Source organism: Megalops cyprinoides, chromosome 16 (genome assembly GCF_013368585.1).
Source record: "Megalops cyprinoides isolate fMegCyp1 chromosome 16, fMegCyp1.pri, whole genome shotgun sequence".
Lineage (NCBI taxonomy): Eukaryota > Metazoa > Chordata > Actinopteri > Elopiformes > Megalopidae > Megalops > Megalops cyprinoides.
The window spans coordinates 20,093,146-20,237,324 of record NC_050598.1 but is presented as its reverse complement, the minus strand read 5'-3'; the positions used below and the strand labels follow the sequence as shown (position 1 = coordinate 20,237,324).

At 39.4% G+C, this 144,179-nt stretch overlaps 4 protein-coding genes across 5 annotated transcripts; 3 read left to right on the top strand and 1 right to left on the bottom strand.

The window, feature by feature from the left end:
* Positions 1-4,662: 4,662 nt before the first annotated feature.
* mtnr1al (melatonin receptor type 1A like) lies at positions 4,663-19,070 on the top strand. Its single transcript, XM_036548241.1, has 2 exons — positions 4,663-4,885; positions 18,301-19,070. Exons 1-2 carry the CDS (start codon positions 4,699-4,701, stop codon positions 19,068-19,070), a joined length of 957 nt encoding a protein of 318 aa, XP_036404134.1. The 5' UTR covers positions 4,663-4,698.
* A 27,182-nt stretch (positions 19,071-46,252) lies between these two features.
* Positions 46,253-111,017, bottom strand: slc36a1 (solute carrier family 36 member 1). Its single transcript, XM_036548863.1, has 12 exons — positions 110,262-111,017; positions 108,252-108,361; positions 107,038-107,155; positions 105,481-105,571; positions 104,802-104,890; positions 104,384-104,473; positions 103,705-103,789; positions 101,922-102,140; positions 100,721-100,819; positions 100,045-100,211; positions 95,577-95,746; positions 46,253-47,278 (listed from the first exon to the last, which is right to left on the bottom strand). Exons 2-12 carry the CDS (start codon positions 108,274-108,276, stop codon positions 47,010-47,012), a joined length of 1,422 nt encoding a protein of 473 aa, XP_036404756.1. The 5' UTR covers positions 108,277-108,361; positions 110,262-111,017; the 3' UTR covers positions 46,253-47,009.
* A 125-nt stretch (positions 111,018-111,142) lies between these two features.
* Positions 111,143-115,802, top strand: atox1 (antioxidant 1 copper chaperone). The gene is made up of 4 exons (XM_036548591.1): positions 111,143-111,226; positions 111,469-111,541; positions 113,252-113,405; positions 114,872-115,802. Exons 1-3 carry the CDS (start codon positions 111,221-111,223, stop codon positions 113,374-113,376), a joined length of 204 nt encoding a protein of 67 aa, XP_036404484.1. The 5' UTR covers positions 111,143-111,220; the 3' UTR covers positions 113,377-113,405; positions 114,872-115,802.
* An 11,297-nt stretch (positions 115,803-127,099) lies between these two features.
* sparc (secreted protein, acidic, cysteine-rich (osteonectin)) lies at positions 127,100-139,760 on the top strand. Of its 2 annotated transcripts, none has more exons than XM_036549010.1 (10): positions 127,100-127,191; positions 134,713-134,782; positions 135,142-135,213; positions 135,895-135,979; positions 136,827-136,948; positions 137,110-137,230; positions 137,978-138,111; positions 138,397-138,545; positions 138,934-139,082; positions 139,293-139,760. In XM_036549010.1, the coding sequence occupies exons 2-10, from the start codon at positions 134,726-134,728 to the stop codon at positions 139,319-139,321; spliced, it is 918 nt and encodes a 305-aa protein (XP_036404903.1). In that variant the 5' UTR covers positions 127,100-127,191; positions 134,713-134,725; the 3' UTR covers positions 139,322-139,760. The 2 variants fall into 2 exon arrangements, with proteins under 2 accessions (XP_036404903.1, XP_036404902.1); XM_036549009.1 differs by having other exon boundaries at positions 135,892-135,979; positions 139,293-139,759.
* The last annotated feature ends 4,419 nt before the right edge of the window (positions 139,761-144,179 follow it).

Here is a 144,179-nt window from a genome sequence, read left to right as displayed (position 1 = left end):
AATTCTTTGGACAACGAGGAAATAAATTCATTCTTTTGAAGAAAAAGGTAAATTACAAAACTACAAAATTAAAAGTGAAACAGAATGATTCATGGTAAGGTGTGAAAATATTTCTTTTCTCCCATATCATGGAATGACATATCATGAAATATCTCAACCTATATCCAAATCCTAGGTAAAAAAATCTTTCACATGCATACTGAGGTATTTGTTAACCGCAGGGACTTATCATACTGAAATCCTATATAATGGCCGATGAGCTGCAAAGGTCAGATGCCAACTTCAGGCTTCCCTGGTCTATTGTTCCTGTCAGTGAAACAGCCCCGGCATGACAGGATCAAGGCAAAATATTACAAGGCAAGGGATGCTGACAGGAGTAAGTCAGGAAGGAGAGATGCTGTAACTGATAATGTCAGTGAATCATGACCCAGAAAAACAAAGCGTACATATGATTAATACCGGTGGAGTAAAAAACCGACAGTCAAAGCGATTTCTAGCTCACTGGTAAAACATACATCAAAACAGCATGGGTTCAGTTCGGATACTGGAGAAATTATTTCATTTATTGTTATTATTATTTTTAAAAATAGCCAAATAGTAATTTTCAAGGGTGAGGGGTTTCCAAACACAAACAGAGGGCATGATGGATGAAAGAGGAGGTAAATAAGACAAGGAAATGATCCTCAGAAGGAGTTGCACGTCCGCAGAGAAGCAGTGAATTCTAGGGCTTGAGAGAATGGTTTGTTTGATGAATTAATGCATTATTCAATACCCTGGATGAAACGCATGTTTCATATCTTGTCTCTGTGCCAAAAACGTGTGCGCAGTTTTAACAATCCGAGCTGCTAGAACCACTTTGAGGATACCAAAGTTTACATGCGTGTCGGTGGAGGTGGGAGGGCTCCTTGTCTTTGCCCGGACAGGTGCTGTGACTAACTAAATGCATCCGTCAGCTGAATGCATGCTGTGGTGCATCAAATGTAGCATGGTTTTAAGGACTCCAAGCACGGTTCCCATGAACAGCAATTAGTATTGTGGACCTTTCCTTAAAGAGGGAGAAGCCTTATTTTTTGCACTGCTTCATTCATACCATTGTGAATCAGCTTGCAGGGAGAAAAGTTCAGTATAAAGAAATATCCTAAATTAATAAGAGGATACTGCTATCCAGTGCTTTACAAAAATAATCTACAGCATTCAAACAGTTTGGGCCAAATCCGTACACCAATGAGTTCATTTTTTTTCTTTATCACCATTGACTATTTATAAGTGCAAGATCTGAGCAGGTTACATACATTGTTGTAGCTCCTTGCCTGGGAAAAATGTCTGCTAGCAAGGAAGCTGTCTAACTGAATGACCACAATGGTCAGCAGTCAGAGGGCTATAATGTTACATAGTAATTAGAACGTTGAGCTAGCTGCACTGTCATTTTGCTGCGAGTTTTCTGACTATTTTCTTTTGTCCTGAAGGAATCAAAGAGAGAAGTGAGAGGGAGGCATGGGGAGAAGTGGGCTGATGGGCAAAGCAGGTAGGTGTGGCGCCTGGAGGGGTGAGGCATGGAAACATTTTCTATTCCTTAAATTATTGTTATTAATTTTTAAAATCTAATTTGGAGAGTTTACAACACAAACAATGATACACTGAATGTAAAATTAATTTACTATTGCTTCAGTCATTACTGTTCCCTGTTCACTTGCTTTACGATTAGTTAAATCACATCCCGGACAAGCCCACAATATGTCACGAACCAACTCTGAAGCCCACACAGGCTTACCATTTGTAACTGACCCCTGGTTAGCTACCTAACTTAGAAAGTTAAATTAGTTATCTAGATAACTAAATGGAAAGACTGTAAAATACTTGTGCGTGTGCGTATGACAAGAAAACAAGCCCAGCTAAGCACATACAGTAAACATTTGAATAATCAGGCCCATAAATTCTAGGATAAATGATAAAGGAAGGACTCTCCAAACTGCAAAAAATGATGTTCCCTCCAGACTGGCCAGATGTCTCTATTTATTTTAGGCAGATGTGCAGGAAAATAGCTCCTGCCTCTTTCCTATTAAGGATCTAGCTGGTAAACAACTAGCAAGCAGTGTGCAGATAACTGTTATAACTAACTAGCTAGCCAAATAGTGCTAAGCAAGAGAAAGAAAGAAAAAGGAGTGACAAGAAATTTGTATCATAATGTATTAATCATTATGTATTATCATAATGCAGAGAATTTAAGAAGGAAAAATAATTTACTGTTTAGCAAACAAGTTAGATAACCATGATCGCATTTAATCGTCTCCTCCTCTTTCATTAACTGGCGAACTAGCTACAAAGTCAGCTGTAAATTTCTTCAATGGCCAATGTAGACTCAAAGCCTAGACTACCTACATGTTCTATACAGTTGAATATAATAAATAAAATGATTAGTCCTAAGGTGCAAAGGGATTTAAAGATGCAGAATTACTAGAGGGGTCATTCTGGGTCCAGTCTGTGCAGGTCACATGTCCATTGTTTGAAGGCTTTGAAATGGGTCTGTTAACAAGCAAACATAGCAACTGAGCAGACATGCAAGTACTTCCTTATTTAGTATGAGCTCACATAATTTAAAAATGTTTCTCTGGCAGCATTCTCTATGGTGTTTATTGATATTCATGTATGGCACAAAGCAACATCCCCAGGGAGCGATCCAGTGGTTGCTGAGCATTGTTATCAAGAGCTTGCAAGAGCTGCATGTCATTCCTGACTTTTACTGCCACAATATATGTGGAATACATTCCTATCAGGCCAGTTAATGCCTTTCTCCTCCTCAATGAGACAATTGTTGACCAGATACACTGGTGTGACACAAATGGACTAGTGTGGGATTTTTTTTTTGTTTGCTTGTTTGTTTTTTTGTAAAAGGACAGATTTGTGAAGATTTCAAAATGCCCAATGTAGCCACTTATTTCTGCTTTTCATACACCTGACTAAATATAGGATAGCATGAATTGTTAAGAAGAAGGAATGTTAAATGTTATGATAATTTGCATTCTGTGTCTTATTGTTTTGTGTATTGGGATGTTGGGCCGTTCTCAGTGATAATCCTATGTAAAGTAGAGAGAGTGTTCTTCTAGGTATTAAATTGCAATTTCTGTGGGTTTTGCTGTTACAGTCAAGGCCACATGGAACTGCCCATATTACCATAAAATCCAATTCACTTCAAACAAGGCTCACAAATTGCTGCTGTGTCCTCTCCTTGAATATAGATGTTGCATGTTGGTCGTGGGATTACATTGAAAATGTGTATGTGTATGTATCTTTCCCAAGGATTTTATATGAAGTAAAAAAAAAATCTTGCTGAATGATTGTGAATCCCAGCCTCATGCAGCTCTGTTATTCCAAGAGAGCCTTGTGTGTGTGTGCGTGTGTGTTGCGGGGGGTCACATTTGAACTGCAAGTTGTAACACCTGACAATATGGGAGCCACACCAAGCACTTAAAATTGATCAGTCAATCAATAAGAAGAGAAACATGGCACCTTCATGTCCCCCACCATCATCTTCATGAGCAACATTGCAACGTTTTAGTTAAAGGTGGTGATGAAAGTGTTAACCTGTAATGGACAGAAAGTGTCCTGGTGGACGGTGCCCACAACATGCGAATCACTGATGCGCTGAGGACAACCCACTTGGAAACGGGTTAAGCACACACACGTTTTGACGCGCACGAGACTGAGTGAGACGGGGGATGGAGGGGAGACACTGAGAGCGAGACTGCTGCACGTGAACCTGCGTGGGAGATACAAATCTTGGATTACAGATGCGGGGGAAAAATAATTCTTCGTGGCACAAAAATAGGAATAAATAAGGATAGTGGTGCCTCTTCAAAGTTTGGATATAAGGGGATATTTTTCCGTGGTGTATACTTCACATAATTTAATGAATGGACGAAATACAGGGAAGAGATGAATGAAAGACAACCATGAATAAGGACCGCACTTGTGAATGGGTACAGCGCAGCTCCGTTTCTTCCGAACTCGTGGAAGAGGGGGTAAAGTACAATGATACACTACACCGGTAGTCCAAGAAAAAGAAGAAAAAAGAAAATGTCCAACAACTGATGAACAGTGGCAATACTTCTTTAAATTTTTAGTACATAGGTCGTAAAGGCACTTTGTTTCTGCATTAAGGATCACTCTCGAAAGTTGCATCAAAATGAATCACTATGCCCGTTGAGTATGTCGATATGTTGTATGACTGAAGACAACTGAGAGCAGTGATAACATTGATTTTGGCAACAAGAATAGTTGATAGACATTGAATTCTAAGCTATTTATTCAATTCAACTTTTGTGCCAAGTGCCAAGTAATGCTAACCCGAAAAAAGCAAAAGATGCAAAATATTTTTCAAACATTTTGTTTTTTGCTACTTTCCCCCGAAGCACTTAACTGTAGGCTGTCCATCACAAATTAAACGTTAGTTGTAGGATAAATTAGCGTGATGACATTATTGTTGATTTGTTGTTCTTTTATTATTGCAACTGCACTCGGTAAAATGTCGCTGAATCTACGGTTCAATCTGAATTATGGTGCTTAAAGAGAAGATAACAAAAGCAATCAGATGTGTCGCGTGCGTTCAATGATAGCCCATTCATTTAACACATTGGCTATAAATCGGCGTGAGTACGCTGCTACTTCTACGTATCCCATGTGTAAGAAAACGAAGTGAGGATGGCCGAGGGAAGTAATCCCCCGTTGAAAAACGTTTCATCCGGAGACGGGGGCCACCAGGATTTCCCATTTCCCTGGGCAGTGACAATACTGGCCAGCGTCCTGATCACCACGATCGTGGTCGATATCTTGGGCAACCTGTTGGTGATAATTTCCGTCTTCAGAAACAAGAAACTCAGGAAAGCAGGTAAACTTGAACTAAAAATTCTTGATTTAGCTTTTGATGACATCTCATTTCAGTAGTCTACTGTATATACAGTATTAAGTCGTGTTGCATTGTTTTTGTATGGAGGCTTCACGTTCATCCCTTTCTAACCACACTCAACCTTGTTTAAAAAGAAAGATCTGCATGTTATGTTATCAGTTGAGAATATTAGTCTCCCTGCCATCAATTCACACGGACTAACTTTTGGTGCGCCTGTTGCTCTTATCTTTTCTAAATTACCTGACATTTCTGAATGCCTTGGCATTTGCAGTGCTGTTGTATACCCTATATTGGCACCTTATGTGTTGCTAACCTCACACAAACGAATTTAAGTCAAATTCAGTGCTTCTCCAATACATGCGTATGTCCTATTTTTCTAGCATACAATCTGAAACATCGCGTTTTGTCAGAACCTTGCATACATCTTTCCACTTCTTACTTGTGGAAGTTGAACAATCCTTCGTAACTTACCATTCGGTCATCAGATCCTTTCATTCACGTGCATGTCATCTGTTTTCAAAATTAATCTTTTATTAATTAGGATGGCTAAGTACAGTGCAATGTCCTTACAAAGGAATTGCATCAGATTTATTTTGCATGCTTGTTAACCTTGTTGATGAACATTAATACATTCATTTAGTCATTGAAAAATATTACCTATCATTTATATCTGAACGTGCCCATAACATTGTCACAATGTACTGCAGCAATATTACGACGTGGCACAGGGAGCCTTTTAGTGATCTTTTGACAGTGTTGAAATGCTTCTATGCTTTTAAAGTGTAAAATCAACTGTACCACAGTCAGTGTACCAGTTGAACCAATGTTGTCAGTGTTGCTTTTTTAATGGTTGAAACTGAAAGTCTGGCTGAGGCTATGTCTGGTGAAATAACAAGAGTTGCCTTAAATCGAATTGAGTGATAAAAACTGAAAACCAGCCATACGATTATCCATATTATTAAACATATTTATGGCATGCAAAAAATGAGCTGTTTTTTTTTTTTTTTAATTTTTATTTTAACCTGGGCTTGCCCTCCAGGGGAAAGAAAAATGAAAAAATACCTAGGTCATAGTTATTTTGTCGACTGCATAGTCCCTTATAAAAGGTACAGTGCACCCCACCATCCCCCCTTCCCGCAATGGCACGGGTCCATGCTCCTGGTGTCTTGCACGCACACTCGTGCATACTTCTCTCAACAATCTATGCTTACTTAGAAACAGATCTAGCAAACTTTCGCAACTAAATAAACACTCTTTTCATTAAAAAATTCTGATACCATAGATTGCTGCCTTGCAAAGTAAGAAGCCTGTTACATATCCCAACAGTGGAATTGGGAAGTGAAGAAAATAATAGTTGTCTTTTCTGAAAGAGCCGAATAAATTGACACTAGCAGTGTATGTGTTCCTGATGTGCAAAGTGGGAGGTGGTAACCTCTGGGAAATGGTGTCTGTTGGTTTATTTATTCATTCATTCCAATTTTCATTGCTGCATACAGCAGATTAATTCACAGTTGTTGGCATTGTATATATATATAGGTATATCCTCAAAATAAAAAACAAACAAGTGAACCAAAAATACAGTGAAATATATGTCTTTTAAGTATTGGGTCTACATTAAGTATTTAAGTATTGAGTCTACATTAACATGGAGCAAGCTGTTAAAAAGGCTGCTTTTGCTGTACATAAAGAAATTATTATTCTAAACAGAAATTGCATTTGAGCTCCCCAGGGGTGCAACGAGTTATTTATGAAAATATGTAATGATACACACAATTGCACAGTTAATATTTGTTTGGCCATTTCCCTAAAAAAGCTTAATGACTAGTTTGTTTGCTACTGTGTAATGCCTGACCAGATTTCATATGTAGTAAGGACTAGAGAATAAGACCTTATGAACTCTCAATGGGTTATCAAGTGTTGTCAGATGTGTCTTTCCATAGCAGAGCACTGTGATCGGTAGAAAGCAGTGAATCTCTGAGAAATTCACTGGTGTTTCATGAAACCTATTCCATCATTAGCGTTTAGATTCCTATTAGATGGAAAAACTGCATTGCCCCTCCTCCATATCTACAAGCAATTATTATTCCATCTACTGTACACCAGCCGGACAACTCCAATCTGCAACTTTGCAGTGCCTGGCCATCTCACCCCATGTTGTCACACAACCCCCATCACGCCTCATATCTGTTCTGCGTAGTGTGGTGGAATGAGCTTCACATAATGGTCAAAGTAGCTGGCCATTTTGTTGTTCCAATGGAGAGCAGGCCACTTCAGACTTCATTTTGGCCACCCTAATCAGACCTTCCCCTGTCTTGTGCCAGTTTTGTTTTGCTTTTCTGTATGTCACTGTGTACTGCTGGTTAGTGTAGGAGTTATTCCAACTTTTACTCCTCATTTACTGACATTTTCTTGATTGTTGTATTCTCCAGTATGGTACTGCAATTACAGTGGTTCTCTTTAATACATTGTCACTTTTCTTCAAACACAGGGTTTTCTGGGTATGTGTTATTGAGCTGTGCTTTGTAAGAGCAATCTGACAAATAAGTAAAAATAAGTCAAACAGTAGAGTGCTCATCATGGTGTTTCTTGGTCATTGTTGATGCAGTTTGCCTAGAAGATAACATGTTTGATCCCAAAATCTTGACCTGCTGGGAGATATGGGTTAGTGTGCTTTAAAATACTCTTATGGCATAAATACACAAAATCTTCAACAGCAGAAAATAAAAATGAATATATTTTCATCATGCAGCAAGTCATCAATCTTAAAAACTGAGCAGAAACCCTTTTACACAACATGTATTTGAAAAGACTCATTTCCTAGAAAGTCCATCTATTATGCTAGTTTAGTCTTGAAGTGCATGATTGTTTTTATGGAACATCTTCACTTCACTTCAAATGACCTTCACCATCTCAGAATTATTTTGTTTTGCAAAACAATCTCCTGACATACCCTGACCATATAATAGTAATGGCATTGGTGCTGGGCTGGCACCACAACAGAAAGAACTAGTTGAAAGACAGGGTAATTTGATTAGTTTTAATGGCTGTGTTAAAATGTTCAGGAGTGGGTTCTATTGATGTGGGTACAAATGACAACCCACACAAATTTTAGTAGGTAAACCAATGCATGCACTCTAATGCTAATTTTTATATTATTTCCAAATCACATTTTTGTCCAGTATTTCATTATAATGTTGATTGAAAGTCAGGGTAGAACCTTGTCAAACTAGCTTTTTTTTATAACACAGCGCCCTGTACATCCAAAAACTACATAGCATAATGGTACAATTGTGGAATCTATAAAAATCATGATCTTCTTTTTTAGCATTAAACTGCTTGTTAAAGTAGTAACACATTTTATTCAGTTCTTAAACCAAGTAAGACTGGTGAGGAATGAATGTTAAAGCAAATAAATTCCATCAACATCATTTCATTACTGAATGACTCTTGTGGAGCTAGAGTCACTATACATGCATACAAACGATTTTGTGCATATAGTGTGCATATGATCAATCTAACATGTTGCACGGTGCAGACCATCACATTGGTCTGCTATGTCCTATGCAATATGACCAAGAAACACGACATTCTTTCACCAGCAGATGAACCGGAATAAGAGGACCCTACAGTATGCCCAATGACCCACCAGCCACTCCAGAGAACAGGGCTGCAGTTCAGGGCTGCTTTGAGTCAAGATATGAGATACTTGTAACTGTGCACCTTCTCACCCCTGGCTTATATCTGTAATATCTGACCCCACATACCTTCTATGTTTAAGTTTTTCAAGCTTTTTGTTCTACAAACTATTTATTTAGACCAGTGTTTCTCAAGCCCCCCCTGTCCTGAATATCTTCTATCTATCCTTGCTCCAAACATGCTCTTGATTAAATCAGGTGTGCTCAGCTAATCAAAAGTGCCATAGATGAGTTCAGTCAGGTAGGCAGAGCAGGGAAAGATGGAAAACATGCGGAGCAGGGGGGCCAGGAGCAGGATTGAGAATCAGTGATTTAGACCATCGTTTCTTGAACCTCTCCTGGCAGACCCCTTGTCCTGCATATTTTAGATCTCTCCCTGCTCCGCCACAGCTGATTCAAATGGTCAACTCATTATGAACTCCTGAAGCTGCTTAATAAACTGATCACTGAGCCTCCAGGAGAGGTTTGAGAAATGCTGATTTAGACTTTAGACAAGCAAGCATTTAGACATTTAGACAAGCAAGCAAAGTTGTGCCTATTTTAGCCAGTGATTTACAGATGTCATAGACAAATCACTGCTATGCTATGAAATATAAACTAATTTCTTGTCTTTTATTCACCTCTGTTAGAATTGTTTCCATTTCTGAATTAAAGAAATCATTTCCTTTTCGGCAGCATTTTGGCTATACCTGAAACTCAGAAATCTGGATGTCCTTATATAGGATTGCCAGGGCGTTTACTTATGCTAATTACAGACAACACTCACAAGCACCCACTTAAGGAAAAATTGGGATTCATCGTCATACAAACAAGGGTAAACATGAAATTGGGTGGTTTCATGATCTTTCATGTGACTTTTCAAAAACTTTTCCTCACAACAAAATACACTAATTTCCAGAAAAAGTCTTCCAAAAGTCTTGGTGCAAGGAACATATGGGTTAAGGAAGCCAGCCATTTGGTCACGAGTCTAAGCAATCAAACACTCAATATTCAATCTACTTTGTCTAAGTACAGGTGTGTGGCTGCTGAAGGGCAGTCATTTTTGGTAGGTGAATTCTGCCAATGCTGATAGTTTCCTGACTTCTAATTAAGTTTTTATTGTAACATTATTCTTTTTTACATTTTTATCAGTCATGCACTGCCTCTCATTCTAGGTTTTCGTCTCCTTTTAATTTTCACTCAAATTTCTCAATAGAGCGCTGCACAAGCAGATGTTTGGTTTTGGAATGAGGGCATATCAAGTTTTGGGGTGGGCAAGGTTACAACAAAACACCTAGTATATCCAACTCTTTTGAAGAGCTTTGGGAATAAGTAAATAAACTATAGAGATTACCGGAAACCACAAGGTTTTCAACTTGACCTACCTTAAGATACAATGAACTTTGAACTATGGTCATTTATCTTCAACAATGACAAATGCAAGATGAAAGTGAGTTTAACAAAGGTTATGCAAATTTTTTGTTCAAAAACTGTACTTTGCTACAAGGGACCAAGAGCTAAGATATCTATCTTACACCCATTTAGAAACAATCATTGGTACCTGTCGCAAACATAAGAAATTTGTGTGAGAAATTAAGGACTTGCATGTACATATAGCCATGACCAGCCATTTGCACACATCTAAAGCCCATGCCTATTAAGTGTGACAATTGTGAGATGAATGAATAAATCCTGCCTAAAGTTACTGATGTGTGGAAAAAATTAATAACGGTGAATAATTGGTGAAAAATGGGTGTGGCTTATGATATGGGCAAAGATGGCTCTAGATCAAATTAACAAAATGCTCTGAGCCTAATTAAACAATGTGAAAATTTCTACAAAATTGACCTTTTTTCATTCCCATGTCTATCTCTTTTAAAAAATAGGTCTGCAATGCAAATGTGGTGGATTCTGTGATGTACCATCGACAATTCATGCTGCTACAACCTACACTGGGCAGCAGTGTGGTGTCATAAGAAACAGTGCTTGAAACCCAAAGTTTTCTGCTTCATTTCCCTAGCGGGGAGCTATCGTTATACCTTTAGGCAAGCTATTTACCCCAAATTAGATCAGTAAATTTCCACCTTCATAAATTGATACCATGTAGAAAATTGCAAGCCGAGTCACTCCTGACAGTACGTAGTTTATGAACAACTCTCATTTTCTGCTGTAACTCCAAGAGTTTAACTCGGTTGTTTGTGGTTTGGGGGAACATGGCTTACCCGTTCATTCAAGGGCACCAGCAGGACAGACTCCATCCAATTAGTGGCGTTAATTTCAACCAATTAACAGGACATTCCATGAGGGATGCAGTTTGTTCTACTGAGGTTAGTTTTTCTCCACCAAAAAACTGGAGTGTGCCATTTTTTTAAATATTTTTTTCTGAAGCATTTAGAAAAGTTATTTGAAACATTCATGACAATTAAAATGAAAGCATACCTAGCACCAGCAGCAATTTACAGCAATCAAAAGCTAACTGAGAATGAGTTGACAGCTGGCAAGGGCATAAAGGGATCCATGCGTTGATGTATGACAATATTCTGAAGGCATTCTTTTTCAGCATTGACCTAAATGCTGCTCCTTTAATATGACTACACTGATTTGCTGGAATTTCCTTTATAGCTTTATTTAAAGACTAATGTTTCTCAATCCTACTCCTGGAGCCCCCCTGTCCTGCATATCTTCTATCTATCCTTGCTCCAAACACACCTGATTGAGATTAGTGATTAAATCAGGTGTGCTCAGCTAATCAAAAGTGAATGAGTTCAGTCAGGTAGGTAGAGCAGGGAAAGATGAAAAACATGCGGAGCAGGGGGGGCCTAGGAGCAGGATTGAGAATCAGTGGACTATTCTATTTCACATCCCTAAGGCTATAGTGCCAAATATAGATCAATTAAGAGGACTGGGATATTAACCAAATTATTGTTATCCTAATTTACCATGTGAGGGAAAGTTAATTGAAGAAAATAGTTCCTGTTCTCCTGCATCATTGTTTAACTAAGTGATATTGTCATTTCACATGTAAATGTTATCATTGATGTGAAAAGTTATCATGAAGCTAGTTTTAACTTCACTTTTCCAAGAACTATGTGTAGACATCTTATTGTTTTTCATGATTACAGAATCAAATGGACACTATCAAATATTTCATTAGCGTGAGATATATAACAAGTCAGTGTTCCCCTGGAAAATATTCAGTAGAGCTTAGTGTGTGTATGAATGGCGATTGTCAGCTTAAAATGTTGTCAGTCACTTTGCAGTTTGAGAAAGCTGGGTCTTCAAATCTGTGGAGTGAAAATTTGAGAAGGGAGATTGCATTGGCCGTGACAGACTTCAGACAATGTTACTTACTGTTGTATACAAACAGTCCTACTGCACATGTATTGCAACAACTGAATACCATTCATTAGCACTGCAAAAGGTGATCACTGAAAATATGAAGAGTTAGTAACATGAAAAAAAAAACTCTTTGAGGCACTGAAGTGGTTTACAAAATAATACATTGTAGAGTCTTTGATAGCAAACACAGGAGACTACATCAAGTTCATCCACGTCTCTGAATTCCAACCCAGGAATGATGATTGGCATTTCTTCATGAGGGTCATCTGGGTAATGCTGGGAAGAGTGGCTGTTTGATCAGGGAGAGGACGCTTGTCAACTTCAGTCTGAGCCTCTGTTCTCATGTTAGTACCATACAATTCTGTGTGCAGCAAAGCAGCTACATCAGCACTCCTGTTACTTATCTTGTCACCTACTATTTACACTTCGTTTAGGAATGGGACAGGGTTGTCATGCACAATATATGTCTTGGTGTGCACTTTATATCAACCCTGAAAGGGTTATTACATGCTGTTAAAAATATGTAAATGATTGCTTACAGCCTCAGAGTCAACTGTGCAATACACCTTTCAAGCAAAGACAGGTGTATTAATATCTTCTGCAAAGTGCAATTTGAGAATGGTTGAAGATGTTCAGTCAACCATCAATGCTTCCTCCAATTCAAATAAAATCATGCCAGATCTTTGGGAAACAGGAACTACAGACAGTGAATGCCAAATGAATGAAAATGTAAATGTAAAATGAATATACTCCATACATAATGTACAGTTAACACATGTGTTGTGCTCTTAGTCTCCTTTCACTTGAGTTTGGACAGTTTATCAATTGAGTTGAGGAGAGTAATGTGAAATGACTGTGGCGGTGCATAGCACTGAAACCTAATGAAGCCATCAATGATTGTTTTGCCTGCCATGGAAAATAACTTACAAGAATGCTGGCACGGGAAAGTAATCCCTGCTCTAGAATGGGGAAAACTGATCAGTGTTCATGCCATAATTGCTATTATTCAATCCAATGCAGAGTCCCTTCCCTGGAAGTGACACATGACTTCAATCACAATTCATTTTGTGTTTCAGAGTGAGAATGCCCATTCATTAAGGAACACATAACACATGTTAATCACTCTACTGTGGATCAATGTGAATTCATCAATGCCACTTACTACAGCTACTTGGAGGATATAGATACGTTGCAGTGGTTGTGATCTCTCTTTAACATTTGATAACATTTTACCACAGACATTGTGAGACCAAACTACCCACTAGCCAGCATCTCAATAGACAGCATTTGCCAAAGTCCCTCCAGGGACCCACTGTTAAGGCTTGAAACATTTTTGATTGACACTGCCCAGTGCTAGTTTATAGTATGAATTTTGGCCTGTTCATTGATGTTTTTGCTTTTATTTAAATAATTACATTCAGATATGCACATTTTAAGTAATCCTCTGTGGTTATAAGTGGAGGGTAAATTTTGCTTCTTTAGTACTCATAGCTTTATTCTTATTATGTTGAAGACAAATACATGCATTTCTAGAGACTGGTTTGTCTCATTCTATATGCTATATATATAGGGTGAGTATGACTGTACACATATATAGGGGGCAGTAATAACTAATGCTCAAAGTTTGCAGTTTCGATGTGGAACAGTGGTTAAGGACCTTAGCCTGGTTTAGGAAGACTCTTGCCCAGGACAGGTGTATAGGCTGTTGTATTGTTGCGCTTAAATGACCTGAATTGCTTTGTTCTATAAACACATCATGTGTAAAGCGTAAGCTGCCCTCGATACAGCTGCCTGCTGTGAGTCTAATGCTCCAATTTTTTCAATATTCCTGCTGCCAAGATTAGTAATAACTTCCTAGAAACTGATTAGACACACCGAATGACTGAATTCTAGGTTTTTGTGTGACACTTTAGAGATTTGGTAAAGATACCTTAATATTCTCTACCTTCTCACATCTTACATCAAGGACATTAATGTAGCAAATTTAAACATACAAATTTTAAGTTTGTACTTCATCTTGGTGCTGCCAGATACATCATTGATGCTGTATAGGTGACAGTGTACCACAGGTGACCATTATTTACTATTTTGAAAAGAGTTTATTGAAAAGAGAGGAGTGAAGACGAATTTCTGCTGTATCACATTTCCATATCAGTGTGTCAGCATGAGCACTGAGCAAATGCCAACTGCACCAGAATAAAAAGCGCATGCAATGTGCAACTTTATTTTTTATCATGCAATACACTCTGAGTCCCCAGCTGAGGAGCACTGTGCAAAGGTATTGCGGGTATGGTGTTTTTTTTTTTTTTTTTCCTTTTCAAACGAATGGACACAGGATCTGAAGTGAGGTGGAATGAGAAGTTCCCATAGAAAATACAAAGCTTTTTAATCTCATCAAGCTTAAATGAGATGTTTCTTTTCATGTAATTACAATTTTAGCTGACAAAATATGCCAGGGTGAGGGTTCATTCCAAGTAAAGTTACATTACAATACATTGTTACTTTGTATTTTCATTAATTTGTAGGGGTGTGGTGTTTAAAGAGATTAGTCCTTTCTTTAAAATCATGTATGTAGTGTTATTATGGGTGAATACTTAAATATGCTTTGCTGAAAGTATTTGTTAATGGTGATATTGAGTTTACTCTGTGTTTCATGGGAAAACAGAGGTCACTGCCTGTGCTGTAACTTTCCCATCAGCGCTGGACTGTGTTGTATAAAATACCCTTTTACAATTTTTACAAATTATTGACAATTGCTGTATAAATCTGGGAAATGAACTTCATATTTTGTTCATGAACCTGAGCAACTCTAATTTTTTTCACTCCAGACCACATTATAAATGCATTCATGACAAATTCTAGGAATCGCTTCAACAAAATGGATGGTTACCATGTTAACCATTATTCTGAAGGAATAATAAGAGGAGTACTTTTCCTTTTCTTTTCTTTGTCCTTAAAGTTTATGGCTTTGAACAGCCAGTACAAACTCTCTGTTTCCATATGAATCACGGTGGACACAACAATCACATTTATTTTGGAATTGTGTAATTGATTCCCTTTAAGAAATGGAACACTGAAATTACAATGTGTCACATTTACTTATATGACTGTCTTTACTGTCTTTTTGTACAGATGAGTCACGGAAAATCTTGCAAAATAATGCTTATGATTACGGGGGGGGGGGCAGGATGATCGCATTTCCTTTCTGATATCAGTGGCTTAAATATGATAGCAGTACTTTGTGGGAAAGCTATTAGAAAAGTGCTTTTCATTGAACCATACTGTCATATACCTCTACATCTGTGTTACAAAGCTTTCCAAGTGATAAACACATCAGTCTACCCGTCTGCTTTGTCGGTGATAATTTGCAGATTGTTAGTGAAGTTCTATCAGAAACTATTATTATATCTCCATGTTTTCTCATATCACTCCTCTAGCTGAAGGCAAAGAGAGAGTATCTTTTGTACATACAGTACTCTATCATGTGCCACACTTCTTCTGACGTATTAGACTATTATTGGACTATCAAGCAGGATATTCGTTCGAATTTAGGCACACTTAATTGAAGATATAATTCACAAGGCAAGGACTGTTCAGTGTATGTACTACTCTTCAGCAATCACACAACTGTCTGCTGTGTCTGGTGCATTTTATCCCATCCTTAATCAGTCCAGGCTTTGTGGAAGCTTGACATCCTTTGTATTGATTTTAAATTTGTGCACATCTAGTCTGCTGTCTCTAACACATGTTTTGCATGTTAATACCGTCTACCATTAGGGTTTCTAACACCATGGCTACGTGTCCAGCCTCACATTATTTGAAGTCACTGAACTGCAGTGTGTGACCATTCGATTGTCTTGTGGGGAGTCAGTGTGCCGTCATCTCATAGAAGTACTGATGGTGGTAATAAGCTGGCTTGCATGTCAAACACCTCACATTTTTGCCACATCTTATCAGTACATACTAAACAGTATTTTATCAAATGCAGTTAGGAGTTAGATTGGTATCCACATGCTTTGTGATTAATGAATTGCTCCATGTTAATCATCATAGCAGGAAGAGGACAGACTGAGTGTGTGAATTTGTCTCTCTGATAGCATATGGAGCCTTGGCAAAGTTGAAATAATTGGAATATGCACGCACTTTTTACTGGACTGTTGTTTTTCCCAAATATATGGGAAATTCCCTGTCTTCTTGGGAGTGGGGCCTGAAGGGCAAGAAAGTACATTTTGCTTCAAGAACCACACCTTGTAACCTGGGGCATCATTTGCTTTATAATTCCATTTCCTGGGGTTGGCATAGAGAGGTCACTGAGGCATCCATACAGACGTCACTGTTCAAGATTAGTTACAAAAGGTACTATCATGCCTTTCAAAACAAGCACAAGTGCCTATAGAAGAAGGGGTTGCATCTAGATAGTTTGAATCTAGATATTGAGGGCCAACAGTGAGATGAAGTATAGGGGGATCCTGATATTACTTGGAAACATTCAGTGCTTGAAAGGAGTGAGAGATTATATTTCACAGTATTTACTACACACCTAGGTGTTTTGGAGATTAGTGTGGGGCCAATCTTCTTATTACTGGTAAATGGATGCCTGACAGTCTCCACGTGATTTTCTGTGTGGTACCTTAATTCTACATTTATTTAGGTAGCATAAGTGTTTGCCTATGGTTTTCCATAGTTTCTAATCCTTCTGTGTTTGAGGGCAACTGAATGCCCAATTCAGAGTAGATTTATTGAACAGGCGGTTTTACCATTGGAGCTGGCAATAATCAAATGCATAGGTTACATTCCAATATCATAAAAAGTGTCACTTTGCCATTCAGATGATTCTATAAAGGCATAGTTTAAATGCACATTTGCCTTCCGTTCTAATGACAAAGGGCTCAACAGATAAGGCTTCCAAGTGTTGCAGGCATGCATTCTGAAAATTAGTCATCAGAATGTGGAGATATTAAGGTCATTGAGAATGTGCGCTACCTCTTTCAATACAGCCTCCCAGAGGTATTTCTGTGCCTTTGTGTGTTCACACCAACAGTCATATATCAGTGGGTGCCTTTGCACTTCCACAGAGGTTTAAGGCAACCTGTGGCTAATCAGACTCCTTGCATGAGTTGAATACATGCCACATGCAGAGTATGTGTTAGAAAGGTGTTTGATTGCAGTGTCAACCCAACAAGCACACAGCAAGCCTTACTCATGTGTGTAATTCAAAACATTTTCTAATACCTTGATCAGATGTTCTTCAACACTAAAAACATGCTTTGCCATGGGGAGGTGGTGGCTAAGAGAAAAGTTCTCTATGGCTCTTTCAACCAACATCTGAGCAGCTTTGGGTTCTGTAGACAGTGCATTTGGAGGTCTACATTAAAGGGATGGAGTTGACAGAGCCAGATTGATTGGGGTGTGGGGGTAAGTTAAGCTCATTCATCCATGACATTTTTCTCAGAATGGAAATGTATGTGCCTGAGGCAGGGTGTTCTCATTACTCAAGATTGCTTCTGCCTTAATATGATTCTCACCTGAAACATTTGCCAGTACCCTTAAGCCACGCAACACCTCACCTTTTGAATTAAGATAAAGTAGAATGCGGCAAGGAGTGGTAGGTCCTTCAATCTTAAAAATTTGCAGAATACATTAGATAAAATAGACATGTTACATGAAGGCTGTTTATTATAAAACAAAGGTGGGTTTATTCAACATACAGGTTGATCAACATAGGCCAGTCTTACAAATGTTGAAATGGAGATTCGGGATTGGGGGAAACCTGCCAGAGCCTGTCTGAGATAAAACGCAATGCATTACACTCATGTCCCGCAGCACATGCACTGGTAAGCATGCACACACATCCTCGCATATGATTGGAAAATGTTACGGTCATTGGAAACACTCATTTCACACACGTGCGCATGAAAGCGTGTTCCTGTTGGCACCAAAACTGTGGCAGGTTGCAAAGCAGTGTTCAAAGTCTTGCCTGTGAGTGTGTAAAGTAATTCAATCCGTGTCTGCTGGCGTTTTGAATCTGTGCTCAGTAAGGTGGTTCTGTGTGAAAGACGGTGAGTTTGACAGATGTCCAGTGCTAAAATTGTGAGCAGTTAGCTCACACCTTCCCAGGAAGAGTCATCAGATCATAGAAAATCAGGATTTGTCAGTTACCATGTATGAAGTTGGAGATACTCTTAATAAAGGCAGTATAGTACTACGTCATTTCATAAAGCTGCATAACTGTAATATCAGAACTACAACTGTCATGGAAATATTATGAATCATGACCAAATGCTTTTGTTGAGTATAGATTTAAAGTATAATTGTGAATCATGTGCTAAATGTAAAAGACAAAGAGCGTGACACCATGCTGTGTCCCTGTTTCTCTCTCTTCAGGAAATGCCTTTGTGGTAAGTTTGGCCATAGCAGATCTGGTGGTGGCCATCTACCCCTATCCGCTGGTCCTGACAGCTATCTTCCACAATGGCTGGATCGCCGGCAACATCCACTGCCAGATCAGTGGCTTCCTGATGGGTCTGAGCGTCATCGGCTCCATCTTCAACATCACCGGCATCGCCATCAACCGCTACTGCTACATCTGCCACAGCCTTAAATACGACAAGCTCTTCTCCAACAAGAACACCGTGTGCTATGTTATCCTGGTGTGGGTGCTCACCATCCTGGCCATTGTACCCAACTGGTTTGTGGAGTCGCTGCAGTATGACCCGCGGGTGTACTCCTGCACTTTCGCCCAGTCGGTCAGCTCGCTCTATACCATCACGGTGGTGGTGGTGCACTTCATCATGCCCATCAGCATCGTCACATACTGCTACCTGCGCATCTGGATCCTGGTCATCCAGGTGCGCAAGAGGGTCAAGCCCGACATCCGGCCCAAGATCAAGCCCCACGACTTCCGCAACTTCCTCACCATGTTCGTGGTGTTCGTGCTGTTCGCCGTCTGCTGGGCGCCCCTGAACTTCATTGGCCTGGCGGTTGCCGTCAACCCGCGGCTGGGCCTGGCCATCCCTGAGTGGCTCTTCACCGCCAGCTACTTCATGGCCTACTTCAACAGCTGCCTGAACGCTGTCATCTACGGCGTCCTCAACCACAACTTCCGTAAGGAATACAAACGGATTGTGCTGGCCATCTTCAAGCTCCGCTGCTGAGTGTGGCGGGAGGTGGAGACAGACACTGTGAGCTAAAACAGAGGACAGTACAGTATTCACTGTGGAGCATGCCGAATGAGACACTAGAGAATATGAACTGAATGTAAATAAAAATATCAATATCAAAATGCATTGTATGTCCAGGCTTCTACAGCTTCATTGATTTTGTCTGAGCTGTTGGTGTCACATCTCTTGATGCATTTTCTGCAGTGTGGCTTTTTTCCTTTTTTTCAGCCTTTGGAACTGCTTACTGTCATATGTTGACACAGGGTTTTGAAAGATATAAAACTGTAGTGCTCCTCTCTGGCACGATGTCTTATGTGCAAATAAGATCCCTCTCAGCTGCGAGGTTCAGATTCCCTCTTCAGCAGTCTATTTAAGTATGACATCTGCTACTATTTTGTTACTTCTCACTCCAAAGAAATTATGTTACAATCAATACTTTATTCCAAAGAAATAGATAACCCCCAGCAAGCCAATGGTGTGGTACAAGATATGAATGTTGTAGTTACACTAAATAAGGGTTTCCCACACCCACAACAGAAAAACCATCCCTTGTGTATATTGTTTAGAATGTGGGACATGGGTTCTAAAAATATCTGAGTGTGAGCGAATTGTGTTAAGACAGCAAGGAACACAGAAACCTTAAATCTGCCCCAACATCTGACTATATACATAACAGGAACACTTTTAGTGAAGGGTTTTACGTAAGTACTACATAACTGCATAGACTGCCATAGAGGTGCTTTGTCACCATCCATTTTATTAGTGAAACAACCATAACATTTTATTTGGTATGTAATGGTAATGTTGATTATGACAAGAATGGTGGAATTTCATACCCTGTAACAGTGTACATCATTTGGCATATGTGTTCATGAATATTATAACAATGCTTATGAAGGCTATATGTAGTTCTTCTGGTGGACCCGTATAGATGGTTTTATCAAAACATCAAGAATAATTTTGTAGTTATTAACACACCACAGAAACTGGGGAGAATATAAAAATGTGTAATTTTTTCAAAAGTGAGTGCAATTAAGAGCCAGCAGGAGGATTCCGTGGCATTTCGCTTCCGTTTGTGCAAATCCTCTGCAACGCAGTCTCCCAGTACTGACCAATTCATGCTGTAGCAGTGTTCCTGCAAGCCTCCCTTAGATATCATATCACATATGCAGAGAGACAGGATAAAAAAAAATAAAACTCCTAATAGGGATGGAAGTCATTTCCGATTTGTGGCTTAGGGCAGCAGATTTGTTTGAGTAAAACCAAACATACCCTAAGCTCTTCATAGCATTAATGCATTAGGTTTAACGTAATCATAGCTGGAATCCTGTCTTTCCTTGTCACAGCAGAGAGTACCCTCATTCACTGGTTTTCTCAGTTGGGCAAGAGCCAAACAGTATGCATCTGGTAGCTTAACACAACCCAAGTTGCATTCCAAGTCCAATCATATTGATAGAAAAACACGCACTTAAGAATTGTGTTCTTGATTTAGGATTTATACAAAATCAGTGAAAGCTGGCATTGAACATTTCTGTCTGTGCCATTTAGAATTTTCTTGAATGCTACAAGGCTGGTACAACAGCTCTTTTGTGCAACAGGGTAATCCACAGCTGTAGTAGATGAGCCACAATGACTGCAAATGTATTTCCACCAAAGAGAGAAAATATTATCGTATAATTCCATTTCCTGAGACAGAAGCCGCCTTTCTAAATAAATGACTCCAGATTTGCTGATTTGATGGAAGGATCCTAGCAATCCTAACAAAAGATTTTGTAACATTTGTGTAAAACACACATTGACACAACACTTGAAACATGCTTTAAATGAGCTTATACTCCTCCTGCTGTGAGTACAATTGACTGTTTGTCTCATTCTGGTATTAATGGTGGCGGAGCAAAATGAAATCTTTGAAAAATAAAGGGGCTTGCAGTGTACAAAGAAAAATCACAATTTCATTATCACATCCTACATCTACAGGATTTTGGTGCTTTTATCCTCTTACATTTCAGTCATATCATATCACAGCTTGCACCAGCAAGCTATTAATATGGCATCAGCAAGAAGTGAGAAATACAGGTCCTCTCCAGCTGAAAAAGTTTCTCTCTCATTCTCCTTCTGTGTCACTCTTATTTTTGACTTCAGCCTTTAAAATGATGAAGTCTTCCAACTGATTCCACATCCACACACTTTCCATAAATTCAGACTGCCACACCCTTAAAAACCCACAGAACAGAGTGACAACAGTCATGATTCCCATACCAATCAATTAACCTCCTTGTTTGAACACTGTTGCCATTTTGGATCAGCTAACATGGATGGTTAGTCATCTTATCACATTCACAGCTGACTTCAACTCAGTAGACAATGTATCTCATTAACATGATTTGATGGAGGCTAATTCAGCCTCATTGATCTCACTGCCCAAATATCCTCTACATTTCCTATAATTTTGATTTTGGAAGCATCAGGCAAATGTCCAATGTTGGAGCATCTCAGGTACTTATTCCACCTCATATCTCATTTGGAAAATGGAATTCAAAATTATGCAAAAAAATAGAAATGTCTGATACAAATAAATTGCTATTTGAATACACTGCAGGAATCCCAAACCTTACAACTGACCTACAACTGTATTTATGACACTTTTTATGGCTTTGTAGCTGGGGAATTGTGTATGACTCTCTGCAGTACATAGTGATTGTTGCATTCCTCCAATGTAATCTACAAAACCTACCCATGAAACATTCTTAAAAAATGATACCAAAATCATCTGCTACGAAAGGTACAAATCATATGTGAAAGTTCTATGTGTCTAACGTGCCAAGATTGCTTTCTGTTTTTTGTGTTCTAATTGAAGATGATTATACACTCTGAATTTTGCCCAATTACCCATGTGAGCAAAACCTTAACTGTGGTCTTGTACAGAATATTTGCAACAGAGAGGTGTTTTAAAGAGTGAGGGTAATGTTGGACATGCAGGCCTGGATTCAACCAACATTTTCCTTGACATTAAGAAATAAATGCAAGCATTTCTTCGTCCTTCACAAACACTGTGAAATGGTTAAGGACCGTTAATGGTGATTGAATCCAGGCCTTAATGTGCCCATTTTATGCTTTTTTGCACATTGTCATGAAGCTGGAAGAAGGTTATATTAAAATATTTATGAATAATCATATTTTTATATGAAGAATTATTGATCTGGAACTGAAAAGAATGAATATCCAAAAGTGTAAAGGATCACCCTTTTATTTGTAGAATGCACACATTCATACATACATAACAAGACATAATAAAGAATGTTCACTGTGTGAAGTGTGAAGGCTTGACGTCATTATTTTGTTTTTGTGTGAAATGCATGATCCTGTTAACAAAAGCTTTTATATTTCCAGACAGGAACACAAGAGATATCTTCACAAAATGTCAGGTTTTGATCCATTAAATAAGAATAACCATCAATCTGTTATCACCGCAGTCAAGGTTAACTTCTAGATGATTATACTCCATACATGGAGTTCACAGAACAAATACAGGAAGGACTATGTGCTGTCCGAGCAGTGAAGTGTAGTTACCTCAGTGTTTATCTGAATGAAATATTACCAATCCAGTGACATGAGACTAGATAGACATAACAGTCACCAAAACGTCCTTTGATTTCTCCCATATATTATACAATATGATGTATAGTCAAGTATGATACCTGTATACCAGCACATGTCTAATATAATGTTATTCTGCTTTGAAGATGGCAAGCAGATGTCCACTGCTTACATTTTGATACATGACCCTGTTACACAGCTGGATATGCTGCGACCCAAGTCAGGTTAAGTACCTCGCTTAAGGACACAGCAGCAGGATTTAACTGGACAACTAACTATGGACAAACCCATATCCCTCATAAGCACGACACACACTCCCAACTCAACCATAAGTTCATGATCAGAACACCGTAGTCTCTGTATGAACCAAAATTTAGTAATTGCATGGTGTGATCATTTAACTCATGGTGACCTGGACTTTAAACTCTGAAATAGCTCATCTTTGCAGATTTTGCCTCATCATTATCAAGTGAGCAAAAGTGCTTTTTCCATGGCTCCTTCAAAAAATCCTAGCCCAAGCACAAGTGCAGGGCAGAATTCAGGATTGTTGTTGATATGTGGCCTCTGCTCCTATAAGTGTTACAAAAAGGAGTTTCATTGCAATGATACCTTTTCCTTAACATTCCATTGTTTTTTAGCAAATGTTCTTATCCAGACTAGTAAGACAAGTAAACTCAGCAGGTACTGATATTATCAAGATTTAAGTGAAAGATTTTTAAGGAAAAGTAAATGCAACACTTGTCTTTTTAAGAAAAAAAAGACTTCATAAGGTGCATGAAAGGGTTAAATATGTGTTACTTTGACTCAATGACAAATTACTGTAATATCCATCAGTACATGCTGCAGTACGTGTCCAAAAACTTCAAATTGGTCATCATTTCAACAGCAGCCTGCCTGGATTGTTATTTTAGAAAGTAATCAAAGGGAAGCCAAAGAGAAGGAAATGTAGTGACATTTAGGAAAATCACCTATAATGATTCTAGAGGCAGTTAATTTGTCACTGACGCTTTGTACTGCAGTTTTTTCTTTTTTTTTTTTTTTTTTTTTTTGTGGCTCAACAGAAAATGGGTTAATTGGCTGAATTGCTCTGTAGTGGAATAGTTATCTTTACACAGACAATAATGAGGGTCATGTCTGCCATTCCTGTACAATTTCAATTTCATTCTCAAATAGCCTGCAATAATTAAATCAATAAAGACATCATTCAATTTATTTGCTCATCAGATCATGTGCTTCTGCTTATTACGTTATAGACAGAAAGCCTAATAAGTAACACAATTGTATGAGCTGAAACATGGTTAAGAGGTGGAACACAAACTGAGAACTGTTATTCTAGAAATTTCCACAAATGCTTAGCATTGAGTTGAAAAAGTGATTTATGCACCACAGAATAAGGTGTAATTGATGGATGAAATCTCTGTAAACGTCAAACTCTGTCTTCCAGTCATAGATACCTCAGTCTGCAAAAGCATGCGGTCTTTGTTTTGTTATATTGTTTTGTATTACTGTCATGATCCTTATAACCTATCCTTGTAACTTCTACCAAATATTCACTATTGATGTTCATCTCCAAGCTTCAGTCTAAAAATGGCCTCCCTGCCTTTCTAAGAATAGCAATCAGAATCTCAACATGGCTGGACAGCACTGGAGCCTGACATTTAAGTCACACTGGAAAAGGGAAGTAGATGATGTTGCTGCATCCCCAGCAGACCCTTAAGAGCCCAAGGCCATTCTGCCAGATACCATGAGCCTAGCCCACCAGGAGCTGCCTACTATATCACAGAGCAAACCCATGAAATGACACTTCATGGGTCAACAGTGGCAAAAACAGTTTATTGAAGCTCTCCTCCACCCCCCACACATTTGTTAGGCACACCTCCTGTTCAAGATATGAGAGGGAGCTATGGACACCATTCACACATGTATGGGATATCTTGAGGTGCAGGTCACAGAGAGGGTGGTTTTGGTACATGGAATTTGCTTGGCAGGAGCAAGAAATGGACTGCATGGGTTCCTATAGATTACAGATAACGTCACATTGAGTCCCCCTGGAAGAGAGAAAGGGGCTGTGAGCAGCCATGCACTCTCATCCCGGACCCTGTGTGGAAGCAGCCAGCAATGAGGGGAGAAAACTGTGATGCAGTTTCACACGCTCGTGTCCAGTGAAGTGGAGTGGTGGCCCAATGTGTACATATGTTCCAGTGAATGGGTAATCTTGGTTAACAGTGTGTTAATACACCACAGCAGTACTTTTCATTTATTTAACAACTTGCTTGTGATTGTATGAGCAGTGTGTATCCTTATTCAGATGTGTTTAGTCTGTTATCAGATTAATTGTTCTTCAGTGGATCTTTTATTCTCCTTTTCTCTTCATGAATGAAGGCTTTTATGGTCAGAAAGGATGTGGGCTGGCCTTGGAAATCACATTGGTCCACTGCTTCAAGTAAACATGAAACAATCAATGCTGCTAATCTGCAGTAGCTTTAATTGAGATGAATAAAATGCGGAGATTAAACACTTCCATTAGTGTGCACGTCCTAAAATCAATAGGTGCATAAACACGTGATAGTGTTTTTGATGTGGCAGCTCAACCACTCTGTTTTCCGATTAATCATTTAGAATAAATATTCACCAACCCGCCCCCCTCTTAAAATGTTCTCCACAGTATTCCAAGATGAGTTTCAACACGACAAGAGAGAAAATGTAAACTCTACTGTAACTAAGGAAGTCACATTTCAAAAGCTTTAAATGAGTCAGATTAGTTTACAACCAGTTTGTTGTAAAGTAATCCAGTAAAATTGTTGTTAAAGTGAGGTGTTGCCAGGCAAATGTCAAGTTCATCTTGCTTTTTTACAGATCCTTGGCTTTACTTTAGTCTTTTCTAACTGATGTCTGTGATTCATTTCATTTTAAGCAAATGCTATCAGTTTACATTATTTCAACTCATACACTGAATTCCTGTCATTTAGTTCTGGCACTCAAAACTTGACATCCACATGTTCAGACAGAGGCTGTGGTGAAATGTACATATATTTTTTGGCTCTGGTTTTGAAAATTGTGACTGGTGGGTACAAGATCTTTACAGTAAATCTGGCCCACAATGCCACGTCTTGTTTTTCTTGTCTGTAGTCTTTTTTGCATGTGTCTCAATCTCAATCTGAACTCAATCTTATAAATGTTTTCAAAAAGTGCCCATCACTGATGTTATAAAATGTGGAAGAAATATGGAATATTAAGGGGGGATGTAATTTTAATGGGGCTGCAATATTAAAAATATATAAGGCATAGTGGTCATATTTTCCATGCAGTGGTTTCACACAGTTTGACATACCTAGATTGTTCCATTCCTGAATATTAAAGAATAGATTTCAGTCTTGTAGCATGCTTGTATTTGGAGATATAAGGACATTTTAGAAGGATCGGACTACAGCCACTTGTGTTCCATGTGCAGAGACACTAGCAGAAATGCATACGGATACACATTGACACAAATGCACATGGGGACTGGGGGGGGGGGGGGGGGGGGGCCAGCTTATTATTGGTTGGTGGGGAGTCATACAGCAGATCTGAACCTTCCTTCAAATTTTCTCAAAAACCCAGCTTCAGATACACAGCAGAGAAGAAACAAAACTCCTCATGGCAGAACATTAGTTTAAATGTGTGACAGCAGCGTTAGGTTCCATCCCCGCCAATGAATAAAAATTAAATACTGTACTGTACACGAAGGGCTTTGGAAAAGCAAGACCTTATGAATTACTTGACATGTCATTTTTTATTAAGCAGAGGCTATGTATAAAACATTTCATGCTAAACAAGTATTCTTCTGTGGAGAGAAAATAATTAGATGAATTTATTAATTATTTATGGTGATCTCTTTACATCTGAGGTGAGCTCACTTCGTCACTGCTGCAAGGAAACCTGTCTCATATCTGATTGCTGCTGATACCAGAAACTCCCATGCGCTTTCCCAGTATTCCTAGATAGCTCACGGCATTAAATTACTCCACACACATACTAATTACAAATGTATCTACTGCCCAATTTCATACTCTCAAAATAATTCAATAACAGCCTTAAGAGAGGCAATCAGTAAAATTTTTCGCTCTTTGAAAATGACACACACAGATAGGGTGTGCCTTCCCCCTGATGAAACATCTTGATTCAGGGTTCTTGAGTTATTGATTGGTTGCTGTGACTAGATATTCCCACTGTCAACCTGTCCATCAATTCAGCCTTTTGGGCAGACATATCACTGACTCCCAGGATGTGAATTAAAACATGTATGAAGAAGGGGTCAGCATAAACAACCACAATACATATCTAACATACATTATATTTCTAAAATATTGTTTAAATGTAAGAATTAATGAGTGAGGTTTGAGTGCAGTCAAGTGGACATGTAATATGTATGTAATGTCAGGGTGCTACAATAAGCCAGCATCTTCTTACATTAGTATTCTGCAGCACAGTTCAGTGCTTAAATGAGCCCACTGCATTAGTGATAACACATGGCGACAGTTTCATTCTTTCACTTTTCCAGATTTCTTCTTTTAGGTTGATTCTGTTTAACAAAAAAAGTCAGTCTGACTGAATGGACCCTACGTGAACTCAGGGACAAGGTTTACTTTAGCTGGACACACTCTGAATGTCAGCCCTCAGTACTTCTAAAATCAATTGATTAGAAACAGGTCCACATGGAAGTCTGTGCAGTGTGCAGTGTGCAGGCCATGTACAAAACAAAAAAAAATAAATAAATAATAAAAACTTTGGATTCAAGAGAGTATCTCTTGGATATTTACTCCACTTTCTTTTTCTGTTCATCAGTGAAGCTGAAACAGTACAAAGAAGATAAAGTGTTGTGCTACTCAATATCCAACATTTTAAATAATGCCACACAAAGGAACTGTACATGCAGTGTTAAATTATAGTTCATTTTAAGTTCTTATGCGGTGGAATTGGGAACTGTGAGTGGAACTTGTTCTCAAAGATGTTACTCTAAGAATGTTTGTCACAGTTCAGCATCTAAAGATATTTTATTCCCATGTCAGTTTATTTAAAATATGTTGTGATGGGCCCAGAGGTGACACATGGGGTTGTGCAATGAAATAGGGAAATATGGGGAAACTGAAAGACTTATGTTGTGTCTTATTTTTGACAGAAGGAACACTGCCAAGAACACCAGGAAAACAAACACTATCTCCCTTTTGGAGATTAGCTGAACAGAGGTGGTCCCTCTATTACTCGCCGTTTAAGCTGGTTATCAGTGAAGCAAACAAATCCAAAGCAGCAGACTAAAAGAGTAATCAAACAGCAGTCCAGGATCAAAAAACCATGTCGGTTTCTCAGACATAAAAAGGTTCAATACACAGTCCAAAATCAAAACCACCAGCAACTCACCAAACCTCTCCTGTCTTCACCCTTCCTTACTTTCCCTTACAGTACTTCACACTCACTGTGGCACAAGGGAGGTTAAAATAGGGCATGGATGAGCTAATTGGCTACAGGGGAGCTTTGCCAAACTGGCTGTAAGATAAGGTCCGGATCCAGTCAGCCAGGGAATGGTGTCACTTCGAGGGGATGTAGTACCCTTCCATGACCACTTCTCTGGTCCTGTTACAATGTAATGTCAGTTCTAAATGTCATTCTGGTTCTTATCATATATAGATACAAGGATAAAAAAGATAATGGCTGAGGTCATTTTGGAAGGGGAGCATTAACATCTTTGTCACTTCATTACTTCATGATTAAGCCTTAGCAGGATTAGTTTTTTCTCTCTTATATTCAGTTTTTGATATCAATGTTTATTTTCTTTTCATACATGATGTAACACAACAAGGTTCTATTGTTGACAATAATTTGGTCCATAGCACAACCAAAAACCACAGCAGTTCTGTTAAAATTGCAGGCGTCTCACGACTGCCTCCTTGTCAAAAATGTATCAATTAATTTTGCTTACAGAAAACAACAGACAAAATATAAAACAGTGTATTAAATAAAATCTTTACAATGTCAGGCTTACTTTCAGTGACAGGTTACTTGTGAAGCTGAGTGGACCCTTCATTTATAGCTTCATGGAGAGATTTGTACATATGGTATTTTTATATTTCCAGAATGTATATTAGTTGAAGATCGTTGTAGTAATGCCTACAATATTTGAACATTATACACATGAAAACATCACAATGGATACATATGTAATGCTATAAAAATATATATTGAGATGTTTGGAGTGAGAGTCAGCTCCCTGCTCATTATGAATTTTGTCATCTTTTGAAATCAAACTATTTGCTGCAGCAGTTTTCACAACTGAACTGAATGACAACCTTAAAAATTCAAATGTAGGAGTCAGAATTGTTTTGAGCTTTAGTGCCATGGGTTCAGTCCAACCTGAGATGGGGAATGTTTAGACGCGTACAAACTAATGGCACATCATGGATTGATTTTAGTCTTCTGTAGTTTATCAATGACATTTTTTTCCATCAGGTAGTTGGAGATTTGTGTAAGTGACATTTATCGGTGTGTCTGGTATAAATCTAATCAAATGACAAACCCATTTATGATGACTGAGGTTATATACAGCCATGTCCAGAGGCAGCGGAATTATGCCATGACTGGCTCCTCCAGTAATCTCAGTGTGCAACAAGTCCACCCATGACAGCTCTGAATGACTGTTTGACAAGCAGTCAAAAGTCAATCATCCAATTCAGTTAGACTTACGACTATGACTTCTAGCCAAACTCACAGTGAAACTGACAATTGTCAACAAATCAAAAATTCTTTGTCATAGTCACTTATATCCGAACCAGCTCCAGCTGTCTATACTGTGATGGCCTAAGTGGCATTTTAAAGATTTTTAAGAGGGACAGAAATACCATTAAGAAAAAATATCACACAAAATTATTAATGTTTGAGTCATAGAATGTATCCAAATATGTATTTGCTTCATCTCTCAGGATTTGTCATTATGTAAATGTGATCACACCAGATCAGAAAAGCTTTGTCTGCAGAGGAAATAGAATTTTTGCTATCAAAATGTGTTGAAAAGTAACCAGTTTAAGACTGTCTGAAATGTAATGAGCTGCGCTGATTTTGCAGTACTGTGAGCAAAGTATTTTTCATGATGTGCCCTGAAGCCCTGCCATTACCAGTTCCAGCTTGGTTGGAAATGTGTTCAGCACTAAGATCTATGCTTTCAGGTAGACTAAGGTCACAATCTCATGGCTGCTAATGACGTCTGTGGATTTCGGTGCACCCATGGAGCCAAGCCTGCATCTGAGTTTGAGAACTCAGCCAGCTTTGAGAAAATAAAAAACCCTGCTCACATCCTTTTAGCACAAACCTCCTTCTCACGGCACAATATGAATGGAATGTAATGCTTGACAGTTCTGCACCTCTGCTTGTAAGCCTATAAACAGCTAGATTTCCTTCCCTGCATGGAAACACCAAGCCACAAAGGGCAGTAGTCCTCAACCACCCTGCGTATGACACTTTAAGTTTTATCTCTTAATATTTCATTAACTCAGTGTAAAGTGTGACTTCGTTTACTTGCTCTACTGACATTTCTTAGACTTACTGATGAAATGTGAACTCATGGACATAGGGTGCTGATATGGCACATCATTCATAGTGAAAAAAAAAAAACATTCCCAGTCTAATAGCACAAGGAAGTACTGTATCTTACATTGTTTAACAAACCTAATCACCACAATGAGAAACAATGTGAGATTTTTGCATTTGAAGAGAATGTGGTTGACAAAAGGAGAACTGCTCAGATGTCACGCAGACCTGTCAGGTTCTCCCTGTGGCTGGATTTAAGCAGGGCACAGAGTCCTCAGGGAGGGAGTGCAGTCAGAGATTTGTACTTCTCCACCCCTGCAACATCAAAGGACATGTGAGCTGTCACAAAACATCACCTCCTGCTTAGAAGTGAAGGATGAAATAAAACCAGACCGGAATTCAGCAGGCCTTCAGCAGAAATTCATTACCTAATGGAGGAGTGATTTTTGGGAAAACAGACAAATGGACACTTCTGAGAAATATAAAGAAAAGCTATTCTTTAAGACAGGATATTCACCTTTGGGCAACATCTTTCAGTAATTTTCTGTGACTATTGGAGGGTATACAGCTTTATGCACTCACCAGAGCTACTAAAGACATTTACAGAAGTCAGAGTGATTGATGTACCACTTGTAGAAGTTCCAGAAGAGAACAAAATCTGGAGAAAGTGTTTGGTTAGAAAGACATATGCCTGCTTCACCTCCCTACAAATTGTCTCTGCTAGATAGTATATGTTGACGGTTGTGTTCACCTATCTGTCAGAGTCGGGGAATTTATATGTAAAATTGTGTATTTTTCTGCTTTCACTCAGGAATAGTTTCACTGTGTTTCCAAGCACATATGGAAACAAGTAATTGTACTACCACACGATAGATCACGGTGGCTTCAATTTATGGAATGTCATTTATACAATGGGAAGTATGGTGGGATGTGAAATATTAGTCAATTTTCTTTGTGGCCCTATTGCAACAACATAGAATGGGTAGTGTAATAGTACCGAAAATCAATATGGTACTCTGTCTAAAAACAACAAGCAGCATCCGACACATTTGAAATCATTCAAATTGAGCTAAATTCCTTTGTGGGTGAGGCTTTTGTTGAGGATACTGAAATGTTGATACTGAAACTGATTTTGTTGAATACTGAAATGCTTTAGTGATCTTATAGATTTATAACTGATTTTAAGGAATGGACCAATACATTGTACCAATATGCTACATGTCATAGGTTGCCAGATGACAGCCATACTTCATTATGTTTCAGGAGTGTAAGGAATGCACATGTACATATAGCAAGGTCATTCACACATTCTTTGTCTCAGCTGTTCCTGACCCTCCAGACTGCATTTCCCATCTCTCAATTTACTCTCCACTGGACGCCTCCATAATCTGTATGAACCCCTTTCTAGTGTTACTATCCTTCCATAACCTCACCACAAATCAAGCCTGTGCACCTGGATGAGTCTATAGCTATTACACCAAATACTATAATCGACATTTAAGAGATAAAATATCACGTACACACAACTAAAAGTTCTTCATTCCATTTTCAAGCATACCTATTGGGCACACATCTGAGCAGAGTAAACTTTCACCCCAGGGAGCCCTCCTCCTAACTTTCACAACTTAGAAAATTGAAAGAACTGACAAAACAGACAATTGTAGACTGACTCATGAACACACACAGAGATAGGGGCTAGGCTCTCAACCCAGAGTTGTCCCACCCACTGAGAACACCACCCCTCCCCCCCAGAACAGCCAGGCCTGGAGCACCCCACCATCAAACTCACTGCTGCCGAGGATGAATCTGTATTCAGGTGAGTAACTTGGTGCCGTGTCCCACTGCCCAACATATCTTACACACAGTAGAATAACTGATCCGCTTCCTTTCAAGCTGCTGGGTGACCCCCTCAACCAGCACTCAATTAGTTGCTTTGGAACCCACATTTGATTCACTTCACCCCTTTTTTAATTCCTACAGCTGATTGCCTAAAGAATCTCTCCTGCAAAACTCAGAAGAAATGAATCCCGGGTCTGTTTGATTAAAATGAGTCACTGATTGCTCCCTACCCTGTCAGCTCCTGACACGACAATGTCAAAGCCTTCGACATTCGACATGCCTTCGACATGTTATTTGTGTGAAAGCACCCATAACTGACTCATTCTGTAAACTGCCGATGGGAAAAATAGTGTGTGTAATCTTGGTCCTTCGCTGAATAACAGCTGAAATGTCAATATAGATTACACATAGCTATATGAGTGAAGGAGCAGCTATCAGATGAATAAATTCTATTCCACTATCCACATTATAGCAAGGTTGTGGCTCAAGGATATCTTTATTTAAGATGTACAGCCAGCATTTATATACATTTTCCATTAATGAATGTGGTCATGAATGTCCTTGTAAGAGGTGTTTAGCTTTAGACTTCCAGTGACTGAATAGTGTATGCACACTTTCTTCTGTGTGCTGTGTAATTTTGTCATAAATTATACAGCAAAATATTAACAATATTTTTCATTAAATTACCATATAACCATATAATTCTATTCAAAATTGGGAATCTCATGTGAGCTAGTTTGTGATGATGTAAATGTCCCCTTATCATTCTTTATTAATCTAATTACCCACAGAAAGTAAATGCATGGATAATCATGAAACAAGCCAGAAAAAAAGAAAATGACTCTAATGATCTTTTGATTGTTTCTCCATCCACATAATAATTGGTGTTTGGCAATGACATTATTTTTTGAGACCACTCATCTAAGATTGTCTTCACATCCTCTCCAAATGAGTTCCACTCAGTGGATATAATGGATGAGATAGTGCATGCGGTGGATCTCAATTCTGTCAGATATCTAAGATTGGATGGAGTGTACTTAACAGGTAGAGACATCAGTTAAGAAAGTGGAAATAAATCTGGTAATTTTGATGATGCCAATTTCTGTACACAAAGCAGGAGCCAATTTCATTCAGCTCTTAAAGGGGTTGTGAGAGTAATGCCCACTGCTAGGTGGTGGGTATCAGCGATGCAATAGGCAACAGTATGGTGTAGTGGTGAGAAGCAGGGTTTGTAACTGAAAGGTTGCTGATTAAATTCCCAGCTGGGGCACTGTACTTTACCCACAATTTCCTCAGTAAATATCCAGCTGTGTAAATGAAAAAACTTCTAACCTATGCAAGTCACTCTGGATAAAAGCATCTGCTAAATGACAATAATGTGTCATTATAATAATAATAATATGTCCACCACTGTTTCCATATTTCACAGAACTTAAAAAAATTGCATGATTACTGAAGAAATTAAACTATATCACAGATTTACCAAAAAGTCATAATATTATATTAATCCATCACAGAAGTATCATATTACTCCTAACACTGATTTTAGTGAGGACTGAAGCAAAGAAAAGGCATTCATATAGACTCACGTGCATAGTCCACACAGACAAAGCCTGGCAAAGAATCCATGGAACAGGTACACACAAAAGCTCCCTGAAATGGCAAAGAACATCACAGATCACACAATTTTCTCTGTATTCTGGGCTCAAAGGAGCTCACAAATGAGGTTTTCAGGCAAATGGAGGAGACACAACACCCTTAAATCTGCCTCTGTCACATTCTGCATTCATGTACCCAAATGCCCACTGTGAGAGTTCTCAAGTGCAAGGAACTTTTAACTGGGAGCCCATCTTTGAGGTAAGGAGACGCATGAGGTGAACATAACATTTGGTTAGTATTTAATCTATATCAGTTTTTAAGCAGAATGACTAAGGAAGCAACACAACCTCAAGTCTACAGGTCATATGTGCATAATATCCATCAATGAAAATGTCTTTTACTGCCTGACAGTTAATAATCCATGATAATCCATTTGTTTTGATTTGTTTTAATTTTAGATGTGACAGACTATACAGTGCTGTAATAGGTGGCTTTGAATGGTCCCAATGCTCTACAGTAAGTTGGACTATATGTAAAAGATTCAATAATGCTTTTTAGTTTATTTGGTGTTAGGTATTAAGTGAAAAAGGTAATGTCTAAAAGTGCAGACATTTCAGATTTCAATTTCATTCTGATTAAGTCTTAGTCTATGTGCAGGAGCCTTTTTCATTATAAACCAGGCAGCATTCAAAGTTACTGGCAGTTGACAACCAGTGTGTCTTCAGAGCAATCAGCTATCACAACAGGAAATATGTTCCATATAGAAAAATAGATATTTTATGGCACCCAGACAGGAAGTGTTGCCCATACAGGTTTTTCATCACCAAGTTCACAATGTGTACAGTAGGCTTATAATAAAACCAGGTGCTTATCCTTAAGCTGCTGCCTTAATGTACACAAATGTAACAGTAACGGTACATACCAATCATTCACAGGGGCAGTGACATTTGACTGCCCTGGATGTTGTCAGTCACAGCTGAATCCATCTGAATACATCACAACTGCAGGCATGATACTGTCAACCAGTGCTCACCAAAGCATTAGGTTGCCCTGGAAACTGACATTCCTGCCTTAGGCATCCCTTGTAACGGTTGTGGCATTTCAGTTAGGCCACAGTTAGTGCAAGTTTGGCTTATTCTGTAGTGTAAAAATTGTTTCCTCTATATTGAGCAACTTTAATGCAGGGTGCATCATTCTTATATGCATGTATGTTGGTGGGGGCTCACGCCTTGGTCCTCTCATGCCCAGACTACTGTAACTCCCTCTTTAAGTGTCTTCCTGCCTGTGCCATCAAAACCCTGCAACTAATCTAGAATGCAACTACATGACCTGTCTACAACCTCCCCTAAACATAATCAAGTCACACCCCTCCTCACCTCATTTCATTGGCTTCCAGTTATCACTCGCATCAAGTTCAAAACCTTGGTGCTGGCATACAGGACAGTGAATAGGACAGTCCCCTCATACCTATAATCAGTCTTCAAACTGTATGTACCGCTCACATCACTACGCTCTGCAACCATGGGGCAACTGACTGTCCCATGATGACGGGGCCGCTCCTCTCAGACATGATCCCTATCTGTACTGCTCCTTCAATGGTGAAATTACCTCCCCATGGGGGTCAGGACAGCAGCACCACTGGAAATCTTCTGATGCCACTTGAAGGCCCACCTCTTCAGACTGCATTCTGGGTCCACTTTAATCCCCACCCCCTAACACCTGCTACTTGTATTTCTTGCTGAATAATAGCATCTGTTAAATGAATGTACAGTAATGTATGTATTTAGAGAAAAACTATATATTTTAAATATTGATTAAATATTTCTAGGCTCATACAGCAAGTGACAATGCACAGAATTAATCTAGCCTCCAACACTGGCTTAATGTATAACTGTATAATGTGTCTCCACAAAACATGCTTTCAGTGTGCAAGAACACCAGATTATTACACACGCTAAGTACTTATTCTCTAGTCAGTACAAACTCTTGCAAAAGTATGTCTGCCATTAAAAGTACTGATATAAAAATAAAGCTAAGCTACACTTGGCTGTGCGCGTTGTGTAGCAACTCATACAAACTGAACAAGCACCCTTCCAAAGTAAACCAGTACAATATTTGTTACATTGTTAATTGTTGAGATTGAGTTTGAGATGCAACCATTCATGTAAGATGTGACCCTAGTAAATCATGGCATATAGAACATATACAGAGTATAGAATGACTAGAGAGCAATCTTCCTGGCATTACCTTTGAAAAAAATGTCGCCCTTTTCTGTCAAGGGCATAATGTCAATTGTATTCGCCTTCAGTCAACACATGTGCCAGCTGGATAAACATTGGGAGAGACCAGTGGTAAGAAGTGTAAAGTGGGCACCCTGAGCATCACTGATGACATAAATTAAGAAAGGAAATTAAGAATGAGTGGAAAAAAAAATAATATGAGACAAAAACAATAACAAGATAAGGGAAAATGTGAAAATGGCCCGAATTGTGCTGTTTATTGTGTGGCTACATGACATTGTGTGCAAATTCTGTATGATTAAAATGAGGTTATATGACACAGAAGTTAATGTCTGTAGAAAGTTTCCATGCTGTATAGATGTGGGGTATGTGCCCCACCAACCCGTAATTTAGCAAATGGTTCAGCTGCCATCCAAATATAGGATGATATTGTGGTAGTAAACATGAATCATCTTCCTATGAACAGACAGTAGGCCTATATTTTGACATATACTGCTATACACCGGAGAGGTACAATTACTCTGAGCCCTCTCTTGTCTCATCTTAGCACAACAGCCATGCAGAATATGACAGCTGTGAGCATGGGGGGAGGGCGGAAAGATTTGATCATGTCATTGTCATGCGAAGAGACACAAGACATGCTTGCGGTTGCAGCAATATGTCATTCATAAAGGGTAAACAACCTAGTCATGTTGTTCCAGGGCAGTTTATTTGCTATTTATGTACTTTTTTCAGGTAGGTAACAAATGAAGAGCATTGAAGAGAAATAAATCAAGCATCAGGCTCTCATCACGAGATGTCACTCTCAAAGCCTCTGTGTGTTCCCCCTGTGCCTTTTTTATTCTTTGATGAAAACCCAACTGACGCAGACAGTTACATTAGCGCTACGGAGTACAAAAAAGATCTGAAGATTATTATTAGGATTATTTACTCTTTGTGAATGTAACTTCAGCCTTCAGCACAATACTAAACTGAGTTTCAGTAAGGGGAACTTGTGAATTAAAGAAAAACAACTTTATTGTACATTTAAATGAAGGTCAAATATAATACAACATTTAATCTTAACCTTTGAATCTGCCTTTCAGGGTGCCCTCTTGCCCTTCCACCCAGAAGAAAAGGCACTGATACCCACTATAACAGATCAGCAGGGAGCGGATGAGCTGCTACCCTCTTTGGTGATGCAAAAAGCAAGTGAAGGAGGGAGCTGCAAGCACATATTCCACTTCATTGCTACCTGGGTAAGCTGTAGCAGTGCAGTAGTGTGGCATAGTGGTAAGGCACAGGGATCATCACTGAAAGGTTGCTGGTTAGATTCCCAGCTAGGGCACTGCTGTTGTACCCTTGGGACAGGTGCTTAACCCAAACATTGCCTCAGTAAATATGCAGCTGGATAAATGGAAAAAGTTGCTCTGGATAAGTGCATCTACTACACGAACAACAATGTGATGCATTAGACCTATATACTCGCATGTGTACCAATTGAAAGATATCAATACTTAAGTTTAGATGATTGGTAATAGATGCAATCTGCTGAGCATGGTGATGTTTACCTATGGTAGATGAGAGCTCTTGGGTACTTCTCTTTTCTTCTTCTGTTTTCTTTTCAAAATGCTGTTGGGCATACCATAATGTGCAAACAAACTCAATAGAATAAAACAAAAGACAAAATAATAGACACTGATGTGCACATTAAATAGCTTCAAGATTCACATATTGCATATTCATACATCAGAGAAAAGAAGAAATCATAAAAACAGAGCAGTATAAACGTAAGGCAAAACTACAGATCCAGATCCTGTAGCAATGTTTGTTTTGGATAGACCTATCCTGTTACTCACTTGCATGTTTTCCTAAAAGCAAAATGTTTAGTTCTAGAGTGATCTATAATTTTAACAGAACTGCCAGATGCTGCTTTTGGGTCAGTTGATACAGTTCCACATCTGTAATCTCTTTTCTGTCACAAAAGCATTCCTGCTTTTTGAAGATCATTTCTGCACCTGGCGGTGTTTTGAATCCTTCATAAAGTAAAAACTCCTTCAATGTCAGCGTGTCCTCCAACATAAGCAGGCAGCACACTAAGCAAAGTTTATATTATCTGAGCTGAGCAATATCCATTCCTCTTTTAGGCTGAGGTAAGCTGGTAAGCTTTCCTGTCATTTGTTCTGTCATGTCATGTAGACATGTAATCCGACTGTTTCACTGCTATTGCTGTGGCTAACACAAGAGTCCTGTCGATTGTATGGGAATGACCTGCTGAGCTCTGCAATAAGCTGCCAGAACTCAAGCACTGAGGAAAGTTCACTTTGATCTTCTACCCACAACAGAAATGATACATTAGATTAAGGTCTCTCTTAATGCTAACTGAGGATATAGAATTAGTATTGGAGTATATGCTTTTTGTTGGGGGTGGGGGGATGTTATCAGTATTGGAGTTCTATACAGGCTCGATTTAATTACAGCTCTCTTATGCCCAGTTGTGAATAGATGTTCAATGATACAGACTGAAGGAGAACCTAAAAGACATGCAGGTTTGGTATAATGTATCCTGCAACTGAGAGCTATACTAACTGATAACCACACGCAGAGCTGGTGTCCGTCTCTCTGGATTAGATGAATTTGACAGAATATCATCAGTGCAAGCAGAGATTTTATTCTCTTAACTGTCCATCTGAAATTGCATGGATTTACTCACAGGATGTGAGAAAGGGATTCAACAGCCCAAGAACAAAGCAGCAGGAAAAGAGAAGTGTTCCTGCTAATATCTGATTTTTGTGACAGAATGCTATTGATAAGAATGTAATAGGACTATAGTGATTTGATCAGAATTGATTATTATTAGATAATAATAAATATCACTTATTCCATCAATTATTATTGCTATTGTTGTTATTGCAACCACAGTGGATTCCAAATCCCCACTCTACACCATTCAATAATAACCACCATTTCATTCATGCTTAAATTCAAGGGTCTTGAAATGCTATCTGAGGCAGAGTATTGCACACAGGGCACTATCAATGTGATAGCTCATTAGATGAAGAGACATGCTATTGAGAGAAGTGCTTTTATTTTATTGGACTGAATAGCAATGTAAGGGATCTAATTAGACTCTGAAGCTTCCATCAAAAAAAACTCGTAGGTCAATAAGGCCAAAAAATAATAGTAAATCTCTGAAGGCAAAACACCAATGTCAAAAATACTCAGAAAAACTAAATGTCAAAAGTAGACAGTACAGCATTGGCCGCAGGACATGAAAAACAGCTCGGTTTGCCTTCGTACTTCATCTGTGCTCAGCAAACATTGCTGTGTGCCTTTACGTTTAGCCTGGGGAATGGATTTAAAACACTTATTTTGGGAATGGTGTCGAAGCCAGAGAGTTGATTTTTCTGGCTAAATTGAGTGCGCAGTATAGATCGTGTCTCACCTTGCCTGTCCTTATTCTGCCACTTTGATGCAGCCACTTGTCTAGTCTGTGTCCAGGAAATGCTGATCTCTACAGGAACCAATCGTGGTGTGACTGTGAACCTTCCTGCGTTATCACCTCCCCAACTGTCACTGTCCTCTTCCTTTTTGCAGCGTATTGCTTGGAGGGTCACATTTGGATGTTAAAATCATGTTAGGGCCGTATTTGATTTGGTCATACTAGAGTTTTGCTTAATTTGGCACTCATCAAAAAACTTTGACTATACAATGACTTCTTGCATCACTAAAATGTCTGATATATTTTCTTGATAAGTTTTTATGCTACTTTACACAATTGTTTATTCAATTAAATTTTTACTGATTAAATAATATTTTGTTGAACTGATGAGATAGTAAAGAGAAGGATGGTCATTTTGAGCTATGTTATGCCTATTATTGTTATTTACTGTACAGCTCATTTCAGTCTCTCTTTTTCAATGGTATACTTGTCAGTCAGCAAGCCCATGCTCATAATGCTAGACTCAAGCTCATGCTGGACTCCATCTTTTCAGTGGAATATTTTAGTTGGCTTTAGTCAACTGAAAAAGATTACGCAAACTTCCAAATCACATTCTGAACCACTGCCGATAATGAAAATGTAACATCAGGTCAAAGGGACTCTTTCTAAATTCAATTACACTGAAAAAATGTGCTCCAACTATGCTTAGTGTTGGATTAGAAGTGATTGTGATTAATAGATGGTGGTTTATTTTTATGGCATCATCCCATTAATACAATATTCCTTGGCTTTACAAAATATTAAGTAAATAAAATTGTTGTAGGCATACTTGGAGGTAAAATGATGTTCTCCTCATTGCCACATCAGAGAAAACTTCAAACTTCAAAAACTGTCAAGGATTTGCAAGTAAGAGGGCACCTGTGTTCACTCATGGTCAGAAACTAATAGTATACAGTTACCTCTATACATTGCTTAGTTATAGGCTTTGACAAGTGCACAAACTGCTTTTTGTTATTTTTATCAAGTTATGCAGTTTTTATTTCTTAATTTTAATTCTTTTAAGCAAGAATTGTCTTGCTTACATTGAATAAAATGGCAGAGTGGTCCATGTTGTTCCCCAAAACTGTGGACTATGTGTGGCTGGTTCTATATGGTAAAGGGAGATGTTTATTCCTGTCACTTCCTACATGTGTGCCATAAACTCAGTAGGTTATGTATGCAGAGTAAAACACTGTTTACTTTCACTCAGGTTTGGTAAAGTAGATATTTACCTACATACGGGCCAGTATATAGATGTCTCTTACACCGGTGCGTTAACATTAGATTTACAGCAAGATTATCCTCTTTCTTACTCTGTTCTGCTAAGAAAATGTCTAAGATGTCTGGCATTTATAAGAACATTAAAAAATTGAACACACATTTATTCTGACGTTTGAATGCAAAAATGAGGTTGTAGTCCTGCTTAAACTGAGGAAAAAGACACATTTAGAAGGTGTATCACAAATGCATATCAACTGGTAGAAAACATGATTTGTTTGATGATGAGTGTGGAATAACACATGATTTATTATAGCCCTTCTAAAGCGATATCCTGGGTGACTTGGTTGGCTGAGTTTTACTTCACAGCATCCTTTTATCATTTCTATAGATAGATTTTGCCAGAAAAAAATTCAGTGAAATGAATTCGACCTTGGGTTTTACAGCTGTGTAAAACCCATGGTTCAGCTCCACAAATCCCAAAGAATGCAGAGAGGTCTGAATGGAGCTCTCCTTTCCTAAGAAATTAAATTGTTTCACGGTCATCTGAATAAATAGGCTTTGCTGTTGGTGGATGGATTTATACTGTTACCTTTTCTAGACAATGACAGGATTTGAATTCAATTGACTGCATCAGCTGAGAAACTTTCAGGACTTGAGTCCTCAGTAATAGTCATTCCCTTTTGATTTCTTCCCTCTTTAATCTTTCCCCATACTTAAAACTCTTGTTTCATGAACCTGTACATTTTTTGTAAAATAGAAAAATATATTAGCATAAAAATAGCACATTTGTGAACCAACAATATGCAAAAAATACAACACACAATTGTAATCATTGTGGAAAAAAATGTCCTGTTCTGTTAAGGAAAGGACATTTTATGAAGTTTTTAATCAAAAAACTCATTAAACATACACAGTTTTATAGGTTCCCCACAAGTGAAAATATGTGAATGTTGGAGTGAAGACACTTCATTATTTTAAATTATTATGCTGTCATTAATGTCGACACCTGTTTGGCATCTGATGAGAACCGCACCTTTTAAATACACTGAGGGAGAGGTGTGCGCTTGAGAAGGGTGGGAGTGAGATGGCACTATGCTAACGGCACTGCCTCGAGAGGAGACTTTTAGAGAGGTGGTGAGGTACCTGACACACACCTACCAGGAACACCAAGTAGGGAGGGGACTTCTATACAAGAGTCAGAGAGGCACTGGGGCTGGCCTCAATTATCCATGCAGCACCGGATCACATGCTGACAGAATGGGAAGATAGGTCTTTATTAGAATTATAAATTAACCGATTTTACATATTTACATGCACAAGCATCACCACACAATATTATTTGTAATCGGTTTCATCAAACGCTGCTGCTGTATGGTTGCAGTGGAATTTGACTGTTGGCGTCTGTAACAGGATTAATTGATACAGGACAGGGAACAAGGGCTGGGTGAAATCGTATGGATTAGCTGCTGGAGTACGTTTTAGTGTATGATATTTTTATTTCGCGTGTGTCTTCTCATTCAGATTAATAGTGCATGGAGGGATGTACTGGATGCTGATAAAATGTTTAAACATTTTGCAGTCATTCATATTTGCTGGGTCCCTTGATTCGCAGTATCTAATTTACTTAATTTCTAATTTACATGAAACTATCTGTAGCACAAATGTTGGTGCAACTACATTTCAGCAGGAGTGAAGACAAGGTAGGGTTTGGCCTCAACCAAGCTGATTAAACAGCATAGGAGTAAAATTAATTCCAGAGACACAATACAAGAAGTCATCATACAGGCACATCAATTTCAGACTCGTAGATATGCTCACAGTCTTCAGTGATAAATTGCTTCCAACAAATATAATATACCTATAATACATTTAAATTGTAAAGATTGCTGTGTGCATTCTCTGTGAGGCCTTATCTTACCCTGCAATTATAAACAGATTATCAAGCCTTTCTACTCCTCTAAAGACAGCCTCATTTAATCTCCAGCTGTGCTTTCATTCATGAAATTCAGCAGAGCTGAACACAATCTCCAAGTCAACCCCTGCAAATTTGATAAAAACGTGACTCACTCTCATTGTGAGCTCAATTTGTTAATGAAATTCCTCTCCTTTTCTGGATTTCCTGAATGGATGCATACTCCACCATGGTCTTTCAATTCCTTTAGAGAGTAATCCCCATCTCCCCCGTCTCTCCCCCAGACCGTCTCCCTCTCTCTCATGGTTATTTCTCATTTTCCACCCAGTGCTCACAGGCGTACTGTCAATCAAGCTGCAACAGGATTATTCGATGACATAAATGCCCCAACAGCTCCAAAAGCAGTGGATAAAAATAGCCCCCACTGTCCTAAAAAAGAAACTGTCAGTGTTTCTCGACTGTGATTTATCAGGGAATTACTGCTGTCAGAAAATATTGCATTTATTCAGAAAGATGCCAAGTGAAATGGCACGCACCAAGACTCGCAATTATCCAACAGCTCTGTAGCCTCCGTGCTTTTATGATAGTCAGCACCACTGTTTTCATCGCTGACCTTGATTCAGAACTGAATCCTCAATGGACAGCAGCATTTTGGGAATTGCGGCCTGACACTGTAACAAAGTCATGAGCTTATAATGCATGATAAATAAGCATGAGTTTGCCTAAGGAGAGGGACTTGGATCAGATGACGGCGTGTCTGACTTGTAGCTCACTGAAAGCCAGCCCTTAGTTTCTGCTTCATTTGTAATGGCATAACATTTTGTAATGTTATGCTGTGCAGTCCAACAAAAAGCTCACACATTTGATTTGAAATACTGAGGACTGTGAGCACAAAACTACATTTTCAACTCCACAGGTGTTTGGCAGCAGCAAGACTTCTAAGTTCTCAGAGAAAATGGCTGTGAACACCTTCCTACAAGGTCCCTGCATCACATTTCTAAGAATCAAACATGAGTCATCTATACCAACAACACACACTCCAATGCATTCTGACCCCAAAGAAAAAACTAAATGATTGCATTTAAAGATTATTTTGTAATTATCCCCAGTCAAAATGAAAAACATTTTTTTTTCATTTTGACTGACAGACAGGCACAGGACAGGTCAGAATAACAATGCAAGGTATTTGTTCAAGAGCCATGTTTGGCTGATGATGAGAAAAATAACCATTTTTTTACTCATTACAAATCAAGGGTCTCGTGATTTGTAGTGTCAAGTGCAGAAAGTACAGAAGATACTAAAACTGTGGTTAATTAATAAACATCCACATAATTACACAGAAAGCACCAGTACCTTTGTTCCACTCTAGCTACACTGCCCCACAATGTGTGTAAAAGCGATATTTTTTGGAATTTTTCATGCATTCATCCTGAACAGTAGTTGAATGTTTTTGAAATGAAGTTGTTTCAACCTAAATTTAACAGTGTTAACCCTATGGGGCCCATATAATGTCTGACTGCTTCAATGGTGAGATATTTAACAGTAACTCCTGCTAGTTGGAATTAATGTGAAACTACTTTACAGGAATGTCATTTTTTGAAATTTATTTCCACCTTTTCTCTCTTAAGCATGCAAAAATGTTTAATAAGATGAGGCAGTTCAATACAGATGATTTTATTTTACTTTTGGATGCAATTTCATTTAGCATACTTCTTATCACATCTTATCATAAACAGACCTGAAGATAGATGATATTACAACATGAACATTGTTAGGGGTCACGTCTACTGGGCACAGTTTTTGTATTTCATATTTATAGCAACTAAAAACAAATGCATATTATTAAATCCATGGTGCTCTACATGCAATCAGATTAACTCTCAATACCAAATGCCTAATTGTACATTTAATGTGTGTTGATATGTCATTGAGTTAAATTGTTGCATATTTGTATGTATATGTATATATTTGGTTACCTGAGATGACCCCTCATTATTAATAATAATAATTATTATTATTATTAAATATTATTAATTTGTTTGGAAGTATACTATTTAACATCTTACCCACATCAAGTGGATAGGATAGGACAGGACAGGACAGGATTTGGGGGGGCTTGATCAACATGGTTTACTTTGTCACAGATTGTTTCTTAACAAACCCTGTTGCTGAAAATGCATCACAATTGGTCACTGAGGTGTCCTGGAAAATCCTTTATAGTTAACCATCCACCATGATTACAATTACACTTTGGTAGGCATTCCAGAGTAAATAAAATACATGGCTACTACATCTATGTGAAAATAACACCTAAAATATGAACTGCCCCTAACACATTCTAATACTGATACAATACATCAATGAATTAACCCATTTAAAGAGTCATGATTTGCTCATCAAAACCATATCATACAACATGACTAAATCACGACTCTTTGCAAAATAAAGGCTGAATATCAACAAATAATATAAGGCATAGTCTTATTGCCTTTTATTTACAGTAAAAATATTCTGCCTTGTGAGCCAAGAGAGCCAAATGGAAATAGCTGTTTGATTAACATTTAAAAAATAAAATCAAGGTTGAACATTTTGTTCTCCCTGCAACTTGATGGTTCAGGAAGATGCATGCTATCTGGTATTCATGCGTATTAACTGTGATGCAATGGAATGTGTAATTATGTGCACTCAAAATGGGATGGCCCAGGGTATCAGACTAGATTGTGTCTTCTCAACGCCATGCTACATGTTGGACTTTCTTAGTTCTGACTTAGCTGTATAGTATCTAGCTGCTGCATTGTAAAGAAAATTGATAGTCAAAGAAACGCCATTATAAAACACATATTCCCTGACAGATGTTTTTTTGTGCTGTGCAATTTTAAAATGTCAATATGTTCTACAGTTTAAAGTCAGAATTACTGCTTATTAAGCACACTGTTGTAACTGCTAAAAATAGAAGACATCCCATATAATGTCATGTTTTACATGTTTTACTTTAAAGTATCTTCCAAAGTACGGTTATTACCTCATATACATACTGCATCCTTGTTAAACAAAGGAGGCAGGTAGTTAAATGTTATTAGACATCAAAGTTCAATTGATAGAGAACAACAAATTAATTGTGTCCAGCTGTTCGTTCAGAGCTAATTGTTCTGATGTGAATGCATTCTAAATCTTAAAATTGCACCAAGAGAAATCTGAAGGGAATCACAATATCCCCTGAAATATTTCCATGACTGTTTTGGGACAGTAAGAATACAGAAACATCTAGAAACCATGGCTAAGCTCACATAGTCTTCAAATATACAGTAAAAGGCAAAAATAAAAGAAGTGTACAAACATGTGTTATTCTATTTGGAGAACTCAAGCTTTGGGGGCTTCTTCTCAGTTTAAATGAAAATAAAAAAGCCTGATTATTAAATGATCAATACATACAGTACTGAATCTATTGTACAATTTACACAACAGTGGGATTTTATGATTTCATGAATGATATAAACAACATTCTACAAACAACATTAATCTTAAAAACTCAAGCAATGCAGGAAATTAAACCAAAATGTACTTCAGGCGAATGTGGAACCTTCCACTGTGCCACCAGAGGAAGGTAACCACGTTTTGTCAAACACCTCATTTTTCAAAACCTCAACATGATAACATTCACCAGAGGAAGGTGCATTCTTTGACTCAGACTCTGGTGTAAACAGTTTCTGCTTAAAAGTGGAAAACAGTGTTTGAAAGAAATTGAGCATGACTGGAGACCTCATATCAGAAGACTAAAACAAGTTTAAAAACTGCTGCCAGAAAATAAATGCCAAAATTACCACATGTATTTTCCAGCTGCTATAGTTTGATCATTTTTTATTTTCACTTTTTTACGAGCTGCACAGGTGTTTTTATGTCAGTAGTAGCGGTTTGAATACAATGGTCTGTATGCAGCTTTGACCCTACAAAGATAGAGATGTTTCAATGATTGGAAGCTGTGGTTCTTTGGCAATTTGTTATCATGTTCTTCCACGTTTTTCACTGGATGACACATTTTGCTTTTTCTGTGCAGAGAGTGGTTATTTGATTGTTGCTTGAATTTAAAACTACATTTCTGTCAAATATTTACTATACAATTGCAGCAGCAATTCATTTTTTCTACAAAAAAGCAAACAAAATTGCTATATATTGTTTAATATTTTCTCAAGAATAGCAGAATAGTGGTGCTCATGTCAACATGCTTTCTCTGATGTTTCAATCAGATACTTGCTACTCCGAAAAGAAAATAAATAAAAAATACTGAATAATAAAAAAAAAAACATAAAAAGGTGGTGTTTGGGGGGCTAGTACCAGCGTTTTCAATTGTATAGCCACTGCAGTAAAAAAAAAATCACCTTATGAAATAAAACCAAATCCAAATCAACATAAGGCACTATGAGAGGAAAAAACAAACAAACAAACAAACAAAAATATAACCGAACGACCAGTGCATGCTCTGAACGGACCACTTCCGCCCGTGTCCACTCTCAGGGGGTCAGAAACAAGGCGTCGCCGAGCCCTGCTCTGGCGCGGGCGATGATCTGCTCGATGCTGACGTAGGTGCCGGCCACAAAGCCCACCAGGCCGATGAGGCTGATCACCACGTTCTTGAGCACGACCAGGGGAGAGATGCCCTCTGAGTGGAAGGTGAGGATCTGCAGCACGGGAGGGAAGATGAGAGCCAGGGCGCTGCTGCTGATGGAGCCCACCAGGGAGATCACCAGGTCCAGCTCTGGAATCAGGATGGCCAAGATACCTGCAGACAGGGAGGGCGGAGAGTTCATGTCCTGATACTGTCCAAACTCTGGGCATCCTCAGAATACAAGTAACTACCAATTCCTTCCGGCGCTTACAATATCAGAAGCACAACAGCAGCACAATGATCTGCTTGTAATGTTCTGAGGGCGTCCAAACAGATTTGAAAACAATTACACCAGCTCCAGCAATACACCCGGCTAAGTAATATAACGCAGAGATGCATGAAGGCGGTCCGAAATCAAATATTGGCTACAAGAGAGGAATACTATTACTATTACTAATTAAAGATCTTGGCATTATGTGTTCACAATAAGGTTGGATTTATGATCAAATTCAAAGGGCATCTATTATGTGCCTGTTCATTCTGCCAGTCGATCTAAAGCCTGACCTATACAATGTATATCATGAAAGAAAATAACATATTATTATGGGATGGGATGACCCAGGAGTGAACTCCCAGAGAATAAAACCAGACAGGCAGTATTATAAACTCAGCTTTACTCTGCGCTCCCTAAACTTTCAGTATGACGGTTTAAAATGGTGAGTTGATGCACAGATGTGGGTGACACAGCTGAGTCTTTTAGAATTCCTCCAATTTCACTTTGACATTATCAGCAATGTCTCAGTGTCCTGAATAATACACATCACACTGTAATTGCCAAAAGCCTGGTCCCTTTCCAAATGAATTAAAAGAATGTGACATGACCATGGCTTAAAAGTCAATTCCAAATACTATTAAATATGTTTTAATTCATTATTTTAGAAGAAACAACCATGTGTAGAAACAGATTGCCAAGTACTGCAAGCCTAGTCTCATACCATCAGTAAAGCATGAGCTGTCTGCCAGTTCCAGTAAGATGCAGCTCTGAAGCACTACAAAGATGCATGAGAAACTAAAACTGCTTGTGTTTCCAATGGCCCGAAACACTGCCAACATGACAAGGAATCCAACGTTTTAGCCTCTCTTTAGCTGAATGCATAATTTTTCTAACATTACCCACTTAAAGGGCAGTAATCTGCTAGTTATAATGAAATGGTCATATTCACATTGGCCATTTAGAATATGCGTTAAAAGGCAAAGACAGCTTACGTCTTAACACTTTCTGGCTCTCAGAACTGTCTGTTTTTTCTTTCTTTTTTTATTTGCTGCAATTTCCTAAATGCAGACAGCTTCTGGATAGGCTCTTGCCTCAGGCACTGGCCATGCTGAGATAAATTGTCTTAAGGCAATGAATTTAATGAATACAGCAAAAAATGTCCATGTGTGCCCCTTTTATTTTTGGACAAAAAGCCCCTGTCTTGTGTGTAAACAAAAAAGCGCAGCAGCCTCACTAGGAGCCAGGGGTAAACTGAAGACACCAAACCAGCATGAGGTCTTAGTTTTCAATGCTACTGCTATTGCTACACAAATACTCTGTGCTGCAGAACGACTCTATAAATGTTTGTCAGGGAAACAGTGTTAAAAACAATCATTTTAAATACTGGTTTATGTAAAGCACAGCTTTACATTGTGATGTAAAGCATAGCTTCCTTCCTATATATCAGTTACATTTACTCATACGTTAACCTCACTGTTTAAGCCATATATCTTGCATTAAAAATGAAACAAAACACAACCATCATGGCTGCTGTAAAGACTCTGAGAAGCCAGGTGAACCTGTACGCTCATTCTCTCTCCATCAATGCTGAGCGACAGAATAAAATGAAAATGTCACCGTATGTCACGCCTGCCCTCTTCATATTACCCTCTCAATCAGTTACTTTTGCTGGATGAGAGACAATTTTTCCATCTGTTTTACAAAGACATGGCTGAGTGTTCAAATTTACAGCAGATCTCTGGGAAGGAGGGATGTCTCTGCTGTTTTAACAGATTAAAAAAGCTGATAAGCATATTGCCAATTCAAATACCAAAAACAGAAAGAGGCCTAAATTATACACACAAAGCATTCTAGGAAAAGGTTAGAGTCTGACACTGCCAATTAATATTAAAACAAATGTTTAAATAATGTCAGTGCAACACTGAAAGATGAACATGGTTTCCCCTATGTCTTGAGAGGGCTCAGTGTGGTACATACACATGTATGTACAACTTGTCAGGTAGCAAATTAAGCCATGTCTGCAACCTGCCACATGCAATTGTCATTCCTCTTTCAAAGTACACAGTGATGGTAGAATGAGCCCACAAAACTGGCCTGAGTTCAGCCTTGCTGTTCAGTAGCTTATGGTGGAAGTGAAGATAATACAGTCAAATTGGATCCTAGTCCTGTGCATAGGGGCTCTCTCTCCAATTTACAGTGCCCCTTCAATCACACAAATGCGTAACAGCAAAAAATCTTGCAAAGCAATATGTTTTGCTTAAATTAATGGCAGGGTCTAGTTGGAATTTTGTGACTGGGTAGTACAAAAATTATAAAAAAATACAGTAACATTTTATTACAGTAACATTATTTTACATTTAAATGGTAACATATTTGTACGACTAGTTAATCTAAAAATTTATCTGGATGGAACAGGAGAGAGCTGAAGACAGACACAAATTGGACAGTTTACAAGTAGCAATAATTTGGGCTGGACCAGGCTGATCAGCATGGAGAATGGGACAGGGTCTTGACATAAACTCATTCATCAGTGAAAGCCATAAATAGTCAGAGTAGATTAATTAATTCTTTTCTAAGGTGATCAAGGCTGCCGCCTGCTGTTTCTTTGAACAGGTTACAGGTAGTCAGTATCCATGAATGCACCTCCATTTACCTATAAACACCTGTTTTCCTTCTGATGTGAGAAAATGCACTTTTCATTGAGTCAAGCCCAGAGTTACACTTGTAAAAAAGAGGTGTAGCACTAAACAAGAAGAAGGCACATGTGGAGAGGGTCTGCACAAAGAAAAAAATGTGTTGCTTCGGTCACACATGCGTGGTGCTGCACCGACAGACAGCAATGACATTGGACATGAGTGATGTGGTACACCACTGACCTTGTTATAGTCAAATTGATCACGTGAAGAAAAAAAAAATGTTTTAACAAGTTACCAACTCCCCATTTGTTTACAGTATTGACTTATCACCTACATCATACAATGATTTTTATTATTATTTTTATTATTCTATTCATCTGGTCTCTGTGAAAACTGAGGTCACTATGTGTTCAATTAGCACCAGGTATTCATTTGCCCCTGCATCTAGAAACAGGTCGTTCCCATGACATTGAATAGGACAAGAGACTCTACGGTCATGATTGCAAATGAAATTCAATTTTAATTCACAGCTATACTGCCCATAACATTTATTTAAGTTTTGCAGTTTCCAAAAATACACCACACACATACAGAGCTGTGCTGATGACCAATGACATCAGAGACCAGTGATGTAGTACTCCTTCACCAATGTTAAATTACATGCAGAATTAAAAAAAAAAAAAAAAAAAACTATTAAAGTTACCCACTTCCCATTTGTTCACAATGTTGGCTTATCATATACATTATACAATAATTTTCACTTCTCCAATGTGCCTCTGCGGAGCTGTTTGAGAAAATCGAGGGCTGCAATCCTAAGCAAAGTGCCATATGAATCAAGTATTATTATCAACATCATTATTATTCTGCAGGTTCTGTATTTTTTTGCCAGTTGTAAGAGAAAGTGATGACAATAAATTGACACCAGATGCTATGGCAGTCTCTCTTGCACCCTCAACATGGCTACTACCATTCAGACTTAGTAAAGTGCACTTTACAGTATATGGCATCACTGTGACACTTGACAACATGTCCTTGGTCAAAGTAAAGAGAAAAAAAAGAGGAAACCAGACACAGAAAAAAGCTAACAAAATTGATTTCCATCTTAAAATGTTCCTCTCCTGGCAGGACAGGTGCCCTGCTACTCCGACACCTGTGGACAACTCATAGCAAAGGGCATGAGGGGATTAAACTAAACAGAGAGAGCAGAACAGGCAGCTGGGCCTGTCCAAATAAGTGTCCCATGCTGTTCACCCTTTTCCTCATTTCTGTTTTCCCTGCAGTGCACAGCGGGGATGCGGTGGGCCTTTTACATCTTCAAACACGCGCAGGGCATCACGTTCCCTCCCGCTCCTCGAACACGCTCGCTGTCACTTGCCATTTCTTTGATAGTGACTGTAAAAGACTTGTCCGGAGCGCTCTTTCCTCACATTTGACACACATTAAGCAGGGCGGATAAAAGAGGCTTTGAACCCCCCCCCCCCCCCCCAACCCAATCGCCTGTATTTCATTTCTGTCAAATTACTCTGGAAGGGGAAGGGGAGGGTTCGGCCTGCTGCTGACGTTCGTGTGACGTTCTGTGCACCACACTGGTGCGAACGCCAAGAGCCCGTGCGCCAGTCGACCGCAATGTATGCTTAGCAAGCAGCTTGAAACCAAGTACGAAACTTCCTAAAGCAATCAGCAGTGACACGGTCCCCAGAGAGAAGGAGATACTTTGAAGGTTTGGCGGATCTTCTGCAAAACAGATGGCAAGGCCAGTGCTGATAGCAGGCATCCCTCTGAGAAGAACCGAGACCCATAAACGAAGTTCAAACAACACTATCGTTTCAGTCTATACACAGTATAAGTCTCAAACAAATGAATTTTGCAAAGCTACCAAATTAGAAATTATATATAGTGCAGGGTTCTTATTTTGAATTTTAAACAAGAATTTTGACGTTTTGAAGCTAAATCTGAATTGATTTTTTTTTTTTTTTGAAATTTCAACAGCCAATGGTCTCCATGTCTTATTTGCTTGAAATATTTTAATTTTTTTAAATGTAATGGCTATGCCATTACCTCAGAAAATAAGCGTAACAGAAAAAAATCTGATCTGTTGGAATCAAATGACAGAAACATGCACAAATCAAAGAACCATGTAAGCACAGGCTGAAAGTTGGTTTAACGGCAACATAAAACAACAAATGATCTGGATCCAAATGAGAACATCACATAAAATGGTATTAACCACATGGACACTGTTTGTAAAGCCACTTGGCGAGTGGGAGGTTAGTGTTCGGAAGAGATACGGGTTTGGAGGAAATAAGCTTAAGGCAGCCAGCAGGCATTGTTATTGAACAGCACAAGGTCATCTCGCTAACAACCTAGGGGTTTTACGCCTCATCGACAGTCTTTTAATTCCTCCTCCAAGACTATTGGAGAGGACCGAGTGCGAGCAAGTATAGTCCCAGCACTGCTTCTCTAATCAACTCAGAGACTGCGGTCTTCAACTCAGCAGGTATCCAAGAATGAGCTTCCCTTTATTAATTGCCACATGCATTCATCAGTCCTTTGACAACAAAAGTATGCCTCTGGTTTGAAAATTTATTTGTCTGCTTTTTAAACTTGTTTTAAACATATTTATGTAGCAGTGAAAAACCTAATTACAGTCTCCCCACCCCGCGTCCCCAGCCTCCAGGCCTCATATGTGGTACTGATTTATAGGAGAGCAAGGAGAACTGAGAGACAGACAAAAAAGGAGGCAGTGAATGTGAGTGGTTATCAACAGCAGCTTCACGTTGCCTACTCTTTGCAGGTGAGCGGTCACACCGTGACACAGTGGCAGTGATATCCATCTCAGTGTTGGCCCCTCCCGTCTGATCACCTTGAAGACCCTGCCAGACTCCAGCACGCTGCAACCTAGTACAGCAATGTGTCAGGTAAAAACACAGACAGAATCGATGAGGCTGTGCAGTTGATTTTAACTGAAGAAAATTTGAGTTTTTATTTGCCATATCAATGAGCTAAGTTGCCCCTAGATGGAATTATCTGAGAGGCAGATGCACAAATGTTGTCTTTTTTCTAGGAAAATTTCAAACCCTCATCCCACAGCAGAGATCTGATCAAAATGTGTTGTATGCACCAAAGGGGGTGTTAATATTTCAGTCAGGGATGTTCCTTGAAGGACGTTCCCACCCCTAAGCATGTGCACTTCATGTTGAAGCAAAGGAAAAAAAAAGATCTGACACTCCCAATTTGCATGGGAAAACAAGGCACTGGCACAAAAGCCTTGATCGATTGCTCTGTGTAGCTGTGGGCTGGACTTTCATATGACTGATCTACATCAGACAAGAAGTCTGAAAGTCCTTTAGTATACTCAGGAACACATCAATAAAGACGACAGATAAGAACACAGGCCCTGCTGTGAGCACTGCATGACTGCAATTCAATGCTGCTATTATAATATGAAGGAAATGGGTGCCCCTTTTTTCAATTTTTTTAAACATAGCTGGCGTCGCTTTCTAAACAGCAGTATATAAGCTGTAAGACATGGTACCTTATGTGTAGGGTCTATTTATTATTCCCATATGCATGGAGAAAAGTAAACAAGACCAGCAGGACTTATTCCTTTCTTCCTAAACTGAAAATAGCAGGTTCACAAAGCCCGCTATTTCCACACCGGCAACTCCAGCATGCATGACAACAATTTTTCAGCAGCATACCTGCCAATTTCAGTTCTTTCAACATGAACCAAGTTTTCAAATTATATCCTGGGGAGACTTCTCCACTTTAAATTAATATTCATGCCAAACACAATGCATACTTATTTATCGAGCATACTTATTCCTTCAATGCCTAAGACTAAATAATGGATGCAATCTTCATACTAATTGTCTTTCACAAGCAATTCACAGCCAGATTGCTGTAAGACATCAACTAAAATTTTAACTTTGATCAGGACATAACTATAATCTAATAAAAAAAAGAAAAATCTAAGATTAATGGTTTCCGTGATTTACTTTTGCCTTTTCTACACTATTGTATATAAATATGGACTATGAATCTTGGAAACCCAATAGCTTGTACCACTTTCAACTTTAAAAACATGTTTATCAATGCTTAATTACTAAACTACATTTATAGGAATGGAGAACTGCTTAGCTTGGTGACACAGGAATGAACATGGGGAAAAAAGTACTAAGTATGTAAAAAAGTACTAAAGCCCTAAATATTCTGCTGTAAGTCTGTGTTGTGAAATAGTTCTGATAATTCCCTTATGAAAATGTAGAAGAAGGAAAGAAGTCAAAAGGTGTCATACAACAGTAAAGAGACACTTGACACACACCCCACTTACACTCGTATGAAAAAACAAACAAACAAAAAAAAACTGAACCGTTTTGTGTCTTCCCCTCCTATCTTCCTTCAGGATCACCTTGAGGCTGTGTTCGATTGCTATGTTAAGTCAGCACATACGTCCGCTCTGCAGAGAAGAGACCGATACACCCTGCCAAATGTGAGGCTGCTGCAGAGTTGCAGTCAAAGCACTTTCCACACTCAGGCCCCTGCAAGTCGGCCGTTCCATCTGCACACACAGCAAGGTTTCAGGCCACCCTGGTTGGGTGGGCAGTGACCGGAGCTTGGAAAAGTAAGATACGAATCTCACGTATTTAGAACTTTTTACTACTCAAAAATCCAAAATGTAAATTGAGTGTGTAGCCTACCCCCACCCCCTGGCAGTAATTACTCATGACTGTGCTAACTAATCAACGCACAAAGGCTAACAGCCATTTATGCTTCTGCCATCAGTGGGAGGGTTAAATGGGCTGTAGTGGCCATCACGTCTGAGGCTGTTGTGTGGCGCTATGGTTAGGGACCTGTGAGCAGAGGATTGTAAGTTTGGTTGCCCATCACATCACAGCCAGTGGAGCCCTTAAGCAAGACACTTTACTTGAATAACATCAGTAAATATCTAGCTGCATAAAGAGCTATTATATTCAAATGCAAGCAGCAGAAGTAAACAGCTTTTCCATCAGGAGATGCAAATTCATCATGCAAAAATAACAAATATAACTACAATGGACAAAATGTAAGCACAGTGTAGCATGCAATTATACACCATCTCCTAGATTTTTAGGTCAGTAGCTCTTTATTCACAATAGAATCAGATTAAGTATTACTGACTATAAATTTAAGTATAAAGAAACAGGGGGCTGGATGATGTCAGCTGTCCTCTGACTAAACTGGAGATCATAATCTTTTGTCCTTTTTTGTTTCTTGAAATCTCTGATTGCTACATTAGGAGATGAAAAAAAATCCAAAGACCAGAACACTTCTAACTGCTGGCCCTGTACTTATTTCATGAGTAATCTTTCTACCTAATAATTCTTTTTTTTAACCAGACTTTGAATAAAAATGATGGAAAATTGGCCTACATATTTACCTCATCAAGATTATACTGTATAATACCTTAATGTCAGGCATTGCAGACTGCCTCAACCATGTTTCACCTGGTGCAAAATCACAACCACATGTCCGCACATTGCTTTGCTGCCTGACATATCCCGAACTTACAAGTTCCACACCTTTACCCAAAGGTCTCGCACAAACTTGCCTGAGGTTATCTAAAACAGTAACAACCCTGCAAAACTCGAAGGGAGCTGACAATGTTGCTTTCAATAAACTGCCTAGAGCAAGTTAAAAATTAAATAAAAAGACAGAATCCTGTACCAGAGCTGCCAGACCAAAGGTATATACTACCACAATTTGTATGGGATGTGTATGAAATACTTAATGCATATTCCATACTAAAAATGTTTGCATCCACCTCCTTGTTGATGCAGTAATGGCTATTGGCTCTGTCTTGCTCCGTGGGGTAATTTTAGATGGGCTGGACTGTTTTATTCCTAGAACACGATCTCTTTGCTCTAACATCCGTTGTCACAATTACCAGTCATTTAATGTGTCTCTGCCATCATTACCATTTGCTAGCACTGGCTTTGTATAATCTGACCGTGGGCTTTTTTTGTGAAGTGGAACCTAAAATTATGATGCCATTATGTTTCGTACACATTGTTTGTTTTCGGTGATTGTTTTTGTTTGCTACCTTGCTATCAATCTGTCACTCTCACAAGCTCTAGCACAAATCCTGACAAATAGCAAAATGTGACCATCAGACCATGTCTGGGACCAATTCACCAGCTGTCTAAAAATGGTTAACTAAACTGGATGTCCAACTGATTGCAATTTATTTGTATTATTACCCTGAAAGGTACTGCAACTGAATTTATTTGAAAATCATTAATACATACAAGAGGAAGCTCCAGCCAGGAACACCTTCAAGTACAGACATAAAACTTATCAATAAAGCTGAACAGCTTATTTGCACTGCAGGCAGAGTGTGAGGTGGGGGTGCACAGAAATGGCACATGGAAATTAGACCTCCAAAGACAAAGCACATATGCCTACAACATCATCATATAACTATCATATAATCACAAGATAATTCATCATCATCATAGTTTTGGTGGAACCTGCCACATCAACATAGTACAATACAGCATTATAGCAGAAGAGCATTATAGCAGAAGATACATTACCATATTTAATAAATCTGCTAGTTCTTCAATGATCCACACACATACAGTTAGCTTGGAATGTCTGTCTGTCTAGATCAAAGGGGACAGTAATGACATTTTACCACTAGAGGTCAAAGTTGTATCAAAGGGACAAGGCTCTGCAAGGTTCTACTGCTAATATGTAGTTAGTTTTCTGTTTTTCTGTTCTCTACCAATCTACATGACAATCATTTTATAACAAACATTTACTGAAACTATAATGATATCCAATCGCTTCATTAAGCTGTGATTTGAAGTGAGCAATACTAAAAAATCGGTTAAGTGACTAACCTCACCTGTGGAGTATCTCGTAAGGAAGATAGTAGAGTGGGCTAAGATTGTCACCTGGCAGAGTAATTAACCTTCTGGGGTCTGACACATACTTAAAGACAGGTTTAATGTTATGGGACAGAAAACAGACGTGTCTCAAACAAATGTGAATTTTTTTTTCTTTTATTTGTAATCCCCAGCTAATCTGTTTTAAGCATGATCAGATTCACCTGTACTATTATACTTTATATTTTATCCTGTATGTCATTTTCCTGCCTAACCCTCAGACTTGTTTGTTTGTTTTCACACAGTATCCTCATGACAGGTGATATACTTCTCACTCTGTAGTGTGTGTGTGTAACTAATTGACAGTAGAGTGTTTCAGAATTTCAATTACTCACTTTACATAACTTATCCTAATAAATAGGTCATTATCTTCACTTGGGGAGTACTGAAAAGACTGCTGCAGCTCTGCATCTTTCACCTGTATAATTTTGGCCCTAAATGACTTCTGTTTTGTGTCAGTGAGGAATCATATGAGAAATCTTTAATAATGTAACGTCAGCAGACCAATTAGTAAACTCAGACAGGGAAACTGCCTTAAGCTAGTCCTGTGAATTTACACGCAATGGAATTCGCTCCTGGTGTTTTTTTTTTTTTTTTGTTGAAGGAGATCACAAAGACGGAACAAATGAGAAGAAGGCTGCAATTTAATTGAGATGTCCTTTCAGAAGAAAATTGTTTACAAAGTGCTAGTGCCTCAGAGAGACAGTGCCAACAAGTAGGTCAATATTTGGCAGTGGTTTGAACAGATTCATAACAAGAAGGCAAAATGAACTATATAGACGAATGAAAACAGATACACACACACACACACACACACACACACACACACACACACACACACACACACTAAAGAGATTAAAATTAAAAAAAAAAAAAAAAAAAAACAATGCTGTTATTTGTGTCACAGTGGACTTACTGTGGGCTTTGTGTACACACATAACTCTCGCTGTGAAGTGATATCACCCTCAAGACATCATCAGCTAAAGCAACTTGTAATTTTTTATGACATTTAGAATACTCTGGTGCTTAAGAGTCTTTTCTCTAATCTACTGTCACATGAAGCTAATATCCAAACAATCCAGTACGTTTACTTGTGGTAAGCTACAGATTTTCGTTCACCAAGTTTGGGGGCCAGCAAATGTCCCCCTACGAAATTCACCTAGTATCCACCCTTGGAAATTACAAAAACTGTCTATAATATACAAATCAACAATAAAGAGAACTACGCTCTACTTTACAACATTTACAGTTACACAACTGTACAGATCGAGACCAAGGGCAATGTTTACCCTGTAAACACAGCAGTGGAAATCAATGAAGCTAGGTTGTGGTTACCCAACTAGCAAAGCCAGCTGGCAAGCTGCCTAAAAACAGATACTACACACTACTTCAAATCAAGAGGATTGGTTTTCCTTCTGTTGGTGAAACTGTATACCATTCAAACACATGCTCACACCCCCAAGGGACTGCTGCAAATATAATGATTGCCAACCTGAATAGTGCAGATCAAAACAACAAGAAAGCAACTGAACTACATATTTACTCAACACCTTCAGTAAAGACCAAACTGATCTCTGGAACAATCATTTCCACACAAATTCCATTACAAATTGTATAAAGTTATAACTTATTTCATTCCATGTTGATTACAGTGAAGAAACAAGGCAAACCAAGCTCATGTGGCACAGATATCTACTGTCTAATTATCTTACTATATCTAATAATCTGTTGTTAAATGTTAGTTGTTTAATCAGACTGTGTTTATCCATTATTATGACTTAGATGAAGATCAGACCACATTTCAGGAGTAATTAATGCAGGAATGCAGGTACATCCAATGGATTCACAAACCTCTCTTGCAACTATATAAGTACAGACAGATTAAGTTAACCTGCTGACATACAAATGAAAATAAAACATGTTACTTTAAAATATATGTTAAACTATATATGTGACAATTTGTTCTGCATGTATAACTGCAACTCTGTACTGATACTCAAATACTCTTTACCTTATACAGACACTATGGAGAGATCATATGACAAAACACCCTCATTCAGATATACTGCCATAGACTCTGTGAAACTTAAATAATTCATTTGTGTAATATCATCCTAACCCATACATTTTAACTTGTCAAGTGACAAAGAAAAAAACAAACAAACTGAAAATAAGGAGGGGGAAACACAAGTTACAAGGCATAATTCAGGAAACAGTCATTGCCATGGCCTTGGAATATTGTTCAGTTTGTGTGAAGTAATGTAGGTTAAAATCTGCAGTGTAACTTGACTTTATTTTTATATAACTAATGTTAACAACAGAGCAATGTTTCAGTGCATGTCTTTCGCACAATCTGTCTTATCTAGAGTGTTGGTCTGTTGTAGCAGTCAAGGCACGATTCCTCCTTCAGGAGACTTCGAACATCTAAAACACCTTGCTTCAAGCTGCTGTGTCATTTTACAGCACAGACTGTGCCAATAGGTGACTAGAGACTGCCAGACAGAACAAAACAGTGTTAAAATTACAAAAGGCCAAGAGAGAGAAATATAGCAAGGTAATTTAAAAAAAAAAAAAAAAACATAGAAAAGATTTTTCATTTATAAAGAAAGTTTGAAGGAAAATAAAGAAAAAGACAATGTCAAAGTATTCTTTGGCACATACTTGTTTTGACTGTGAAGCCCTCTAATCTTCACCAGTAAAAAGGCAATACAAGTCAAAAGGGTGACAACGTGGGTCTTAATACTGCTCAGTTTTCAATAATTATTATACTGCATATCTACTAAATGTGGGAGCTGTGTAAATCAGTAAGCTTGACAGTGTCACACAAAGGATTAGGTGGAACCTTTGTTTCAGGGTGACATTTCAATTTGCTATGAACAAACTACTAACTACCTTTATAAAGCAATGTCTTTGGACTTACAAACCATTTGAAATCAGCACATTGGCTGAAATCTTGATTTTGCCCAGTCTTGACATTCAGATCAATAGAAAGTATGACTCACTGACTAATGGAAAATCAGTAGTCAGAGGCAGTTGGTGGATTATCAGAACCATCACTGACAGGCCTCTGTCATCCATCTTAAATAAGTCATTTGAGTTTTGCCATTGGGTGTTAGTTTTGACTTGTACACGCTTTGTTTTATAACCCATTACTTGTAACTTTGAAGATTTGTGTTAGTATGCTTTTATGGTACACAAGCCTTACAACGTTCGTAACATTAATGTGAGAAATTAGTAGCTATGCTTGCTTGGGTAATGTTAGCTGACCAACACCTAGCTAGCCAGCTACCGTAACCTTGGTAACAGTAGCTAACGTTAACATGCTACTTTCTAACATGGCGATTGACTCACCTACCAACGTCACTTAACATTTGGCTTCACAAAAGGCTAACATTGTATAAAGTGTAGCGGACGAGTTTGTTTTTTAAAGCACTGTTCTCTTGTTTTTGTTGTTGTTGCTGGTTCCCGCTATCTTGGCGCTAGTGGGAAAGCGGAGATGTATACAGTGACGTAATGACGTGTCTCTATGGTGGCTCTCTAGCCCGTGGAAAAGCAAACTGGTTCTTAGAAGGTTCGCAAGGTGAACCAACTCTCAACCGGCACTAGCACCAGCCCAGAACTAGCACCTAGTTCACGTTGGTGGAAAGGAGGCATGACAGATATCCCTTTTTCATGCAGAAATCAAATTGAATTTAAAATAAAAAATAAAATAAATAAATAAATTTAAATCATATTTACCACAAGGTCTCAGTCCTTACAAACATTGACTTACTTACACCATTTAAATACAGTGACAGAAATAAATATTCAGCTTTCCAAATGTTTTATCATCAGTATTGTCTGGTATGCATGATTGCCTGAATATTGACAATGGTTGAATCCTACATAAGCAGCAAGCAATTCAATATTTATGACGTTGCACAAATCTCAAATATCATGGCAAATTGGATAAAATGTGCCCCCCCTCCCCCCAACACATAGTTAGCTTCAATGATATTTGTGAGTCACCCCTACCAGAACTTCTAACACAACTGGTGATGAATTTTGATCAGCAATGCATTCCATTTTTCATACCACTGCACTGTACTCTAACACAGAGAAGACATAAAACAATTCTAATGGGACATAAATAACTGACAAGCAAGAGCAGGGGAAAAAAAAAAAAAAAGTTATATTTAAGTTGCTAGCCACGCACACATTTCCACATTGCCACCACTCTAAAATGAACTAGGTCTCCGCATGTAAAGACAATCAATGATACATATGCATTGGATATCTGTTACTGATGGCAGACAGTGAGCTGCTCCCATTTTGCATATTTGCATATCTTTGTGGATGCTTGGTATCTACTGTGCATGCACAGCATTTGTATGCATTGCCGCACAGAGTAAGAATTACATGTGATCAGCATATGGGAATATGCATAGCCAGGAGATTGTTAAGGTATCCAAATTTAGACCACAGCATATTCATATCCGTAGATATGTCAAGAATTACTTAGTACAGAGAGGTCCGGAGCAAACATGCATGGAATAATCACAGTTTGCAAAGCTGTTGTGTCCAAGGCAACAATATGAAGTATGTTAGTGCTGAAGGACATGGTATCATGATATACTGTCCTTGTTCTGTTCCAAGGAACAAAACCAGAAGTCTGAGAAAAAAAACTGTGAGCAATATGATGACTGGAAGCAACACTGCCAACAACAGCATTCTAGCACTACTCCAGAATACGCTACTGACTGAAAGCATTTACAGCAAAGAGGCTTGAGTAAAAATGGGCTAAAATAAGATGTCAACCAGATTAGAACATATGTATAGTATGAGCATCTCTTCCTGAAAACAATGTATTCTATGAACACTTTTTAAAGTATGGTGATTTCATGCCCAAGGCCTGCAGATATGTAACCAGCGCAAGATGAAAAAGAGAAATCTACAGAATTGATGTGTTGGGGACTCTCACAATCTACACAGAAGAGTCAGAAGTTCCATATGAGGAAAGCACTTGGTTATACATGCCCGTATGAAAATAAAACACCTACTCACTCCCATGATTACACTGCCATCTCTAGTGTGGTCATATGGACAATTAATTTTCTTAGATGAGATCTGAAAGGAATAACTGATATGCAGTCACACGTTATATTATAATTCATCATTAAATTATTTTCATTATGTTATATTTCATTATGAAAATTACAATTAAAACTCTTTTGGTAAACCAGATGTACCAACAACATGGACTTAATTTTCAATCACAAGTCAGTCTTTTAGATCAATAGTTTTCATAATATTAAAGTGTTGAGAGAGAGAGAGAGAGAGACAGAGAGAGAGAGAGACAGAAACAGAGACAGAGAGAGAGCAAGCAAGTGAGAACAAGCCTGTCTCATCTAACTGCTCCAACATATTAATGGAGAACCATCTGGAAGAATGTGATATCTGTCCGCCAAGCAGCCATGGAAACGAGCCGCTCTCCTGACCGTTTGCCTCCCCACACCAGATCCCTATTGGTTGAGCCAAAGAATAGAATTGTGTCCAAATCCAATTTACTGAAATTGATGCTCGTTTCTTTAGAGCTGGGGCTCCAGAAGAGCCAAAGCGACCAGAATGAAAGGACTGAGCTTTCACACATTCGACAAAATACCTCTCACCGGCCTCATCTTTTTAATGGCTTTTTAATTTTGGAATGAGAATTCAGAATGATCTTTCTATTTATAGATATTAGCAAATTAACTATTATTACCTGGGTTTAGTTATAAGATGCTAGTTAACATATTTTGTGTAGAAATGGAAATGTGTTTTGTCACATGAAAATTTATTAATACAGTTTATACATTTATAGTCTTATAGTCTTATACACTCTTCATTTTACGAGTAGTTAGAACATTTTACTTCATTAATTCAAGAAAGAAAAAAAAACATGGATAAAAATATCAATGGAGTTTGTTCCATTCTGAGTGAATGTGGGAGTCTTCAACTGAAGAAATCACTGATGAAAAGGAATCAAAATCTATTGCTTCTGTGATCTAGAACTAAATTGCAATTACTTTCCCACACCAGTTAGGTATGGTTATCTGTGTTTGCGGATGGTGTTGTGCAACGCTTCAATACAGACCCTTCATACAGAAAACCACTTCCAGTCTCACACTGACCTACAGCCCTCTCCATTCATTTCATAAATATTTGCAGGCTGTAATTCCAAACACTACTTGTGAAGCTTGTGTGATGCAGTCCTGCATGTATTATAGCTAATGTGTGATGATCGCACCTAAAGCAACCAATTTAGATACAAATACAAATCATGTGTAACCATAAGGATGTGGTACTGAAGTAGCACATGAAATATGACAGGGACTGCTTCACCCAATGTTACATTTATCTTGGGGTGGAGCAACACTCTTCAAGTGACCCACCCCACTGAACAGTAGATGATGTTCCGGAGACACAGGAGAGCAGCTTGAACATCAGATATGCATTACAGACACAGTGTTTCCATTCAATCAGGGAAAATGTGTAAGAATTTTGCAGACCTGTGTTTTCACCTAGGCCTCCCACCCCCAATCCGCAAAAATGATGAATAAAAGAAGGCAATACAAAATGAAACAGTCTGTTGGCTGAGAATTCTACACAAAACTGCGTAAGTCAGTGATGACTTGAACAGGTGCCTGGAATAAGGTAAAAAGACTACAGGCAATCATCTTCAAGGAGATGCATTATAAATGTGCCTGTAGAACAGGAACTGTCAACAGTTTATTCCAATTCTACAGTTCTTGCATTGTAAGGCTTATTAACTACACTAATGAAGACTGACATCCTCTTTTTGAAGAATTTAACATAAATTAAAATAATAATAAAAAAAATCTTCATCAATAAAGCACATGCCCACAGGCTGTTCAACCTTTGAGAATTCTGGTTGCTGTTTTTACACACGATTTTGAATTCTGGGTTTTAAATGACCATTTCCAATAATATCCCCTGCCTTCAACAAACACTGACAATCAATCCAGGATGTATTTAAACTTACTAACTTTCACTCAATAATGAAAAATCGGTTTAGTCAGGGACTGTGTCAGGTCTGGAAGTGACAAATGTCACTCAGTAACAATCAAGCACTTTCATGAAATCTTTCATTGTGGATAAAAGGCCTCTATAGATAATCTGTTTACACATTTTTCTCTCTCTTGAAATAGAATCAACAAGTAAAACCAAATGCAAATCAATCAAAAAAAAAAAAAATGAACGCAGGGTGACGTCAAAAGTAGAACATTTCGTGATATCTCCCTCTGCACGATTTCCCTGCATTCTCCTCTAACCATGTTATCATCAAGCGCTGCGAATAGGAAAGAAAGAGTGGTGAGTCATACCGCGGCCCCTTACAGGTAATTTCGCTGGCCTTTTCTGATGCTGCTCTCTGGCTGTGCATCCATTTTCCGGTAGCTGCGTGCGCTTCCTGTTCATTCTGGCGTGGGATGCCAGGAATCCCAGATGGGTCTCCGGTGAGCTGGCACAAGCAGGTGAGCCCCGCCTTCCCAGTGTCACCCTCTGCTTCCGAAAGAGCATTAAACAGAGGCGCACGCGGTCTCAGCGAATGCGTGTGACTTCACATCCAGCTGTCAGGGTTAGGCGACAGACGGACAACATACCCAATCGTGCTGAAGTGTGGAGACTGCGCACTTCAGCACTCATCTGCCGGACAGCCCCTGGAAACAACCTAAAGTCCATGCCAACCATATAGACGGCTCAGATTCTGCCAACCGTGCAAGGCAAGAAGTTGACAAGCAATATAATTTCCAGACCAAAATATTTAATAACACTCTGAGTACAGTGTGAAATTTGCAGGGACTAGAGAGTCATTTATATCCTGCTGCAAGATGCAATAAAGACCTGAAGGTTGGCGTTTTCCCCATGTCAAATATCCCCTTGCCTTGGACCTGTGGACTCGGCACATAAATGCTTTACCAAGGGACAGGTCCATTGGTAACTACAGCACAAGCTACATTCAAGTCTGTTTTGTCAAAAGTGTGTCCTAAGTATATGCTACCTCAAACCTCAGAAGGTCACGGATTGCCCAAGGCTAATGGTCATACTGACCCACTGACAGAAGACAGAGATACACTGAGAGGTCAGGCTCAGCACACTTTGATTGTTGCAGGATGCCCCTGGACACAGAAAATTTCAAACCAATTTGTGCAGTGCACGCTGGGAGAGATTGCCAGGAAGCAGAGACAGATTATAACAATGAGCCTAATTAAGAGCCTTTCCCATTCAATCACAATTGTGATCATAATAAGATATACTAGCTACCTGGCTTTTTAAACCCTGCAAATATAGGCCACTTGTGAGGCTCCTCGGGAAGCCAGTAACCATTTTTCACACTAAATGATAAATGCAGTTCACCTCATTAACAGCATTATTCCAATGGGCTAATTGCATTGATTCTGACTGGGAGGCTGCGTTCACAGGATCGAATACATTTACATAATACCAAGTGATGAGCTGAGCATTTAATTAAATGGCCCCTAACAAAAGGTCATCGGTGTGCATATGGAAGACAAGAGTTAAACTTAGATAAAAGTGGGGCAACTGCACACTCAACTGTTCCTCATTTAAAATGTATGAACAGGGATATGGAGTAAGGAGGAGTCTTTCAGGGGGTGGGATTTTAATTACCCACAATGCATGATACAAAGGATAGTGAAACTACCACCATTAGATTAATGGTGGCCATGCCTCCTGAAGTAGCAAGTGTTGTGTCCATACTCCTACTTTCTGAAATCCTGTAATACATTCCTATATTTGCCTAGTTATTTGTATCTCTAATAAAGGATAATGCAATGACATTATAGAAGGCATCTACATCATTCACCCAGGTATAAATGTATTCCTGGCAAAGAAAGAAATGTGCAAGTTTCACTTCACCACAATTCTGTTACTGACCACAATGCCCGGGAGCACTCAATAAATTCAAAAATGGATGATTTTAAATTTGACCAGTCAAGCCTAGAGCTGATAACTATAATAATGATGTTTAGTGGCTGTGGTGCTAATTTTAATTACATTCTTGAGAACAACTATTTCCCAAAGAGATGACACTAAACTGACAGTGCACAGCAATATGACTCAGAGGCACAAATTCATCAGAAAGGCCTTTAAGCTACCTTCTATTCTGGGTACAGGTCAATAGTGCAATATGTTTTCCAAATCACTGGCTGAGTAAATACATGTTTTAGAAGAAATAGTTTCAGGAAGATTCAATTAGGTTTGCTGTGCCCAATCTGCAGCAACAGCAAGATTGTGCCAATATGCTGCTCAACCTATAGGTGCAAAAAAGGGAGAAAAACAGTGTGAAGATATTGAGCACCTGAGTAAATGAAAATATCAGACAGAGTAGGTTGTTTACTCATTCCTAGGTAAAACAACATTTTTTTTCAATGTAAGATCACTTGAATGCTACAGAAAAAATGATGCAGTTCTCTTTGGCATGAACACGAATAAATGTATACAAATTGTTCTGGGCAAAAACAGCTGTAACTAATGGGAATATGTCTTGAAACAAAATGGTTTCAAGGAAAAGGCAGGCCAATTCAGACTCAATGCAGCGAAACTCATTCAGACATTCAATAGTGCATCAGATTATACATGGGTGAACTGAGGTAACAAGACTATTACTTGAAAAAGAAATGGACAAGGCTTTGGTGATTGCAAGTTGCTTTGGTCTTAATGGAGCAAGACAGTTAGCAAATGAGTGACAGAGAGACAGAAGAAGAAAGAGAATGAGTGTGAACAGAAGTCAAACTCAAGGGACCCTGAACTTTAAAAATCATTTCACAAGGTCATGTCACAATGCACAATGGCCTAATGATGACAGAGGTAAAAAAAATTCCTTTTCCAATTGAGATAATCCACATTTCTGTCCAACCATTTTGACCACTGAATCTGTATAGTTAAATGGTTAAATGAGATAAGTTATATTTCAGCATTTGTCGTTACACTCTGCCTAAGTTAGTGACTTTCTTCTCTAGACTTTCTCTTACCTCCGCTTCAATACTATGGAATTACACATAAAGGCTGGCATTTGTTCTAAACACACTGACTGTCCTCAAATTTTAGTAATCAATTTAAGCACCATGACCAGCCTGATGGGCAGTAAATGGTGGTCCATTCCTTTAATAATATATCAGAAAGAAAAAATGCGTTTTTGGTGGCCAGAGAAAATTTCCTTCTGTTATAGTACAGGAATTTTGTTCACAATAAAATGGAATTAAGACCAACAGTACCTTTAGGTCTTGACAGGAATACAAAAATGGTCTGAATATTTAGGTGATTTACTCACACTGACACCTGTTACATTCATGGGATACGGTAAGGGAGTTCAATGAATTAATTTCTGACATTCAACACAATAGCCTGAGGCTAGTTTTGCAACACAGCACTCATGCTGAATATAATTTTTAAGACATTTAATGATTAATAAATATTCTACTGTGTGTGATGCACAGAACAAAGAACATGGGGCCCCTGAGTATCTCAGATGGTAAAGGCTCTTGTTTCAAGCACAGGCTGTGCCCTACGGGCTGCGCTTGAAATCGACCGTGTCATTTGCTGACAATGACAGGAAGTCCACATTGGCAAATAAAATTGTCTGTGTTGCATCGGAAAAAAAGGGGTAGGTACGATCCACCAATACTCCAATTTGCCTCCAGGCACACTGTGGGAGTTGTAGTGTGAAAAATATTCACAGGAGGCATGTGTATCAGAGGACTGCATGCCCCCCATCCCCTTTCTGTGCTCCTTGGTGGGTTCAGCAGACGCCGTTGCAGTGATGAAAGCCTTGAATGCATCACTGGCAACTACTAAACTAGGGTGGAAAAGGGGAAAAAAATATCCAAGCAAATAAATGAATGAGTAACAATGAATAAAACTGTGCCTTATCAAGTGCAAATATGCAGTTTTGGTACATCTAAATGTAGACCCACTGTAGCATTAAAGTATTGTTCAAAAGTTATTAATCAACACTACTTTTATGGGAGATTCTTTGAGAGAATACACAGGTATCCACACTAGATGGGTTGGTTGGCCATTTTCAGCTACTTAACTCAAGCCACAAGCTCTAGCCAGATATACACATCTAACATAGATGAATCAGTGCTGCCTCTTGTTGTGCTTTCCAGCACTGTAAAGGCTTAAATCAAAAACCACCCAACCCACCCAAAAAGTGGGGGGGGGGAACCCATGCCCATCAGAAATATTTATTCACTGATGCGCTGCTATGGGAAGTCAAGCTGTGACACAGAGAGAAGAAATAAAAGTAGCTGGAGAGACCTTCGGGTATGGCGTCTGACATTCACCAAACCTTTCCGTGTCTCTTAATCGAACTGTCACTTCGAGTTCAGGCTGCTGCCTTTTACACAAGAAACAAGCGGACAAATGAAGTGAGGACCTAATGGCGCAGAGAGGAACCGGGTGCCCCTCCTGGCACCGCAGGGGGGAACGGTTTCACGCTCGCCCTGGGCGACTTCTTCAGGGGCTTCATGTCATCACGTGGCTCTTGCGTTTTCGTGTCACCTTTCGGTCCGCGGCGCAGGGTGCACGGCGAGCGGTAGCGCAGGGCACAGTCTGGGTTCGTGTGCTGTCCTGTCCTGTTTCCATCTAGCGCTAAACAACACGTCTGCCTCCGCTTTAATGCGAGTCTGAGGCCGACTGCGCGGGGTTATTCTGCTCTGGGCCAAGAGCGTTGCACCGAGCAGGCTTGCACGTGCCGCTGGTTCCATGCAGACGCGGAGCATGTGAAAACGCAAGGAAGCACTGCACCTCCTTTCACAGATTTGTATCGCAGAATCATTTTCAGAGGAACTTGTGCTCAGATCAGTCATATTCCAGTGCCTCTTTTACAGCATTAGCAAAACAAACAGTGGATGTGTGCACTCTACTGATGGGAACGGTGAAGGATCAGAATAACATTTTGTTTCTCTTCATAGCCACGCACAAACAAAGAGGTGGGTGGCCGTGTTTGCTGTGGAAATGAGTCACTTCACAAATGAACAAATCAGTGGGGTGCTCTTTAGGGTATACATTACAGAGGCCATTTCACTGCTCCATTCAAAGCTCAGAAAGCAGGGAGCAGAAAAAAAGTAATGGAACCATGAAGGGGAAGCAGGTAACAAGGCTGACTGGGAAAGATAATCAAAGGATTTTTTGTCCCCCCATGAGCAAAAGAAATGTTTTTTTTTCCTCTGGTGTTGACCTTACTGTGTGGATTGAGTGAAGCTCAAATTTAAGGATGGCTGATCAACACTGGTCCGTTGATCAACTACAATCTGCTCTCTAATTATCGCTGCCCTGAAAAAAAAATTAAACAGTGAGGGTCTGATATGTACTAATATGATTCAGGCTGTGTCACCCCACTTACAGCTCGACCTAATACAGCTACGAGGTTACCTTGCAACTATGATTAATTACAGCATTGCACTATTATAACACACCCTATAACAGCAAAGAATGTATCACTCTACCCTACCCCATTCTACAGCTAAGGGTGTAGACAGTGACAAACTACTCAATTCTTGATACTTAAAGAGTTTACTCTTGTTTGATATGTAGTGTAAGTAACACCGGTTTTTACACCTATAAGATGCTTTTGTCTCAGGTGATGAGCGCAAACTTTATTATATTTTTGTTTGACTGATGTTAAATGTTTTTTAATGGAGAAACTTGCTAAGATTTAGCCATATACACACACAATACATATTTTGTGATACACTCTTTCTAGCAGGTTTCCTAAGATTTCTGTGTCATCAGCAGTTAATCAAGTGGTTCACATGATTATTTTTGTACGCTAGATTCTTTGCAGATTCTTTTTAACTGAATGACAAATGTTGAAACCAGTATAGTATTTCTAAATTGGAACTTTAATACGCTTTGCACGTGGTGAATTTGTGTTGTTACTGCAGTCATCTGAGAACAGACAACTTGTTAATAGCAGCAAATTTGTGCAATAATAAGAAGCTACATGTTTCTGACAGTGTTGTCTCCTGCAATATGACTATGTTCCTTGTAGTTTCTCACACTCACAAATCCTCCACTTCTGTTGGGTTTCTGACAAGTTCAACAATCAATATCAGAGAAGAAATTCATATGTTCGACACTTTTTCATCAGTTTGGTCCTCAAAGGGTTTACGCTACTGAGCAGGTTTGAAGTCCTTTGTTCATGAAAGATACATGACTTCTGAAGATACAATTATGAACTACTTACTTCACAGTGCACAGAAGATGCAGCTTGCAAATACATATGAGGAAAGATAGAAGAACCCTATATTCAGCCCATCCAGTACTGCATGTTTAATGCCGTTTGATCCTCTGGTTCTAATGCCAGCCAATGCAAATGAGAGCCGTCGTCCTAAACCCATGTGTTCCAGTGTAAGAGAAACGTGGAATAAAACATTACGATGGACAACAGGCTTTTCAATTTGTGGTGTGCACAATAACACACGCCGCACAAAATGGCCTTCTGCGTTTGCATGTCACAATATGAACATTACATTACTGTTGCAAGCTGTCTATTTTGCATGCTTTAGACTACACGAGCAGCTGTGCAGCCGAATACCTGTGATCATCGATGGTCCATATCCATGGAGTGATCTCAAACCACAGAGTTCCAGAGAAGTTCCTTCTCTACATCACATCTATGTGATCTCAGAGGCAGAACATGTTGCACAATGATAAATCTGAGATATAGCCAAAAGTCTCATTGCACAAGTGTGGATTCAGCTACAAAATTTCTCAACATGATTGAGTAGAGCAGCAACAGATATAATTAAGCCGGGGCCGGGAGTGATTTCTCTTTGCTCACTTCTCAGTGTGATACTCCAGATACCATGCGTCCAATACAAAGTAAAGAAAGCTGATGTTTGAATAATGGAAACTGACATTCAAAACACTTAAACCAAATGATTGTGGAAGTGGGGAGACAGAGGTTGAATCAGTGAAGTGGTAAATGGAGCTGAAAAGTATTGTGACATCCAAGATCAACATCCATTTAGAGTATTTCAGTTACAAGATGATTCAATTTATTAAGAATCTATTTCATTCCAAACTTTGTAAGTTTTTCTTCCTAAAACTGCAAAATACACAAGCCTAGAGAGAAAAGTTCAGCAGACGCTACAAAAAAAAAAAAAAACTCAACACGTGCATTCAGTGCACTTTCATAAGCATTTAAACTGTGAACCACTTGCACAGGCTAACTAATCTTTACATCTTCAACATGCTCTGGTTGTGGGCGTGGAGAACAAAGACATGGTCAAGCAATCAGTGGCTGTGTGAAAATTCTGTGGCATGAAGAAAAGAATACTACCACAAGATACAATTAAGAGAAAGGCAAGCTGCAAAATGGTACATATAGAGCTCAGTGAGGGCAAACCTGCAAACTGATACAGGGCTCATGAGTTGCCTGCATCTACTATATCCTTGGCATAACCTGTTTAAGACAGCTAGTATTGCAGTGCCACGGCACAATGGAACTGCGTGTTCATTGTGTTCTCTCTATGGCCGGCCCCTGCCCGCTCCCATCCGGGTGTACATGCTGTGAGGCACACGCGGCATACGGTTCAGAGAAAGGTCAGCACCCCCCCTCGCCAACGCCTGAGGACATGCTCCTGCCAAGCAGGTCCCAGCATGGGTACCCCAACCGCTTTATGATACAAATTCAAATACGACACACGATCCAGCCTAAACCTCAATGGAAGAGAAGCGGTTTTCTCTAGACAAACACGGGTTCCATAAAGGCAAACGTGAGTGCTGACTGCCTTGGGGCTTGGGGGTCCTTGGAGGGGCCTCCCTCTCTCGCTCGCTTGCTCGATCTGACTTATTAATCACACAAAGATTAGGCAAGTCCTTTGGGCTTCCTGCTGCAGCTTCCCAGATTCTCTCTGTTCATGTGCTCACCTGATCCCCCCTCTCTGAGGTACAGCCCACAGCTGTCCATCTCGGCTCTTTATCCAGGCGGGCTAATTTGAGAACTTGCTCATACCAGAGTACCATATCAATGAGGCGGGCTGGAAGCAGTGACAGCCTTGCCCTTCTGGTGAACTGCTGCAGTTTTAATACTGCTAATACGGGTCAGAGAACTGAGCCAGGCAACGGAATAAAATATATAGATATACAGTGGAGGAAAAAAAAACGGAAAGGATCAGTGGCACTGGCATCTGGCTGTTCTCTTTCTGTGCTGGCGCTACTTTGAAACTTCGATATAGACAGCACCCTGGGCTATTCAGATGCCATTTCATAACATGTTTTATGACCTAATTATTAACAGGTGTACATACACACCATTGGATAAATGTGTCATGTGTGTTACCATGTACTGTGTTTCAGTATTTTTTTTATTTTTTTTTTTTTACATTTCCTTGAATAAATGGATGTCGAAGCTGTGCTTTAGTGTAACCACTGTGTGCTTCAGTTGACAATAATAGGATGTAAGCAGCTGCAAATTTCAACTGATATCTGATAATTATTTACAAACCCTGTTGACCTACCTTTTGTTAAATGCTGTTTGCATAGCACTGATATGTTTGCATTTGCCAGCCAGGCAATTAGTTGCAGTAATGAATCAACTGGATCTACCTGTTAAGAAATTCTAAGAAACAATCACAGAAAAGGCACCATTAATGTTACATTCTGTTCTATATCACAGACCCATCTTTGCATATTGCCTGTGATAAGATGATACATACGCTTACTGAGAAAGAGTTGCATGATACAAGATGCATGAAAGCTACGTGAGAAGGTGTGCACACCTCTACCCTCTGATTTGCAGTGGAGAAGGGAATAATCTTTGCTGAGGGCAACATTTCCGACATGACCTCAGATAAACTGCATATTCGTTAATACTCTAAACCTTGTCTTCTACCAAAGTGATCAGAAACCTATCTACGCAAAAAAGGTAGTTGCTCTGAGACTCAAAAAATGGCTACTTCAAATACTTGGGCTGGAAATGGTGACCATGTAAATCCCAGGAGGGAGTTGAATTGGTTACAAACCTTGTGGTGTGTCTTTACCCAGAATTCCTTTAAAACTGTGCTCACCACCCTTCAGTCCACCTGAACTATTAGTATACCATGACACAGACATCTACAGTGCACAAGAAAATCACATTGTGTAGTGTTAATACATTCGCATACAATCAAACCCATACTCTGTGTCGAGTCACACCAATGGCCCAAGTGTGAAGGTTTTCAGTGCTATAGCAAATTCCTCCTAGCAAAAACAGTATAAACCCTTGAATGCAATGAGGCATGCCGTTTGCTTTCACAATACGGACGTATTGATTCCTGCTGCGTCCATTTTCACAGCAGGAGATTTAGGGAATGCAGTCCATCAAAAACACTGCTTACAATCTCTCAAATGCAAAAAAAAAAAAAAAAAAAAATCAAGGACACAGCTTGTGTTGAACACTCTCTTTGACATCTGTACTCAAAAGAATAGAGTGGCAGGAAGACAAAGGACAAACCCTTCAGGATAAACAAACCCTTTGGCTCTAGTGCATGACAATCTATGCAGAATTCTCCTTTGCTGCCACGTGTAATTTCCCTTTTTCCCCCCAACCTCCCTCTCTCCTCAGGACTAGTAATGAGGAAACTAATGGGCTCATTAGCTTGATACAAGACACCCTTAATTCAAGAGGTGCAAATTACTCTCTGCAAAAGGTCAATACCGACAAAAGATATAACTCTGGAAGACACCAGTCCTGAGGGAAATTCGTGCAGCTGATGCAGCCAGATACCCCACCAGACAAGCTTGTGACTGAGACTGCATTATGAGCCCTTCACCTGTCACAGTATATTTAGAACAAGCAATTAAAGGCCTGAGAACATTTGCACTGATTTGTTTTGGCCCATTTTTACTGAAATCTTATTTACGAGCTCATACAATATTCTTTCCCCTTCCACCCTGCATGGTAACATGGCAGTCACAATTCTGGCATGATGATATGAGGTCCAGCCATGACTGACTATGTATGAAATGGCATATAACTGTGCGTTTTTGTTTTGATTTGAATCTGTTACCTGCCCTGGGATTTTCCTGACAGAATACTGTGACAAGGTCCATCAAACTTTATAAAGGCACCAATTTTGCCTATGCCCTGTCCAGATATCCTGAAATTGGATTTATACCAGAGTACCATTTGGTTTGCATGGAGCCTTCACTTCAATGTGTCTATGACTCAGGCTTAGTAAATTAAAAAAAAAAAAACTGTTGCTCAGGCATGTTGTTAATATTGCAAAAGGGTAATTCACCAGAAAAGAGTCTGAGACAATCAAATCAGTCCTTACTGCAGGGCTGTTGTGAGTGCTATATTGACACTGTTTGTGAACTCATGACCTGAAAGACCAACAACCAATTGGGTGGGGTGGGGTGAGAGACTGCTGTATACAAATAAGGTGTGCAAGGTCTGTGTTAGCAGGAATGAGACAGTAGGTCTGGTTACTAAGTAATTGGGACCTGGTTCGAAACCCAGGTGACTGCTGCTTCAAGAAAACTGTTCCGGGCCCATCCGACGATGATGAAATGGGCCAACTGACAGTGAGGGGACAGCAGAAACTGATGACCAATTTCAAATGTCTATAATGGAGAAAAGACTGGTCAGGTTCAGAAATTGATTTTTTTTTTAAATAAGTGCAGACGGTAAAGAACAACCCCTGACATGTCGATTAACCTCAAGGGAGCCCAGAGATGGCAGACAGATAAAGGGCATAAAGGGTATCAAGATAAGTGGACAGATAAAGGCTAAGAGGTCAATGTGACATGCTCATCATGCATCCATGTGCAAGCTTCCAAAATGGCAGGATTATCAGGTCCCCATTCACATGGAAAGAGTGATTTACATTTTCCTTGAGTAAATGACATAATTGCTGCATACTTACTATGAATGAAATACCAGACATTGGTTTTGAATGCCCTTTACATCGATGCAGTTCAAGAAGCTGCTGGGGAAAGAAAATGCTGGCCTTTTGCTAGAAAATGGTGCACCGGTTCATTTAATCTAAGAGTATGTACACAAGTGGGTATCGGGGAGCATGACGGGAATTTCACAAGACAGTTTTTCCACTTTTTATAGCATAAATGTTAAGATCAAGGACTTCAGGCTTTAAAAGACATGTAAAAGTCACATTTACATCCACTACAACTGAAAAAGTCGCCATCTGAGCGTTTCCTTTTTTCACCAAAAAAACCCTTACATTTGGCTTGCAAGGAAACTGCACACCTTTTCAGTAGAGTCAGGCTAGGTACTGTCACAGTTTATTTCAGAAATGAATTCATCAGATGTCTTTCAACATAAACTAAAGTGCTATGTCTTCAAGGAGCCCTTGTACTGACTGGTAGAGTGGAACATTACATAGCAGGTCATTTAAAAGGGGCATTCGTAGGGGCAGAATGCAACATTAAGGTTAGCTCACTGTAGTGGCATAAGCATTTTTAAGCAACTTTGATCAGACATTAAAAAAGATTATTAATATGAATGACCATGCTTGCATAGGGCTGAGATCTCCAGCGAAACAGTATCATTTTAACTCTGTTCTTGTTTCTCTTTTCTGCACCTCTCTTGAGATTAAGCAGAGAAGACAGAATTAAAGCTATGGACTTTGTTAACTTTGAAACATGCTGGGTGAAGCAATTATCTCCACTTGCTGAGAAAGAGTGGAGAGTATACAGCATACAGAAATGTATATCAACTGTGGCACTTTAATCCGTCAGACGTATGCAGTGTTGCCAATACCACTTCTGATGTAGGTGTAGCAGATACGTGACGAGAGTGTGCGTATATGGATGTGAACACAGCGCACAGCCTCCCTGTACATGCAGATTTCTGTGGGGTAGTGTAATGAAGATAGACATGTGAGTCCCAATTTTAGCGCTAAACGTGACGTGACCTGCGTGCAGTTTTATCTAGGCCTTTGGTAAGTTTGTTTGTTGTACAAGAGTAATCTGTGGTTGTTTGGCCGTGTGGCTGTATACAAGATTCCCTTACTTTGACAATAGCACTAGCTAGCTACCTATGCTAGCTGGCAAGCTAGCAAATGAATGGTATCTAGCTAACAATCCATGAAACCCTGCTGAAGTGTTTAATGTTTATGTTAATTAATTAATTCTGATTAGGCGATGAAATCTCATGTTTGCAATGTTAGCCTGCCAGCTAGGCCGTTGCATTTAGATAGCTTCAGTGATGTGCTCAGTGGTGGTGGGAGCTTGGTGGTTGTACACTACTTTCTGCCATACCACATTCAGACCGTTGAAGACTCCCTGACTGAGAAGCTGTGTTGAAAACAGACCATTGACAAATGACTTATGTACATGATAAAGGCAATGTTCCAATGTCTTTACCTGTGGAAAGAGCAGAATCTGAATCAGAAATAAAAACTAATCTTTGTTTTTTTTTCTGTCAAAAAAGTAACCAGTGAGAACCCAATTGCAAAGGAATAAAACAACACCTGTAAAAATCCTTCTCATACTGATAATATAATAAACTGTTTCAACTGAAATGTTTTTCTTCCACGCTAACAATCCTGGGAAGCTGACACAGACATAAAGACTCCTTGTTTGAGCCCAATGTTCTCTGAGGGCAAGGTGTCAGTGGTGAGCTGATTAAATTGCACTTGATTAAAAATTACTTCCAAAGGTACACCTGTACTCCCTTCCATTAAAGGAATTAGAATCTGGGGATTTAATCACAGAGGAAGATCTCAGAGTGATGTGGTTCAGCCATGTCTGCCTGGTACATTACTTTATTATAATTATACACGCAGGTAAGTATGCATACACATGTATATGCGCACACGCACGCACACACATACGTTCGCACACACACACACGCACACGCACACACACACACACACACACACACACACACACACACACACACACACACAAACACACACACCTCTTTTGGGATGAAAAGTGGGTGATGGCATGTAGAAATGACTGCCTCGACTGCAAGTAGTACGAAAGGGAGCATGCTTGGCAGAACTCGTATCGGTCTGGCAATTGGAACGGGTCAATATGACTTGCTGTCATTGCTCTGACATATTATAGGTTGTGTTACTTCACATGTCAAAGACCCAGCTAAAAGCTGCACCTGACTGCACAGCGATAATGGCTTGCTGCTGTCCAAAAACATACATTGCACCAGAGTGGTAACTGAATTTCTAACTTGAAAGCATGCACCCCCCCCCTCCACACCCAACTCCTCCACCACCACTACCAACACCACACCCATACACACATATACATGCAGGCAGAAACATATATGTTCACAATGATGCACACACATGCCCTTTCTGGGATGAAAGGTGCAACTTCAGACATTCTCCTATTATCCATCTACGAACATTTTGCATTTCATAACATGTATTCATTTGGGTCTGTTGTTTCATATGATGGATGTATAATATGGCAGCTGTACGCATCACAGAAGTGCATCACTTTTGTTGCCTTGGAACTAAACACTTAGTTAGCATTGTTGTGGGTTGTCACACCATGTTCCCATCATCCCAAACACCTATTCTTGTTGTAACAGAAGGTTCTTTTGTAGATTCCCAAATGAAAGGAAATCAAAACCAAACTTCCTTATCTGACCCATTATATGTAAAAAGGCGGCAGGGAAAATCAAAGCTTATGAGGATTTGCGTGCCAGTCTCTTTAACACAAGCACTGCAGTCGGCAGAATTACTGTAACAGCAAGGGGGCTAAAAGAACACAAATGTATCACACAAATGACTATTTATGTTGAACAAACTACAAAGACTGGTGGATTCTCTAAGAAACCAAACTTGCCTGGAGTGGGGATGCTTTGAAGCATCACCTGAAATAGCTTCATAATTTACCTGGAGAGGTATTCAGAGCCCAAGAGGTATTGACATGGCCCAAATGACATGGCCCAAACTTACCTTAAATGTGCACAGGTGCTACAGAGGAGGCTGAATTGCTATTGCCTGTTGCAAAACCGACACCATTATTCCATTACAATGTATACAATGTATTTTGCTTAGCTCTTTCATCTCCAGTGTGCCAACATTTCACTTATATGTGCAGACAGGTATTTACTGAAGCAATTCAAATTTCAAAACACTTTATTAATATAATCTAATATATAATTCTGAATTGAGTTTACAATTCAAATTATAAACTTCTAAAAATAAAGGAGCAACCTAACTAGAATGCACACATGCAACATTATAGCTGTAAGACCGATTCCAATACTATACCCCACTGCCACCTTTTAAATATACACACAATTATTTAATGACTAGATAAGAAAAGTTTAGCAATCAAAGTTTTGGCCATATGCAAGGTAGGAATACTGTGCACCCACCCCCAATTCCCACCCCTGCACCAAGCTCTCCCTTTCTGACATGTACCTAGACCTCACCATATGCTGCTGCTGTGTGTTGCATCAGACAGCTGTGAGTTGGAGGTGGTCTACTCAGCCTGACGTCAGTCTCCATGCAGACTCCCCTCCAGAGGTCGTAGTGTCTACAGAGACTGGAGAGAGCCCTTCACCTCTCCTTCCAGGATCTGCTTATTAAGCAAGTATTCGCCAAATCCAAGACTTGAGCCAAATTTGTGGTTATTGATTATTTCTAAATCAATGGACCCATATGAAATTATGCCTCACGCTGTTGCCTTATAAACTGCACTGCTGGTATGAGGCCAGAGTACACAGAACAGAACTTTGAAGCCTGAAGAATTTATCCTCATCAATTGCTTCATTTTAGCCATCAAAGAGTTCAAAGCATCCAGCTTCTAATTTTCTAAATGCATCTCAGCCGTCAAAGTCTCTTAAAATCCAAGTCATATGGTTGGTTTGATTCAAAGCAATCAACTTCAGGCAGAGTAAATCAACAAAACCAAGTTTATCAACTTGGAAAGAATAACTATCCTCCTACTTTCCTTTCGACACCACAACTAAACAGACCAGAAAACTTCAATGAACAGACCATAACCACTCTGGCTGCATATCTTTCAACATTAATCTGCATTTGACAGTTTTAATACCCCCTTTAAAACAAACAGTAAACAAACCGTTGAAACTTAAAAGAAAGCCCCATTACATTAAACAAACAAGCCCATTCTCCACCCCTTGCAAAACGCATCTCAGAGGAACAGCCAGGCCCTGGGAAAAAGGCAACTCGGACATCAGTGGAAATCATTTCCTCTCTGTAGTTTGCTTTATTTTTCAGCCAGTATGCCATCATCTTTGGGCATGTCTCAGTTAAAAGACACAAAACGTATATATCATCACTAAAAGAACAACAAAAACACTATTAAGAAAAGGGAAAAGCCAAAGCATGGGCATATGACCGGAAGGTTGACAAGGAGACAACGACCATGAAAGAGGAAGGAAGAAAGAGATATTCAATCCAGGGAAGGAAACACTGCTGCATGCCTCAACACCTAACCTGCATGTCTCACCTGAGGAGATAAGGCCATGGATGAAGCTTAACTTCCTTCAACTCAACAGTAGTAAAAGGAATTCTATTAGTTGGTAGCCCTCATAAGATGCTAAAGACCTCTACACCTCAAGTCAGCATTGCTGGCGAAGCCATTCTGCTGCCTTTCTCTAACTTAAGCATTAGAATCGCCGGTTCTACATTACACTTGTACATGTACCACTGCAACAAGCTCTGCACTCATGCCAATGCAAAAAGAATGCAATCCTCCTATAAACTTGCATATAGGCAACAGCAATTTTTGCATGACAGGTCACACAGTGCACTATAATGAAGTGGGCGCCGGGTGGAGGATAGGCACAACAGATTCTCTCAACTACTGTCCATGCAGGCCGAGGCTAAGCCTGCATGGACTGTAAATGGAGAAAGATGATGCAAAGTTTGCTACAATGCATGACATCCAATAACAAGTCAAAAGTAGCTTTGGCTGAAACAGCTGCTCCAAGCAACTTTGCTACTTTTCTTTTTCAAGGAACCAAATCTACATTTGCAGTGTAAAGCTTTGTGGTACAAACAGAATCATACACAATGCTAAGCACTGCAGAATAAACACTATCCATATCTAAGGGAAATGGAGCATAAAAACCTACAAGCAGTTCTCTTGAGGATTGTTGTTCTCTAGTGCTCATAATTTACAATTCTCTCTCACGCCTTACTTTCAACCTGAAAAAAGGAAAAGTTGCTTGATGCAGACTTCCTCCTATAGAACAATCCAATAGGGTACAGCAGGTCTTCAGAGTTTCTCTATGGTCTATATTCAAAGCTCCATGAGGTCTGCTTGGTTCATTTGCAAACACTGTAGAGTTTTTTCAAGCCTTTTTATTTAATAATCCAAATTGTGAGACTTCCTGCTATGCTAAGCAATGCAGTTTTTTCTTTTTGAGCTTCTTGTCAGAATAGGGTCCAGGACAATTCCATTTCAACAAGATCCTGAAACACTATGTTCTAAGCAATCATACACAATTTAGTACGTTTTATAGAGTTTTTTTCACTTTTGCACACAGAGAAATGAAAGATAAATTAGAACTGGAAGAGGAGAATGGGTTTCCAGCTGCTAGATGTTTGAGGTGAACATAGTGTACGTAATTTTCATAAGGTTTTTCAATCATTATTTCATTTATTATTTCATTATTTCAGGAAAGGGGGGAGCAGGCTTCTGACTGAATAGACTATTTCAAAACCTTGGTATGACTTACAGAGAGAATGTTTAATATTTCAACCTTGGCTACAGACTAATTAAAATTACACATTGAACCATTTTATTTTCTCTTTTAATTAACACTCCTATCTTTCTCAGATTTTGACTGCCATTAATTGGCAAATTTCTGAATAACAATTCCAAACTAATGTGTTTGCCCTGCAAAAGCAAATTACCCTAAAATCTCAGCTGTCAGCAGGGAATTCCAAATAGCAAATTATTCTGTGTTCATAACTCAAATAGCACGTTTAATTCTGAACATCATTTTGAACTTTAATACTAATAACTTTATATTAATAACTAATTTGCTTGATGAAGCATTAATCGCTTTTAACTAAGGCTACACCAATTCATGATTCATTCAATCAAACACGCTGTTCTGGGTTAACTGCCAAAATATGTCATGCTGTCACAAAGGTTCGGCACGATCTAATAACAGCTTTAGGTGAGTGCAAGTGAAGATTTTTTTTTTGTTTGTTTTTAATGTCTTCATTGAAAAGACTTCATCTGATATCAAAGCACCTCTGATGTGGAAACTCTGAAAAACTTTCAGAGAAAAAGTTTTTTTCTTCCCTATTAACTTGGCTTTGCCTTTACCTTGGGTTGGTGCAAATCTTTTGTATGTCAACTCGTTATAGCCACTGTCATTTACATGAAGATCCAATGATTTAGTTGGAAAAATCAGTGAAATCTAAAGTGCTCAAGTGGTTAGCAATGTTTACATAAACCTATGACTGTGGATTGAGATATGGATGGACAAACAAATAAATGAGGAATAAATGTTTCAGTAAATGCTTATGAGCCTGCATCTACTCATCTACCCCACACACAGCTCAGTTCATGGGACAACCAGCAAAAGGAAATTCTGATTCACACAGGACTGGAAGGCAAGATCCAAAACGTGTTCCAGTATCCTTCTTTCCTGGTCCTACAAATAAAAGTCCAATCCCATATGGAGCCATGATCCTACTTATTCCCAAAATGCAAGCAAAAGATATCATCTCTGATAATGCCATCAGGAATGGTCATCTATCACTGTTTTCATCATGGCCAACATTCCTCCATACCTCCAATTTAGCCTGAAGCATATGTAACATGTATTAGCTTAATATTAGAATAATTAAATTAACCATTGAGAACATGTTTGAAATTTCAAGCATCGGTTTGCTTTTGGTTTAAAAAACACACACAGTGCTTATGCCTTGTGCTTTCCTGACCTCCTTACTGCTGTGCCTATTAAAACTGATAAAGACCGTGAAATACAACTTTTAAATCAAAGTGCTTTTTAATTGAACATTTTTTCATCATTTTGCAAATGTCACTTTTGATTTAAAATACACTTGGAAGTGCACTGCGCACAGCCCAAAGACTTTCTGAAAAACGGAAAAGGACATCAATTTAATTAGATTTTTACCAGCTTAGTCCGAGCAAAAATTCGACACGGTCTTTATTTATCTGGTGGGGCATAACCAAAGTCTTTGTCGTCCCCAGTTTAATTTAGATGGTAAAAAATGTGCTTTCAGGTGAAGCGCAGGCCTGTCACCTGACTGACGTTGACAGGAGGGCATCGTGTCATGCTTCTGTGAGCTTCAGGATAGTTCATCCCACTGTCAATTTACCTAACAGAATAAATTAACGGGATAGCAGGAATCTGGTCGTATGAAAAATTTTCCATCCATGAGTGAGTTTGTGAAAAATGGCACATTGAGCTGGGTGGCGCTCTAGAAGGACAGCAAGATACATTACAATGAAGTCTTGCCAAAAAAGATAACCATCATATTAAAACACCCCATTTTTTCCCCTACGATATACATACAGCGTTCACACTCACGTTACAGTACTTGTACATGTAATTTCCAAAATGAGCTGAAAAACAGCTAAAGATGCCTCAAAATGAGGTTTGGGATAAGCGTCTTCATTAGGCCTTCCGCTGTAGCTTTGCAAAAACCACCGGCATAAAATAAACATAATTCCTCTCCCTCTGTGTTCAAGGGGACGTAGCGAGGGCCAGGGCGAATCTCCAAAAGACGACTCGCAGTTCCGGCTCGCATCGCTCATCTCCCCCGAGCTGTGGCAGAGAGGCGCTCCAACCGCACCGAGGTGTCAATCAAGGCGGGCGAACGCAGCGTCTGGGGAGACGGCGAGAGCTGCGAGGGAACGCTCTGCGGAGAGCGCCGCAGCCGCGCGCTCGCTACCCTCCGCCTCCCCCTCGCCGTGCCGCGCACTCCACAGAAACTACAGGCTGCCGCGTCCTGCGGGAGAGGAGAGGAGCCGCCAGAGTCTTGTTGGAGTTTCATCCAGACAGAGCTTCGGAACATGCTCTTTTAGGATAAATAATCCTTCCCCTTCCCAGATAAAACAGTCTCAGCGACTCGCTCTGTGGAAGGAAGGAATGAACAAAGAAAGAAAGAACTAAGGAAAGAAAGACAGAAAGAAGAAAGAAAAGAAAGAAGAAAAAGGCAACGCAACTAAGACAAAGCATGAATATTCAGTTTTGGACGTGGCCTTGAAGACAGAGGCCTGTAAGGCTTGTAAGCCTAGATATCCCTCAGCAATAATACAGTCTCATTTACTAATGAGCTCCATCTCCAGTTCCACACACCGAGAATCCATAACAAAACTGATCCCATCAACTATTGAAATGAGCATATTTGAGTTAGTTCCAGCCATAAATGATATATACTTATTTGTGAAGTAGCCATTTGATGAGATATGATATCTCATGATTTCTGGAACCAATTTTTCTGATTTTGCAAAATGATCCCCCAATCCTAGAACCTTTTCCCTTTTTTACCTTACGAAACTAGGTATGAGCTACACATAAATATATGTATATTTGTGACAATTACATTGAAAATAATAAAAATAATGGTGTAAGTGATCCACAATGGCAAGGGCTGACTGATAATGGTAATAAACTGTGATATTACAGCCACCTCGGCCAAAATTGAAAGCATGATAATGGTAAAACTAGCTGCTAATACAGTTAATAAAATCTAATTTCACAGGCGTCTAGACAACTGTTGTCTGGGATAACTATTGAGAACGCCATTTGATTACACCTCTTCTTGACCAAAATTATGGCTTCATTTACTCCTTGAAAAGGACATCTGTGTGTGTCAGTGTGCTGTCGACAGATAACTTGCATGACTCATTTTTCTCGACCTCTGTGAAGCCTGGACTTCTACGAGATCACATGGAAGAAACATGAAACCATATACAATAATTTACTGTATGGCTCAAGCGCTCATCCCCTGTCTGATGTGCCCAGTTGCATTAATTAACTAAGAGCCTCTGGGTTTGAAACTTTATATTGAGGTTATGACACTATTAAACGGCTTCAATGGACATGAGAGGTGACGCACATGAGACTCGCCTCTCGTAACTTTGTCTGACATTCATTATTGAAGATAAAACCATAATAATTCAGAAAAAAGAAATACTGGACCCCACAGATGAAACCCCTGTAAAAAGGAAGTAAAAAAAAAAAAAAAAAAAAAAAAACATCAGTCTACTATTCAGATGTAGGCATGTTGTACGTCATTGTAGCACATGATGGGCAAACTACCCAGCAACACTGATAATTTACACCTAGGATGAATAAAGTGAAGAGGAATGCCTTGGTTTGGCATTTAAATAAATGCCTTGATACTGGAAATGCTAACCGCTTGGAGCCTAAACAAAGATTAAAAAGACGCAGCCAGCTGTGGAGGAAAGGAAAACGCCAGAGTGGTTTGAATTCCTCACCACAGAGCGTAACCACCAGCACAACCACCTGCATTTTTGGATGTTGGGGGAAATGGGCCTGTAAACAGCAGAAATAAATGAATGCACTTTCCCAAATAAGAGGTGTGGCAACAGCTCGCACTGTGCAGGTAACACCTGGGGAGCAGTTTAACTGCCAGACATGCTGCTCCTCACTGACTGCTGCTGGAAGCCCCAGGGGGTATTGGTATTCTTAGGATGCAGCCATTTCCTTTCCTCATTCATCAGTTGTTTTTTTTAATTTAATTATTAATTTATTTTTTAACTTCAAGATCTTCACAGAACATCACATTACAGCCTTTGAACGCTACTGGCAATTTCCCCTCACATTTGCATGACACAAAGGTGTTTGTTTTCGTAAAATACAGGATCAATTTACACAACTGATATGATTGTGATTCAATAAATATGTTTATATATGAAAGCAGACACCAGTGCATGTGCTGTGCAAACATACACAAATACATGATACAGCCTGCATCCATCTGCCTTTGTGCTATATCAAATAGATAAAAACGTCTTCACTTCACATCAATGTGAGTGGTAGGATAATGCTAGCAGGGCCTAAGTGTCTGTCCACATTCTATACAGGTTACCAAACTACACCCCCTGCTGCTCCTATCAAGAAACAAAAATACAGACCAAAAGTGTTCAACAAACAGCAAGTGTCACATGTAAAACCAGATAATTTAAAAGTCAAATGTCAAAGCCATAAATATCATGGAATCATTTTGGATACATGGAAACACAGTTGCCATAATCATTCCCAGCACAGTCACACAAATCCCAACACACTCTGAACACAAGTTGTTCTGACTGCTCATTGCCATCTCTAACATTACCCACTGCAAAGGAGTGTAACCAGTGGTTTTGGTTGCAAAATGGATGTCACCACTAAAGGGTGCCTCTTTGGGAAAACTCAACAAGTGCAGCTTCCCATGCTAGCTGTACCAGTACCACTGCTTTAATTGATTAACCAGTGGAGCCAACCAAAAGAAAACCAAATCTTCAACATTTACCAGTACAATTCATTTATACACTGAAAAAAGGGATAAAAATGACAGCCACATGGATGCTGCTATCACAAGCACCTCGGCATCTGCTTTCAGCTGGTTTATAAAAATGAACATCCGGGAAAGCTGAAACATTGTGGACTTCTTTAGCTAGGGTGCTTCTGACATTTCCAAACTGAACCAGCATCTCCAATTTAACATTATGAAGGTATTTTTTAACTCTCTCTGGAAATATACTGAAAGTGAGGGGGATGGCCTGGGTTGCACAGGGCAGCAGACATGATCCATGACTGAAATGCAGCAGAGCCCAACTCCTCCAAGGTCAGCTAAACCTGTCTCCTGGCTCTGAGCATCCACTCCCCTTTCATAGGACACAGACCAGCAGAGTGCAGGCTAATTTAATCTCTTTTCTTTGTCAGCACTTACATTCATGTAGATGTGCCCAAACAAAATTTAAAGCTTTTTTTTTTTTCCTTCCTTGGCGAGAAATTGATCGTGTGTCACTAATTACTGAATCAAGGCGTCAGCACATTTGCAGGTGACAATGGGAAGAGTTGAGAGCCACTGTATTAAACAGCAGACTCCCTGAATAAAACCATGTTGTCCAGCAGACCGCATTTGCTGGTGACAATGGGTATTGTTGAGAGCCACTATATTAAATAAAAAGATACCCTGCATTAAATTGTGGCCCAGCAGACCACAGCTTAATTTAGCACAACTCATTTCCTCACCACGCTTTCCTTAGCGGACACTAGAAGAGGAGAAGAATCTATTTACTGTATTTAAGGTGTTTTCACTATTATTTCTTTTCCATTACTTATTTGCTTAGCACAAACCCTTATGCAGGGAAAATATGTATGCTTGTATTTCACATATATCAGTTTACACAGCTGGGTATTAACAATGTAGAAAGTAAACAGCATGAGCTACTCAGGATCTGCAAACTTGTGGCAACAAGTCAAGTTGACTATTGTCGTGTGGTTGGAGGTGGTTGAAGGAAAAAGCCCCAGGTGATAATGTCAGCTCCTCTGACACAGGTGTGATTCTGGTTCCAGAGAATTCCCAGTGAAATCAATAAGGACAGATTTAAGCACTTTGACTTCTACATGCCTGGCCATGCATGGCTCATCCTGTCAAACATGTCCTGTATCATACTGACATAAAACATCAGCAAACAGTACAGTACAGTACAGCAAAGCTACTGTCATAGATTATAATAGAAAGAAGGTTATTTTAGGTCAATGTAACATAGCTAACTCTGAAGTTGTTTAAGCAGCTTGAGTGAGATGATGAGCTTTTTCTCCTCATCATACAAATAAACTAGAGCAGCTTCTTTATTATTTTATTGATAATGTAAGGAACACAGTTCCTTACATTAATGAAAATACTCTATAAATCACAAAACTAATTAAAAGGCATCAAAGACTCTACATTAGTAGCAACACAGAACTAGCCAGCTGTTCATTACCTTTCTCCATGAAACATGCAGTAACTCACATATTATTAAGCATGCATTACTGCACGCTGTCTTAAGAGGTGACATATGCATCTCCTAAACATTCTTGGATAACGGTACTAAGAGGACTTTACTAATATTAAAGACATTTTATAATATGAAAGGTCTTAATGATTAGTCTGCAAATTAGTCACACATGTCCGATTTATAGGGTGACTTTTTTTTTTTTTATCACTCACCAAGAGCATCAATAGCGAGTCAATAATTATGTAAAAACACCATCCACCTTAATAAGGTCTAATATACCATATAGTTAGCCACAATGAGCAATACTGAGAACTTTACTGTATATGTTAAAGCTAAAATATAGTATTCCCAATTACTTGAACTACTGCAATTAATTTTGGTGAACTTAAAAAGATAAATAAATAAATCCACACATTAACAGATGAAAGAGAATTATGGAATATTAAAAATTTATGCAGAGTTGCTACTTAATATTCAAAGATACCAGTTATGTAAAAAAGTATGTCTCTTTGGAAACATTCTAAATATAAAAAACAGCACTTTATTCCAAATTCTTAAGCAAATGGTTACATGATTATACACTGAGTGACTTTAAAGCTCACTGCAGGAGCATGTTCCGAAACACAAACCACACTGATGAACATCAGTGAGCAGACTGCTCTTTCCTGTGAAGAGGACTGACCAGAGGTTCAAGTACACGAATAAATGTATCCACAGAAGGCTCAGATTATGTAATTAACACTGGGAGTACTCCCTTTGCAAACAGTATGCATAAATGATGACTCCATTCCCCTGCACTAGACAAATGCATCCATTGTGGAATTTGGCCAGTTGTATTATATGATCTCTGGCTGCTATCTTTGGAATGCACAGGTCGGGTAGTCCAGACATAACCACAATGATGCATGTTTGAGCTTTTACATGAATTACTTCCTTGCAACTGTTTTATTACTTTAGACTTAAACAACCTTAAACAACTAATTAAGTGTAAATCTGGATTCGCTTTGTGGTTGTTTCACATTTCTATGCGGCAAAAGGGATAAAATTTCTAACTGCAATATCAAATTACACAGCTAATACTGTAGCAGGTAATTGTACCAGGTTTGTCATTTCAAATTATGTGTTAATGAAGCATAGCCAGAGTTTTGAATTTTGCACTTTTTGCATCACTGTGCGTGCCTTGAAAGTGAACCTCACAATTTTACTGAGGTAAAAAAAAGAGCATAAACAATTCAACAGCAGGAAAGGCCTCTATAGTCAGGCAGTATTTATATTCACCATGAATATTTTTGCATAATTATGAAGTACTCTGAGCATTTATTCATGGGCACCCTGATCAACCATCATGACCTAGAGTTACAAATTCTATGGCATAGAAAAGGGTTCATGTCAATGCACTGGCCACTTAATTCCCACTGGAATGAACATGTTCCATCTGTGCAGATTTTCATATCTATTTTGTGAGTGCTAGACTCCCCACTCACCCCCTCCCCCAAACCCAATACTGGAAGGAGGGACCACATTTTATCTGGAGCAGGATTTGTAAACCAAGAGTTGCCGATTTAATACTGTGGTAGGCCACTGCTGTCATACACTTGGACAAGCATATATCCCAAATTGCCTCAGCTTCATAAACGGATAACAAGTAAACACAGTAAGCTATGGAAATCACTGTAAGTAACAATATCGGCTAAGAAAATCATATTTAATGTACACAGCTCAAAGGTCAGATCTACTTTTGTGAATGATAAAACAAACTATCACAGTGGGTTAAATATAAGGTAACCATGCTTGAACTACTGTGACCAAGATTTAGAGCTTGAGTTCAGTGGCAGTCAACGCAGTGTGTGTTTAAGGGCACTTTCATTCAGTCTAATGGGAACATGCAAGGACAATTCAAAACTCACACTCAACATACAAATGGGGAATACATTTAAACAACACTGGTGCCAAAACATACATAGCACATAAAAATATAACACACACACACACACACACACACAATACATCAAATATTCCAAGAATAAAAATATAAGCAAAATATAAATATGAAGCTTCAGTCAAAAAGTCAAGAGAGAATAGATAAAGAAATAGTTCATCCTCTGGCATTATGTGACTATGCCCAGTCACCTTCAGTTTCCTACTGAAGGAAAGTCACTGAAGCATCACTAGTAAACCAAAATTTCAAGAAGCACCACAACTCAACTGGCCAGCATAATCTGTACATTCACTCAGCCTTTACACAAGCACCGCATTGCCAAACCCAGCTGCCACCGCTAGACTGGGCTGTTATGTCCAATAAAAGACCAGGAACTGACTTTGACATTACTTAAACACATATTAACCTTAGCATAAAATACAACACAGCTGACAGTAGCAAATTGTAAATGCCGCTGGGGTCAGGGTTACTATTATATTCTCTCCAGGGTTACTATTATATCTTTAAATTAAGACTGTCAGCCCTCATGGCCAAGCCCGAAAAAAAACACTGATTGACAGCTCTTCCCCAAAAGTGATGTCATTAGTCTAAATAAATCAATGGATCAATTGACAGACATCAATCTGTCAATAAACCCACTGAACGTGTACAAAACAAAAGCCAAATCTATCACCGCCTTTAGACTGACTTCAGAGTTTAATCACATTCCAGGAGTTTCAACCCACAGCACTGCAATATGTCCTCGCTTGGCAAACCAGTTTCAACGTCCAGTTTAAAACGGTTATTTCCTTTGACAAGCAAAACACTGCAGCAGTAGTGGCATCTTAACGTATCATACAGAATAAGAATCAAAGGAAGGATTTTTTTGGAGACGGAACAGAGATGCATTTAAATAGAAAAAGGTGTTCAGTTTCTAAATGGAGACACTAATTATTTTCCTGTACATGCGCTGGTATGCTTGCACAAGCCACTGCAGTATTTCAGTGAACTATATAAAAGGTATCTTGCGGTCAATGGATAACAACCAGCCTGTGCTGATCTGACCGGTAAATCCTTCATGATTATTGCCTTCAGCACCCCAGCGATGCATGTCAATGGCAAGTGGGTCTCTAAACTAAATCACAATAAAAGAGCTATGATTTGATTTTTAAAAAGTCCAAAACTTCTCCCTCTAAAATTACAACAGCTTCACTTTGTGTAGTGGCAACAGTAGCAATTAAAAAATGGAGAGGGTAATGGTAATTATAAACAATATTTCAAATGAACAGCCCTAAGGTATACATACAAGAGACTGCAGTGAGTACCATCATCACAAGCCAGTGCTTCTCATCTGTTTGACTGCAGATTTGCAATTGGACCCTACAGGCAATTAATCATCATCAGTTTACTCAAGTCTGAAATTGTTTTGATCCAGAACTTAATGTATGTTGTGTTTTTTTTTTAAATTTTATTTTCACCTTTTTGAAAGCATTTTACAATTCTCTCTTATTAAGGAGCAATCATGAGGGGCAGCTACAAGATTACTTCAAGTCAGAACGATGATAGAACCGGGCTCATATGTTTTTTCTATATTTAAATGTCAAGCATTCAAATAGGATGCAGAAATTTAGTGCTCACCATTTTGGTAACTGACTCTTTCAATATTTGTGCTTTCCTTCCCCTCCCTCTGTATTAGAGTGCAGAGGAATACACTCGCTCTCATTTTGTGATAAATGGCTTTTTTTAATGGCTAGGTGACAAAGTACTTTACAAATCCTTACAGGCAATAAAGTGCTTGAACCAGACGGGCATCAGAGCAGGGAGCGCTCTGATGAAGTGTCATCTTTGGGGAAATAACAGCAAATTGCTGCTGGCTGGATTTCTGGAGAGGAACATTCTGAAGTATCCATTTGTATTACAAACAAAGAGCGGCCGTCCGCAGGGGACTCAGAACCTTGGGACTCGGTTAATAACCTGGTCACTCCGACACAGCCAGTCAGAAGCCTACGGGCTTGCGTGGGAAATCGGACAGCACACTAATCAAGCCATATTCCAGAAGCGTGAGACTAACACGATCCCCACGATGGCTACTCAGCATGCAAGCCTATACACCTGGGCCTCACCCCTGCCATACATACCAAAGATACTTATCAGCATACCCTTTTCTATGGGAACTACCTTAGTTATAACAGGTAGGGGTGGTGGCGGGTTAGAATTGCAGATTCAACTAGCAGCTCTGCAGGGATCAAGGAACAGTTTTTTTTTTTTTTGCCAAAGGTCATCATTCTTGTTTCTTTGACTGCTTAACCACATTTTAGCTTGAAAACACTGTGCATCACGCTATGCAATAAAGGTTTCACTCAGTGCAATAACTGTCATATTTTCATATCAATACTTCGTTGTCAAGACAGCTTTGCATTTCTATGAGGCAATGGTAATGAGTGATTAAGGAATCAGGGCAATTTTCTTCACAGGTGGATGACAGCATCTTAGAACATGCTAATAGCCTGGGTGTTCTGCTTCCTAGCAATATTCATGTCTACATAATGTGAAGCCATAGTACTACTTGGGGGAAAGACAGTAATCAAATTCTTACTTCACCTGAGTACAGAAAAATGTCTTCAGCTTAGCTTTAAAATGTGTTAACTGCAAAAATCTTGACTGTGGCTTCACATAAATGCTAAAATAAATTACACATAGTTGAGAGCAGCAAAACTCTTCACCCTGGGAGGTAAATGATACAAAGCGCAGATTCATCATTTACAGGGAAAAAGAGAAGTGAAGCACTTAGAGTTTCATTAAAATTGTGTCTGCTATTCCATCTGACATTACGCAACATAACGTCTGAGCATCTCTGAAAGCCACCCTCCAACTGAGCACCAAATGACTGAAACTTGTAGCACGTGTCTATTTAAAACTCTGAAAGGTAGAGCCACCCTCTGCATTGACAGTCTCCCAGAGAGTCTTCACTTTCTCCTGCCCGCTCATGTGCATCCCTCACCTGAATCCGCTCAGAGGCACAACCAATCACTTTTGTTGAAAGCACATTTCCATGTCAATGGTCAAAAGCGATTCAGCCCCCCCCCCCCTTCAGGAGAATCACTGTGCGTGCTGCAGACTACATGGCAAAGCAAGCACACATACTTGCTGTAAACACACGCTTGTCATGACAGGCCAGGAGCAATACGGCACGTACAAAGTTCGATTTAGCCAATAACCACATACAATCTGGTGCCCATTTAATCTGCTTTGTGCGTGGTGCACAGTTCAAACAATCAATTCTCTATGCATGAGGACAATTAACATGACATTGTTGGCAGTGTTTGGCAATACCTTTTTCAGGACGTCACCGGTTACAGAATGGAAGCATGTGGAAGAAAAAGCATGTGACCGCATGTGCATGTGAATGTAGACACTGACATATACTCCCACAAAGACAATCCTGTACTTTCCCCCTATCCATTCCTCTATTTTTATATTGACATACACATTCCTCTATCCATTTTCTTCTTCAGATTTAAACACAAAGAAACAAACTACAGCTTAAATGCCCTCTTAGTAAAAATGAGTAGCTAATCCTCGGTACTCAATTTATTTCATCACCTTGAAATATTAAAAAGAAACATAAAATGAATGACCTAGTGCATAAACCAAGTGCACTCTAGAACTAAATTGCAAATCTCCTACCCAGGTGAAAAGCTTTTATTATTATTATTTTTAAATTCATCATCCTTCTCTTGGAAAAAAATCACAGCTGAGTACACTAGTTGGTGAAGCAGCAAACAAAAGAGATGGGGAGAAATACTCTGTGAGTGGCCTCCCCCTGGTGGCCAGCTATATTATAGCAGCTTCCCTGGCATCACTATCACACGTGAGCCACCGTGATGGAGAATGTGAGTCGCTGCCTCTCGAGGAAAATAAACACGAAAATCAATACTAAAAATATCCGGCTGCTAAAATTATCCCAGCTACAAAGTGGGCCGATTGTTGTCAGAGGACAAATAGGAAAAGGGGATTGGGGGGGAGGGTGGGCCGAGGTGCACACGTGCTGAATTCATCACTGACTCTGACAAGCATGGTTTTATGTGTTCCGCTGGATCAAACGTGATTGCCTCATTATCTTCTGTGGCAGAGGAGCCGGCTTGTGATAACAAATGCTTTCAGGCGCTGTCAACCTGCCCCACAATCCCCCTCCCCCCCAAACTCTTCCTCACGTGTCTGTCAACTGAATGTCAGGAAGGACATCTCTGAGCTGTAAGCAACACATACTGCTTCCAGTTCCAGCCCTACTTCGAGTCCACGCATATCACTTGCCCTAGGCTGAACCTTGGACACAAAGGAACATTTGCTGCCCAAAACGATTTTTCTCTGTCTCTGTGGCTTTGTGGGTAAAGGCAAGACTGAACTGGTCAGGGTTTGCATGCATGGAAGCACATCTTCTGGTTGCCAGCTCTGCTGCATTTGATACCTGACCGCAGCCATTGTGCCAACATGCCCTAAACACTGTAGTGCGAAAATGCACCAAAGTAGTCATATATGAATAACTGCCCCCATGGGCAAACCATGCACACTGTAATTAGGAGGCGGATCTATATCATGCATGCCTTAATAAGCTCTCAGTGAATTTGCGTCACATACATGCCGTTATACTGAGAGGCAGACAGCTTCTACCAAAAGGTGTGATCATTCAAAGGGCATCAAGCAGTCAGCAATCTCGTAGGTCACCAGACCTTGGGTAAGATTCTGCTTTGGGCTTTCCAGGGCTAAGCACTAACTGTGGAGAATCAGTAATTGTTGGTGTCTGATACAAAGTGTAATGTATATCAGATCAAGATATACTACATAATTCTGTCTGTAGATTGTGCCAAAGCTCTTCTGGATTGGTAGCATGGAACAGCTTTATACCTACAACAGATGCTCCTCCATTACGGAGCCAGTTTCCCCTAACAGTAAAGCAAGAATAAAAACTACCGGCTAATTTAAAAGCATATGATGTGACTCAGACAGAACCAGTAACTTACATCTAGGCAGACACAAACCACAAGACAGGGAAGTGGCATCATCTCATTAACCAAAATACGGCTAATTTCAGTAGCATAATGCTCATATGAATATATTTAGAAAACACAAGTATTTCCCATGGATCCTTTCACAAATGTGTGTGTGATAACAGAATTCTGCAAGCACAGTAAAGTAAGAAAAAAGTCTCTCTGTATGTTCTACTGCATTTTGAAATTAAATCAGACGCTCAAAAGATGTCAAAACTGTGAGTCACACTTAACTCAACATCACCGAAATGCAGCTTTGCTCCTCAGAGTACATAGCAGAAAGACAATATGTGAAACTGTAGCACAGTAATCATGAAACCAACGTGCCCAGCATGAATTTTCACAAAAATGCATATCTGAATCAACATTCATGTTTAGACAAGGGCAGCACGTTTTTACTCCTTGCAGAAACTGCACTTCAATTTCACAATGGCCACAGACGAAATCTGGGGAATAGCTTAGATTCTGGGTTTTTGCCACTGTCGGCCCCAAAGCCATAAAACTCATTTTTGCCTTTAAAGGATAAATGATCGAGAATCATGCAGAATTATCAAGATGTGCCTTGGAGAACAAATATAAAGTTGAAATCATGTGTTGTGACGTGTATGAGCTGACAGAAACACACAGAGAAACCAGACCTTCCTTCCTGTCCCAGTCTGCGCAAATTCTGAACTCCATTCAGTGAGCCTGTGCCGGGCGAGGTTCACACTCGATCGCTGAGAGCTTCTGCATGCATTTGAATCACATTCCCACAATGCTGTGGGTGTGAAAATGAGTTTTCCATATGAGCCTGACGGGAGACTAATAAGCTTGAACGTGTGCAGCAGGAGCTCTGTGGTCCACTCATTGGCGGATGAGTGTGCGCTCCTCATCTCCCCCGGATCACTACATGAAACGTCTGGTGACGGCCTTTGGGTGTCAGACACTGATCACCCCCCCTTGCTGGTGCTCCTGCGTGATCCCGCCAAACTGCTGCCCGCTAATTGAATGGCAGTTTAACGTGGCTCCGGCTCTCGGCTGACACACTGCGCTCTGCGTCTCTCTCTCACTCCCCGTCTCTCCGATGAGCCAGGGCAAACAGCGACGGACCATGTGTTTGGCACGCGCCCCGACGTTTCCAAAATAAACGGAAACAACTCCCAAGCAGCACTAGCAAGGGTGTAAGCAATTATTCTTTGTGATGCCGGGTGTATTGTTAACGTGATCAATTTGTCAATCTTAGACATTCACGAAACCCGTGTTGAAAGGAAACCAACGGGATGCAAAGACAAGAAAAGGCAGAGAGGTCATGGATGGAGTGTGGGTGTGCGTGTGTCCGTGGAGAGGTACCTTTTTGGGTCCTCTTCATTCATTTCTCTAGCAGTACTTTGAAGCAATGCTTTAACTGGTTTTGCACAAGTCATCTTTTTACTATTTTGTCTTCTGCTAAGAACCACTTACTACCAGCTTTGGGGTTCAGACCATGTTTTACCATGCAATATTCTAATGTAAGCTAAATGTGCCTTCCTGCTGGTATGTCAATAAATATAGACATATCAATGCGAAGGCACATTTTTTAAATTTTATATAGATATATATCCTAATCTATTACAGAGAAGGCTAATCTTGCACCTCAATCCCGCATGGTCTTTGTACCCTCCTCTTGACTGGAGTATTGAAATGTGCTATGTTGGTACAGTGCTATTTGTTACAGCAGGTGTCAGACTTACAGGTGAAGATGACCAGGACAGCCCGAATGAGAAGGTCCACGGCGAGCTGCCACCTCTCCCTGACACGAGCCAGCGCCACCGGGATGATGATGTCAGCTGGGACGTAGAACTGCAGCGCGTAGGTGATGAAGATGCCAAAAGAGTACAGCAGTTTGACGACCTGGTACTTCCTGTGGAGACAGGGAGATTTTTGTTCATGTCAGCTCTCAGAAATTACGCCCTGCGGCAAGAACAACTGCCAGCACTACTGTTGAAAAATCACCTAGGGCTGTTCTCTGAATAAAATTCTTGTTTAAAATGAACAGCTAATTGGATGAAACATTTTATGTTTCTGGGAAACATAAAATGTTTCAAGCAGGTACTTGAAAAACAATTCTCCTGTCTAGTCAGAAGCACTAAACTAAGTGGGTGGCTCCAACAAAGTTGACTTATAAACAGTTGGACAAGATACATAGCACATCAACCGAACATGTTTGATTTTGTTTTGTAACAGTACCGCCCTTGGTGTCTTCAAATGCTAATTGGGGCAATCAGTGAGAAACATTAATGAACATATCTATTTCACTGATCCTTCAAACAATGTGTTGAACTGAATCCTCATGCTTCTCCCTTTCATTTTAAATACCTAAACAGGATTTTCCTACGTTTGGGCCTAAGTTTGCTAAAACATTCTGCACTGGACACTGGAAAATATTAACTTGTTCCTGAGGCATCAGTGTTTGCATTAAAATAATGTAAAATACAGAAATGTGTGCAAAATCTTAATATTCAGAGCAGGAAATGGCCAAACAAATCTTTACTTGATTGGCGTGCCTCATGAGTCCATTAATCACTCCAGCGTGAATAATGACATCTTGAAATAAACTACAAAAAGGCAACATTCACCTGAAAAATAACAACAGGGCTTGTTTCATTAGGATATGCAAGGCTAATCTATAAATAAACTCCTAACCTTAGCACCTGAGGGCAACATTACAGCAGGTAATAAGTGTTAAACTGCTGTCCATGCTATCGCCACATGGATATATTTAAATTCCAGTCAGCACTAAAAGGCACTTAATTTCAACTAGAGAGCCATGGGTCATGTTTTATTTAAGGATACTCCAATCCAGCCTGCCTGGCCACATCTGTTTAAATATATGAATGCATTATTATGCTTCTTCCCCCTCCAAAGTGCCTGAGCTTTGATTGATCCAATTGTAATAAGTGGGTCACTGGTGTTTGGAATATTTAGCAGTGTCTCAGTCTGCCATTACAACGAAATGAAATAAAAATCTCAGATGGGACAAATTAAACTGAGAAATAAAAACAGAAATGATGAACAAGATTTCATTTCCTCCACTAAGCTTTGAGTGTAACACCATCTAACCCAAATTGCACTTCAGAAACTTTAAATTAGACTGGAATGGGAGTAGGACACAGTGTAGGGTAGAACTTAGCACAGAGGGGGTCTCAATGAGTAGGTTAATGTTTTATCCCCTTCTGGGACTACTTCCAAAACTGCACGAGGTACTTCACCTAAATTGCTTTAACTGAAGATTTACCTGCTAAATTTGTTAGCTTGACAACCTCACATTTTTGTAATGCACTCTGACAATCCAATTATGAACGGATGTATACTAAATGCAATGTGACTGGCTGATTGATCTACCCACAATACAATACATTTGCTCAAGTCAGACTTACATGACTTAAAACTTACATATCTGCGACTTATAAAGCTAGATATTTACTAAGGAAATTCTGGTATGTTGTCCAAAGGTACAAGAGCAGTGGACTACCTGGAAATCAAACCAGCAAGGTTTGGGTGACGGGCCATTTGATTTACAGCGTCCCCATAGAGCAATTTGTTTGGCAAAGGGCAAAGCAAAAGCCTACTCTTAAGAAAATACTGTACACCGTATACGTAATGCATGTGCATTAGCAAGTAGAAATATATAAAGACAAGGACCAGCAAGCCTGTGCTTTTAATATTTTCACATTTACCCCAAATTATGTACGAGAACTTTGTTTAATTTGGTTTTATCGGCAACACTGCTCTTGATGATTGACCAGCACCTCCATCATGCTAAATCTGTACAGAAATAATGTCTTAATGAGGCTTGACATGTCCTCTCCCTACATATCTCTCCTCCTCTCTCTGGAGTTAGTTTAGAGAACGGTAGACAAACTTGAGTCTATGTCCAGTTTGCTGGGCTCTTGCAAGTCAGCAGGGTTGGCTCTCTTGTTGATGCACAGTGACCTCTTCAAACAGGCTCCCTGCAAACTGCCCACTGCTAATCTGCTTTAAAAAACAACAGAGTGAAGCCTCCCGCCTCAGGCCCCCCAATACCATTAAGACAAGTAGTGGGAGGTTCACTTCCTCAAATTGACAATCTCTCTCTATCAGACTCCACAGATGTACTCGTCTTGTTTCTGACACCACGAATCAATCTGACTGATGGATTTCACCATCTTTATATTAAACACACTGGAGTGTATCATGGAAGCCAGTGAAAGAAGTTATGCTTCAGATTACTCATCCAGACCTGGAATACTAAGCAGGTAAGAAAAAAAAAAAACAACTTCTACAAAATTCTATGAGCCTATCAAATTTCTGTTGCGTATAAATGACAATGCATGTAATCGCTGGCGATTTATTTGACAACAAAAGACCACAGCACATCTTCTTTAACAGTATTAAGTATGTGTCTGGCTTAAAACAGACTGACCAATCAAAATTAGGTGGAATTCCACGGAAGATTCAACAACAGATGAGACTGTTCAGCTGAACAGACCCTCTTACAAAAGAAGGTTAATTGAGTCCCGTATTCCTGGGAATACTGAAATGTATCCTAGTTTCACTAGTAAAGCCTGCCGAGGGCTGATTATCCTCATCTCGGGAAAAAAAATGACACCCACAGAAATAGTGCTGTCTGTGACGAAAAAGAAGGAGGGTGAGAAGGATGGAGACAGAAAAAGAAAAAGACAGAGACAGACAGAGAGAGGAAAAAGAGGGAGAGCACACATACAACTTAAAAAACCAAAACCAATTTAAGTTGATAATAGGCTTTTTGTCAAAGGCTGATATCAAATGAAAAAAAAAGTAAAAAGCTGCAATAAATCATCATTAACATGCATGATTAATAACAACTTGATGTTTAATATTCATTCCCATTTATAAATAAATAAACCAAGTTGCCCATTCTAATACATTTTGTCTCTGATCTGGGATGAGAGCTTTCCACTTGAAGGCAGTCAAAAAAAAAGGACTGAGCCAGAATGCAAATGAAGCCTTTTGGATTCCTTAATGTTTAAAGCAGTTGAGAGCACTGAAGCACAAATTCCCATCTTTCACTCAAGGGCATTCAGTTTGGCACCTGTTACAAACCTCCTGTTGCCTTTGTCCTTTAACGGTAGGAAAGCGAATCGGTGTAAATGATCCGGAGAAAAGAGTGAGCGCTAATGCTTTGGGGCAGGATAATATTTACATGTCAGGGAGAGAATAATGAATGGCAGGCAGGCAGCAACAACCCCCCTTCTATCACGTGAAATTGGAATCCCCCAAGGTGCATCAGTTGTGTAATAAGCATCGCACAACAAAGACTGAAGATGGAGAACAGACTGGGTAAGGCATTAAAAAAACGGGACCCTAGCAGAGGGTTAGCACGACGGAAAATGTGAAGTTTTACAACCTGAGTGGCTGACTAAGCGTGTGCATTCAAACATAGCTGCGCTCGGTTAAAATACCAGAATCTAAGAAGAAAACACACACACACACAAGTCAAAGGGCACCTTGAGCTGCAGCCTGAAAAAATATTACCAAGGTTAATTACCATTGGACATCTATGTAATCTAACTGACACCGAAAATGCCTGTACAGAAGATGGAGTTTTCTGTAAAAAAGTATTTGCAATTTAATACCAGGACTGAGTTAGACTTGCGAAGCACACCTCAAGTCAGCATTACATTACATCATTGTTACTTAGGAGATGCTCTTATCCAGAGAAACTTACATGGGTTTCAATTTTTACATCTTACCCATTTATACAGCTAGGCATTTACTGAGGCGACTGTGAGTTAAGTTAAGGGCACAGCAGCAGTGCCTCAGCATGGAATCGAACCAACAACCTTTCAGTTACGAGCACTGCTCCTTACCACTATGCTAAACTGCCGAAAACCCCCAAAGGTGGAGAATTCTATGCTCAGCATAATGTCTTTTCCACTCAATGTATGTGCAATCCAAGCTCCAATTTAGAAGATATTAAAAAGCACCTTGCCCCTTCAATAAATCCTTGCCTCGCCACATCTCCCTGCCACTTCTGCCCCTTCACTCCTCATTGCTTACTAATCTTAACATTATACAAAGCAGATTTACAAATGCTCTGCATGTCCACAAAAGCCCTTTCCCCCATGTTTTACATCTGTGTAGAACATCCTGTGGTGAGAGGCTGTTTTGAAGAGCTGAGCCAATGCAGGAGGAACTCACCAACAGCTGGGCAGGTTCAGGGTAATGCTAGCACCGATGTTCGCTCCAAAACACAGGTACCCAACGGTGCCAAGGCTGATGTAGAGTAAGGTGACCATTGCCATGCCCACGTACAGCACCAGGCTGAACCTCTGCGGCCTTTGCATTTTGTTCTCTAAAGGGAGCACCTGTGAAGGAGCACGGCATTAAAAACACACACACACTTAAACTGCACATCCTCCAATGTCACAACCACAGTCCTCTGGTCCTGGTTGAATGCATGTTCAGCCATCCTGATCTGAAACTTGAGAGCATTAAAGCCAAAAGAAACAGGAATAAATGATCCCCGAAAGATGACATACAAACAAGTAAATGACCCACATCGAACACTTTTCTCTATTATTTTTCATCATGGTATCAACAGTTTGGTCAAGGTAACCTTTCTCAAGATTCATTCTCAAAAAAGTCCATCTATATATAGAAGGACACATACATATATCTTGACAGCATAATCTGGGCAAATGTCATTGTGACCAATTTTTTTTTGTTCTTGTTTGATGACGAAGAGAGAAGACAAGTGTGATACAGGGGTCATCTACTCATTTGTACAGTCAGTTTCTAATTTCAAACATTAACAAGGGCATAAATGCATATTTTTTTTCAGTTCAAACACTTGAAATGTGATATGATAACTTACCACTCCTATTCCCTCAAAAGCAAATATTGCAGTTCCAAAGAAGAGGGGGTAATCCTTCGGTCTTCCCACATATGGCAGGGAGATGGGAATGGGAATGTTCTGGAAATCAGAGATATTGCATCAAAAACATCCAACATAGCAGTGGTTCTCACTAAAGAATTGAGAATTGATGTGTTAACTTGTGACTTTAACTCAAAAGATAACTCATACACAGGCCACACAGCACAATTTAAGTCAGGCAAAATTTTCAAGGGGGGTAAAACCACCCAAAGTCTAAAAAAAAATTCAAGAAAATGGCAAAGGCATTTTTCTAAAATGAATTATGGGGAACACATGATAGTCTTGCGGATTTAAACCATCAGAATATCAATCAATAACAGCAACAAGCAACCAGCAGTAAAATTCCATTCTGAAGTCTATGCAGAAGCTGTGAGAAAGACTTTGTTTAACTGCTACTTTTTATGGCTTCATACTGTGCAGAGACAGCTTAGAAAGGCATTCACAAGATGGGAGCACTTTCAAATCAAGTAAGCTGAGCATTGATTAGGAGGGAAAAAGTTCAAACGGAAACACATATCCATCTGGGACCTAAAGAGACATGTTTTGCAGTAAAAAAATGGAATTTAAATTGCACCACTCCGTGTGTCTGGCCCTTGTTTCTGCACAGAAATCATTTTCACAGTGTGTAAACCTGTGGGGAGCTGTGTTCTTGGGACAATGCCAAGAACACAGCATCTCTGGTTGTGTTCTTGGCATTATCCCAAGGACTGTTATGACTTATTGTAGTATTATAATTACCCATAAATGATTAACATCTTAGCAACTTAGGATCGTTACATCTATTCGGCTTCTGACACTGTCTTCATGAATATTTCACACAAAATTCTGAATTTGAATTTCAAGTTTGACTAAAAGTTTCTTCAGTCATAAAGTTGACATTTTATGAGGCTGGAAAATACTGGAAACTTAGAACAAAAACTATAAGAGTGCAAAAAAATTAGAAAAACATTATATACATATATTTCACTTGTTTACATAGCAGGAGAAATCCAGGAAAATGCAGAGGTAAGACAGTCAGTGAAAGGGTGGTAAATGACCCTGAAGGCCAGTGACACTGCCATATGTGTGACAATGTGTACATGCATGTGTAAATATATGCTCATGTGTAGATATATATGTGTGCATATGTACACCTGCTTACCGTGAAGGAATACCAGTATATCAGGACCAGGCTGGCACACATGACCAAGTTGGCCACCAATGATAAAGGTGCCAGGTACTTGAGGTTGGGTGTGAATACCAGGAGAATTATGAAGGGTAGGAAGCAGAGCATGTACAGGCGTGAATCGAAGCTTGGCACAATGACCGCCGTCTGGTTCGTGTCACAATTTGTAGTAGTGCCATTGGCCGCCTCCACAACCTGGGCAGAAAATGAAAGACTATACACCACTCTGTATACTAGAATATCCAGTCTTTCATACTTAACAAACACGTCAGACAAAGACCAATCTTTAGTTTTGGGGAAAGCCTTCCACATTCCATTTTATTTCGATTTGCATTTTAAAGCTCAGGGAAAATGTTGGTTGGGAGTATCAATCGTGTTCCAGGCTGTAACTTCATCATAAGGGTGCTTGTACATGCCTGGCATTTCTAAGAAAACATCATGCCTGGAACATCTTTTTAAATATACATGGATTTTTCATGTGTGAAATCCGATTATCTTTTGTAGAGCTGCAGTTATGTCCAGAATCCTCTCCATTGAGCAAACAATCTCTGCATGTCACCATAAGTCATTAATTTTCACAGTACTGCAGATGATTCCTGCTTGAGGGTATAGAGAAAACTAGAAGATGTTAACGGCAGCAAGCAACATCAAACAACATTACAGCACGCATCAGGGAGTGACAAGAAAAGGATTTCAAAAGAGCACAATACCACTCTCTAGTGGTATTTGCCCATCATGGAAGGTGGAAAACTGCAACAAAACACTCATCTGTCAGAAGTATTCAATCAAGCGCACTTATCTTGTGATCATTTGATAGCTATGTTTCAGATACACACAAGTAAATAAAAACATTCCAGATTTGTATGTTGCACAAGTAATTACAGTTAACATGCAAAATAGTCCCTTGCATCAAAGAGCAAGGCTGAATCATTTGATCAGCTGTGGCAGGCCAGAGATTCTCAGGCCTTCAGCTCATACAGTCTCAGGCCCTGCTTTCCCTCCTTTAAATCTCTAATGGCTGACTGATAGAGGACTTATGGACCACAGACTTTCTACTCGTTAACCCCACACCCTGGTCTAATGTTGTGACTGTCTGAAATTTTGATTAGATATTTGTGTCAGGCTCGGGTGTGTTTAGATGGTGTAGAATGATGCACCTGAAGGGATTAATGAGCTTGAAATTGACTAGTACAAGAACAGATCTGCATCCTCTTAAAAATCCACAACAATGGCTCTCTATTTTGAGAAAAATGTTTTTAAAAATGTTTAAAACCCTTTGGACATCATCATCGAAATGTGAGGATTTATCCATCAGGTGCAGCTTTGCTTGAGAGACAAAATGAGTAAAAATCAACAGCAGATTTTTTTTTTTCCTTGTTTTGAGGTGTTATAAATTTATACTCCACTGTCACGACAACAGGACAGCAGATGCTCTCAAAGTGACATTTCAGTTATGAGCTTATAGTCTCTATATTCTAATGTAAGTGTTATGTATTGGTTTCAGAACTGGGGAGTTAACTTAATATCTGCAGGTTCAAATCCCAGGTTGGTTACTCCTTTTTTACTCGTTAACAGCACTTAAGCCATAAATGTTTACGTAACTATTCAACTGCATAAATGGATATGTAGCATGCAAGCTACAGTGATCAAAGGACGTCGATGTACAAGAACAGTGGAACGCCCAGGACTCAAATCGACACTTATGAGGGTGTGGAGTCCTAGGCGTTGGTTTCTGCTCCAGTGTCACAAGGCTTCTTACCTGCTTGACGTTATCACTGAGGAACACAAAGTAGACACAGCAGAAGCCCAGCTGGGTAATAATCAAGAACAAGTTCACCACACGCCTGGAAAAAAGGGAGACAGAAGAGACCACACCACTCAGACAGGACAAGAGGAAACACACACAGAGCCCTGCAGGTGTGAGGAATGTAGGCATCTTTCCACCCACAATGGATTACCACCTGGAACAGCATGCGACCTGCCTCCACACACACATAATGGCAAACAATTCAGAGGCGAAATGAAGACTCAACCCTCATGAATGATTTCCACTTCCACCACATCTGAGCAATCACATTAACACATTCCTATCATAAATTCTCTCCCCTGGGTGACTAATCTCTATGCATTCTAAGTACTGTGCGTCCTCCTTTGCTCCACTACATGATTAAGTCACTTTCAGACCAACTGTCTTTCTATGAACTGCAATATAACCAATGGTAAACACGATGGAAAGGCAGAGCCACACACACGTGTAGTCATTTTGAAAAATCTGGGTAGGGGACAGATCTACCCTAAAACACTCAGTATTTTCATGAGTATACATTGCACAAAATCCTGATGCTTCTATCATTTGATTTGATGATGTTTTGCTGCACTCTTTCTCCACTATTGACTTGTGGCCACAAGTGTGATAAAACAATGACTTCACAATTTACCTTCCCCAAGCTGAATGCCTCCTCATCCAAGACACATTTTCCATGCCATACTCCATTGCCTCTCCATAATTCAAAAAAGGTTTCTCCATCCTAGAAAGACACATAGTACCAATATAAAAGTTTTTGCCAATATCAAAACAGACAAGAAACATCAAAAAGACTATCAGGAGCAGTAATACATTTTACATAATGATGCAAGACATCTAACTGCCAAATCTTCTGTCATTTACCTACATTCTAAAGTGACAGCATTAGCATATGAAATCCCACACACTAATCACTGTCAGTTGCTTTGCACAGATATCACAACACAGTCATTATGAACACCTTGCCATTACATCACTCAAAGTAAGGAGCATTGATTAGGAGACATGCAGACTAAAAAGTGTCTGGAGAACATACAGGGCTTGGATCTTACCTTGTGCTTAGATGACGAGAACATTTGACGAGGAGGTCCATACAATGGACAGCCACTATCCCCATCACAAAGAGACTGACAGGCCCCAACTGCATGCAAAGACAAGAGGAGAGAAGATGAAGGGCCCATACTTCTTTATTTATATGTGCTCCTTTTCTAACCCAGTATGAAAGGCATTAGAGTGAGTTTAGCTGAAAAAACTGTAATGCTGTGCTGGTGTGTTCAGCCAGTGTTCCTTGATCCTCATTGTTCTGCTTAGATGAATAGCTCTCTCCAGGCCCGTCATTAGAAATTCCATTCAACTACAAACTGACGTAAAATATGGAGTGAAAGAAGCCTTCACAAAGTAATTATCCATGTATGAAAGGAAAACGAAAGCAATGTGATTGCATCAGTATTATTGACTTTTGAAATATTTACAGTATTATGTCTGTGTTAAGAGTCAGAAGTCAGTCTCTTTTTTTAATACAATTTCAAAGGGAATCTAAAGTTGTACAGGGGGTTTAGAGTATACCCAAACTGGCCTTCTAAAATGGATGTCATATCAGAAGACTGAGTCAGGAATACTGGAAATTTCCATCAAAGTGTAAAATGCCAATGTGCTGTTGCAGATCCACAACAATGTAAACAGTGAAAAGAGAAATTGAAAGATGTTTCAGTGTATGAAGCTCATCCTAACCACAAGCCCAGCATTCTTGACAGCCAGAGGCAAACCCAGCAGTCCTGTGCCAATATTCCCCTTCAGCAAGTGGATCAAGGTCTGCAAGAACCTGCCAGGACAGAAAATGAGACATCAAGATGGAGCCTGAGACAGAAAGGGAGTGACTCAACAGTCAATGTTTTACACAGTCACCTGTATCACTGTAAAAATACTGTACTTTATAACAGCAAATAGCCCCATCTCTGTACAAAACCTTCATATCTTTTGTCAGTGGCACTTACAAAAAAAAATTCAGTACAAATGCTTATTTCTGCTCTTTGCTGAAAGAATCTAAGAGTAACCAGGGAGACTGTCCATTCAAATTCAAAGCCAATGAAGTTCTCCACAATAGGCACCCCCTTTTGTCACAAAGAGATGCAATGTTTGATTAATCTCCAAGAGCACTGTGAGGACAGCCAATGTTTTGCCACAATTGGTGGAATAAGAAATGTCCTGGGAGCATGCTCTCTGTGTGAATCTGAATGTGGTCTTTTGTTGCTGAGACATGAAGCTACGTGTAGCAATGGCAATTTCCTTCTGGGATGAGAATCCTCTCAACTGCATCTCTGTAATAAAACTGCTGTAGTCAGGAAAATACTGCTTTAAAAAGCAAACAAAAAAATCTACTCCTGATTCAAACGTGAACGATGAAGCCACTACATGTCAGCTGGCACCAATCTAATCCTGATGCAACAACTCTATCTCTTGAAGGAGTCAAACGCACACACTTTTGCCATTCCTTTGTTAGGATGCCTGTGTCTCTGCTGTGGTTGTTAAAGATAACCAGTCCATTTTTTCAAGCAGGTTAAGATTTCATATTCTATTTTACACATTATACCACAAAGCAGACCACCACATTTCTTGTCCAGTGATATGTGGTTCAAAGACACAAATCATTTCCTTTCTAGCAGTAAACTAAGCAACACTGAATTTTATTTTCAATTCCATTTTCATTTCTGTATGTGAGGTGAGGAGCTGTGGCTTAACACAATTCCCCTTTCATGACAAAGGCTTCTCTTATAGAACATTAGCTTCATCTCTACTTTATGTGAACCAGGGATATTCTTTTACCAATTTGAGGTGGACACTTAATGAGCAGCTATGTACAAGCAGATTTCAGGCACACCATGGATGGGCAATGGGATGGACAAACCCCTTGCCAACCTATTCAGCCATATTTTGCCTGCGGAAAGAAATCAATGTTTTCTGCCACTGTAGGCTCCTGGTCGTCAGCTGATAACAGGTGGTATCAAATGCAAGAACTGTAGGGCTCAACCTTGGGCTTGAAACATCAAGTACTTTCATTGACTGAGCCACTCAGGAGCTCCCTGACGTTTGGTAATTTTTAATATAAGTCATCAGTGTTATGCTTTACAATGATTCCTGAAGTTCCTCATCATGTTTGTAACATCTGGTTCCAAAAGGAAAAGGAGGCTGTTATTTGGTGTCTGCTATCAAGCAAAATATACTCTATTGACACAATGCAATGAATTATGGTTCAGCAGCGGATGGTTGGCTGATGTAAAGCGTCCTTACGTTGTCCCTGTTTTGCCTCCAAGGCGTTCATACTCGCTCTGGGATTTGGCAGGTAGGTAGGCAGTAGGCATGTCGGCCACCTCATCAAGGGACTCATCTCTGTTGAAGGGTGCGGAGCCTTGAAAACACGCACGCACACGCGCACACACAAGCGCACACACACGCGCACACATACGTACAATGACTAAAACAGCTGGAGCTTGTCATATTTCACATATTTCACCACAATAAAACTTCAATTATTTATAATTGCATATTTTAAGAACTGATGATATGTAGACCACAATTATATGTAGACCAAGATTAAGTTAAGATTTGGTTAAAGAACCTAGAAAAAAAACCCAAAAACCTAGAGCAATGAAGGTAAATATAAATCTAACATTTTTTCTTTTATTTTTACTGTGTTCATTTTATTTCAAGTAACATAATAATTGTCTTTCCTCTGCAGAGAGTAGACCAGACATTCTACAACATGTGTCAAGCAGCTTAGGCAACACAATGACACAGTGATATATGCATTTGTAAAGTAACAACACACTATTGGCTCCTGTTTTAAGTAGATGTGAAGCAAACACTTCATGTTGATGATGGGGGGATAAGGATGGAAAAGTTGGTTGTTCATAATTTCCTGGCTGTGGAATGATCAATTTTTAAAAGATACTTTGAGAACAGTACTGTGAATTGATCCTCAAACATTAAACACAACCATCCAGATTAGATTACACTCACTTCAAACACTCAACAAAAGATTTGTGCTTAATTTCAATTCTGACTGCAGCATGAAACATTTCTGTATTATCAACTACTTATGTGGAAAAAAAAAAACTTCCAATTCTGCATCTGGATGATATGTAACAGAAACTATTAAAAGCATACAATACATTGCAAATTTAAACTGCTATATGTAGAGGAGGTTATGGTATTTTGCTAAACCTGACACTCCCAGTGGGCTTCCTCACAGTCTGGCTATGAGACTGTGCTAAAAACCATGAGCTGCAGAACTACCTGCTGGAATGGAATTTCTTTTGGGACAATACGATGAAATGGAATGTCAGATTATGATTGTTGCTGAAACGCCCATTTGTGTCCTTTTGCCAAACTACAATACAGCTGCACACACATATACACTGTATTAGTCTATTCCATGCAGCTTTGAAACAACATTCTCCAAATAAGGCAGGACAGTGACAAGATGGTGAGATGAGCTGTATTACCGTCAGCAGTGCTACCACTGTCCATGGCTGTGATAGTCTGGGCAGCGGTCTCCGTTCACAGCTTCACTAACACCTGAGCAGGCCAAGTCTGCGCCTCCCACATTCAGTCACTGTCATGATAGAAAACCAGTGGTTATTATGGTGATTGTACACAGACGCAAACAACAAAGATCCAATTAATGGAACCCTCAAACAATCATTCACGATCTGTAAACTATTTATAAAATGTAATTCCAAAATAAGTCTTACAGTATGAAAAACTGTAAAACTCCCTAGCAAGGTCTTTTAGTCAATTCTAACTGAATTGGTATAATTCATAACCAAAACAGCCCAGGGCAAATTTACTAGGTAAACTCATACAATACCAGTGTTACGGAAAAACTGTTGTTACATAGCTCAGTTTAGTGTGTGTGTTTGGAGACATGGTCAGTTTAGGCTATTTAATTCAAGCTCATGTGGTATGCAGCATAGCAACCAATGAGAGGACAGGATGCACTGTTTGGGAAAACACAAACAACATACCCAAACTATGACTCACTGGGCTAAGGCAGAGCAGTAATTTTATTCAGGTGAGTTCAATGATTAAATACACTGTGGATAAGCCTTTTTCTGCTGCAGTTTAAGGAGAGGTGGGGAGCTGGTAGAGAATTGTTTTAGTAATTGATGTATGTTCCTGTTTTGATGAATGCTGCATCATCACCATTAAACCTGATCCCCTGTAGCATTCTTCAAAAGTGGGCCATGCCCGAGCTCACACAAACAGTTTTCTAAGGAGAGCAGACCTAATACAGTTTTATAAGAAATGGAGTACAGTCTGGGCTATAATGGGGACAAAACTGTGAACGAGCCCCTCGTTTATGTTCTCCACTATTTCAATCCTGTCAGAGAAACTGAAATCCAACCCAAGTGGTGTCCTGCATGTTTTGTAACTCCCACCCTTGAACCCAGCGGCCAACACCACAGTCCTCTGGGCGTCACTGTTACTTCATCGATAAGCCTGCACTCAGTTAGGGTGGACTTCCCACAGTTTCACTTAGTAACTGTACAAGTGCATATCCTACTGTCTAGGCAAACAGATATGGATAAGACAGCGGCTCAGTTTCTCCAACATCTTATAAACGTTGTAGAATGGACAGCAAAACCAAGAGTGTATAATGACCCGAATGAGAGCATTTTCATGTTATATTCCTACTTACCGTACCTTTCGAGAGGTTAGGGTTAGGGTATGGTTGGGGTTATTTAAACGATTTTGAATAAAAATGAAAAATGAGGTCTGTATTGTGTAGCCAGCAGTACTTTAAAATCCGCGGTTATATTTATGTACCCTGCATAACATTACACCTCATAGTTAAGAGAAAATGGCGCATATTGTATTTAAAACAAAACAACAACAAAAAGCTGTAGCTAGCTGGCTAGACAGCTTATTTTGAGAGTCCGGAACAAGCAAACAGCAAACAGCCACCTGCTTCAAGGACAATTATTTGCTATCACTTGTCTGCCACCTCATTCAACAGAACTAAACTCGTCGGTCATCATCTGTATCAATTAGAGTGAATGACAGCTATCTGTTAACCACAGAGATAAACTGTTGTGTGCAACAGCTGACATTTTTGACAATTGCGTCCTTATCCTGAATAGCAATTATCCACCTGTATAGATCCATATATCTGCCGTCAGACTGAATGCAACTTCCAAGAAGCTACTATAACATGCCAATTAAACAGCTGGGTACCTGCCCAGCTACTAATTCACTAAAGTCTGGTAGCAAGGTGTGTCTGTACGACTGAAAGTCCTGCGTGCAACAACAATTTTTAAATTTACTAACTAATTTTATCAGGCTAGCTAGTGAAGCAACTAGGCAGTTAACGTTTCCAAACTACTGAACTAAAACTAATTAATTGACTGACCGAGTAATAATATACCGGTGCCACAGAGAAATGCACAAAACTTGTATCCAGTTCTAGCATCTGAACGTTGCATATCTTATTGCCAGTGAAGATTCTTTCTTACCAATGATAGGGATTGTTGTCCAGGTTGGAGTCTGTCTTTACTAGATGTTCTTGTACTAAGCTTTAGCGTTGTTTCCTCGTTTGGGTTTCGCTTGATCATATGATTTCGCCTACACTGTGATCAGCTGACCAGACTATTCAATGAATAACTTTTCGCCAACAACATCACTTAATAGTCACTCAATGTGAATATCCACACTGAATAAATATAAATTAATGTCTGTTCCATATCAATAGCCAGTTATATTTTGGGGTTCGGTAAAGCTACCACGTTAGTTACGTGTAAACATAGCTAATATGCAATAGCTAATATTCAGCTAATCCATCTGACAAAGCAAAGGTAGCTGCTTGTAGAATTAATGTAGCTCGCTAACTAGCTAGGTTAGCAAGCTAGTTCGGAGGCATGCACTATTGCCGGGTCGTTCTATATTGGTCACTGGGTATGAAGTTAGCTAGCCAGTAACGCTATTGTGCTATGTATATTTGCTGTTTTAATTGGCATGTTATCTATTCCTCTTATCATTTCTCAATTAGTTAACAAAACAACCGCAGATCCGCGCGTTTACATCTTTTGCACTGTATCATTCGTCGCGAAAAGTGTAGCAATCACTTGATATTGTTTCCGGGACACGGCGGTGCACTGGACTCAAGACTAGCTACTCTAGAGGGAGGGGGAGAAACTACACAATAGGCAGCATATAATCGCCAAATACTGAAATGTTTAAAATTCGTAAAGTCTTCATGGTCTTAAAGGATAATATAGAAATGATTTTCCGTTTACTCTATACTGTGTAATGTATGCTGGCTAAAAAGCAACCTGACCAAATTTACCAAAACACCCAGGTTTTGAATTTTACGACCATCTCTAAGACGTGTAAAATAGTGGTCTCGTGACTGGAATGCAAATCGGAGAAAACGGAAGTGAAGAGGGTCCTCAATACCGAAAGGATCTGTTAAAAAATGACGGCAAGTAAAATAATGATTTTAAAAGTATATGCGGCTCCTGCTATAAGGTATTGATGACCGAATATCGGTCGTTATTGACAGCGCTCAAGCTAGTAAAATATTCGTGTTAATTAAACACAAGCCGGCTTGCTAAATGTAGATAGGGCCAAACTTTACAAACGAAGCCTGAATGTGGCCTGGCTTTCCTAAATGTTAAGCATTGTATTTGACTGTGTTGGTTAATTTTCTGAATACTTTCACAGAAGCACGAATTTTTCGTTGATATGACCTGTGAAGGATGTTCAGGCGCAGTTACACGAGTCCTCAACAAACTGGGTAAGTTCCGCCTGTACCAGGCTAGCATTATCCATAGAAGTTGATGTTTAAAGTGCCGAGCTGTACATGAGCGTATCTCTTGACACCCCACATTTCAATGGGCTAGTGTGTATATCCAGATTTAGTTAAAATGTAGACAGCTCGTTAAAGAACATTCATCATATATTTGGAAGTCATGTCTTGATGTAGCCACACCGACGTAATGTTGCCGTTTGATTACCATATATTTCAAACTAATTTTTTAGCTGTTTATGCTTGTACAGATTTTTGACCGATAAAGCAAGTTTTAGCAAAATCACTTTTTATTTGCATTGAGTTATTGTGTCATCAGAATTAAAAGGTTGTACTATGAGAAAAAAAAATCATTGTGAGGATTCTGCAGTGAATGAGAGACGTACTGTAAGGGCAAAAAAGAACATTTACAAATGTATTTTACAAACAGAACAGACACCTCTCAATCGGCACATCAGATATGCAAGGCTTGAAAAAAAGCTTCCAGACGTGGAGATGAGATGTAAAAGAATCATTTTAGTCTGCACACCTTACACAAAATTAAAATCTTTATGAACCCTACTATTCTGTATGGAAAATTGACCATGTGATTTGCACGAGTCTCTGTAAGTGTCCTTTTAACTTAAACTGGTTTACAGACTGCGGAGCCTGGTGTCTCAGGAAGGGTCATTTGCACGTATGGATTTGAACCATGCATTAACCACTGTTTTTGTGTTAGGAAAGTGAATAAGTTTATCAGCCTCTTTGTTGTTGAACTGTGGTTGGACTGCCATGGTGGGTCCTGTGAAGTATAATCACATTCACTCTAACATTAGATAGAATTTGCCCTGCCTTGCAGTACCTGGTGTAGTTGCACATCGTGATCACCATATAATCTCTTCAATGAACCATGCTTGATTGGACCATGTCGGAGATATTTCACACGTAGGAATTCGTACAACCCAATAAAAAGAAGCACTTACTGTAAATCCAGAAAAGCCTTTCAGATTCCAATCCAAAGGAGATGTGAGGTTAGTTGCAAAATTACAGTAGACCACTTGGAGTTCCTGAGGAATGGAGCTCCTCTTGTTTTATTGTTACCTGACCAATCAGAAGGTAGTAGGAAGTGGCCTGCTGGACTCATCTACTGCTAGGCACAGCAAGCAATTTTAAATTATTAGCAGCATGCTTATAACATTGCAAGCAACAGCAAGTTTAAATTATACAAGGGTGTTTGCTTTTGTAGTTATATTAAAATGATGATCAGTGTAGCAACAAAATAAAAGTCAGTGATGTCTGTGATGTCCACACAGTCCCTTTCCTCCACATGCTCACACATACTGCTTTCTGTCATTTGGGATAGGTCTTCTGATTTTATTGTTCATTAATTCTTAAGTCATCACACAAGTACGATACAAACCACATTTCTGTCTGTGATACATTAAGTGTCCACATGGACAGTATGTGTATAAATTATGGCTATATGATGAAATGAGGCATTGTAGTTTATGCTATATGGTTCAATTTCTACATTTTGCTTGATAGTAAATATGGTTTAAAATCAAGAATTCTACCTTATTCACATCACATTGTAACCCCTGAGCTCCAGTTTATTTAAATAGAGTGTTACAGACATGCAAAACCTGAACGCCTTGTTTCGGAAACATTTGAACTTTACTGCATATACAATAGTCCAGAAATTGTATTCCTTTTCAACAGATGTGAAATTTGATATTGACCTTCCCAACAAGAAAGTATTCATCGAGTCTGACAAGGCTGCTGAAGTTCTCATGGAAACGCTGAAAAAGACTGGAAAGGCTGTCACTTACATCGGACCAAAATGAAGCGCCTCCCCCTTTCTTGGATAAAACAGGTGAAAGGGACATTTTAAATTTATCTTTCAATACTTTATTGTCCCAGATGGGAAACTTGGCAAGGCAAACAGAAACCACACACAATACCTGCAGCATTGACAGTACAGATCCACCAGTTTAATTTGTAATGTCTCCTGCCGCTGCCACCACGGGAGTACATAGATGGCCTAATGGATTCATCATGAAGTTCTCTTTCTTTGATGAGAGAGAAAATGCCCATTTTCCACAAAGTGGATCTCCCGATCGAAGTGAGTGAGCACGCGAACAAGTCCACATTTCACTCGACATCACACAAATACAGTTCCATACTGTACATATTTGCAGACAGAGGAGAAGGATGCTTTTGGTAGTGGGTTTTGGACATGCTTCACTGTCATTGTTTCAGTGACTTGGGAGAAGCAGTAGCCTGTAGAAATCATGCCAAAATGGTAGTGCTTACAGTGTTGATTGATACAGTTAAAAATCTGAAAGTGGGTTTTTAACACAGCCTTAACTATGTGTGCACTGAACATAAAGTTAGAAGGGACATTGGTCTCCTTGCACAGGTCTTCATATTCATTAGAGAAATCATATTTATCAAATTTCAGAGAAAAAATTCTATTTTCTCTTTATACTGAAATTTTGCCTTCAGATGTGACCTCTCCATTTGCTTTATGTTTATCTGTCTCTGTACTTGAAGGGCAGATGCTTCCTAATCAGCAAATTCTTCAAAGATTTGGAGTCCCAATGCTGTAATTAGGATGCATTTAACTTGCTTCTTGGGAAAAACAAGATCCTCACAGAATGAAATGTAGCTACATACAACATCAGTAAATTTATCAATATCAGTAGTAGAGTCCTTAAACACTGACCTATTCGTATGGACCAAAACATCCGTGTAAGCAGAGAACAAAATCATCTGTTGAAATACTGGCCTGTTGTCAGATAGTGATGATGGTGGTGGTGGTTGTTCGGTGCTGCAGATTTGTATGCATCTTTTATAGATCTATAAGGGGTCCAATGTCTAGTTGGGCTGGTGATATAAAATGATGCTGTTTACAATCATGGTTCTGTTATAATATGAAAGGGCACAGGATAATGTTTTTGAATCTACAAAAAATGCTTGTCATGCCTTGACTCTATGGTAGTTTCTACACAATTTCCCTCTACCTTAAAAAGCACAGGTTCCTCATGTGGGGAGAAAAAAACACAAGACATAGTTAAAGTCTGCTTGACACTAGGAATGTGTCACTTTACAAACCCCTGTTCCATGTGCCACGGTATGACTTTGCCCGTTTTACACGTGCAGTCAGAGCAAATGTACTTGTAAAATAGAGTGTGGGTCATTTCAAGCCACTAAAAGGCTGCGTAAACATCCACAATACATGTGAATCAAGCCCTTAGACTTTATAATATGTTTTCTAGCAGGCCAATGTACATAGTGGTTGTGTGTGTTGAATTTGTTCATCTGTCATTTGTGTGGCAGGTGACTGCTGCTGATATGAAGGAGTGTTGGACAGACCCACCATTGACAGCCCAGTTTGAGAAGTGGCTTTCCCACCCTGCTGAACAGCCAGCAGACCTTTGACCTCTCAGCTACAGATTAGTGTACCCCTGGGGACCCTTAGTATGTGCTCTTTAAAGTTGTATACCTCCATAATTTAAAATATGTGTAATATTTGACTTAAAAACTGTCTGACAATCGAGGAACAATCTCTCTGTGTGTGTTTTTTTTTTTTTTTTAAGCCTTGTTATAACGATTCACAAGGAGCTGTGCAATTAGGAAAAGCCATGATCTGCATGCATGTGTCCTGATTTTAGTTTTTAGAGTTCCCGATGATCTGTTTCTCTGAATGGAAAAATAAAACATTTGCAGTATCAGAATGTATGTTTACATTCATCTGTTCGTTCATTTTTCTGACATTAATGTATTACCAAAATGCATTGTGAGCAGAATAAGTGCAGACACAAGCCACCTTTGGCTTGCACTGTGTTCTCTGTGTCTCACTCCAAATATTTTGGAGTAAACTGTATCAAGCCATACACCACAAGAACATATCAGCAGATAGTCACTCTTTGCATGTAAACAGCTTAACGGCTAAATCCTTAAATGCCTGATGTAATAGCTTAATTGTCTTACTGGCTTTGTTGATGCCCAAGCTATGAAAATGCAAAACATTTGGTTTTGCAGCTTTGCTGAGAAAATAAATTCAGGAAAACCTCACCAGTAGATGGCAGTGTTTGCATGTCTTGAATAGTACTTCTAAGAGCCGGCAAATACACTGAAGTTCACTTGATGTAATTTAATCTGCCAATTTTGTATAAATCTGACTCTTTCTTTTCTTTAGCTACAACACTAACAAGCAAAATCCACTTTTGCTTTAGTAGCTTCTAATTCTCATCTGTTGTTGTAATTTGACACTTCAATAAACATCTCAAAACACTTCCATGTGTGTGATTCATTTTGTTTGGTGCTGTCCCATTTTGTTCTTTTGTATTTGATTCACAGCAATTTGTTTCTAGCTTTGATAAGATCTTTTAATACACAACGGATTTATTGGCAGTCATGAACTGGATCACACTGAACAATAAATTTAAAAAGGGAACATGAAGCTCAGCAGCACAATGGTGTAAAGCAAATGAATAGGATGGAGAAGTCAATATAAATGAACAGGAAGCTGAGAAACATTTTGCTGCAATCATTTGGATTCAGCTAAATATGTGACTTCACCACGATGTGAAAACCTACAATAAGTACTGAATGCATGAGAAGTGGTCTGCTTTTCATCAGATCACACCATGAAACACTGCTGAAAACAAAATAACATAATTTGCAATTTTCATTTCGGTTACATCTGACCATATTGGTGGCAACTATTAAGTGGGTTTCAAAAGAAAATGTAAAAATAAAAAATAATTATACAAGAGACTTGAGTTGATCTGTTTTCATAAAGTTTATATACCTGAAATTGATATTTGAATGTGATTGTATGTTTTTACTGTATATGCAATTGTTGTCATTTGACCTCCTCTAGAGTATACATTAATTATTTGTTTATAGGTACTGGTAAGCTTTATCAAATCAAAAAGGTAAATATTGTGGGCATACTCAAAAAAGCTCCTGTACATTCCACTTCTTTAAAGTGGGGGGTAAAATGCACTTGAGGGGATACAAAGTAACAGGTCTGGGGACAGTGAGAGCATTCTTAAGAATGGAGACTGATATCTCTTGGAGCGTGAGTGTGGCGCATTGTCACAGATTGCCCAGCAATATTTCTCAATGTCTCAGCCGGCTCAACACGAGTGGATCCATCCACAAATCCCAAGGTCACCGACACTACCAGGGCGTAAAAGAGGGTGGCACAGCAGATGTAAAAAGACCACCCTAGAAATTTTAGCATCAGTGGCATCTGCTCTTCTATGGATACCAAGAAGGCAATGACAGCACACATGCAGAATATGACTGTGGAGGGAAAAACACCCAGGTAAGACACACAGACACATGCTCTACTGTTCATTAGAGCTAGTGCGCATTACCATTATTATTTTAAGTGTATATATCAGTGAGAGCTTCGCTGAAGGAGTTTAATAGGCATTACCATCTCAGAAAACATGTTTGATTACATCAAGCATTCACCAAGTTTTGGCCTTTATGAGGCACATCTAACCAAACACATTCACAGAACAACCCAACGTGGCCTTTAAACAGTAAATTCTCACTGAAAAAGGCATAAGATATTGTCTTGGCTTCCTTGGATTTGTGCAATGGGGGCTGACATTTTGCATACCTGAGAAGATGTTTAGGACTAGTGCAATGATAGCCCTCTTTCCTTTCACGAGAGCTGGTCTGATGGCAAAGAGGGTAAGGAAGGAGAGAACACAGGAGCTGGCAAGAAACATCCATGTCAAGCTATATGTGCCTGCAAAAAACAAGATCAGGGACGACACTGAGCAGAGACATAATCACGGTCCCAGGCAGTCATCAGGCGTGGACAATATTAAATGATTTTTTTCCTTTTTTTTCCCACTGTAGCAGCATGCCACCCATTTCCGTGGGGATCGAACCACAACATTCCCGGCTGTACTGCTGTGTTTGCTGCGGTCTTGACTTTCAGAGTGGGTGGGTTGTGGGTGGGGGGTCGGGGGGGGAGGAGGGCAGAAGACAGGATGGCAACTTGAGCGAGTTTAATGTCACAGATCACGGGTCCGAAGAATCTCCCCATACTGGCACAATCACAGCTTTGTAGGTCTAGCCACTTGCACACGCTGGGCGCTCAAGAGGATAATGGGAAGCGTGCTTACCCGTCCAAGCAGGGAATGCAGTGCAGCTGGAGAAACCCTCGTAGCTGTTGCAAATGGCAAAGAGGCCTTCACTGATCCCCTCGGGCTGGACGAGCCATTGTGGGGCACAGAGGCACATTGTGTAGAGGACAAACTCCACAGATACCATGGCTGTCATCACTGTGACCGGGTTCCTCATGCTGGGCCTGGAGACCAGTTTTCTGTGGTGGTTGATTTTGTCTTTTTGTTGTTGTTATTTGTTTGTCTTTCACTGATGTAGCCTTTTTCCACCACGAGCCTTAAAAATTTAAAGTAAAAAGCTCTTCAAACAATACATTCTGGATATTGAAGACCATGTAACTCAAAGCCAGGGGGAGGCTCACCCTTCTCCTTTGTCTTTGTGAGTCTTGAAGATCAGAGTGGTGAATCTCTTCTTAATTGACTGGCCTCTCCTTTTTGACAGGTACTTGTGGCATAGCAATTCATTTGCAAGTCCATGAGTGCTTTCCTCCCTCTCCAGCCTCTCCTGTCTAGGAACTGCTAATGCTCTTCTTAAATGGTAGAATGAAAAAGGTTGAGAAGGCAACCCGATTCGCAAGTTTCCAGTATGTGTATTTCCTTAGCAGCTCTGAAGACCAAGTCATTGATTGCGTTTCAACGAGGGCACTTCATAGAAACAGTCTCTGCTCTCAGTGTGACTACTGTATGCGTCACCAATTGTCTCTCAGAAGAGACATGCTTATCACAAAAGCTTGGGATATAATATTACATGATCTGAAAAATATTGTCCAGATTATCTCACATACTGCCTGTTTGCATTTGTGTTTTCTGCAAATAACCATTATGGGTGAGGTTTAAGACAAACATAGGCTCAGTGAATAAACTGTAACAGCATGACACATTTTTTCCTGGTAACAATTGAAGGTGTTTGTCTTTTGGTTATCTGTAAGGACAATTTTACGCTTGGCTCAACTTCCACACACAGCCCAGAGACAGGACATTTCACAAAGCATAACGATAACGATAGTCCTACATTTTGCATAAGGAAAACACAAGGCTGTTGCAATGGTTCTCAAACAAGTGAAAGGCTAAAGAAAGCAACCCAATTGCAGTACAATTTACTATGACAAATGGACTCCAAACTCATAAATGGGTAAATATGTAAACATAAGTCAAAGGTCTTTCAGAGACTAAACAGGAAAGATTGCTTTGAGTGTAATATGACTGTGTCCAAAAATATGAAACAAAGGTATCTTAAAGAGAGACCATTAAATCCAGCAAACGTCTCTTCCAATAAATGAGGCAGGGGAAGAAGGCCTTTGTAGAGTGAATGCGGTGAAAACAAAGTCAGAGAGGATTCTTCCACCCTTGCTGCTTACTCGTTCACCATGAGCTTGACTGAGTTTTCCTCTGATACAACGTTTCCTTCATTACAACTCCACAAAACAGGTTGCTAAAAAATTTCATCTTAAAGCTAACACACCACTGTCCCCTCTCTGTCTCTCTCTGTCTCTCTCTCTCTCTCACACACACACACACACACACACACACACACACACACACACACACAAACACACTTCTGTCCTGAGCTGACCAACAAGCTGTGTCCTTTACAGAATGCAAAACAGTCTATTGAAATCCTATCCGTTTGCCAAGGAAAACAGGAATAGTTGATGTTTATTCATAAGGCAAAGCACATTGGTTGAGAGCTCTGGACAAACACACAGTAACCAGGTACACACACATACAGTATATATACCCTGTTTTGATGGAACATATGCCTTACCAACCCATCTCATTCAATTTAACAGAACTTTGCAAAAAAGGGAAACAAACACATCAATTTTACTCTGCGGACCAACTGTTTTTAGACTGTTGCATATTCACAGGGACACATCATCAATTACATTTAATAAATCAACAAAAGTAATACATCAGTCAAAATAAATTAATCCAGATGCGCTAGTAACAGATATATCAATAGTAATGAGAAACTGCAATGAGTAACAGTACTTGTCATCTGTGGAATGAAATACTTCACTAAAAGTAGAAAATTGTTTTAGTCATTCATTGAGAAGACATTTTAAAATGCTATGAAGCAAAGCAAGAGGGTCCCTAGCTCTGTTTCTCTTTGTCTGTCTGTCTCTCTCTCCCTCTCTTCTCCTGCTCTCTGAAAACCGTGCGGCAGGAAACTAGTGTCTGCCACAGAGGTGACAGATGGAAATGCTGAGTGAGTGTTCCCTCTGTATGAGTGAATAGTCTACTCTGTGGCTGCTGGATAACATGCTGTGCATAGTTACCTGGCATTACTTCAACCTACAGAGAAAGCTAGAGCAGAACTGCAATCTTCTAGTGGTTAATGCTGACTCTAGCTCACAGCTTGCTGGAAAATCAACAGGCAAGTCCTCTCCATCATAAATCACAAAAAAACAAAACAAGAAGACGGGAGTCTGTCACAGGTCCTCAGATGCCCGTTTTGTTTATAACTTTCATATTATTATTATATTATTAACAAAATTAAAGTCTGAAGGTTAAATTGTAAAAAGGCTGGCTGCTATCAACTTTTTTTTTTTTTTGAAAAAAAAAAAACAATTCTAGTAGCTTCTTTTTTCAAAGAAACAGCAGTTTACTAACTTTTCATGGGATGTTCTTTGCTGTTTTAGTCATTATTTGCACAAATAGATTTTAAGATGTGCTGAAGAAGGAATTATAGAGAGGGCTAGGTAATGACTGTGTGGATGTTCTGCTGGAAAGGAAGGATAGCACACCTGTCAGATCTGGAATTCCCCCTCATTCATCATAGAGGGTTTAATCCCTCTAAGGCTGACTTGGTTTTTAACACAGACAGTGGGCTGCAGTTGCTATGGCACCGTTTGTGCATTTGACAACTTTAAATGTCAAAAAGCCTGGGGTGGGCTTTTTTACAATTTTCAATATGAAAGATTTCTTACCATTTATTTGTTTGATTTTTTTTTCAATTGTCCAGTGCTCATACAAGCAAATGCATAACATACACAAATTCATGCAAATTTGTACATAACATATGAAATCCAAGATCAGAAATTCAAGTAGTTTACGAACATAATTGTGTATTGAACATGCACTATTCCCACACAACATAACCTTGAAAGCAACCCGATCACTTGCCATCTATATTTTAGGTAGGTATTTTAGGTATTTTAGGTAGACCCTGCCATAGTCTATCAGCACAATATGCAAAGGTATGCTTGTCAATGTTTGCGTTAGATGATGAAGGTTATGCCCACACCCTGCATATCTGGTTGAATACCAGTGTCTTACAGTTGAAAGGATAAACATCCTGTATTCAACAATAGGTTCCAAGCCTTTTTCTGACTCTTAACCATTTGAAGCCTATGTGCATCTTACAGGCTTCATTGTGCTTAACTTGGGGTTTCTTGACATTGGAACCAAATGCTCTGGCTCAAACAGGAAAATCATATTGGGCCCAAATTAATATAACCCAGCTCAGAATATCAGCAGTCTTAAATATGGTTTACCTTTTCAAGTACTGTTTTCCTGGACTGCTTACCTATGGAGTCTATACATAGGTTCCAAATAAAACAAGAATCTACATGAACAACACAGCTTCAGTCACCTGCTCAACCTTCCCCCTATATCAGAGACCTGAAGAATCTGGTGGGCTCCTGAGTAACCCACTAGGCATGCATTTAGCTGTTAGCATATTCATGACTAACACCATAGTGTTCAAGCTTGTACAAGAGAAGGTGTTGATCTGTTAAATCAGATGTGGTCCTGAACTCAATGTACACTACTCCTGTTAACTCTCCCCTGTCCTTGGCAGATAGTCGTCTGTCATTTTAGAACCACAGTAGCTGTAGAATAATTGGGGCTATATCAATGTTGTGGCATAACATGGCCTAACAAGATGGCTGCATGTAACACAATAATATATTTGATCAACCCTTTCCCCATCCCTTTCAAGCCAGTGGCTTCTTACTGACAAAAGACTGACCGACCTGAACTACTGTCCTTACCAGGTTGTGAGGTCCTTGAGTCTTTTGGCAATAAACATGTTTTACTACCCTGTGCAACAGCCAAGGACTTTACCATAATACTTGACCATCTCTAGCAACTGTATGGAACAGAAAATGAATAGAAATCAAGGAAATGTTTTTGTCTGACAATTCTGTAACATTACTATTCTGTGTCTATGTTCTTTCCATAACTTCTAACCTTAGTAGTCCTGTGTGTGGGGCTTTGGCCCTGCATATTTTTATACATAAAACTGTCTTGTTCTGTTTTTCACGTAGCAACATGGCTGCCCAATTTTTTTGTACTCCTCTGATTGAAGATAGTCCAGAGACATCTGCGATTATCTTAGCTCCATCACGCAAGTGCATGAATTCTTTCAGGCTGTTATCCATCCATGGTGCAGGTGTAGACTTGACAATAATGCCTCTCAATGGTGTGTGGCTGTCAGCTGCCATGTCAAACAGCCTTAAAACAGTCCGCAGAATCAACAACGTCAGCAAACAAAGCGACTGGCGATGGAACATGGCACTCTTTGCTTTCCTGTGCTGATCACATGAAATGTACAGAGAAGGTGAGTTCTGCAGTTCTGATAACATGGGAGACGTAGATTGAGGGGAGCAGATTATGGAGGCACACGTGGGGGAAGCTGAAAGGGATGTTTAGACTGCCCACTCCTCTTTTTTAATCATTACTGCATCTGAAAGTGGCACATGCTTACGGTATCACTCATAGACACTTGCAGTCATATAGGGGGTTGGGGTTGGTATTTTACAACAGACATATACGCACGTCCGCATGCACACACATGCACACAAGCACACACACACACACACACACACACACACACACACACAAATTACTATTACTATTAACATAGTATATATCCTGTATTTATAATTACAGCTTCTATCACTTTGAAATTGAATTTGTATTCTCCATAAAGATTGCTGTGGATGGAGATAAGACTTTTCCTGTCCCTTCCAGTGACCTATCACCAAGCTGGCCTCCTCTGGGGATTATTTTGAATTGATTTCTATCTTCTGTATTTATAACTGAATGACTTATAATAAAAGAGCTGATCTGATACAAGACTTTTTGAGGCACAGATAATAATGTTGGGGTTTTTCTTTACCATAAATTTTCTTGAAAATATGTCTGGCTCAATCAAATAGAGTTCGTAATCTAGTTTTGCAAACAGAGTTTGACCATTCCATGTAGAAATTTACAGTAATAAAGCACTATAATTGAGTGATGTGATTTTTTTCATTCAAGTCAGAGAGGAAAAAAGTTCTTTTTTGTCTGGCTGTCCATTCAAAAACTTTGTGGGAACAAATTTCAAGTGTCTTATGCTACCCGACACCTGTTGCATCACCAGAGTACAGACTGTACTAATGCCACGGTATCCCTGCCCAGAACTGCAGGCTATGTCTAATTCGGTTCTGATGTTTCGCTGCACACGTCACCACAATGCTGACCACGAGGCAGGCCTGGATCTCATCACTCACCGGTGTCAGACTGCACCCTGCCTCTTTAGAGGTGGAGTTAACAGCAGGGAAAAGTGACACATCAACCACAGCACAACTCACCACCTCCCTGTGGCCACCACCTAACTGCAAGGCCATTTCTTACTCACTGTCCATCCAGCAAAGTTTTAATGCATTTCCAATATGATACTCAAGTCCTTTGAGCATGATCAGATTATATATGCACCAAATAAAAAAACAAAAACAAAAAAAAAAACAGAAGTTCATCTCGACCTTCTGTAAACACAGGTGAGACTGATGTGACTGTTGTGGCGGATCCTGTGGGCAAAGGTAATCAAGAAAGGAAAAATTAATAAGGACATACACAATTATCGTGATCCTTCACTAGCACTCATTAAGAGAGTAAATGGGACCAGGGACATGCAAACCTACAGAAACCTGCAAACAATTTTCATTTCATGTTTAATACAGCATGGAATCTGACAGCATTCTAATAACCTTATCCGTATCCCTTCTATTTGACCTAGCTGAATGTCATACAGTATTATTGCTTATACAATAGATCTTATATCACCCTCTAGCATTTTCACCTTATTACATTGCCTTAGGAAATTTAGGAAGTCACACAGAATATTAGGTAGCCACAGACAGCACTCCATGTATTTTTCTGTCCCCTCACTTGCTCTTTTCCTTTGTCATATTATTTGTAAAGTCTGTTGACAGAGCAGAAGTAGCTGTTGTCTTTGTTTATTCTGCTGTTCTCCATCTCTAAAGTGAACTGCAAAACCTATCAAAGTCTGCATGTACAAAGAGGCTTGCAGTGCAACCTAGCATTTCCTGACTCACATGCATCAACCTTAAGGCAATAGAAGTTCTGCTAATACCCTGTGGTTACTGAAGTTTCAGACAAGGTTAGTTAACCCTGTTCCTAATGTGCCAGACATTACAGTTGAATTTATTGCCTCTATTTCTTAATAAATTAAGTGCAATTGTTTGGAAAGATTAAGGCAGATGACCATGTTCTTGAGGTAATAATTATCAGAATCTCTTTTTTTATTGTTCCTCTTTGAAGCAATGAAAAAATGAGTCAAAAGAAAAAATAAGTATTCATTGTGGACAAACTCCTAAGAAAAATTAAATTTCTGATGGATTTTTTAATGAGTGTATGTCTTCAGCATTTCATTTTGAATTGTGTAACAATTTCCCATTTCCATTTCAGTGATTGCCAGACAAACCACATGGTGAGGAAAAAACTGCATTTCTGAATATGAATCTGAGCTCAAGAATTTTAATGCTGTACAGATTTACTCTGCATTCCTGAGACATGCTTTCAATTCTTCAGATGTGTATATAATCAATTGATAAAACACTTTAGAGCCAACTTACATTCAAAGACTGTAAACACTCTTTTCTATGCTTATGTGCAGTAACTTTGAAGATGCTGCAGGAATATTAACCTTTCTAAACCTTCTGCTACTCTGGAGACTTCCCACATGTCAGTTTGACAGAGAAAATAGTAGACAGACCATAACCACGTTTAAATTCTTCATGATAAGTGGATGTTTCTACAGGATGCTGGTCCTGTAATCCACAGCATTAAGTCACATTTATACACATTCAGCAGTCTAAGAGAGGGTGAAATGATTCAGTTTGGTGAATTTAACTTAAATTACACTATTAACACTCTCAGTTTTCCCAAGCCAAAGCACAAATTAAAGCTGAAAGACTTTCATTTATTTCCATCCAGTGTTGATGTAATTTGCTGTTGTTTGGCGTTTTTGTAAGGAGGTGCTGACTAAGTGCAATAACGGCTATCAGTTTGAAAAGAGTCTTTCTGCTTGCTGGGATGTAAAAATGTAAAGAGTTGGTGTGACTTTATTGAGGAAATGGAGGTGAAACTCCGGATGTTGGCTGTTATTCAGATTCAAACCAACGATCACACCACTCTGGCAAAATTCCCTTGATGCATTTCAACATGACAAGTAGTCAGTTAGAAAAAGGTCCCCTTTCATATGCTGGGGTATGCCAGAGTATCAAGCTATATTAAGGATGGGGTAACGGAAGGTGTTAGCAAGAACCAGTATCATAAGAATATTTAATATTTCACATAATTTAGTGGACAACAGAAGTTCAGCTACCATTATTTTAAAATTTTTCCAGCCAAACGAAAAATACAATAATATTTCTGCAAGACTGCTTCACTAAAGAATCAAGGGTGGTACTTGGCATGATTTCTATTTTGCTGTGATCACACCATGCTGTTAAGAGGCAGACCTGAACATGTATATTTGTAATTATGCACTGAATTCCTGCCTGCAAGAGGCACGCTGTACTTTGAGGGGACTTGTTGCTTCAGATACAGACAGCGCCACGTCTGCAGACTGAGAGCCGGTATAATTACACTTCCTCCATCGCTTGTGTTTGGTCCCGCTTTAACCATCTGCTGAAGCCAGAGTGGAAAGAACCAGTGCCACGTCGCAGTGCAGCTATTTTTTCCTCCCGTGAATCATCCAGATGTTCTTCTCCTCACCAGTCTGTACTGTACGTGCAGACATTGCTAGTCTATTGCTGTTAAGACATCCAGAATTCTGCATTTAAAACAAACTACACTGGATTCATCGGTTGTGTGGTCACATTACTTAGGTTTGAGGTTGGCTCTTGGAGAAAAAGCCCAGTCACATAGCTTTCTGGGATTTTAGGAAGGGTTAGTGGACCTAAAGGCCCTCTGTGTTGACACAGCAGGTGTTATAGCAGTCAGATATTTGAAGTCCTGTGTATTTACTCAGATAACATTCAAATGGTAGCCAAAGGCTCTTCTTTCTGTTTAGTGAATCTGAAACTATCCAGAGTAAAGGTCAGTTGTAGAAAATGGCTACTGGGTTTTCAGCTATAGATACTGAGTAAGTGTATGCTCACGTGTCTGTGACAAGTGATCCCTACCCTCCTTTTCACAGTGGAGAATCTCTCCCCATTGGAGAGTGGTTGAAAACATGTAGCACATGGGTTTTACAGTGGATCGTTGATTGTTTAACTAACACATTTATGATATAGGAAAGTATGTTACAAGAATAAATTGTTTTTCGTGAGCCCTTCCCATAGAACAGAGTCTCAGGAGCAGCAACTGTGGCACGACATAGCCCAAAGAGCATAAAATGAAGAAACTAAAGGTGGAACCATTAAAAATTATTCATGATTTTGAAGACAAATAAAGCTACACCTACTGTTAAAGTGAGGCTATCCAGCTAAATACTGAGGTTAAGCCTTTTTTTTCCTGTTGCACATGTTATGATTTTATCACTAACCACAAGCAGAGGCATGTATACCAGAACTCTGGGCCACAAATGAAAGAATCTATTAGCATTTACATCAAGGGATATTCCATGCAGAATTAAAATTGAAGTGGAGAATTAAACCAAGGTAGTTATTATGATTCAGTCAGTTAGACAGATAATTCTAAAAGTGTTCAAAACACATAAGCTTTTAAAATGTGTGAAATCATTTATTTTTAGATTTTGAGGAAACAATACAGATCCTGACCATGATGATGATGATGATGATGATTATTATTATTAGTAGTAGTAGTAGTAGTAGTATGGAATTTTATTTTCCCAATTTAGCTCAATCCTAAAAGACTGAAAATAGTGCACATATAAAAAAGTAAACAAAAGTAACAGGACAAATAAATCTTTCAAAAGCAAAACAAATAAATAAATAATAACATTGCCTGATGTAAATCATAAGCATAAATCAGATACACTTTGACTATTTTATGCTTAATCTCAAGGACCTCTAAATCACCTTTAAATCTTTTGTTCCTGCAATGTTCTGGAAGCACAGGTTATTGGGAGTTAAGTTTTGGACAGCCCACTGCTTGCATGGGCGGTCGGGGTTTGTGTTTGGGGGGGGGGCGCACTGCTGGGCCTGCCCACTGCAAATGTCTTCTGTGTGAACTTGCATTGCTTTTAGATTCTCCCAGGCCCGGAGACAGCTGACTTCGCCTCCTGCTTTTCTGCTCGACACACACAAGGTAAGTAAATTCCAAAGCATAATTACTTTTTTGTCTTCATTATTATTTTTTGACAAGCATAGAGGGGAATTTTCTCAGCATAGCGGAAATGTTATTTGCTATGTCTAACATGGTAGTGGTTTCAAACTATTTCAAGTAATATTGAAATTGTTTGTTTTCTTCCTTGATGTCCACATTAATAATATTTTAAGGACTGCAAGACTAAAAATATATGGTAGATTCTTATTTGTTGTTCATTTCTGGATTTTGTTCTTTACAAGAGCAAAGTTAAATAATTTTAATTTGTTGTGAATATCTATTGCATAAATGAATACTGCACTACAAATTTATCCTTTACTATTTCTGCTTGCAGTGTGTGGCAAATAGGCATCTATAAAAATCAATAGTTGGTGCAGGTGTGCTATCAATATGCAGAAAAGTGTGGTATTTTTCCCCAGTGCAGAAGCAGTAATTTAGAGCTGTAAGAAAGCTGTTCTTTTTCATTAGCAATGAAATGATGCTGATTTACACCAGGAAAATGTGATCAAAATGAAAATATAATCTGGTTCAGACATTTTTATGACTTAGCAGTAAACAGACAAATGTCCAGACTGGCTGGAAAAAAAGCTTGAACACAATGTTCAAGCATTGTATGCCACATAGGCAGGCGAGGGAGGGGGGGAGCTCCTTGGTCTGGGAGGAAAGACATCCTACTTGAATAGACTCCACCTAATTACTGACATCTAGAGGAATGCATGTTGCCATGGAAGCCTTCTACAGCTGTTGGAAGGTTTTAGTAAAGTTGTGCAGATGTCGCTCCATAAGCATATAGATTGTCCAAAGTACCGCATGGAATTGAGCCCTCTGAAGGACTGTTACAGGAATTTTAGGACCATTGAACAAAAATAACAAAAAATCTTCATTTCCAATCTCATCAATTACATTTTCCCCTTTGATAAAAACTATAGGTATTTGTTTTTGGTTTGGCTAAAGTGCTTTTGTCACAATACACTTTCCTCTTTCCCCTTGTTATCGATGAAAAAATGCTGGTTAGAAGTGAAAATCAACAACTAAATCTCTACTATAAATTAAATTACAAAATGTGACCCATTTCTCTTCTAGTTTGTCTGGGGCTCCCTTTCAGCTGCATTTCAGTTCCCAAATAGCATTAGGCTTGACTCATCTAGCTGAATAAAGTTTTGTGTATTCCCTTGCCTCTGTGAGCAATTGTAAAGTGTTTTAATCTGATTTTGCATCAGTATGAGAGGGGCTCTGTGCATCAATTGAGCTTGTGGAGTTCTAAGAGATGAAAAGTGCTGTTGTCAAGAGCCTTAGCCAGGCCAGGAATGAAAATGGACCATGGTAAGGTTTGGAATGCCAAGCAACCTAAAAAAAAGTCATCTAGGACAGGAAGGAGCCACTGTCCAGGATGCTGTCAGATCTCCAAGCAAGTGACAAGGGCCTGAAAATGAAAATGTTGATCCCACTAAAAGGATGTGGTGGAATTAGCCCTATGGTTAGCAGTGTGGGAGGAGGAGAAAAAGTAATTAGAAAAGGTGTAAATCTCATTCCAAAGACAGACTAGCACTACTGAAACGGAAAATCTTGATCAGGGGCCGGGGGGTTGGTTAGCAAACAGATACTGGTCTGAGAGACTGGACTCTTCCTGTTTGCTTCCTTTCACACCTGATTTGCGGTTGGTCAATAGATGCATGCACCTGGATGAGGCACACACGGATTATCTTGCTGTTGGTGTGCTGTTAATGTATTTTTGAAACTTTCACTGTGATTTTAGTGAGCTCCATCTGGTATGATTAGATGACTTCATCCTCCTTACCCAAATCCCTCCAGGATTAAAGCAAAAATATATTGATTGCTGTATCAAACCATAGTCATTCCATTCCTGGTCAGACCATGTGACTTGAGATGATAACAGCTATACCTAAAATAAAGAGAAAAATGAAACAGTAATAAAAATTACAGTTGCCTTGCATTCTAAGGTGCTTAGCCAGCTATATGTTTGCACTGTACACAGAATGAGCCCTGCAGCCTGAGTCTGAAACCAGCCATGTAATTTGCCAATGACCGTGGCACTGCCATTCATCATGTGCCTACGGGTTGCGTGGATTACGTCAGTGGAGTAGTGGCCATCCTCCAATGGGTGCCCACTCCACTGTAGCACACTGCACAGCTTGCTGTGCAAAAAACAGCTGTTAAGCACAAGCAAATGTATCAGAGGATTGCAATTGTCTCGCTTCAGTGGTCCTATTTGAGTGTACAGGTTGTTGTCGCAAGACCAGCCTGGTGTTTTCATTAAGGAGAAAATGCATATAAAAACATTAAAGCTATGATAATGATGTTGTTTTTTCTGCATTTCCACCAATGTAGCTAGAGGCAGCTAGCTAAAGATAACAAGATATCTATAGTGGAAAAAATCAATAAAAAACAAAGAGCAAACCATTCCAAGTGGTGCTCCTAATGCAACATTTATAGCAGCCAAATGTGAACAAAAATGCTTGTGCCGCATACCATGGTTTCAGTCTAGTTAGCTATTAGTAATAGCTTGCAAGACACCTTAACTTAATTCAACACTGCTAGTTAGTTAGCTGCACACTATACTGACCCAAAAGTGTTTATTTTGCTACAACCTACACAAAAACTGCACTTTTCCCATAGAGGATTACAGAATTTAATCACATTGGGGGATGTGGGGAGGGGTATTCTGTAAATGTAAAAAACGTAACAACAACCTGAGTAGCAAGCAAGCTGCTTTCCCAGTAGGGGGACAAAATGGCAAGTTCAATGGTATTTCTGTACACTTTAGGAAGAAATAATCGAGACAAACAACTAGTAGCAATTAGCAATAGCTACTTAGTTTTGACCTCAACTGTTTATGGCTGTCTACCATGATTGATTAGCCGGATTGTAAAGCTTTTGCAGTTTATATTTCTGTTTGTGAACAAGCTAATACCGTTGAACACCACTCTAAGAGAAAGCTACACCTGTTGAAAGCAAAATGTGTAAAACAGATATTTTTTGGCTAGTATTCACATCTAGTGACTATCTTTATTTTCCAACAGAGTGAATCTTTTAGATAGCCTTCTCTCTCGCTTTCTCTTTCTCTTCCTCTCTGTCTCTCTTTCACATACACACATACCACACACACACACACACACTTTGTGTCAGTGAATGAATTAGATTTAAATTTGTTTCTGACAGTATGTCTCCTGCTTTCCAGCACAGAGAGGAAGCAGAGCTAAGACCTGTGAGACAAAAGGCTGACTAGCACAAACACCAGTTGAGGGAGATGAGAGGGGAATGACTTCAAAAGGTCAGGTGGCTGCAAACTCAGGTTACATGGATACGACCACTCATTCGGTTTCCTTTGACTCTGTCCTTTGTGTAGCTCTGTGTTCGCCTCTATAGGCCTAACTCATGGAAATCAATGGCAGCCTTTTCAGTCTACACAAAAGATTACATTTCTTTTCTCTGGCTTTTACTCCTTTTTTGTGATGTCTTGGAACATGGAGGTTTCTCTGTCAATGTTTTCACTTCACAGTTGTCCAAAGGAGGGTGTGCATGGCTTGACTATTTTTTTTTTTGCAAAAATATGCAGATGTTCTAAAAACAAGCAAGCATGTACATTGCAAATTCATTGATTTCTTTGTGTGAAATTAAACTTAAATCTGCACTTCCCCCTAATTCCCCTGGAAAACATCTGTCTGGAATAACTGCAAGGAAACTCCAGGTGTTGCAGGTACCAATTAAGAAATCCCCATTGGCATGATATTAGTTTATACATTTTTCCAAATGCTTAGATTCTCTATAACCTCTTCTCCCCAAAAAGTAAATAAGTAATCAACACATAATGTGATTGTGAACTGACCTGCATGTGCATGACCTGATTTAGCTGCAATCTTCAGAACTGTGACATGCAGATAATGTATGGAAATTCTGGGTGTTTTCAGATATTCAAAAGAACCTTTTGTGAATAAAGTAAGTGAAGTTCATCGAAAAGTCTGGGTGCTTTGGCTTATGGTTTAGTATTACCTGTGACTGTCAGTGATCTGGTAGACAATAAGATTTTTTTGTACCTACTTCATTGCATGTTTAATTCGTGTTTAATCCAATGGAATTGCTTCTTATGTTGCTGTGAGGACTTTGGCTCCCAAATGTTGATACAAGACAAAACACCAAAATACAAACACATGCTTCTTGCTCTCGCTAATGTTGTCACAATAGCAATACAGAGTCCATAGTTAAGCTGCAAGGTGAAACCTTCTATCAAATTCCAAGCTAGCTCCAGACTCCCCAGGGGCGCGGACCAAAACCATGTCAAACTGGTGTGATCCATGGTGCAGACTGTGTTCGTGTGTAAACAATAAGTGAAACAGCAAGTTACACTGAGCCCAGCAGCACTCCAAAGGGCCATCCCATATGTGGAAGCAACAGTTTTTTGTCTTAACACAATGAACTCTGGCTGGGAAATGTGTAGCCCAATTATATGGGGTTAATCCTGTGTTTCTATGCTACGGCAGGAACCGCCATTGGACATTCAGGCATTCTGTTATGTCACAGAGGGCAGGCAAAAGGAGTTTAGTAGTCCTGTCAGAGTTCTGTGTTTCTGGAAAAAGCCTCTTTGAAGAAATGGAGCTCTGTGCTGCTGATCTCCATGCTGTTTACTCCCCATGGCATGCTTGCCTAACGAACCTCCAAATTAAACACCTGAGGAGAAGGGAATCTTTTATGCCACTAAGTTTCCTCTGCCCAATGCCTGTTTGATTATCTGTGCCTCTTTCCAAATAACATAATTTGTTTTGCAGTTACGTCAGTAGGTCCTCCAAGCAACTGTTGCCATGCAAAGGAAAAAAAAAAGGCAAACGATAGGAGCATAGCACAAGTCAGAGCCGGATGGCTTCTGGAGATGATGTCTGATGTCTTTTTTTTTTTGAGGGGGTGGGGGGGCAGGCACACACTGCCTGCTCACAGTCTTCTTAAACAGAAGTTGTTTTCCAAGCTGCTGGTGAAATAACACTTTTTTTCCTCCTTGGAGAAGAGAGAGAGGTTTCCTTGTGCCTGGCACATCGAGACATTACTCCGTGGTGCATCTGCCAGAAGTCCCTGTATTTTTCCATACCCAAATCCATCAAAGACGTGGCTGACCTCAGCTGAATATCTGGGCCCTTTTCTGCACCCTCCAACTAAAATATGTGAGGGAGGAAAATGCAGCTAGGGCTTGGCATGGATGTCCAGCCAACATCACAGGCCAGTCTGGTCACCCCTTGTAGATGGGTACAGCAGATGACAGGATATGATATTAAAAAAAAAAAACACTTTTACTATAAGGTTTATCCATTTCTTCTTTAGAAAAAATGTTAAACGTTTAATGTCAAGTGCTATGAGCCCCCAAGCCCATTTAAGGAATGCTGCGATGAGGAACAGGCTGTTGGAGAATATATTCAGGATTCCAGTGCAGCCTTGTTCAAGCTCAAACATGTTCATACCATTCAAAGTCATTTGCATGTTTCAGTAGTTAAAAACAAGTTTGGATATGTGCATATCATCTTAGTTAAGCTTTCAGGTGTCTGACATTCAAAATGTGACATTTAAACAGTTTGTTGTGGCATTGTAAATAGGGTCTGGACTCACTCTCTGATTGACTAAATTCAGAAATGCTCCAGACATATTATTCTGCTTTTTTATAAACAAATAAGCATGTACCATCTGTAACCTAATACTAGTGAGGAAGCTAGCTGGTCTTTTTGTCTGGTAGTTTCTGAATAGCTGATTATATAGTTAGAGATGACATACTATATTTTATAATGTTATAAAAAATCACCACATTTGGTGTTCTTCTACATTCTTCTTTTGTGTGGTACTATGCATACTACAGTACTACAGGCACCATTATGTGTTTTAAACTGATAGAACTGAGCCCTGAGTCTTGCAGAGACAATAACAAGTTGGTTTTGATCTGTGATGTCTCCTCTGTGTACGTCTGAGCTGCAGACTGATATTATCACACCAGCTGTTCCGCAGGCTGCTCTTCACAACCTTCCTCTTTGATCCTTTACCCACAAACAGTTTGTACCAGAAAGCCCCCTGTGTTGAATGGAGATGGAAAAAAAACAGTACAAATCAGAAAAAAATAGCTGGAGGATGGTCGGTGAAGTGTAGACTGAAAAAGGGGGTCCTTATCGACCAAAAGATGGCACTGTCAGAATGGGACTACATGAAACAGACCACGTCTCCACAGGGGGTTCCCTCCATAGCTAAGGAAGGAGACTCCAGGTGCTTATCTCTAAATCTATGTCTCTGTCTGCAAGGTCATGCCTTCCTGCAGATATGAAATGAGGTGAGAGCTTCCATATGACTGTGTGCAGCCATCCAGAGAAAGTGTGTGGAGCAGGTCTAATGAGAACACTGAGAGGAGAGAAAACTGTCAAGATATAAGGAATTACAGTGACTTTGAGTGTTAAAGGCTGCTGCAGTTTAAAAGGTTCACTGATGGATAAACAAGAATTTAAGCAAAAGCCTACAAGAATAGGATCCAACTTTAATACTAACTACAATCCACAAATGCCCTGGCAGATTTTCTTCTGAACAATACATCTCACATTTGCCATTTTCTTAATATCTAATAGAAATATTGGGTGCAAATGAAGCTGTACCCACTCTTCCAATGAGAGAGTGTTTTCTACTCTCCAAAGATGCAATGTTGGACGGGCCATGGTGGACTTGAGCTATTTGCTGTCCTTTGGCCAGTATGATTCTTGGATTTGAATCTGAGACTGTGTCTGGAAAACTTATTTGACCATGCTTGTGCAAATGTCTGAGCAGCCTCACTGAGCTAAACAGTAAAAATGAGATTGCTGTGAGCTTGGAGGGGCTGCCAGAAATGGCTGGCTCGATTGCGTAATTTTGTGCACACGTGGCAAGTTGGCACCATCTTTAATCCTTTGTCAGATATTTCTGAAGGAAAAGGTGGCATTATTTTATGAATGTGGTGTTTTTGGGCTATCACAACTAATTAATGATTCAGAAAGATGCATCTATTAAAGCTTTGATGAGTGAGTCATTTTTGTAATGTTAATTTCATTTTTTTTTTATCTGAAGATTTCAGTTATTATCTTAAGTCTGTAGATAAGATAGACTTCTGGATTTAAGATGTATTTCTTTAAACTAAAACAATGTTAAGGAATATTGTCTTGCTGCTTGATTGAGAATATATATTGTTTTAATATCAAGCCCTTTATCAAACACATTTGTTTAAAATTGCAGGTTTATCAACAAAAGTGAATCCAATGGTTGGCAAATTTATTGGTAGAAAATTAACAAATGTTAAATTAATTAATAGAAACAATGACTGGCAAACCACCTCAATAGTCTAGTAATGTTAAACTTCTAATCAAGATTTGTTTTATATGTGATTCTCTTATTGCCATCAGCATACCTGTGACAAATGTATACTGACTGATCTTGTGCAGTGGTTTTCACCGTACATTTGTATGGTGTGTAATAAGAGGATTTGTCTCTTGCCAGGTTGAGTCTGAAGATGAGGGTGTGGATCATCTTCCTCCTGTGCCTGGCTGGCAAGGCCTTAGCCGCTCCAGTGAGTGACAACCCCAATAGTCATATGGGCCAGAGGGCAAGGAAAAGACCAAAGAGACTGAGGAGTAGAAAAAGTGTTGAAAGTAGTGATAGAGGCCCAGCGAATGGAAAATTTGGTTTAAAGAAGCAAGAATGACATTTTAAGAGATGAAATACCTAACAGTCCCCCTCACAGTATAAGTATTTGGCTTCTTTTGTAAACTTTGTTAGTAGCATGAAAAATGTATTGGTTTCTACATTTCTATTCAGGTTTACGTTATATGTTTTCATGCCTCTTGACCAAAACTGCTCTGTTGTGTTTATAAACTGTAAGTGCACAGCAGTCGATACCGATAGTCTTTATTGTATTTTATTTTATAGACCGACGAAGAACCAGTTGTTGAAGAGGAGCCCATTGTGGAGGAGGAGTCAGTTGTGGAAGAAGCCACAGAGGTGACTGTGACCATTGATTGATGTGTTTTCCACTCCTTGCAAAAAAATTATAAATAGTGTAAACAGGAGTTGCCAGAGTATTCCTTTTTTACTTGTGGATATTATGAGGTGGTCTGCATATTTGCATGTGCATGTCCACGTCCATGTCTCTCCTTGTTTGTAAGAGTCAAGGCAGGAGTCTCACCTTTAGAGACTGTTTTACTGTATTCCCTAGGGATTAGCTTCCTGTTATGCAGTGAGCTCTCTCCCACACCCCCCACGACACCAATGACGGAATGCCCTGTCTCCAGCTTTAGAAGTGTTCTTATGTGAAAGTTTACCATTTCCTGTTCAAAGTCTAGAGGGAATTTCATACCGTAATTAAAAACACAGACTACAGAGTACGTTTATATATAGCCAAAAGAAAGCAATATTGTTGTTATTTCTTTACCACATGTGAAACCAGCCTCTTATGTTGTTGTTGGACCCAAAGACAAATCTGCTTCCTTGAATGGGAAATGTAACACACGCTCACACCCAGCAAGTGCCGCTATTTAATAACTGTTTTCATGTTCCACCCGAACAATTTCATTTTTTTCCATTTTTTTCTGAAAAAATGAAATGCATTGGATTTTGCCATAAACATATGACATTTTTTGTCCGATCTGTAATTGCATGTGGTTTTGTATTTTGTTCCAGCAGCTGGAAGTGGGCGCTAACCCAGTCCAGGTGGAGACCGGAGAGTTTGATGAGGCTATTGAAGTTGTAGAGGATATTGTTGCTGAGAGTGAGTTCCAACATTACACATCACCAACCGTTACTTTTATTCAAGCCAGCGTGTTTATTCACCTTTAAATTCATCCATTTGGAATGGCAAAATTGCTCATTGAGTTGACAATTCCACTTTCATCTCTATTAGAAACATTTGTACATATTTTATTTTTATTTGACATTCATTTTTTATCTGAATGTGACAGATGTATCTATAATTTTGTGTATCATCATTTTGACAGAAAGACATTCAGCTGTCAACCAATACTAGCTTTAGGGGGTCAACCATTTGTTAAAAGGCACTTAAATGTGTCACTTCATCTTAGGTTATATGTGTTCAAGCTGTTAACCATTAGCTTCAAGGAAATTGTGCTCAGTGAAAAAAAACGCAGTAATGACAGACTGCTTCAATCTAAAAACAGAGAGCTGTAGCTATCCGTTCTTTCTTGCAATACAAAATAGAAACGCCCATTAAAAAGAGGCCGCAGCCAACCCACAGGCACTACCCTCTGGCAATGACAAACACAGAAAATGAAAAAGCTTTCATTCTGTATACCTCACTGTGCACAGCTTTCTTTGCTCCTTAAAGCTAACCTGGTGCTTCCCTCTGACGATAATATCAGTAGTTTGCTGAGCAAAAATCATTACTATTATATATCACATTAAAATTGTAAGTCAGGCAAACCAAGTCATCTGGTCACATAAAAGGCTGAAGTATAAATACTTGGTATATACAACCAATTTTTTTTTTCCCTTGGGTCTCTCACAGAACACTTCCAAGTGATAACAAAAAAGTGCTTTTCATTTTTTTTTTAATAGCTCAGTTGTTGCTATTTTTTGCTTATCTCAACTCTTCTTTGCAGACCCCTGCCTCAACCACCGCTGCAAGAAGGGCAAAGTGTGTGAGGTTGACGACAGCAACACTCCCATGTGCGTGTGCCAGGACCCCTCCACCTGCCCTACCTCTACAGGAGAGTTTGAGCATGTGAGTGTCCTATGGGTTTGGAGTGAGCCTTTCCATCCAGTGCCATCTCCTCCTGTCATCTGTTAAATTTCCCCTGCCAGGCTCACAAATACACGTGTTTCATGGTTTCAGACCTGCTGGTAGGCCATTTTTTCTTTTACTACGCTATCTATTTTTTGCAGGTCTGCGGCACTGACAACAAGACCTACGACTCCTCCTGCCACTTCTTCGCCACCAAGTGCGCCCTTGAGGGAACCAAGAAAGGTCACAAGCTGCACCTGGACTACATTGGGCCCTGCAAATGTGAGTATGTTTAAAGACTGCTTCAGGCCCCTCAGATCAGACTTGGCACTAGGTTTTTTCCCCCAGGGAGGAAATGCATAATACTTTAAGAAATTCTGATCTTAACCATGACACGAGACCTTTTAAAAAAGATCCTCATCAGATACTTCTAGAGTTTGGGCCGCAGTCGCAGAGCTTTTGACTCTGTCAGCTCCTTCAAAGAGGCACAGCTGACAGCTGTGGGGAGTGAGTGATGGCCTGCAGCCCGCGGCCTGTCCTAGCAGGCCTGAGCTTGCTCTGCGGTACTCGCCTCCGCAAACCACACGCCCTTCCAGCTGCAGTACATCCCACTCGACATTCAGACTCATCCCTCTAGAGAGAGATTACCCAGGTCTGAGAGGCCCAGATGGAGCTCCTGCAATGGCAGAGCCCCACCCGAGCGCAGACAGTCAGACAAGAATGTTTCTGGGGCCTCACCACAGATGCCATGGGGCATGAAATATACTGCTGAGGTGGTTTCTACCTGCATTATGTTTCGTCATCAAAACAAAGGGAAAAGACTATGTGGTTTATCTTCATTTGCAAAGTGTAAGAAAACATTGGTGGAAATATATGAAAGTTGAATTAAAGTAACGCTTAAGAGAGAAAGAAGAAAGCAGGCAATGCATGAATGATCTGTTAATTACAGTATGACATCACCACAAGTTCACACTCCTCATGCAGTCCCTGTTTCTAACAGTCTGTTCTGTGGTGTGCTTATCTTGTTAGTCATTGCCCCCTGCCTGGACAATGAGCTGAGCGAGTTTCCCCTGCGCATGAGGGACTGGCTGAAGAACGTTCTGGTGACTCTGTATGAGCGTGACGAGGACCACAACCTGCTGACCGAGAAGCAGAAGCTCAAGGTTAGTGTGCCTGACCACCACTATAACCTGCTAACCAGCACCCTCCAAGCCTTCTGAGCTGCTTGAGCATATTTTTGCTTTCACCCAGGAAACCTTAAATTATCCCCAAAAAGAACAAAAAAGAGTTACGCATCCAAAAATCTTTTCACTGACTGGCACCAACCCAGCTGGGATGGGAAGTCTCAATCTCCAGAGAAAAAATGGTTATGCACGTTTAAAAAAAGTTTATATCCTGCGCTAACATAATCCAAGGCACATTTTTAAGTCTTTGCGTCTTGCTGGCAGGTGAAAAAGATCTACGAGAATGAGAAGAGGCTGCAGGCTGGTGACCACTCCCTGGATCTTTTGGCCCATGACTTTGAGAAGAACTACAACATGTACATCTTCCCTGTGCACTGGCAGTTTGGCCAACTGGACCAGCACCCTGTTGATGGGTATGTTCTTTTCATATCATCAACAGAGATGATGCCTGACTACTGTTTCCTAACCAAAATACATCTGCCCCCCCCCCCCCACTCCCCCCGATGCCTCGCCATCAGTGACCACTTTATTTGTATAACACGATGACAAATTAACAAAAGTGAAATGAGATGTAACATTAATAAGGACATACATACGTAGTGTAATGTAATGACACTGACAAGTCACAGGACAGATTAGCATGACCCTTTATCAAAAAACTAACTACGATGTACGTCATATGTCACACATCAGATGACACAGTTCTCACAGCACTCTATAGCTACACCGATGAGAGCAAAGGGCTCAGTGAGACAGCCTGCCAACGTATTTTGGGTGTTTTTTTCTTTTTTCCTGGAACAGATTCTTGTCCCACACTGAGCTGGCTCCTCTGCGTGCCCCTCTTATCCCCATGGAGCACTGCACAACCCGCTTCTTTGAGCAGTGCGATGCTGACAACGACAAGTACATCGCCCTGGAGGAGTGGGCCGGCTGCTTCGGCATCAAAGAGCGTGAGTGACAACCCACCCCACAACACATTTTTACATGCGAATCATTTCACGTGAACAGAAACAAATTTGGCTATGGAAACATCTTTACCACTAGGTAGTAACTGTTTTGGAACTTCCACGAGTTGAATGATAGATACAAAAATTGGTAGTAAGTCAGCAAAAAGAGGGCAAAAAGACATTTACTGATGATGTGCATATTTTGTCTTTCAGAGGATATCGACAAGGACCTTGTCATCTAAATTAAGATCCCCAGTGACTCCTCCTTTTCTCCATTGGGACAAGGTGCTAACCATTAAATTAAAATTGAGATAACGGTGCTAATCTCTTTCTTTAACATCATTACCTATACCACTAGAAATAAAAAAATAAACAAAAAAAGATATGCACAGTTCAAACTAACCTTCGCAAAAGGTGTTCGAGCACGCTTCCATCACTTTATTTGTTTGTGTAAATTAACAGTTAACCAGATTGTGAAAGTGTGAGTCAGACAGGACTGTGGACTGTATAGGGAGGTTCTCTGTTGGATTGTTGGATTATGGATGTTGAATGGTAAATGATGATGGATTTTTGCAAAGAAAAAAAACATGATATATATATATTGGAATGATGTGTTCCTCTTAATAAGGTCTTCAATCAGATTTCAATTGGCATTCACAAGGAGAAATGTAAATCTGAAATAAAGTTTCTAAATAAATGTTCTTTCTCTTGCTTTTATAATCTATTTTATTGTTTTTGTTTGGTGGTGGGTTTTCTTTGTCTCTCTTTTGTTTTGTTTAATGGAACAACATTTTAATTTTAAATTTTGCATCAAGAGGTCAGTTGTTTTTATTTTTCTATTGTTCCATATTACTAAGACAGGCAAAATGTTAAGTGTATTGAAATTTTAGACAATAAAAGAAAATATTCTTTGAACAATGAGAGGACAAAATCTCGCGGGTTGAGAACTTTTCTCCTTCTAACGTGTTCACTCACCGATTGATTTTTGCTACAGTGTTCTAAAAAAAAATCTTTACATGAATAAAAGCGATGAAAAATGACTGAAAGCCTTTGCATGCATTTTAAGTCTGAACTTGTTTTCTTGCTATTGTGATCAAACAGACATAGACCATGACTATAACATGGATAGTTAATTTTTTTTCTGATATATACTTTATAAACTTTATAAGGATGCAAACATGGAGTCTACCACAATGATTTTAAAGAAACTTTTGGTCTCAGAACAAACATTCACATTACCGAGGCAATATTTATATCTCATCAGATATAACATACATGTAGATGCAAATGATAGACAAGTACACTTCATGGTTTCTGTTTCCAGTATTCCAACATTCTTGTTATTAATAAAAATATTCTGTAATGTAAATCATGTCTCTGTTTTATTTGTATTTCTAAAATAAGTCAATGATAGACTTATTCCTTAAGACAATGCAATATTTTGAACACATTGGCACAATTGTATTAATATAGCCGATATCTAGAAAATGGAACACAGTACACAAAGGAAAGCTACAGAAGCGCGCCTTTTGTGGAACTGGAGGCATATTTCATGTCATCCTCCCCCCTCCAAAGAGACCAGGCAAATCTGAAAATACGCTCAAGTGCAAAAAGTTGTTCCACCCATCACAGCATAACTGTATGCTGGTGAGTTCTCAAAGCAGGAAAACAGTGGGACAAACTTTTGACCCACAGATCCAGAAAACTGAATCAGCTGATTTGATTTATTTTTATTACTTTTGGTTCTATCTTCTGAAAAAAAAAAGCATCAATACATTGGTTGTATGTGACAACCGTTGCTTCACATGGTGTGTTGCATTTACTTTGAAATCCTGAAAACCATCTGGGGTAAGTGTCTAAAAAGCTCAGCTGAACCTCAACGTCAAGAGGGTCTCCTCCTCAAGACCAAGGCAGCTTTCCACCATATGTAAACTTCCGTTACCCGTTTTATTCACAAAACTATTCATGTTCCGTAGATATTGAGCTCGAAATTCATTGTGTAAATCGTTAACTAGCCTACTGCACTGAGCGTACACGTGTTTTCAGTTTGGAACACAGTCGCGTGACATCATCTGTTTATGCGCTGGTTTTACAGTGGCCGCAGTAACTTTTTCCAAGCTATAATCTTTAGGCTATTTTGAAACTTCAAATGGTCCTGCAGGAGCCTGCAGTGGCCATGCTTGGCTTTAATGGGTTTGGTGCTGAGAAGGGGCCACCACAGACTGCACTGTATTTGAACATAAAACGTTCATCTACCTTAACTATTTTCACCCACCGCGTGTTATCCCCACTTATATTTTGAAATAGCGCAACTATTTGTCGTCTGTTTTCTAAGAACCTCCTCCTTGTACATGAACCCAATGCACAAACGATTATCCGACCTTATACATCCTAATTATACTATTCTTTCAGCTAATAAAGACACTGTGTCAATCAGTCAAACGTAACATTCTGAGGGTAAGGATAAGTTATAAGTTACTGTGTAATAAACACATGTTGTCACGGTAAATGACATTACCGGATTTAAACAATTTCATCTCACAATTGAGAACACCAACGCCGTTATTTAAAAGGATATCCGTTTCTGTCGCGATTGAAATAACTATCAATTTCAGTGGCAATTTCAAACCAGTCGCACGTCTGAAGCATTGCGCATGAAAGAACGAAGCTTAGAGCGCCGTTCGGTTTCCGCAGCCGCTACATATACTCTGGGGAAAGGGCGCTGGGGAGAGTCCCTCCGGAGCCGTGTAACTTGCTCACCCTGTTACCAGCTGAACCTTCCCTGCCGGACGCTCACGCCAGGAACTGAGCCGCAGCTGCCGAGACAAGCGGCGGCCCCACCCCTGGCCCCGGCGCAGCAACACAGAAGCGAAAGAAAAACCGCACGCCAACGAAACGAACAGAAAAATGATGTAATTCATTCTTCAGCAATATTTTTCACGGTTGTGGCGAATTGGATGGCATATATTTGAGCCCAGTTTTATTTATTCTATTTATTTAATAAATCAATTATGTATGTTTGTGTGTATGTATGTATGTGTATTATTATTATTACTATTATTATTATTATTATTAACGTTCTTAAAGGGTCACATCCCACATCATTTGCCCAAAATATTTTTTGTTGCTGAGTACATTTATTTCAATGACTTCTGCAAGAAAAATAGAATGGTGAATCAGAGCCATTCTGAGAAAAGTTAAAGCAATGCTATTGAAAAGCAATAATTGTCACTAATGCGCAGAGGCTCTATCAAACAATGATGTCACAATTAACAATGGAGCAAGTGATATGGAAATTCTGTCATTTCGTACATTGGATGGTCCAGAAATTGTAAAGCACATTGGGGTCTTAACTTTTCTTGCTTTATCTAGAATAGCTGTGAAGTCCAATTTATCAACCCATTAGACAAAACTGAATGTAATAACAGTGTAGAGTCTTTTACATTACCTAGTGATGGGTTTCAATGTTAGGGCTGAGATGCTGGTTTATTTGGCATGAGGGGAAGGGAGAGAAAAAATAAGATTTTGCCACAGGGCAAATTATCTCCTGACTAGAGACTGTGTCGCCCTCTGGTGGATAATTAAGTAACTTTTAATAGGTAAGTAACCCTATGCATATCTGCATATCACTTAATTTAATATGGGGTCAGTGCTTTAATATTTAGTGAGAGGATTTGAGGTATAAAATAAAATTTTTTCATGAGCAGCTGAGCTGAGTGGATCATGGATACACACATATCAAAAGGCATATTTTATGATACATTTTCTGATTTGTATTTTTATTACCTTGTTTTAAAACAAATTTAAGCCATCAAAGTCTTGCTATATCTGTGAAATTCTCTTCCTAATTTCCACAATTTCAGCTATTAATGTGTTACTATCAACTATCAAAATGACCAGACAATTCATAAGACAACAAATAGTCTGCCAGTCATGTCACCAGTTAGCTTGCAGCTGGACATCCACAGTAATCAATGCGGAGCCAACTGTCAAGCTGGCAAGCTGGCAATGTAAGTGCTATGTCATCTGCTAGCGAGCAAGCTACTATAGCCACAATGGTATGGAACTATGTAGAACTCAAGCTACATAGTTCAATATTAAAATAATTGCTTAATATATCATATTTATGTCCTAACATTCTAAACATTTTAGAGAGTTCCTGCATATCAACATAGGCTTTCACCATCTTTCTTTGTGAAAAACTAGGTGCAGACAACAGCAAACTTCTGGTCACAGCAATATTTCCTTGACTCCTATTGCAAAAAGGGTAAATGTTTTGCTGTTTTAAGCCTGACTGTAGTGAAATGCTCATTAATTTGTGATGTACTGCACATGATGTGGGCCATAATTTGTTATTACCAAACAAAGAGAAAATCAAAATAAAGTTCTTGATGACAAAAGCGTACTTTTGTAAAGAGGAAATCACCCTTCTTGCCCCTCCCTCCCACGGAAATAAACCTGTGTGTAAAGTATTACATTGCATTATTACATTATTGCCATTTAGCACACGCTCTTTAACCACTTTGCTACACTGCCAATAAGAAGCATTAATAACTCATTAAACCATTCTACCATAGTCTTGACTAATTTTAAGGAACTATTTCCTCCAGTTCTGCACTGTCATCTGATGGTTACATTATGCTCTGATTGGCTCACAATTTTGTTGCATAACATCTCCCATCTTCTATGTCGACAAATTCTGCACAGTGAAAGTCAGATATAAAGGACTGTGGTACAGTACATTAGTATATACAGTTTCATGTTATATTGTACCAATGACTGCACTTACTTTTTTATGCTGTGCTAGGCCCAAGCCTCTACCTTTTTAAGTGATTGACTTCTTAATGTGAATGACCCGAACCCGTTGAAATGGAGTATCTGTGTCTATTGAATTAAGAACACTAGAGGGCGATATCCTTACAACAGGCTCCTGGATGAGACCCATAATCCCTGCACTCTGCTCACAGCTAACATGAGTCATGACCAGCCAAAGAACAGGATAAAATAGATTTGTCATTAAAATGATTTACACCAAAATACAGCCAATTTACTCTGTGTAATTAACAAACACAGTTCTTAAGTAATTCATTTCCTAATTTC

Coding starts and splice junctions, on each gene's coding strand:
- mtnr1al (XM_036548241.1), top strand. CDS start 4,699: ATGGCCGAGGGAAGTAATCCCCCGTTGAAAAACGTTTCATCCGGAGAC. Junction 4,886..18,300: donor CAAGAAACTCAGGAAAGCAG/GTAAACTTGAAC, acceptor CTCTCTCTTCAG/GAAATGCCTTTGTGGTAAGT.
- slc36a1 (XM_036548863.1), bottom strand. CDS start 108,276: ATGGACAGTGGTAGCACTGCTGACG. Junction 104,474..104,801: donor TCTCGTCATCTAAGCACAAG/GTAAGATCCAAG, acceptor GTGTCTTTCTAG/GATGGAGAAACCTTTTTTGA. Junction 103,790..104,383: donor AGGCATTCAGCTTGGGGAAG/GTAAATTGTGAA, acceptor CCTTTTTTCCAG/GCGTGTGGTGAACTTGTTCT.
- sparc (XM_036549009.1), top strand. CDS start 134,726: ATGAGGGTGTGGATCATCTTCCTCCTGTGCCTGGCTGGCAAGGCCTTA. Junction 138,112..138,396: donor CCGAGAAGCAGAAGCTCAAG/GTTAGTGTGCCT, acceptor TCTTGCTGGCAG/GTGAAAAAGATCTACGAGAA. Junction 138,546..138,933: donor GACCAGCACCCTGTTGATGG/GTATGTTCTTTT, acceptor TTCCTGGAACAG/ATTCTTGTCCCACACTGAGC.
- atox1 (XM_036548591.1), top strand. Junction 111,542..113,251: donor ACGAGTCCTCAACAAACTGG/GTAAGTTCCGCC, acceptor CCTTTTCAACAG/ATGTGAAATTTGATATTGAC.